The sequence below is a fragment of the Vulpes lagopus genome, chromosome 7 (assembly GCF_018345385.1).
Source record: "Vulpes lagopus strain Blue_001 chromosome 7, ASM1834538v1, whole genome shotgun sequence".
Lineage (NCBI taxonomy): Eukaryota > Metazoa > Chordata > Mammalia > Carnivora > Canidae > Vulpes > Vulpes lagopus.
This window is the reverse complement of record NC_054830.1, coordinates 2,018,196-2,126,056: the sequence shown is the minus strand read 5'-3', so window position 1 is coordinate 2,126,056 and position 107,861 is coordinate 2,018,196. Positions and strand designations below refer to the sequence as shown.

The 107,861-nt window shown below is 61.6% G+C and overlaps 4 protein-coding genes and 1 pseudogene across 5 annotated transcripts; 1 reads left to right on the top strand and 4 right to left on the bottom strand.

Annotated features, from left to right (window-relative positions):
* Nucleotides 1–5,887: 5,887 nt before the first annotated feature.
* Nucleotides 5,888–23,302, bottom strand: NCLN (nicalin). 2 transcript variants are annotated; one of them, XM_041763065.1, is made up of 15 exons: nt 22,895–23,302; nt 18,532–18,722; nt 17,602–17,746; nt 16,761–16,855; nt 14,212–14,292; nt 12,192–12,295; nt 11,718–11,806; nt 11,502–11,641; nt 11,153–11,331; nt 9,875–9,962; nt 9,753–9,791; nt 9,508–9,668; nt 8,008–8,061; nt 7,784–7,862; nt 5,888–7,603 (listed from the first exon to the last, which is right to left on the bottom strand). In XM_041763065.1, exons 1-15 carry the CDS (start codon nt 23,076–23,078, stop codon nt 7,544–7,546), a joined length of 1,689 nt encoding a protein of 562 aa, XP_041618999.1. In that variant the 5' UTR covers nt 23,079–23,302; the 3' UTR covers nt 5,888–7,543. The 2 variants fall into 2 exon arrangements, with proteins under 2 accessions (XP_041618999.1, XP_041618998.1); XM_041763064.1 differs by having other exon boundaries at nt 9,508–9,671; nt 22,895–23,298.
* Nucleotides 23,303–26,743: 3,441 nt separating this feature from the next.
* Nucleotides 26,744–29,900, bottom strand: S1PR4 (sphingosine-1-phosphate receptor 4). The gene has a single exon (XM_041762911.1). The coding sequence runs from the start codon at nt 28,648–28,650 to the stop codon at nt 27,502–27,504; it is 1,149 nt and encodes a 382-aa protein (XP_041618845.1). The 5' UTR covers nt 28,651–29,900; the 3' UTR covers nt 26,744–27,501.
* A 5,456-nt stretch (nt 29,901–35,356) lies between these two features.
* GNA15 (G protein subunit alpha 15) lies at nt 35,357–56,231 on the bottom strand. Its single transcript, XM_041760578.1, has 7 exons — nt 55,257–56,231; nt 48,452–48,636; nt 44,003–44,157; nt 43,273–43,401; nt 40,897–41,026; nt 39,456–39,609; nt 35,357–36,502 (listed from the first exon to the last, which is right to left on the bottom strand). Exons 1-7 carry the CDS (start codon nt 55,399–55,401, stop codon nt 36,276–36,278), a joined length of 1,125 nt encoding a protein of 374 aa, XP_041616512.1. The 5' UTR covers nt 55,402–56,231; the 3' UTR covers nt 35,357–36,275.
* Nucleotides 56,232–63,082: 6,851 nt separating this feature from the next.
* Nucleotides 63,083–84,947, bottom strand: GNA11 (G protein subunit alpha 11). The gene is made up of 7 exons (XM_041762622.1): nt 84,595–84,947; nt 73,902–74,086; nt 71,137–71,291; nt 70,475–70,603; nt 67,158–67,287; nt 66,866–67,019; nt 63,083–65,693 (listed from the first exon to the last, which is right to left on the bottom strand). Exons 1-7 carry the CDS (start codon nt 84,728–84,730, stop codon nt 65,503–65,505), a joined length of 1,080 nt encoding a protein of 359 aa, XP_041618556.1. The 5' UTR covers nt 84,731–84,947; the 3' UTR covers nt 63,083–65,502.
* Nucleotides 84,948–103,852: 18,905 nt separating this feature from the next.
* LOC121496340 lies at nt 103,853–103,969 on the top strand (annotated as a pseudogene).
* The last annotated feature ends 3,892 nt before the right edge of the window (nt 103,970–107,861 follow it).

Below are 107,861 nucleotides of genomic sequence, written 5' to 3'. Positions count from 1 at the left end.
CCGCAGCAAAAGGCTCTGATTTCACGGGACGTGGGCATGCAGGGGGCTGAGCCCCAGGAGGACGAGTCAGAAACGGCTCCTTGACCTTCCTGGGTCCCTGACCACCCCTGCTTCCCCGCTGCCAACTTGCTGCTGGTGGGGGGATGCGGGTGGTGGTCAGCCTCACCCTGCCCCTTGGGCCCTGACGCCCCCCGGCCTCTCGCGGCTCTTCTAGCACATTCCAGAGAGCTGAGGCCCACCCACCCCCCATGAGGGCCTAGTGGCTGGCGATGTGTCCCCAGCCACCCCAGACGCCTCCCGACGTACAGCTGACCCACCTCACCCGCCCTCCCTCTGCCAGGCAAAGAGCTGCACACTCGCCTTCCCGAGGGAACCTCGACCTTTCCTGGGATTGTCCCAGGTCCCCAATCCTGCCATTTGACCCCAGGAACGGAAAATGATTCCTCACGGGGCGAGCTCTCCACGCTCCCTCTCAAGAAACTCCCACGGCCCAAGCAAGCCTGGGAAGAGGGGCCTCCCCTCCCCTCCCCTCCCCTAGGGGGCCTCGGCCCCAGGGACCCCAGCGTGGACACCTGCCCTGTCGGGCCAGTGAACTCTCCCGCCACCATCCCCTGGGGGTATTTGAGGCTGAGAACAAGGGGAGTCCCCTACGGGGCCGAGTGCTCCGTGCTGGACCTGGGAGTCGCCAACGGGTTGTAGTTTTTTTTTTTTTTTTTTTTGTCTTTTCCCCAACTAAGAATGAAAGAGACGATAATTGTCTTTTCGGAATTCCTGCCACTCGCCATCAGAGCCACGTGGCTTACGTCCCGCAGGATCCTGTGTGCGTGAAGTGTCCGGGGCAGCAAATCCACAGAAAGTGGATCCCGGTGGCCGCCAGGGACCGGAGGAAGGTGTGGGGGGGATGGGTGGGGCGTGACAGCCTATGGGGACCGTCTGTCTCTTGGGGTGATGGAATATTCTGGAATGAGGGGTGATGGACGTACCACAAACCGCTGAAACGTGCACTTTAAAAGGGCGGATTTTATGGTAAGCGAAGATCTCAATGAAGCTGTTTCGTTTTAAATTAAAAAAAAACCCTAAATGCCAGCTCTGTCTCCTGTTTGCCGCTCGACCTCAAGGCAAGACAGTTGAATTTCCCTTCTGTCCTCTGAGAACTAGAACCACGCGTGGACGTACAATCCCAGCAGGTCCAGGAAGCAGGGAGGGGTGGGAAGTGCCCGATCCCAGGTGGGCAGACGGAGGGGCCCCTCCCACCACTGCCTAGTCTCGAGGGGGACACGGGGGGGGGGAACCCCAGATGCCATCTGGCCCATGTCACCGGGCTCCACGCCCTGGAAGGACACGGCATCCGGCATCCAGGCTTTCACTTGGTTCTGCGGTAGCCCTGCCCGCCCCCTCTGCGGACGCACCAGGCTGGGGCCACTCTACAGGAGCCTGCCCAGGACCCCGAAACGCATCCAGGTCCTAAGAGGCCAAGACGGGGGCCATTCCAGGGTCAAGGAGGCTCAAGAGACAGGATCCCGGGGGGCTGCAGGCGTGATCTGGAACATTCCTTCCTACGTCCAACTCTGGTCTGTAACTTGCCAAGAATCGGCGTCCGCTTCTGGAGCCGGGGGAGTGTTCTGTGAGGGGGGCCGGCGGCGCCACGCATTTTAGGAAACGCACTTGGACGGGTTTAGGGGTGAAGGGGGCAGGGACAGGCAGGGGGACGGAGAAGGGGATGAAGCAGGTGCGCAACGTGCGCGTTCCCAGAGCGCGCGGGTTTAGAGGGTGCTTGCTGTCCATATTCCCGAAATTATGTCCCAGTAAGAAGTTAGGACACAGAAAGCAAATGTTTGTTGAAGCGCCGGGCGGAGACCCCGTCCGTCCCTGGAGACCCGCCCGGGGCTGCCAGCCTCTCTCCCGGCCTCCCTGAGGACACTGGCCCTGGGCAGGCGCCCGGCGTGGACCGAGGGCCACCGGTGGACACATTTCTGCAGCCCCCTGGGGCCACGTGTCCTCTAGCGCCCCCACCACCCTCTTGGGGTGGCCAAACTCAAGAGCGTCTCTCAGAGGCCAGGGCTGTGCCTTCTTGCCCAAGGACCAGGGTCCACTCTGTCGCTGGCGGTGGCCAGTTCCTCCCCGGTGAGAGGAAAACCAGACGTCGGCGGGGGCTCGTGGGCTGTTCCTGGACGGAGCTGCGTGGGCTTGGGAGGGCACAGGGTCCCTACTGCTCTGTCCTGGCAGGTGATACATAACCAGGTGGGGGGGCTTGTGCCAATAAAACTTTATTTACAACCACAGGCAGCGGGCTGGGCCAGGCCGGGGGCCGCCTGCGTGCTGACCTCCGGGTAAACGCGCTCCCTCCTGGGGCCGGGGGTGTGCGATGCTGGAAGTTGGGCAGAGCCGTGTGCCGCCGGCAGAGCACCCTCCAGGACGGGGGCGCGGGAGGGCGCGTGCACGGGCAAGGACTGTGAAAGGAAGCTGACGCAGGACAAGGACAGCACGATGCTGTCTACGGAAGACGCTCACGCCAGACACAAAAGTCCTAACGCCGTCCGCATCTTCCTAGGGATGTGTGTAAAAATGCTTTTATTTTTTAAATGTATTTTAAGTCATCTCTACACCCGACATGGGACTCAAACCCACAACCCCGAGATTCAGAGCCTCATGCTCCTCCGACTGAGCCAGCCAGGCACCCCTTTTTTTCTTTTTTTAAGATTTTACTTATTTATTCATGAGAGACACACACAGAGAGAGAGACAGACAGACACAGGCAGAGGGAGAAGCAGGCTCCGCACGGGGAGCTTGAGGCAGGACTTGATCCCAGGACCCCGGGGTCACAGCCTGAACGGAAGGCAGATGCTCAGCCACTGAGTCAGGCGCCCCTAAAAATGTATTTTATTTTATTTTTTATTTTTTTTTATTTTTTTTAAAATTTATTTATGATAGTCACAGAGAGAGAGAGAGAGAGAGAGAGAGGCAGAGACATAGGCAGAGGGAGAAGCAGGCTCCATGCAGGGAGCCCGACGTGGGATTCGATCCCGGATCTCCAGGATCGTGCCCTGGGCCAAAGGCAGGCGCTAAACCGCTGCACCACCCAGGGATCCCTAAAAATGTATTTTAAAGAATAAAAAAAGGGGCGCTTGAGGAGCTCAGTTGGTTAGGCCTCTGAGTCTTGATCTCAGCTCAGGTCTTGATCTCAGGGTCATGGGTTCAAGCCCCATGTTGGAACCTACTTTAAAAAAAAAAAAAAAAAAAAAACAGAAAGGATAGAGACAGGGAACAAATGTCTCCGGGGAGAGGAGGAGGTGGATTGGAAGGAGACTCACTCGTGCTTTGTTGCCCGAAAGCACAGACCCCTGGGCGGAGGTCCAAGCACAACCTTGGGGGTCCAGGCTCCAGGGCCTCTGGCCTTCGCCCAGATGTCTGCTGCCGCTGCCCAAGGCTAATGAAGATGAAGCTCACCGGTGCCCGGGAAGCGCAGGAGCCAAACCATCTTCCTAACTGACCTCCAGGAGCTAGTGACCTTGCCAAATGCCACGTCAAGCCACACCCTGTCCTTGGTTCCCCATCACGTTGAGAGTCAGATGCAGACGTCCTGCCCATTCCCCAGGGGCCCCTTCTCCTGCTCCCCCCACGGCTTGCCCGCTCCTCACACTAGGCACAGTCCTGCCCCGGGGCCTTTGCACGCGCCGCCCAATGCCTGCACCACCATCCCTAACTTCCACACGGCTGAATCCTCATCCCGATTTCACTCAAAAGCCCCCTTTAGGGAGTCTCACGGTCCATTCTCCATCTGTTGTCATTCCCTATCTTCCCCTGCTGATAATGAGCCCCAGGACGGCTGGGACAGCAGACCCCCTACCATGTGTCCCCAGGCCCAGCCCACCCCCCCCCCGCCCCATTCCCCACCCTGGTGCAGGGTTGGCCTCACAGGTGTGCACAGGACGCTGCACACTTCGCACACCAGCCGCTCGCGGCTTGCCTGCCACACCAGCAAAGAGCTATTTGTTTTTTTTAACGTTTTATTTATTTATGCATGAGAGACACAGCGAGAGAGGCAGAGACACAGGCAGAGGGAGAAGCAGGCTCTCCACGGGGAGTGCGCTGTGGGACTCGATCCCGGGACTCCAGGATCATGCCCTGAGCCAAAGACAGACGCTCAACCACTGAGCCACCCGGGTGCCCCAAAGAGCTGTTTAGAGGGGATCCCCGGGCGGCTCAGCGGTCTAGTGCCTGCCTTCAGCTCAGGGCGCGATCCTGGGGACCTGGGATCGAGTCCCACAGCGCACTCCCCGTAGGGAGCCTGCTTCTCCCTCTGCCTGTGTCTCTGTCTCTCTCTCTGTGTCTCTCATGAATAAATAAAATCTTTAAAAAAAAAAAAAAGCCATTTAGAGAGAAAGGCAGCCGACCCTCGAACGCAGGTTTGAACCGCGGGGGCCCACTTGCACGCAGACCTTTTACAGGGCAGCCCTGTGATCTATTTTCTGTCTCCGACTGTAATTTTAGCAACTGGTTCTCTCGCTTTACTTCGGGAACACGGCGCGAAATACACGGAACATGGTAACACGGCCCGTCGACTCTCGTGTCACCGCCCCGGCTTCTGGGCAGCAGTGGGCTCTGGGAAGTCGAAAGATCCACGAGGGTTTTCCCCCGGGGGACAGGGGGACATGCACCTACATGCACCCGTACGGCAAGGCTCAACCGTACCAAGACTTACACCCAAACCCTATCCTCAAGACGAGCGGCCGCAAACGCCCACGGGCGCTGAGACACGGGATGGAAGACCCCGGCTGTGGCTCCTGGTGGCTCGTTTTCCTGGTTTCAGGCTACGGAACTTTCTGCGTAAAAAGGAAGCCTCTGCGTGTTAATCCGAGCTGCCAGGCTGGCGTTCCCCCCTGAAACGTGGGGAGTTCCCACCTGGTCGGGGCAGGGGCTGCCTTCTAGCCCTGGGGCTGGGAGGGCAGCACGGAAGGGGCCGGCCTGAGAAGGGGTGGCTGCGACCCTGGGGCACCCAGCTGTGCCTGCTGCAGGCCCAGCCCACGCACCTCGCTAGGCCCCGCGCTCTGGGTCCAGCCCATCCCTCCACCCGGACCCCTCCCACCCTCATTCCCCAGCAGCAGCCACTGGGGGCGCCTGTGAGCACCCCAGCAGGTGGAGGATCTTTCCAAACCGCAGGCACCCCAGACCACGTGCGGTCACCCCCCCCCCCTGCACCCAGAACACAAGCTCCTGAGGACAGACCTTCCCTTTGTTCTCGCTGAACGTCACAGAGCAGGGCACACGGCCACTGTTCGCAGACAGGCGGAGCTGGGTGGACCGAGGGCCACGCCCCAGACCGGGCTCCCCGGGGCCACCTGCTGCCCCCCCATCCTGGGTGGAATGTGCCCCCCCTCAAATCCACATCCCCCGGGACCTCAGCATGTGACCTGATCTGGATGGAGGGTCCGTGCAGATGTGATGGGTCCAGATGACACTGTAGGCCACACAGGGGAGCAGGGGGGCCCCCACCCCACATGGGGTCCTCAAACAGCAGGAGATGCAGAGAAAACCTGTCATGTCGTCATGTCGCGGGAACAGGGATGCAGAGGCTGGAGCCCGACGTCTATGAGCGCGAGAGCCCGGGGAGGAACCCCACGGCCACTGACCACCCGCGCCCTGACGCTCAGACTCCTGACCTCGGAGCCGCCTGAAGGCGCCCAGCGTGCGGCGCAGCTGCCCTGGGAAACGCACGCCCCACGGTCCCCCCTCCCCGATGAGGAGCTGGCTTGCACCCCACCTGGCAGCTGGGGAGCAGGAGGGCGAGACCACGGGGCATGGCGGGGGCACGAAGGCCAGCCCCCCGAGGAGTGGGTACGCTCAAATCCTGAGCCCCAGCGCCCCCCGACAGGACACGCGACGCTCATCATTCGATATGGCTTTATTTTCTGATCGTCCAAGTGCGTCCCACAACGAGCCTGAGCCCTGAACAGCCGGCAGTCCTGACATCCCGCCCCCGGGAGGAGGACACCCACTCGGCGCCTGAGCCAACGCCGGTGCCCACGTCCTGCCCCCCACAGGCGGCCGGCTGGGCTTCGGTAAACAGTCTCTGGGGGAAGACTGGCTGCGGGGGGGGGGGGGGGGGGGGGGGGGGGGGGGGTGGTGAGGGGGACAGGAGAGCCTGTGGCCCCCATGCCTGCCCCGCCCGGGGAGGCTGAGACCACAGCCCTGCTGGGGGGGTCGGCTCAGAAGGCAGGAGGCCCGAGGCGGAGTTAGAGACGCGGCCCCCAGGAGCCCATCCCCATCCCCGCAGCAAGTGGCGAGCTGGCTTCTGAGGGGGCTGGCTGGGGGCACACGGAGGGAGCTGGGGTCCCCCACACCTTATTAAGGCCTCCCTGGAAGCTGAGGCGGGCGCCCAGAGCCCTCTCCCTCATGACGACCCTGCCCTTAGCACAGAACACCTAATTGATTATATTGCTAATGAATCTGTACGCCTGGGTCTCCCTGAGATCAATCTCAGCAGCGCTAGACGCCTCCTCCGCACCCCCTCCCCTACAAGAGCCTCATCTGTGGGGTTCGGGCCTGGACCGTCCTCCCCACGTCCCAGGTCCTTGGGAGGGCAGCCCCGTGGGGGCCGCGGCCGCGTCCTCTCCAGCAAATGCTCTCCCTGGACCCCCAGCCTGGACGCCCTCCTAGGACACGGGGTCACCAGCTGCCCCAGCACACACCTCCTTTCTACAGATGAGGAAACCGAGGCCCAGAGAGCCTGAGGTCAGGGAAGGGGTGGGGGCGGGGTAGGGGCCTCCTCTCTCCTCCATGGCTGCCTCCTGCCCCTGGGGCTCCGAAGGCACCCAGGTTCCTGGGGGGCAGGCCCAAGCTCCCCGGGGCACGTGGGTGGGGGCAGACGGTAAGAAATACACGTGAAGGTCAATGGCACAGGGAGCCGGGCTGAGAGGCCACCGGGTCTTCAGGGCACCAGTGTCCATGGGGGCTCGAGGGAAACACATTCCAAGGCCGCACCCTGAGGCGGCTCCCTGCAGCCCAGGCCAGGGTGGGGGACACAGGGAGGGGTTGGGACCTGGGGACCTAGAGGCCAGTGCTGCCCTTCTTCAGACCAGAGGGGGAGCATCTCAGTCACCCGAGAGTGGTCTGGCCGGTGTGGTGGGCGGACCCAGGGCCGGCGAAGGAGGCCCCCTGCCCCTCGGGCTGCGGTCCATGGGTCCATCGGTCGGTCGGTCGTGGGCCAGAGGAGGGACGCTGAGGCGGTGCTGGGCACGTCTCCTCTGTCGTCCACAGTGGGCGAGCCCTGAGGGCTGCGGGGCCGCCTCTGGGGCTGGGGGCTCCTCTGCAGATGCGTCCCCAAGTCTGTGGCCTGGCCCCTGGGGACCTCCACCAAACGCTCCTCCGAGGGAGTTCAAAGGACAAAACAGAGAAAGAATCCCCCAAGTCCTCAAGAGCAACACAGAAAAGCTCTGTAATTCAGGGTTTCGGCCTCTGAGCCGGGGGCGGAGCCCTGCCCTCCTGCGTGGAGGAGTGGGGAGTGGCGGCAGGCAGGGGCTCGCGGCGCGGGCGAGGGGCCCCGTCACTGCGTCTTGGCCTTCACGAGCAGTCTCTGAACTGTTTTGTACAGGAGGTCGAAGTGCTGCAGGCAGCGGGAGGGCTCGAGTGAGGCCGGGGCAAATCCACCCCGAGGAAGGCCGGGCCCGCTGTGGGGCCACCGCTCCCAGGCAGCGAGCGTGGGGGCCGAGGGCTCACCTGGCCAGGTCGCCCCTCCCACGGGGGGGCCTGGCCTCCCACCCGTACCTCCCTCCCCCCTGCTCACCTGGACTGCCGTATAGGCCATCCCGAGGTAGGCGCCGATGCACACGGCCAGAAGCAGGTCGAAGATGGCGGGCTTGACCCTGAGGGTGGTAGGCAGGGTCAGGGCACGGCGTGGCCACCAGCCCGCCTCACCTCACCACCCCCAGATGTCCCCAGATGACACCTGACCACGCACCCCGGGCCGTGACCCAGGGGCACCACGGCTGCCGGTCCAGGGTGGCTCACCTGTAGGCGTTCATCACCTGCTTCAGCTGGTCATAGAAGACAAACTCGGGGTCCCTGGGGAGACAGCGCTTTCACCCACAGCCCGGCCGCCTCCCACAGCCCCCACACACCAGCCCACCCGGAGGCCCCGCCAGCCCAGGAGGGGGAGGGCGTGCGAGCACGAGGCTGCCAATGACCCTGCCAGGGAAGGACTAGCCTCTATTCTGGGGTCTCTGCTGCTTTTCTGGGTGTCAATCATACTCTTGAAAAACAAAGGGGGGGGGGCGCTCGGGTGGCTCAGTGGTTGAGTGTCTGTCTTCAGCTCAGGGCGTAATCCGAGTTCTGAGATCGAGTCCCACATCGGGCTCCCTGCATGGAGCCTGCTTCTCCTTCTGCCTGTGTCTCTACCTCTTTCTCTCTCATGAATAAGTAAATCAAATCTTAAAAATAAAAAAAAATGAGGGAGCAGCGCCTGAGTGGCTGTCGGTTGGGTGTCTGACTCTTGGTTTTGGCTCAGGTCATGATCTCGGTGGTGAGACCGCCCTGGGCTGAGCCCAGCTGGAGTTGGCCTGAGAGTCGCCCTCCCCTCCCCCACTGCACCGAGCTCTCTCTCACTCTCAAATAAGTAAGATTTTATGTACTTACTGAGAAAGCGAGACTGTGTGAGCACAAGGTCGGGGGAGGGGGGGCAGAGGGAGAAGCAGATTCCCCACTGAGCAGGGAGCCTGACATGGGACCATGACCTGAGCCGCAGACAGAGGCCTCACTGACGGAGCCCCCAGGGACCCCGATAAATACGATCTTTAAATAAAAACAAAGTAGGGTGACTCTGTGGAGAGTCTCCCGGTCTGGAGAGCACGGAGGGAAGGCGATCATGGTCTGGGAACCGGAGGCCCCGGCTCCACAGCCTTGGGTCCACTCTGGGCCTCAGTTTCCTCTTCTGTCCAAGAGCCCGGACTCTTGCACACACCGTGAGTGGGCAAAGGTCGAGAGCCAGCGAGGGGCACCATGCGGTGTGGGGGCATCTCCTACTGGGGGACAGCGGCAGGTGCCCTTCCTCGCAAGGCCAAGTAGGGAGCCCTGAAGCACGGAATGGAAAAAAGACAAAACCCAGGTGGCCCACGGTGGGGAGGAGCATCCTGAGGGCAGGTGGGGCCCCCGGGCACAAGCCGCCTGACACCCAGAGCACGAAAGAACCAGAGGGTGGGTGGGGGAATAGGGCTGCCCAATAAAACATAGGACGTCGGTTATGTGCGATTTTCAGACAAAAAAGAAATTGGCTTCTGGTATAAGTATGTCCCAAACATCCTGTGAGATATACTTACACCAAAAAAAAAAAAGAAAGAAAAGAAAAAACCATTTATGTGAAATTCACGTTTAACAGAATCCCTGTACTTCCTATCGATTGTTTTATTTCTGGTCCACTGCTTTACGTGCTCAGCCTCGCACCCAGGGTGGGAGGCTCCAGACGAGCCCGCTAGCGGCGAGCCACAGGCGACGGGTGCAGGCGAGGCGGCTCACCGTTTGTCGGCCTTGATGTGGTGCTGCTTCACCTCCTTCAGGTAGCGGCTCAGGTAGTGCTCCAGCGTGCTGAGCAGCGTGCCGTCCTTGTCCACCAGCTGGGCGGCCCGCGGCTGGTTGGTGAGCCAGTCCATCACCGAGTCCAGCTGCTCCTGCTGGATCTGCTGCGGGGGCGCGGCCGTGGTCAGGGGACACCCCCCCGCCAGTGCCCCCCCCCCACCCCGCCCCTCTGCCCCCGCCGTTACCATCTGCTCCGTGAAGACCGGCATGTCCGGGGGGGTTCCCTGCGGAGAGAGGAGGGACGCACCCTGAGTCTGACCCGCGGGCGGGGGGTGCCGGGGGCCAGCGGGCGTGGCGGGGGCCTCACCTTCTCGGTCAGGTTGTAGATGACCCGGGTCAGGGCCTCCGCGATGAGCCTGGTGTTGCGGGTCAGAGTTTTAGAGTCAACCCGGGACCTTAGGGCAGGAGTTGAAGAAAATACACAGGTGTCTGGAACGGGCGTCCGTTTAAATGACCCGAAAAAGCCCAAGCGTATTTCCCACAATAATGAAAACCAGCAAAGCCACAGCGGCCTCAGGGCCTCAGGGCGGGCGCCTGCCCAGCGTCTGCCGGAAGGGCTGCACAGCTCTGGGCCCGCTCATCGCCAGGGACGTGGGCGCGGCGGAGCCGAGGTGGTGCCCAGTGGGTGAACGGCGCTCCCCACGGTCGCTCCCGCCCAGAACCTGGGAACGGGCCTGGTTTGGAGGCAGGGCCTCCACGGAAGAGGCGGGTACAGGCGAGGTCGCGCTGGAGGAGCACAGCCCTTCGTCCGACGCCCCCACAGGAAGGGGAGATGCGCACACGCACAGGGGGACAATCCGGCCCCAGGGGCAAAGACCGGGGGGGGGACTGCAGGCCAAGGGACCCCAAGTACTGCCAGCAACACAGACCTGGTGTGGTGCCGGGCCTCCCGGGAGGGCGGAGGGAGTGCACTCCTTTGCTCCAGCTCCCTCGGCCCTGGAACACCCTTCTCCTAGCTCATACCCCTTGGCTCTGGCACCACCTCCTCCAGGAAGCTTCCCTGATGTCCCAGGAACAGTCAACACCTCTGCCCGCACCTGCTCATAAAACCCCGGCCCCATGCAGGGCCAACCCACCACTGGGAGACACAGACGGGAAGCAAAGTCCTATAGTGGCAGAAGCCAGAGGTGCCCAGGGTCTTGACGAGAGGTAATGTGAGGAAGGAAGGGGGGGAGGGCTCCCTGAGGAGGTACAAGACAGGACACCACTGTCCAGGCCTCCGCACAGCCGCGCAAAGGCCCCGGGGAAGGAGGGGCAGCATCTGAGCCACAGGGCAGACCGAGGTGCCCAGCATCTGGGGGGGTACATGTGGGGTCTGGACCTCACACCGGGGGGCCAAGGGCCCCCAAGCCACTCACTCAACCCCCACGTAGGGGGGTGTCTGTAATCCGACCCCAGCTCCCCCCTCACCAGGTTCAGGCTGGCCACCCTCCTCCGTCCCATTCCTCGAGTCCCATTCCTCGAGTCGCCACCACCCGCACCTGAGGTCCACTCCCTCCGGCGTCTGCGTCTACGCCCAGGCCCGAAGGCTCGCACAGGGCAGCTGTGGGTGGAGGGGAGGCCCCGGGGCCGTGGCTGCACCCACCTCACATCCATGATGCTGCTGCGCTGGCCGTCGCGATGGCTCTCCAGGTGGGACAGGGTGAAAGCAGGCAGCCGGCGGATGGCGAAGCGCTCATGCTCCCAGGCCAGGATGTCCTCCGCCAGGTTGATCTTCTTGTGCACCATGGAGAACCGCACCTCCGGGAACTGGTGGGCGGCCACCTGCGAGCAGTGGCGCTGTCAGGGTGGTGCTCTCGCCCTTGGTCCTGGCCGTTTCCGTCCACAGATGTCCACAGGGGATCTTGACAGCTGGGAGGGTCCCAGGTCCCTGCCCAAACCTCCCTTGCCCTGAGGGGCCCCACTCCCTGGCCCCAAGTCAGGAGGGCACCTACCGCCTCCAGCTCCCGCAGGAAGGCGTGCTGCAGTGTCCCCTCGCGGGGCGGCTTGGACACATGCAGGTGCAGGCTGTCCCCCCGGCCCACAGTGTCCAGGCACAGGACGAAGGCCACGTTGTCCTGGAGCAGGCTGGAATCTGTGGGGCGGCCAAGCTGGTTGGGAGGGGCAGGAAGGGCCACGGCCCCAGCCCCAGGCCACACAGGGCCACTCACCTGTGTGGTCCAAGTTGTCTTCCAGCCAGCGCTTGGTGCCCTGGTAGTTGAACTTGCCCCCTCCAGAGGCAAAGAAGAGAAGGTTGTACCTGGTGTGGGGGAAGTGGGGTATGAGCGCCGCAGGCGAGTGACCAAGACCCCGACAAGGAGGTGGTCTCCCCATAAGCACTGAACCCTGAGCAGCCTTCCGAGCAGGGTCTCCCTGTCCTGGCAAAGCAGACTCTCTGGGGGTGTCCAGGGCGCTATGGGGGGCTGAGCAGCATCCCTGGCTCCAGGACACCCCCAGCTGTGATGACAGCAGACATCCCCAGAAAGGACGCCGGGCCCTGGGGTGCAGGATCTGGGTGGGGCTCAGCTCCAGGCCTGGTACACAGGGGGCCCTTGATTCAGATGCGGTCATTCCTGGGGTGTGTGAGCCCCTGTACCCAGCGGCTCCACCCTCCCGGCAGCCCCTCCCGCCCGGCTGTCGCGTACGCAGCGTGGGTGCGCTTGTAGGTGTAGAGCCTGGAGAAGAGGCGGGCGAGCTCCAGCAGCACGGAGATGCCGCTCCCGTTCGAGTCTGCACCGTGCGACAACCACTGTGGGCAGGAGGGAGACAAGGCCAGCGGTCAGCCCCGGGTCCCGCGGTGGACCTCGCTGCCCCTACCGCGGTGCCTGCAGCTGCTAACAGCCCCCACCTGCCTGCGGACACCACTCTGCTCTAACCCCAGAATGACGGGGCTCCGGGTTTGCAGGGCCGAGCCCCCGGGACACGGAGCCCAGCGCGCTCTCCTTGCTCCCCAACACTCTGCCCCATGCCCGCGGGAACCTCCGTGCAGAATGCAGAGCCCAGAGCCCTGGGCGGCCGCCTCGGTATGGTCCCCAGGATCGCTGCCCGCCCATGCTGCTGGGAGTGGGGTCGGCACAGGTTCCCTGCAGCTGTGAAAGCCCCCAACTCCTGGATCCTATCATCTAAAGCGACACCCCCGACAGCATGATGGGATCTTAGGAAGTAAAAAAAGAAACTGGATTCTGTGATGGGGCTTGGGACCCTCCCAAGGTCACAATCCACACACTGACATGTCACGTATTGACACTATGAGAATTCAGGGAGAGGGCAGCCCAGGTGGCCCAACAGTTTAGTGCCACCTTCGGCCCAGGGTGTGATCCTGGAGACCTGGGATAGAGTCCCAGGTCAGGCTCCCTGCAGGGATCCTGCTTCTCCCTCTGCCTCTCTCTCTCTCTGTCTCTCATGTATAAATAAAATAAAATCTTTCAAAAAAAGTTTTTTAAAAATAAAAGAATTCAGAGAGAGATGGCCCCATGACGCTCAGGGAGGGAACTGGACACAGGAGGCCACGCAGTGAGTCCACATGTGTGACATGTCCAGGACAAGCTTGTCCACAGACGGGGAGGGGGCTCAAGGGGGTGGCTGCTGACAGGGACATGGCTTCTGAAATGGAATGTTCTGGAAGTAGATGACCACGGTGCCACAACTCTGTGGATGTCCTACAACACACTAAACTACACGCTCTAGGGAAACAACTCAAATGTTATGTCAATTCCATCTCAAAAATAAATAAAAATGGATAAAAGCTCCACAGCAGGGGTTGGAGGAGATTAGGAGGATCCCAAGAGGCTCCTGGTCAGCTGAGCGGGGAGACTGATGAGCAGTGTGGATCAGATGATGAGCAGGCCGGGCACTCCGAGGTGACCGCTGAGGCCCTGCCTGCTAGGCCGGGTGGGGCCTGGAACAGCTGCCCTCAATCGGTCGCACGGTCAGGACCTCCGACCAGGCTGCCACTGGCCACCTCTCTGGTTCAGCTGATTCGTCTTTCAAAGCAAAACATGCCTGATGAAGACACGGGCACTGTTCACGCGTTGGCGTGAGCCTTGGCCTCGCTGTGCCAGGGGCTCTGAGAGCACGGCCCCGGGGAGGTCTGGGGCCCAGCAAACACGCCTGGCCCTCCTCGGCGTCTGAACTGGACTCTGGGCTCCTGCCTCCCTCATGGGTGGAGGACTCGGGTGCCTGAACCATCTGTGCAGACACGGGGTTCGTGCTGAGCACCTGTTGCCCTCCTGAGCCTGGGGTCCCGGCCGAACCGGGCAGAGGGCCCCCACGAGACCGACCCCCGTGGAGAACCTGGGCGCCGGGTCTCTCCCAGGCCCCGAGACCACACCTTGTGTGCATACTCACGGCTCGTGCTGGGGGAACTGAGCGTGTCCTGTGGGTCACCCGGGAGAGGACCCTGGTGTCCCCGCCCTGCCCCTGCACCTGGGGACCCTGACACAGACCTAATCCTGATACCCGGCCCGGGCACCTGTCAGCCGTGGGGGCTGGGCCACAAGACCCGCCTCAGGTTAGCCCATTTCTGCTTCGTGACGACGCCCTGGGCCCCGAGAGGGTGGGTGCTGCTGCTCTGACCCCCACCCCGAGGTAGCCCGGAGCAGTGCCGGGAGCAGAGCAGGGGTGGGGGGTGCCCGTGCCCCTCCCCCAAAGAGCACGCATACATACGGGGGCTACTCCGAAGGCATCATAGTGGGCCACGATGACAATGGTCGGGAGGTCTTCTCCACCCAGCCCCGTCAGCCGCCCCTGCAGAGAGACGGTCTGTGAAGCGCACGCTGGCTGGACCCCAGCGGCCAGACACAGCCCCGGCCTCCCCCACGCGGCGGGGCAGCATTTCCGGCTTGGCCGCCTCGTCACAGACGACATGTGAATGAGAGCCTGTGGCCACGTGCCAATAAAACTTTATTTACAGAAGAAAGTCAAGGGGGCCGCAGCGCGCTGACCCCCCCACCCCGAGACCCAGCCCATCCTCGACGGCGGAGCCCCCAGCCCTGGCGGGCCGGCGGGAGAGCTCTGCTGACGAGGACGAGCAGCCGGTACGGACCGCGGCCACGGGCCAGGTCCCGGCGCCCACACCCGGGCTGCCACCTTGGCCACGTGAACTGGCCCTCGCTGAAGTCACATGGTGACAGACGAGAACGGCCTTCCGTCAGCAAATGCCTCAGCGTCCACTCCTGCCGTCCGAGTGCCAGTCCCGAGGTGCACCGGGGTCAGACGGCACAGCGTGGGGCCCCTGCCAGCACACGGCCGGGCCCGTCTTCCTGATGCTCCCGAGCAGAGGGCGAGCCCCGGGAAGGCCTCGGCCGTGTCGGAGTGAAGCTCTCCTGGCGGCCGCCCACAGCAAGCCACCCGAGACCCAGGGCCACAGCCCGGGTGGGACTCCTGGCCCGAGACCGTGGGCGTGCTGCTGACCCTAGAGGCCCGGGCCTCCTTCCCCGACCGACAGGCCAATGCTGGCACCACAGGGTCGGGAGAGCGGGGGGAGGGGGCACCCCATGTCCACACAGACAACGGGTGGCAGAGGGCTCGAGGCAGGGCGGAGGATTCTGGAAGCAAAGGCCAGGGCAGCCAGGCTGAGACAGACCTCCTGGTGCTGGGAGGGACCCCCCGACCCCAGCTGCTCCTCACCCACAGCAAACCCGGCCAGCAGCTGCTCAGCCCGACCTTCGGGAGCCTGACCACGAGGGCTCTGGCTCCTGGGAGCTTTCTCTGCCCAAACGGCCACGATCCTCCACAGTTTTAAGAAAACTCCTTGATCTGTAACCTCCCTGATCACTCAGACAAGGCAGGGGCCTCCCCACATCCTGAATCGGCCTGTCCAGCCCTGCTGACGTCACCGGCCCGCCCAGTCCCGCTGGCTACCCCGCCGGCCCATCCGGCCCCGCTGACCACGTCGCTGGCCCGTCCAGTCCCATTGGCCACCCTGCTGGGCCGCCCAGCACCCCCTGCCCCGCGTCCTCCACCCAGAGCCCCTCCCCGCTGTGTCCACCTGCCTGTTTGCTGCCCTCACACCTCCCCCAACCCTAAGTGAGTTCCTCAACGAAGGAAATGCATCTCGCTTGCTGCTCCCTAACAGCGGGGCTCCGGACGGGTGGACTCACTCAGTTCTGGAGCATCGCTCCACCCGAGTCCCACCCGTGCCCGAGCGCCGACACCACGGGCTGGCCAGTAGCCCTGCCCCGTCTGGTGGAAGCCATGGGGACCTGGGGGGACCAGCAGGCTCAGGGACGAGTGCTCGCTAGGTGCCCACTGGGCACTGGGCTCCTGCTTGGCTCTGGGGACCTCACAGGAGGCGCAACAAACACGGTCTCAGTGCCTCTGACACTCAGGCTGATGGGAAAGGACCCGAGGACACGCGGCTCCTAAATGAGTCAGGTGGGACGATTGCTCAAGAGAAAGTGCAGCCCGGACGGGTCTGGTGTGGCAGCGCGGGGCTGCAGCTCCTGGTAAAACCAATCTGTGGCTTTTCAGGCCCGAAACCAGATGCGTCCAAGGCCTTGCCTGGAGGGCACCCCCTGCACTAATTTGGGGCACACCGGGCGCTGCTGGCTGGCGGGCTGCCACCAAGCACTCAGCCCTGGGCCGGGGCCTCTGTGAGGGTCTCAAGGCGACCTCTTCACCGGGGCGGGGGACACGACACCAGAGAAGACACTCCCGGCCCCGCGTCCACACAAGTGCTGGGGCCTTTTGTCCAAGCCCCGCACATCTGCCGGGGGGGAGCTGACCCTCGACCATGGGGAGGAGGGCAGCAGAGCCGGGGTCTCCTCTGGCCCAGACCACTGCCTTCACCACCACCGTAGGTGATGACAGGCTGAACTCTCTCCCATTTGGCTTGTTGTCTTAATCGGCTACTTCCACGTCCAGAGTTTAACGCCCTCCCATTTCAACTAAGCTCTGAAAACAGGGGCTGTGTGGCCCCAAAAAGTTCTCAGGACTTCTAGGGATGCAGCACTAGAAGGACTATTATATGATGAAGAGGAGCACCCACTGTGGGAGAGAGAGCTCTCTGTGAGGCAAGGACAGCCAGTGCAAAGGCCCTGAGGCAGGATGAGGAGGCTCCATGTGCGGCCAGGGATGGTGACAGAAAGTGAGAGATCTGACTCGATTTCCCTATCAGAAGGTCCCTCCATGGGGGAGCGGGTGGGGGGGAGCTCAGGGAGCCCGAGTGCCCCCTGTGCCGGGTCTCAGTGTGGCACACAGGGCCGGGCACTCACCTCCACACTGGTGATGAGCCAGTCGCTCACGGCCTTGCTCTGGACCCCGCTGGTGACCATCTGGAAGCCGTTGGCAGTGGCGGTGTGGAGCAGCACTGAGGACGGGTAGGGCAGGGTCAGCCCAAGCCCTGGGGGCTCCCGGACCCAAGCCGGCATCCCCATGGCCCCAAGGCCCCAGAAGGCAGGGGTCTGGGCTAAGCCAAGCCGTATGCAGAAGCGCCCCGTGAGCTCCAGCATGACGTGGTGATGGTGCGAGAAAGAGCCTGGGTCCAGAGTGGGCTGCTGACCCCGCTGCCCGGCCCCAGCTGGCCGGCAGGGGAGACACGCGCCCCCGTGCCGGCTCCGAGCGCCGGCCTCCCGTTACACTCGCCACTTCCACGGGGGAGAACGGAAGGCCAGGCGGGTCCGTTCTGTGGCGTTCCTTCGACTACTTTAGCTAGCTCACTCTCCACAGCCCCCGGCCCTGCCCCAAGCTCATGGACGGGACGTCCCTGGCCCATCCCTGGCCCACGGTGCAGAAGAAACGTGTCCTCCTTCCCCAACGACGCCGCTGCCCCGCCCCGATGGGCCCAAGCACGATGCTGACACTGAGAGTGTCGTCAGCAGGTGAACAGACGCCCCTGTTTTCCTTAAACCATCCAGAGGCACCTGGGAAACCCCTCCCTCCAAATTAGCAGCTCTCGAGCTTCTGTTTTCACAGGAGTCAGCGGTGGGGTGGGGGCTGCAAAATGCAAAGTCCTGGCCTCCAGCCTCGAGGCTGCAGCATAGCAGGTGTGAGACAGGACCCTGGAAAGGGCTGGGTGAGGCCACAGCCTCAATGGGAAGGACCCCACGAGCCTACCTTCGGCGGCAGAGGCAGAGCCCTGGGCGGCGGACGCGGCCTGCGTCTGCTCATAGATGGAGAGCAGGGCCTCGTCCTCCACGGCGAAGTACACGGGGACGACGGTCTCCATGGCCAGCATCTCGGGCTCGGTCTCCATGAATTGCTGCAAAGAAACACACACTGAGAGGCCTTCCAGGGTGGGGTGGGGGCCCGGAGGCTGTCCCGGGAACGCAGGCACGCCAACTCTGGGGCTGGCTAACAAGGCTAGACTCACGCCAGAAAAAAGGGTGGGGCGGGGGCCAGGGTACAACAGGATGAGGACGGAGGAACAGGTGAGGGTGGCAATGCCCACGGGGCTCCCAGGGGTACCCTTTGGGGGGGAAGCAGGTTGGGAGAACGGGCGAGGGAGCCGGTCAGGTCTGGGGTCACCGGGGACTGGTCCCAGCCCCACTGGCCATCACGCCCTCAGCTGCGAGTGGGCAACAGATGCTGGCACCCTAGGCTGATGGCAGGCACCCACCTGTGGGTACCAGGTGCCCGGCACCGAGCACTCGCCTCCACCACCCCACACCTGCTCCCCATCTGCAGATGCATCTTCATCCGAGGGGTCTCACGGGATCCTACCAAGCCGGCTCATCCAAGCAGAGCCCCCTCTCCACACTGCGTACGTGGGGCGGGTCACTCTGAGCAGCATCCCCAGCCCCTCCCGCTGGCGGCCAGGAGCTCCCCAGTCGTCCTGAGCACAGCAGAGCCCAGACACGGCCCAGAGTCCCTCGGGGCGGGAGGAGGTGACGATGAAGCAAACATCCCGCCTTCTGAAGGGCAGAGGGCACACGGGCGTGAAGCAACGTGCCCCAGGTCACCTAGCTGACTCCAAACCCAGTGCTCTTTCTTCTGTGGAAGCTCCCGGGCCCGAGTCTGTGCAGAAGAAGGAAACTGGACACTCACCCGGATGACGTCCTGGGGCACAGCGGCCATGGCCCGCGGCAGGATGATGACCACGGCGCCGGCTGACTGCCGCAAGGCCTTCTGGTACTGCTCGTAGGAGAAGTCCAGTAGCCGCATGAGCACGCAGCGCCGGCTCAGCACGTCGGCGTCGATGGTGCGGGCCTCTGTGTTGAGCACTGCGTTCCGGGTGCCTGCAGGGGGCAGGGAGGGCCTCCCTCAGTGGGGTGCCGGGACCCCCACCTGGAGACCACTGACTCGGGAGCCCTCAGGGTCCTGTCACTGGGCCACGGGCATCACGGACGCAGTGCCCGCTCCAACCCACGGAGTCACGATCCCCACCCTGGGCGCTGTCGGGGGGACTGAGCCCCCACCCACTCCGTGCCGCCAGGAGCTGGACGGTCTCCCACCGTGACAACCACAGACGTCCCAGACGTGGCCCAGTGTCCCCTGGCACAGGATCGCATGGGGGGGGCGGGGGAGCCCCTGCTCTAAACCCAAGAGGTCAGGCCTGGCAGGTGCCACGAAGGTGGGCGCAGGACCCCTGGACAGCTGAGAGCTGAAGAAAGCTCCAGAAAATCAGGGAGAGCGCTAGAGCCGGAGTTTCCAGGAAACTGAACCTGCCCCCTCCCCAAGGAGAAGGAGTGGCTCAGAACCAGGGCGCGCACACAGTTTTTCTAAGGCCGGGGCGGGGCGGCGGGGGGTCTCCCCAGACAGAGCACCCATGCACTGCTGCCGGAGAGCACTGCTGCCGGAGGAAACCCGCCGCAAGAAGCCACGCGGACGTCAAACGCAGGAACGTGGAGGAGCGCTGACATCCCCGGGGCCTTCGCACAGGCCCTCAGCACATGCAGACCCCTGTCTGTGCCCCGTGCAGACCCCCGTCTGTGCCCCGTGCGCTGCAGGAACGGACTCAGGCAGCTCCCACGGTCGCGGCACTCGACGGGGATGCTGCCAGAAATCCCAACTTTTACACCAAATCACCCAAACGGCAAAGGTAAGCGACGATTCCAGAACCTTTCAAAAGCCGCAGGCCAACCCAGGATGCGCTAAACAAGCAAACCACGTTGTGTGGGGGGACTGGATGTGGCCCCCGGGGCTTCTGGTTTGTGACACAGTGAGCGTGACTCAGAAGAGGACGCACAGACGTGGGCCGGCTTCCCTCTGTCCTGGAGGTCAAGGTCGCAGGGGGACACAATGGCCGTCCAGGCACAGGGGGACCGCCACCAGGCCACGGGGCCAGCCCAGCCCCCAGGGACGTGGTCTGGGAAAGCAGACAGGCGGGAGAGGGCTTGCTTCCAGGGGAGCGCTCCGTGGGGCGGATCAGGGAGGTGGACGGCGTCCCAGCTGCGTCCCAGCTGCGACGGGGAAGGCCATCTCGGGAGCGGGGGCCTGTGACCACGGGGCAAGGGTGGGCCCATGTGCCCAGGCCTGGAGGGGGTGCCCCCCACCTCCACCCCAACCCTCCAGGGGCCTTTTCTCTGATTCAGGCCCCGCTGTGGGAGCCCCCGGACAGCTGAGCGGGGAGAGGGCAGCAGGACCTTCAGCGCGTCCTTGAAGCTCTCCAGGGCCGGGGAGGCCCCTCCCCCTGCCCCACCTGTCCTGTGCTCGGCCTCCCAGAGGCCCTAAGAATCAGCTGCGGGTGGAGACACAGGGTCACCCGTGGAACCTACTGTATGCATCTTCTGGCCTGGAGCCCCTGCAGGGCAGGACTCAGAGGGAGGAAGCCAGACAAACGGAGGCGGAGAGCAGAGCTGGGTAGACGCGGGTCCCCCACCAGCACCCCCAGGCCCTGAGAGTCCCAAGGGCAGAGGCCCCCTCTTTGCTGAGCTGGCGCGGCTGCCCTCACCCCTCAGTCTAGGCAGGAAGAGGTCAGGCCTGGCAGGTGCCACGAAGGTGGGCGCAGGACCCCTGGACAGAAGTCACGGCTTCTGGCAACAGACCCAGACCTGAGCGGGGCTTGCCAACGGCTCTGTCGGGGGCCAGAAGGTCACCCCTCTCGCCCTGCTGGCTGCACCAGCTCTGTCTCAACTGCTCAGCTCCGTCCCAGGCAGGCACGCCAACCAGAGGGAGCGGCTGTGCGCCAGTAAACTTTATCCACAACACCGGGTGGAGGGGGCTGGCACGGGCGCTGGGGTGCCGACGCCCCCACCTCCTAGGGGCTCGGGTCAGCCCAGGGCATGCGGGGAGCTGGACTCGAGCGGGGAGCTGGACTCGAGCGGGCCGCTCAACTTGAGCAGCACTGGCACACGGTGGCGAGCGCCGTGGAGGCCAGCCGTGCCCTCGGGAGGGCCAGAGTCTGCCTGGCAGGGGGTGAGGTCACACCCCGCGGCCTTGTACCTGGTGGATCACCCTGAGCAGAAACAGCACACGCCTTTCCTTCCCAGCAGCCAGCCCGGTTTCTCAAGAGGAGCGAACAGGAAGTTAGGAAAGAAGAGAAACCCAGAGCAAGGGTTGCCGCAGGAGGCGGGGAGCCTGCGGGCTCGGAGGGGGTGCTTGGGACACTGGGGAGGGCGGAGAACCATGGGCGGTGAGCCAGCAGGGCAGCTCTCAAGGACCTGGGGTCCCTCCAGGGTCCCTCTGCCAGGGGCCGCGCCTCCCAGCACCGCGCCGACGTCCCCCCACCAGCACGGGGTGGCTGAACGCGGCCTGCTGGGCCTGGCACGGGGGCCAGGAGGCGAGTGAGCCGCACACGGGGGCCTCACACGGGCACCTGGAGCCGGGCCTCCGCCTCCTCCTGCTGCATACAAGCAGCACTTGGCGGGGGCAGGCGGCGCCCCCAGGCCCCCGAGCTCACCCCCGGAGCCCAAGTCTTCCTGGACGCCTGGCGTGAGGCACAGAGCATCTGGGATTCTCGTTGGGAGCGGCAGAGACGGGGGGGCGTGGAGACCCAGACTGGAGGGAACCCAGGGCTTCGGGGCGATGCGCTCCAGGAAGGGAGGGGAGTGGAAAAGGCACCACAGAAACCCACTCGGATCTGGAGAAGCGACTTATCTCACATTCGGGGCCCCCGGCCTCCGGGAGTCAAATTCCTCCAGGAAACCAAGAGAAGCTCCGGGCTGCAGCTCAGTTCGGTACATGGACAAACCCTCGAAATTCCCCTCCTGCCTTGCCTGAGCCCCGTCTCGAGCCGTCTCGGGAGCGCAGGGGCCACCTGTGGCTGCGGCTCCCATCCTGGCACAGGGCACACACCCTCGTTCCAGAACGGCCCAGACCGTGTGGGTAAGGACCCCTCCCCAGCAGAGTGTGAAGCACGCCACAGAGAACGTGCCACGGCCCGGGGGCTCCCGGTCCTCCCTCCCTGCACCCCCCACCCAGAGCCTGGGGCCTCGGGTTGAAGAGCATCGCTCAGCCCGCCTGCCGGGGTCTGCCCCCTGGCACCGTGGACATGCAGGGCCAGTGCTTCTCTGTGCAGGGCTGCCTGGCACCCCCGCCCACCCCCCACTCGATGCCAGGACCTCTGTACCTGTGACAACCGTGAAGTCATCACCCAACGACCCCCGGGTTGACACCCACTAAACAGCAACGGCCTAACTCTGGGATGAGGAGGGATGCGAAGGGGAGTCTGGACAGGACTTCATGGGAGGCTGGGACCGCCCCCCCCCCCCCCAGGGCTGGGCTGGGGATCCACGGGGTCAGGCTGGGCCTGAGGTGTTCAGACAGGAGGGGCCAGTCCACGAGCAGGTGGGCTCAGGGCCGAGAAGAACCAGGACTGCGGAGGGAGCCCCGCTCTGGAGAGAGCAGACTTTGACCCGTAGGGACCCAAGGCAGCGAGCCGAGAAAAAAACCAGAGCCTGGAAGGTTCTGGAAGGCCAGAGACAGCTGTAATGAGGCAGAGATGAGGGAATCTAGGCTTGGTGCTGGGGTCAGGACCCCGAGAGGAGAAGGAGCAGGACGGGGGAGCGAGAGCCGAGCGGGTGCAGGCCCAGCAGGTCAGGGAGGGCATTGAGGGGGTCAGAGACATCCAGGACTCCTGGACGGAGGGCGCGAGTGGGGCGGGGAGGCCGAGCCCCGCGCAGGGGTGTGCACCAGAGGGAGGGACCACGCTCCCGGGGCGAGGGACCCCAGGAGCACCCTGGCGCCGGGACTGCAGCGGGGGGCTCAGGGGCCCAGCCGCGGGGCCTGTGATCAGAGCTCCTGAGCCCCGAGGGGAGCAGGACCCCGGCTCCGGGGCGCCCCCGAGGTCAGGACCGGCTGGAACTGCCCCTGGGGGGGGCGCAGGGGCTCGGGGCGCGGGGGCGCGGCCCGGGGAGGATGGGCACCGCGGGGGCGGCCGGGAAAGCGCCGGGAAGCGGGCAGAGGGGAGCAGGCGGCCGCGGGTTCCGGGCCCGGCCGGGGCTCGGGGGCCGGGGCCGGGCGCACGCACCGTAGGGCTGGCCCTGCAGGTCGTACTGCTGCATGCGGTACACGGTGAACTCGTGCGCCGCGTCGGCGGCGGGCAGCGGCGGCGCCACGAGCAGCAGCACGGCGGGCAGGAAGACGATGAAGCCGAGCGGCAGGCACGACGCCTTCAGCATGTTCTCCAGCACCTCGCCCGCTTCTTCCAGCATCCTGGCCGGCGGCGGGGCCGCGCGGGGCGGCGGCGGGGACGGGACGGCGGCGGCGGCGGCTCCCGCGGACTCACCTCGGCATGGGTAGCCGCCGGGGTCCTGCGGGCGCCGCGCCGGGCAGCCCGCGCCTGCTCCGGGGTCCTGCGGGCACCGCCGCGGGCCGCCCCGCCCGCCGCGCAGCCTCCGGGGAGTTGTAGTCCTCCTGGCGCGCGCGCGCAGCCTCCTGGGAGTGGTAGGCCGGCTCCGTTACATCGCAACACGGGACGCTGTGACGGACTGTTCGGCTAGGCCTGCTGATGAGGCGTCACCTGACACGCGAGTCAGAAAAATGCGGAGACTCGACAGCAATTATTGCAGCGGAACTTTCTCCAACGCCATCTGTGTGGCGGGAGGAGGCGGGGAGGCGAGAGGCGAGGGCAGGCCATGACCTTGCGACCCGGAAGGAAGTTGGGATGAGAGCCGAGAAGGCGGGGGAAGCGGGGGGGGCGGCCTTGTGCGCGCAATCTCCTGGGAATTGTAGTCCTCCTGCGCGGGCACAGGGTCTCATGGGAGTTGTAGTCTTCGTGGACGGAGTCTGAAAAAAATCACTTAACAGTGCCAAGGGTCGTAGATGTTAAACTCCGCGAGGGAAAAGACTTCTGCCTGCTTCGTGCGTTGATGTATCCCCAGAACCTAGTGCGAGGCTTGGCGCACGGTGGGTGGGTTATACCATTTTTGAATGAATGAAAGAGTAATAAAGAAATGATAGAAGTTTCTTAAAGGGATGGCGCAATGGGTTGTGGGACTTGTAGTCTGGAGCCTGGAGTTCGTGAAGGGGGTGGTGATGAGGAATATATATATACTTAAGGCTTATTCGTATTTGGGGCATACTCATAGCTTGAAGCAGTTTTTTATTTTTCGTTGTTCATCAAAAATGCAAATTTAACTGGGTGTCCCAAGGTTGTATTTTCGAATGTGGCGACCCTAAGAAGGCACTGTGTCCCAGCCAGGGGTCATACCCACTCCTACAGATGGGAAGGCTGAGGCCAGGGGTGCAGAGCAGGAAAGCCCCCCCCACACACAGCGAGCTGACTTCCAGGCTCCCATAGGGCCGCCTCCCTTCTGTCCCAGGTGCGAGGTGGCGCAGACTCACAGCACTTTGGATTCAAGTCCCAGCGCCTCCCCTTCCGGGCTGTGTGACCTTGGGCAGACTGCTTCACCTCTGGGAGCCTCAGTTTTCTCAGCTGCCCGATATGATGGTAATAATCCAACACCCTTTCCCCACCCCCCAGGGGTAATGATCCCCATGAACCGGCTCAGAAAGAGCCAGGCCCACATTCAGTGCTCAGGGCGTGTGGGTAGGGAGAGAACGCACCCAGGTCTGCTGTATCTGCTCCCCCCTCCAGGGGTAACATCGTCCTGAGGTGCCATGTGGGGGTCTGTCTCCCCCACCCAAAGTGGGACCTCTACGGGGGGCTGGCAGCGGGTTGCTTAGGGGTACAAGCCCTGTGCCCAGAAGTGAGCCCGACACTCGGTGGTTCAGTGAATGAATGAGTGAGATGCATGAGAAGGGAGCCCCCAGTGCCCCCACCCCCACTCTGCAGGTCCTGTCCGCCGCCGCTGCCAGGGAGCCGCCGGGCCTAAGGATCAGGGCTGGCCTGGCAGGGCAGGGGAGAGAACCAGAGCTCATCCTGGCCCTGGTGCTCTTCATCCCCAATTCCTCCGTCTGTCCCCGTTCCTCCGGGTCAGGCTGTGAACGCATGAGAGTCACACACGCTCACCCAGAGACAGCCCGAGAGCGCAGCCAGAACTTGGTTCAGGTAACAAGGTGAGGACCCCAGAGCTGCCCGAGCCGCCTCCTCCCCTGAGCCAGGGTTTCCGTCTGGAGAGCGGAGAGATTCAGCTGAGCCCCACCCGGCGGGGGCCAAGCAGCCACCTGCGCGCCCCTGAGCCCAGGAACCCCGGCTCTGCCCCTTCCCAGCTGCGGGACCTGACCTCTCTGGCCCTCAGTGTCCCGGTCTGTAAAATGGAGTTAACGGTGGGACCTTCCTCCCAGAGGATTTCTGAGGAATCTAAACGTTAATAGAAAGGCGGGGATAGCAGGGCCAGGCACCGAGGGCCATATAAGGCTTAGTTGCTGTTGTCATTCGCTTAAGAACGTATGCATGTGGTTCGGGAGGCTCTGGGGGCCTCCCCCTGTCCCCACGCGGGCCGGGCTGTCGATACCCTGCCTTTACAGACGAGGAAGCCGAGGCCGTGGTGTGCGGCACAGCTGGCAAGGGTGGCGGGTTCCAGACGCTCCCCCATCCAAGCGCCTAAGTCAGGGTTGCTGGGACAGCTGCGCTGCTGTCAGGGAGGAGGGCTGGCGGCGGGGTGGGGTGGGGGGGTGGTTAGAAGAAGGTTCTGGAGGCTCCAAGGAAGGCACGCTGTTGCGTCCAGTCCTCCCAGAGCTCTGGTCGCCGTAGTGACCCGGACACTGCCCCAGCCCCCACCCTCACGGAGCTCACGGCCCAGGCAAGAGACGCATGAGCGTCCAGAAGTGGTCACAGCTGCCATCCATGTGGGACACGCAGGCGGCAGGACACGAGGGGAAACCGAAGGGAGGAGAAGAAATCAGGGGAGACACCCTGGAGAAGATGGTACCAGAGCCGAGACCCGAAGGATGGGCAGAGAGAAGGCAGGTGAGGACTGGGCGTGGGCACGGGCCAGAGGCAGGGAAGAGGCCACTATGGTGCAAGCTCAATCGCGTCCCCCAAAGGTCACATGTCGAAGTCCCCAGATGGGACAAGATTTGGAGGCAGGGTCTTTACAGAGGCGATCGAGCTGAAAACGAGGTGTTTAGGGTGGGCCTGGCATCCTTCTAGAAAGGGGTGGCTTGGGCCCGGAGACCCCAGAGAGGGGGACGCTCGCACAGGCCGAGGGGCGCCCCTGCCGGAATCCAGGAGAGCGCGGGGTCAGGCTCTGCCCCTGTCGGCTCCGCGGATGTGCGGCTTCCAGAACCACCGGAGAGCACAGAGCGGACTCCTGCGAAGCTGCCCCCGCCGCGGCCCGGCAGCACACCAGGGCACCGGGAGGACGACTTTTAAGATTTCATTTCGTTTTCATTAATTGTAAGCAGCCGCGCGTGGCCAGCGGCCACCGGACCGGGCAGTGCAGCTTCCCGTCGCCGCGGCGCCCCTGGTCGTGCACACAGCTGTCCGGTGCCCAAGTGGCGGCCAGGGTGCTGCCCCCCCCCCACCCCGCAGCCCCAGAACTTGGCGAGACGGTGGCAGGAAGCTCGGCCGGCACTGTGATGCCTGGAAGGAGGGAGAGGACTTTCTCCCAGCTGGATGTGGGCGCACGTGGAGGGCGTGTCACCCCTGGGCCGTCCAGCACGGGTGCCACAAGGGCCATGGAGGACGGTTTCAATGCAAACCAACTCCAAGTTCACTTCTAGGATCTCACCGGCCACATGTCAAGTGCGCCACCGCCGCCGGGGCTCCCGAAACAGGTGACAGGTTCCCACGGTCGCCAGGAGTTTCGTCAGACGCGTTGGACACCACGTGCCGCGGCGAGCGCAGGGTGTGCACCCACGGCCCCGGGCTGCGGGGTCCGTCCCTCATCAGCCCGTTTTACAGGAGGTGAGGGCAAGGCACTTGGTGCTAGAGGGGCCGGGAGGGGAGCGGGCCGGATTCCCTGTGGCCGGGAGGCCGAGGTGGCTGCACCCCGCTGGCCCCCAGGCGGGACCCTGAGGGGCACAGAGGCCCGAGGCGGGGAAGAGGCCGCGAGGCGCCCAAGACGAGAGATGGGTAGGGAAAGGGGAAGTGAGCGAGGGGCGGGGGCCAGCCGGCAGCCCCTCCGGCCCTCACCCCCGTGTGCACACACGCGCACCCTCGCTGTGCCGCTGCCCCTCGCCCCGCGCCCCGGTCCGCACAGACCTGCCGCCCTCCCCGGCCAGGGGCGCACGTGCCCGCCGCCGCCAGCGACCCACAGCCCCGTCGCCCCGGTGCCCACAGGTGAATAAGAGCGACGCTGGGACAAACTGTCGTTAACTTCCGTGTTGCCAGGGTGTCAACCCCCACCACCGCCCGCCCCTCACAGCCTGGCGGCTCCCCCGCCGGAATTCAGGGAGGAGCTGGGGGTCCCCAGCGTCGTGCAGGAGCTGGGGGTCTACAGAGCAAGCCCGCTCACCCCCACTCCAGGCCCTTCCCCGTTCCAGTGAGCAATCGCCGCCTCCAGGGAGACCGCGGGACACCTGCTTGGCACCGGCGGGCCCAGGCGCTGTGAGGAGGACCCTGGCGCCTTGGGACACACGTCCAGCTCGCTGCCGTGTCCCTGCCTCTCCCTCAGGGCCCCCACGCTCCCCGCGCGCTCCCGACTCCCGCGGCCCGACGGGGCGCCCCGAGGCCTGCCCGGCGGGGGACGAGGGGGGATAGGACAGCCGGATCGGGGCCCCCACAGTGGCTCAGACGCTCCGCACGCTGGAGATGCTGGTCAGGGGCTCTCGCATCCGAAAGCTGAGCGACCGGGAGCCCCGAAAGCTGTCCCTCGGCCTCAGCGAGCTGTCCGTGGTGGAGGACTGGGCCTCGGTGACCTGGGCCAGGCAGTCCCCGGGGCCCCGCAGCCCCAGCCGGAGACACCCGCAGCAGAGGAAGCCCAGCACGGCCTGGCACACCTCGCGGCTGCGGAAGGAGTAGATGAGGGGGTTCACGGCCGAGTTGAGCACGGCCAGCGCCAGGATCCAGTCCATGCCGCGCAGGTACTCCTGCGCCCAGTCCGTGGAGCTGAAGACGTCGGCCAGCAGCAGGCCGAAGAGCGGGCCCCAGCACACGACGAAGGCCAGCAGGATCATGAGCACCGTCTTGAGCAGCCGGCGGGCCTTGCGGCGCGCGGGGGGCCGGGGGGCCTTCTGCCCGTTGGCGCGCACCACGCGGAAGATGGCCCCGTAGAGCGCCGTGATGGCAGCCAGGATGCAGGCGAAGACCCCCACGCAGAAGAGGATGTAGGCCTTGGAGTAGAGCGGCAGCAGGCTGGAGCAGCGCGGGAAGGCGCACACGCAGTTCCAGCCGAGCAGCGGCAGCAGGCCCAGCAGCGCCGCCAGCAGCCAGCACAGCCCGATGAGGCCGTACACGCGGCCGCGCTTGCTCGCCCCGCTCTCGGCCACCGGCCGCACCATGGTGGCGAAGCGCTCGGCGGCCGTGAAGAGCAGGCTGAAGGTGGAGGCGGCCAGCGCCGTGAAGAGCAGGCCCTCGCGCACGAACCACTGCGCCGGCGCCAGGCGGAAGGTGCGCGCGCCCGACAGCAGCACGTTGGCCAGGTAGGCCGCGCCGGTGAGCAGGTCGCTCAGCGTGATGTTGACCAGGCAGTAGTACACCCAGCGCCGCGAGCGCATGCGGGTCGCGATGGCCACCAGCACCAGCAGGTTCTCCAGCACCACCAGGCAGCTGGCGGCCACGAAGACGCCCCGCAGCACCCCCAGGCTCCCCTCGTCCGGCCCGCCGCGCCCCGCCAGCCGGCCCGAGTGGTTGTAGTGCAGCACGATGAGGCGGCTGTGCCCGCTGGCCGCCAGCTGCTGGCAGGACTCGGGGGCCGCGGGGGGCCCCGTGCCGTTCATGGCGGTCCCCTGGGGCAGACTGAGCCCGGGGTGGCTGGCCCGGGCAGGGTGGGGCCGCCCGCCGCCGGCCTCGGTTTCCTGTTGTTTCAAATTTCCTGTTATGTTCAAGGTACCCCCAAGCCGGGGGTGAGGCCGCGGACGGGGAGGGGCATCCCAACGGTCGGCCCCCACCCAGGCTCCCGGGGGCCCTGCGGTCGCCCCCTGCGGCCAGGCCCTGTCTCTGGCCCCTCGTGGTCCTCGAAAGCCCGGGAGGCGCGGGGCCCAGGGAGGGGGGGAACGGCCTCTCCGCGGCGCTCCCGTGCTCCCCGGGCCGGGCCACTCCCCGGCCCCCCACGGGCCACCTGCTCCGGACCGGGACCGGCGGTTCTCTCAGAGGCTCCGAGCCTGCCCAGCACACGGCAGGTGCTTAATAAGCGTGCCCAGTGACGGCACGCAGGTGAGCGCCCCCAGGTACCCCAGGGAAGGCGTAGATGCATCCCGTCTCATTCCCACGGCGCACCTGCGGCAGGCCCGTGCACAGAAGGGGAGGTGGAGGCCCGGAGACGGGTCCACATGCCTCCAGCCTCCAGCGGGAGGGCAACACCCACTCGCGGACCCATGCAGGTCCCCTTCCTGGGGTTGCCCAACCTGCCCCCGAGCTGGCCCTGCCAGGAGCCTCCCGGATGGCCCCCGAGGCAGCCTCTCACCCCTGGAGGGAGAGGGGCTCATGGGAAAAGTGGGAACTCACCCCCCCATGCCCATCCTGGCCCGCTCAGGCCTACACAGCCTGAGATGTCTGGGCCTGGGGTGCGGGTGGGGGAGGGGTGAGAGCAGAGCCCGTCCTGGGGAGTCTGGCTGCGGGAGGCACGGGTTCCCATGAGGGGCTCCAGCAGCCCCGTAAGGGCCGGGCCAGTCGGGAGACGGGGGCCACCGGGCAGCACCCCTCCCTTTGTTCACCGTCCAGCCCTGGGAGCCGCGTGGTCACAGGGAGCCACAGATAGAGGTGCTGCCGGGGGAGGCCGTAGCCTCCTGTCCCTGGAGGTGACCGAGCACAAGCAGCCCCAACAGCAAGTTCTGGGAACAAGTGCTGCCCAGGCAGTGGGGGTGTGACAGGCAGGGGCCGAGCAGCCCCGTCTTCCTCAGGGACCATCCTCCGTAGCTGAGAACTGAGCCTCGGTCAGCAACCATCCCACTTAGACACATTCACAGAGGACACACTGTGTGTCCTGAGGCTGAGCCTGGACCCTAAAATGGTACTTGAGTCCAGACTGAGCCCTGATCCCAAGCTGAGCTCTGATCTTGGCTCTGACCCCAGGCTGAGCCCTGATCCCGGACTGAGTTCTGATCCTAGAATGAGCCCTGCTCCTGGACTGAGCCTTGATCCCAGACTGAGCCCTGATCCTAGACTGAGCCCGGATCCCAGACTGAGCTCTGATCCTAGACTGAGCTCCAATCCTGGACTGAGCCCTGATCCCAGACTGAGTCCTGATCCCGGACTGAGCCCTAATCCCAGACTGAGCCCTGATCTCGGACTGAGCTCTGATCCCAGACTGAGCTCTGATCTTGGCTCTGATCCCAGGTTGAGCCCTGACCCTGGACTGAGCCCTGATCCCAAGCTAAATTCTGATCCCAGACTGAGCCCTAATCCTGGCCCTGATGCTAGACTGAGCCCTGATCCTTGCTGAACCTTGACCTCGGCTGAGTATGTGATTATAGGTTGGCCACAACCCTGACCTTGACCCTGGCTGAGACCTGGCCCTGGACTGGACCCTGACCCCAAGCTGAGCCCCAATTCTAGTTGAGCCCCAACCCCTGCCTAATCCACAGTCCAGCTGCATCCCTGACTCTAGGCTCAGAGAGCAAATTCAGGACTAAAGTAAATGTAATGAGAGCACAGGTTGGACTAGCAAGGCCCAGCCATCCAACAGTGACCTCCTGCCATGAATTACCTGCTGCCTGGTGGAAGGCCCTATGTTCATTATACTTCATTTAATCTCACGATTATCCCCATGCTACAAAAGAGCAATCTCCCTTCTGGAAACCTGCCCAAAGGCACAGCTCTGACCGTGTGCAAGTATGAATGCAAAAGGTTATTCATTGTTGTTTGTAAATGCAAAATATCAGAAGCAGCCCAAATGTCTGCACACAGGGGAGGAGCCACGCCACATTGTAGCATGGAGTGCCACATGGCCATGAGCAAGAGTGGACTGGAGCCACCTCCAGGTTGTATTGCTTAAGTGGGGAAAAAATACAAGAGTGTATAGAGAGTAGGCTACTTTCTGCAAAACAAGGAAGGAGGAATAAGACATACACATAGCTGCTTGTTTTTGCAAAATAAATAAGGCAAAGATAAACCAGGAACCAGTGAGATTGGTTCCCTCCGGGGGGTGGGTAGAGTTGGAATGGAAGGAGGCAGGAGGGGATGACAACCTCTGAACACTTCTGTTTGTGTAGTTTTCAAACTCCATGATTTCTCTTCTGCAATAAAATTAAATCAACAAGTGCGCGGAGCAGAAAGCTTGAGAATGGATCATGAACCGAACTGTATTTCAGATGGAAATCATAACCACCTGAGAAATAGAGGAAAACGAGCCCATGCAACTTTTGGACATGCACTTGTTCTAAAGACAAAAGGAACTACCAAAAGAAAAAAAAAAAGTGAACCTGTTTAGTAGATTTGTTTTCAGGAGTGGAGGAGGTGTAGTGATGCTGAAAGTCTCATGTGTGTATGGGACTGAGCAAAGTAGCAAGTGTACTGATGTTGCTAAGAGCCAGGTCTTCACCGGGGAGGAAATACGATGTAAATATGGAATGGGAGGACATACCCCTCGACCCCATGGGGATGGAATAGGATAGAAAGTGTCAGGGTGGACCCATGATTATTTATTTGTTTGTGTGTTTGTTTGTTTGTTTATTATTTATTTATTTATTTATTTATGAGAGATGCACAGAGAGGCAGAGACACAGGCAGAGGGAGAGGCAGGCTCCCCACAGGGAGCCTGGACTGGACTTGATCCCAGGACCCCCGGATCACGCCCTGAGCCGAAGGCAGAGCAACTGATGAGCAACCCAGGTGTCCTTGGCCCATGATTTAAACAAAAACCTGTTTGTAACTCCGTCTACTGAGACCAGCCAGGAGCCACAAGTGCATTTATCTAACACCCAGATCTCGGCTCCTAAATCCCACCTTCAGGGCTCCTGGGAGAAAGAGCTGATCCAGGAATGAGGCACGGAGAGTGTCTGACGGGCCGGGAACATGTGATGTGCCAGAAAGTAAGGAGGGGCCCCGAGAAGGACAGGGGCCAGCCTGACGGGGCAGCTGTTGGCCAAGCCTGGGGCAGGGTGAGCATCAATACTGAGTGACCTTAAAATTGGACAGACCGGGGGGCACCTGGGGGGCTCAGCAGTTGAGCGTCTGCCTTCAGCTCAGGGCGTGACCCCAGGGTCCTGGGATGGAGTTTCGCATCAGGCCCCCTGCAGAGAGCCTGCTTCACCCTCAGCCTGTGTCTCTGCTTCTCTCTCTGTGTCTCTCAAGAATAAATAAAATCTTTAAAATATGTTATTCTACCAATGTTAGCTTTCCTGAATTTGACCATCGTCTGTTGCTCATGTAGCTACCAGAAGGTGTTTATTTCTAGGAAACGCATGCTGTTTTAGAATAAAGGTTCACGATGTCTCCGAGTCACTCTCAAAATATTAAGAAAAATTAAGAAAAGGGGGAAGAATATTTTCTATGGTATATATTATATACTTCTAGATTGTGTTTATAGGCAGATACAAAGCAAGAGGCTAGCCGTGGGCAGATCCAGCTCTGGAATCTAGATCTTTTCTGCAAAGGGCCAAATGGTAAATATTTTCAGCTCTGCGGGCCAGTCTCTGTGACAATTACTCAACTCTGCTGCTTCAGCAGGAGCTGCCTGGGCCAATATGCACAGGATTGGTGGCGAGCCCGGAAAACTTCCTTTGCAAAACACGGGCTTAGCACAGGTAGTTTCTTGACCTCTGACCTAGATGAAGGTACATGGGAGTTCATTGTAGTCGTTTTGCAACTTCTTTCCTAACTCTGTGGTCGGACTGTGGTCCCTCAATGTCACAAAAGCAGCAGGGCTCCTGGGAGGAATGACGGCGTCGGGGTCCGGGGCTGGGAGTGGCCGGAGGAGCCCACAGCGTCCCTCTGTCCGTGCCAGGCCCTGAAGCCCTGAGGCCGGTGGGGCGTGTCAGGAGGCCTGAGGAGCCCACGGCCACGTGGGCACAGAGTAACGCCTGCCACAGAAACACGTCGACGAGTATTTCTTAACATCCACTAGTTCTCGGAGACACGAAAGTAATGAGTGTTTGGTTCTCTTTTGCGGATGATGGGGAACTGAGTCATTGTTCCGAAAACTGCGAAACCAGAGGCACGGAGCAGAGGAGCGGGCCTGTACCCTGTCTCTCTGCACGGCCTCTATGTCTAGGTAACCAATAATTGGAGGGGGAGAGGGTTTTTGTTTTTGTTTTTTTTATCATGCTAGGCTTTTAAAAATTATTTTTAATTGTGCTAAAATCATAGAGCATAATATTCACCATCTTAACCGTCTCTAAGTGCACAGCTCAGGGCATGGAGCATACTCACCCTGCCACACACAGCCCCCCCCACTGTCTCCAGAACCTTCCATCTCCCCACAGGGAGACCCCGTCCCCAGGAAGCACTGACCCCCCTCCCCCTGCCCCACCCCTGGCTCCCACCACCTCCTGTCTCTGTGGATGGGCCTCCTCTGGAGACCTCCTAGGAGTGGGGTCCTGCGGGAGGCGTCCTTCTGGGTTTGGGTCCCCTCCCTGAGCCTGGTGTCTCAGGGTCCACCCACACGGGGACAGGTGTTGGGGTTCCTTTCCAGAGGGGCTCTGGAGCAGAAAGAGGGCATTAAGGGGACACTGGCCAATGTGGAACAAAGTCTCCCAGCTGGTTCATACAGGCACAGCAGACACCCAACTCCTGGCTTCGCTAACCTGGCCTGTAGCACAGTCACCTGAGAAGTGACATCGGGCAAGCCGGCCAGCCGCTGTCTAGAAACTCTGCACTTACTTCCGCAGCTTTTCTGTAAATCTGAAATTACTATAAAATAAACAGTTTATAGGGGTGTCCGGGTGGCTCAGGTCATGATCCCTGGGTCCTGGGATCGAGTCCTGAATCGGGCTCCCTGCAGGGAGCCTGCTTCTCCCTCTGCCTGTGTCTCTGCTTCTCTCTCTTTATGTCTATCATTAAAAAATTAATTAATAAATAAATAAATAAATAAATCTTTAAAAAAATAGTTTTCAAAAGAGTTGGGTGACTCCTCAGCAGGTGACCGAGGCCCACAGTGGTGGCAGGTTGTGGTTGGCAGTGTGTGCTCTTGATATGATGAGGTAGAAATGGCCCTTTGCCTCTGTGGCCCTCTGCCCTAAAACCCGTAACTGGAGCCTAAGCATGAGGAACACCCTAGGCAAACCTCACCGAGGACTTTCCACAAAACACCTGTAAGGAGATATGGATGGGAAAGTCCTCACCCCTGGTCTGTGCGAATGTGATCTTCTTTGGAAACAGGGTGTTCGCAGATGTGATCAAGCAAAGACGAGGCCATTAGGGTGGGTCCCCATGCAGTATGACTGGTGGCCCCATAAGGGAGGGGAATGTGGACACAGACACAGACACACATAAGAAGGGGTCATGTGGAGACGGGGCCAAGGTGTACCTGGAGCCCCCAAAGCTCGAGAGGCAGGAAGGACCCTGCGCTGGAGCCTCCAGAGGGAGCGTGCCCTGCCACACCTTGACTCCCGCCCCCCAGGACTGAGACAGAGTCACCCGGTGTGTGGTACTTTGTTTTAGCAGCTGGGGGAAATGAATGCAATCCCTGCCCGACTGCTTCAAACTGCCGGGATCATCGGGGACACCTGGGGGGCTCAGCCGTTGAGCACCTGCCTTAGGCTCAGGTCATGTTCCCAGTCCTGGGATCGAGTCCTGCATCGGGTCCTTGCATGGAGCCTGCTTCTCCCTCTGCCTGTCTCTCTGCCTCTCTCTGTCTCTATGAATAAATAAATAAAATCTTTAAAATAAATAAATAAATACATAAAATCTTAAAAGAAAAACTGTCAGGATCATCAAAAAAACAAGGGAAGTCAGGAGCTTCTATCTATCCACTAGATTGGATGCTCCCCAATTCATGAATCGCTGGGGTGGGGGGACGCCAGTAAATTCTTTAAAATTCCAAATGTAAAAAAATAAAAATAAAAATAAAAAATAAAAGAATAATAAAATAAAATTCCAAATGTGAGGAAAGTCTGAGAAACTGCCACAGCCCAGCAGCACCTAAGGTGACATGACAGCCTAATGTCCTGTGGTGTCCTGACTGGTGTCCTGGACAGGAAAAGGCCACTAGGGAAAAATTGAGGAAATCCGGATAAAGAACAGACTTCCGTTCATCACGGAACAAGTCAGTCTTCGTCCATTAATTATCCACAAAAAAAGAAAAAAAGAAAAGGACCATCTTAACGGAAGATGTTAATAGTAGGGAAACTGGGTACGGTTTCATACGGCAACTCTGTACTAGCATCACAATTTTTCTGTAAATAGGACCGTTCTGGAAAATAAAGTGTATATTTTTAAAAGTAAAATAAAACAAAACAAAAAGTGTTGAAGGGATCAGTGCCTTGGCTCTGCCCTCCCGCAGGCGGGGGCCGCGGTCACACGCCTGCATTCCCCTGCACCTGTTCCCTCACCTGCAGACCGAGGCGGGCTGGCTTGAGGGCCCTGGAGCCATCGCCATCTGCAGCTCCACCTTCACCCCAGGTGAGGGGTGGCTCCTGGAATTTGGGGTGAATAGCATGGGCCTCACACGGCTCTGAGGACGCGCCCTGCACAGGTGAGTGGACAACACGAATGTCCCCCCTCCTTCTCTGTGCTGCTACGCGACCTGGGACAGGTGACCTGAGAAGGGGCTGCGCAGTGAGACACGGGACGCCCCTCAGATCACAGGGCTCCAGACCATCATGTTTTAATGTTCTGCAAGGGGCCCCACAGACGGGGAGGGAATAAATACAGAAGGTTGTAAGATGCAGTGCGCCCGGCCCCCAGCCTGGGAAGCGGGGGAAATGCCTGTGGGCCTCAGTTTCCCTCGTCTGTAAACAGGTGAGAACACGCAGGGTTTTGCAGGTCTCTTGCCTCCCGGGCTTCCCCGACCTCAGGCTGGCGGTGCCGCCTCAGGCCCGCTAGGGGGCGCCAGAGTCCGGTCCCTCGGGCTGCAGGACCACGCCCCCCGCCCCGGGGCGGCGCACCCCGACCGCGGGGTGGGGTGGGGGAGGTCGCGGCCTCTGCCCCGGAGAGCACCCAGCACTGCCCAGGGCGGGCCGAGTCCCCTCCCCTGCTCCTCACCCCTCCACCCCGCGTCCCCAGTGGCCCTGGTGCTCCCCTTCCGAGGAGGTCAACGGGGTCAAGGGAGGGCGAGCCCAGGGGCTGTCCCGGGGCGGCGGACCACGGAGGGGGGGCGTCCGGCCTCCAAGCCCCGACTCACTCGGCCCTTCCGCCGCCTGGACGTGGGGCTGAGCGCAAGGGGCGGCGGGGCTACCGGGGCCCGTCCGCCCGCAGGTCCCGCTGCCACGCGCGGGTCTGAGCCCCGGGGGCAGCGCGGCCTGGGTCACAGCAGGTTGATCTCGTCCAGGTAGCGGGCCAGGACCGAGTCCCGCACGTCCTTGAAGACCTTGCGGATGTTCTGCGTGTCCGTGGCGCACGTGTAGTGGCTGAAGAGGCGCCGGGAGCGCGGGCCCTTCCTGCCCCCGTCAGCGCCGTCCACGCAGCTGGCGTACATGCCCGTGTACATGTCCAGGATGAACCTCTTGGCTGCCTCCGCGTCCTGCCTCGGGCCTGGGGGGCAGGGGGGGGCGGTCAGGGCACGCGGCCCGTGGGGCAGGCGGAGACTGTCCCTCCTGGGCCAGGAGGGGCCTTGGAGCCCCTGCTCCAGACGTGGCCGCCCCCGGGGCTGCAGCGGCCGCAGGTACCACGCACCGCGGTGCCGGCGGCGCCATCTTGGGCCCCCCTAGAGGGTCACGTGACCGCCAGGTCCAGCCAGTGGGAGCCTCAAGAAAGAGCTCCGCTGGTCACGTGACCTGGAATGGACCAATAAGACTTGGCTCCGAGACTTTGGGCAGAACTACGTCAAAGAAAGAAACCCTCTTGGCTGGGCTTCCAGCTGACGGGATGGGAACTTGGAGCTGCGGAGAAAGATCTCGCTGAGAGGTGCAGATGGGTAAACTGAGGCCAAGGGAAGGGGAGGGATGGCCACCCTGGTGAGGCAGTGGACACGCTCAGTCTCTATTTCTGTGTCAGTATCTCCGTCCCTCTCTCTGTCTCTGGAGCCCAAGACCCGACTCTGCTGCTACTCGCCGGGTTGCCTTATGACGTCCATGTAACTGCCGTGAGCCTCAGTTTGCTCATTTGCAAAAAGGGGATCCTGACACCCCCAAGCCTCCCAGAGTTGTGAGGACTCGGTGCAATCATGTAGAGGGCTCTGGGCTCAATAATCAGAATGTTATTATCATTCTTCCAGAAAGGCAGGGTACTCAGTGGGGAAGGCTGGTGGTGGCTCCTGATCCAGGCAGCCTGGGTTCGAAACCTGCCTCTGCCACTCACTGGCAGTGTGGCCTTTGGCAAGTGATTGCACTTCCCCGTGCCTCGATTTCCCCATCTATAGTGGTGAGAAGAAAGAACTCTACTCCACAGGACTTTTTAGTGAGGATTAGACTAGTCCATACACTAGGGTGCCTCCATCGGTGTTAGATGCGTGAGCTGTCGTTATAACCACAGATATTATTTACTATAGAAGAGGAAAGGACCAAGAGCCGGAAGTTGGCAGAGTACTCCAGCCTGTGGCTGGGAGAAAAAGATGAGTCACGAAGGTTCCCTTTGATGTGAAGGAAAACAGTCCCTCAAAACTGCCCACTTTATCCCCATCCCCAAATCTCCAGGCCATGCCCCCATTCCCAAGGCTGCTCAGCTGGGGAGGGAGTCAGGGCTGTCCCCCATGATGGAACAAGTTCACATCTGTCTCCCAGGCCCCCAAGTCTTCTGGATCTGATTGACTGGGATGGGTTCACATGGGCTCTGAGACCTGACAGGGCCAAGGGTCACACTCATGGTGATGTCACCAAGCTACCGTGGTTGTTGTGTATGGAAGTGAATAGCTCCCCCCAAATTTATGTCCACCCAGAACCTCAGAGTATGACCTTATTTGGAAATAGGGTCTTTGCAGATGTAATTAGTTGGCTTGAATTGGGGTCATACTGGATTCGGGTGGGCCCAGTAGCCAACGACTGGAGTCCTTATAAGAGGAAAGACACAAACACACACACAGAAGGCCATGTGACAACTGAGGCAGGTCGGAGAGATGTATCTGTAAGCCAAGGGACCCCAACCAGAGGCTAGGGGAGATGCTAGGAGTCAGAGCCTCCGGAAGACCAATCCTGTCGACATCTTGATTTCGGATTTCTGGCCTCCTTAATTGAGGGGACACCCTTTGCTTGTTTTCTGCCCCCTTGTTTATGGCCCCAGGAAATAAAGCCAGCTGTCTCCGGGACGGCTGCCATCACCCCCTCGCTGTAGGTGGGGGGCATTTGGCCATGAAGAGGGGAGTCTGCTTGCCTCCTCCTGACTGAGCTGCCCTGAGCAACCTGCCTGACCAGTAGAGTGAGGCGTCTGTAACCACCCGCGACTTCTGAGGCTCCCCCCACCCCAGGGGTGAAGTCTGGCTACCCCAAAACAGCCATGAGGTGAGGAAGCCCAAGCCTCGTGAAGGGGCCGTGGCTTAGGAGACACCAGATGGGGCCAGGGAGGGGTGCAGGGGGAGAGTAGGAGGGAGTGAGGAGCAGGAGAGAGGGAGGAGGGGGAGGCGGGAGGGAGAGGGAGAGAGGTGCAGAGGGATCAGACCCACAGTGGAAGAAGCCACCTTGGAGGTGCATCTCCATCCGGCCACCTCAGCTGATGCCACACGCATGGAACATGAACTTCCCCGCCTCCACCCTTCCCAAGTTCCTGCCCCACAAAAACGTGAGCAAAGTCGAATGGAGGCCTCAAGCCCCAAGCTCAGGGGCAGTGTGTCGCTCAGCTGGGATACGTCCACCAGCCCCTCCCAGTGGCCCCCCAGGGAAGTGTGAGCCAGTGCACCCCTTCCTGGGACCCACCAGACCCCCACGTCCCCTCTCCATCCTGACCCCGTGTCCTGCTGTCCAGATGGCCAGGCCCTGTGCCCCTCGGGCTGCCGGCGCTGAGGGCTCGCTCTCAAACCTGCTCCTGCCACAGGCACATGCCCAGACACGACGCAAACCTATTGCTACAACCCACTGCGTGAAAGGAGGTCACCGTGTCTAGGAAAACAGAGCTGCGTGCCTTGGAAGGACTTGTCCAAAGGTCAGGCACTGGTCTCCTTCCTAATCTGCTATCTGAGATATAGATAAGGTGACTGCGAAAGAGTCGAAAAAGAAGTCTCAAAAATCTAGGAAGATTCTGGAAATAGCTGTTGACACCTTCCAGGTGTGGCTGATGACAATGAACCCTACAGCGGACCCACACGCAACAGATCTACACCTGCCTCTCCAGGGCTCCCTGCTCGCAGCCACGGCATCGGGAATGATGGCGCCTGTCACCTTCCCCCCACGCTGCAGAGGGGGACACGGAGACTCGCGCAGCTTGGGTCTGGAACTGGGGCCTGTCCCATCCCATCTGAAACTCCACTGGCTCTGGCTGGGCTAGGGTCCAGGCCAGCATCTCTCTTGGGAGCTGCTTTTGGGAGGTGAAGGCTACAGAAAGTTCTAGAACCACTCACCCTGGAAACTGGGGAAGTAGGTAGCCAGGTGGGAAGTGGGGATCTTCTCCTCCAGGATGTCAGTTTTGTTGAGGAAGAGGATGACAGACGTGCTTTTGAACCAGGGCAGCTCCAGGATGGTGCCAAATAGGGCCAGGCTCTCCTTCATTCGGTTCTGGGTCGAGGGGAACGGGCAGGTCATTGATCTAACAGCCAGCTTGGCCCAGACAGGAGCCCTCCCCCACGTCTCCACAGTGGGCTGTCAGCCTAACGTCCAGGGGCTTGGGGTCCCCGATTCCCGCCCAGGTCAGAGGGGGTGCGCCTGTGCTTTGGCGCAGCCTGTACTGGTTTGACTAGTGTCCCCCACAAATTCATGTCCCTCTGGAACTTCAGAATGGGACCTTATCTGGAGATAGGGTCTTTGAAGATGTAAAGAGGTAAGAAGAGGTCATGCTAGATAGATTGCCACCTCCACTGCCAGGGGTCCCTTCTAAAGAGGAGACATTTGGTGGGAATCTCTGGGTGGCCCAGCGGTGTAGCGCCGCCTTCGGCCCAGGGCGTGATCCTGGAGACCTGGGATCGAGTCCCACATCGGGCTCCCTGCATGGAGCCTGCTTCTCCCTCTGCCTGTGTCTCTGCCTCTGTGTGTGTGTGTCTCTCATGAATAAATAAAATCTTAAAAAAAAAAAAAAGAGGGGACATTTGGACACAGATACACGGGGGTAAGGCCAGGTGACCACAGAGGCAGAGATGGAGAGACGAGTGTACAGGCCAAGGGACCCCGAAGCAAGGGGAGCTGGGGACAGAGTCTCCCTCACGACTCGGGAGGAAGGAGCCTGGCTGATCCAGGGCGGGGCGTGCGGCCTCCAGCGCTGGGAGAGGGGGCGTCTCTGTGGCTCCTGCCCCCAGGCTGTCGTCCTTTATCACGACAGCCCCCAGCAAACTAGGACATCGCATGCGGCTGCATTCGAGCAACATCTGTGGCGGCATGACCTCAAACTCATTGTTTCATTTGGTCTGAAAGTAAAAATTATAGCATCTGACCCCTGGACCCTCAGACTGTGCGTGTAAAGCTTCACACCCTAAAAGCGCAAAGGTCTGAAGTGATCCGGGTCTTAATCGGGAGAAGAGTTCACAAAAGAGCGAAGCGCGGCCTTTCCGGATGAAAGCAGGCCGCTATCCCCGGGGCGGGACCCATTTTCCCGGGCCAGCTGCAGTGCTTCCTGGGGGCCCTGTCTCGGGGGCTTGAGTGTCCCTTAGAGAGAGAGTCCAGGGTCCTGGCCACACACTGCTCGTGGATCTGGGTCTGGGCACTCAGTGCTCTGGCCACGGAAGGGTGCAGAGCGGAGCTGAAAGCCACGCCGGACACGCACGCGCCCGCTCAACAGTGGCAGTGGGTTCCCTGCTCAGCCGCGGCCCGGGCCAGGAGGAGGCGGCGCCCTGTCCCCGCGGTGGCCCTCACCTCCTGGTTATTCTCCTCCAGACACTGGTCGTATTCGCTCAGCGAGGCCAGGTAGATGAGGGCAATCACGTTCTCGAAGCAGTGGATCCACTTCTTGCGTTCTGACTTCTGGCCCCCGACGTCCACGATCCTGCCGATTCGGGAATCACCCCGTCAGACCTAGCCCCCCCTGCCGTGGCACCCCAGACCCCGGGCACCCTGGGGCATGTCGAGATCAATATATAATCAATGCCAGCCTCGGGGCCAATGCCTCTGCTGTGTTACCGCATTTCACCCCATGAGGCAGGTGTTACTGTTCGGCCCATGAAGAAACTGAGGCACGGGAGGGGAGACCTTGGCGAGCCTCTGGACTGGGCTGCCTGATTTGCACCCCGCGGAGGACAGCAGGTCAGACACACCCGGGGTCTGCCCCGGTTCTGGCCCGGTGACCTGGGGCAAACTGCAGAACTTGTCCAGAACTCAGTTTCCCCACCCGTGACATGCGCATTGTTCTGACCAGCGGACACCATCCCTCTGTGTGTGGCCCAGGGCGAGGGCCCAGCCTCCACCTCCACACACCGCAACAAAAGCCCGAGCCCTCCCGTCTTCCTGTTCTCTCTAAGAAATGTGGGTCACTGATAACAAGCCTTGCATCATCTCCCCGGGGATGGGACTGTTACCCAGGCAGCCGACAGGAAATGCCAGGAGCCCCAGAGCAAGAAGAGACTTGCCCCTTTGTACGGATGGGAAACCAAGGCTGGTGCCCTGTGGCTCCCGATCCCTGAGCCCCACCCCGCTGGTGCAGACTCCCTGAAACCCCAGAGCAGAATGGGGCGGGCAGTAGCGGACAGTGGGGCTCTGGAGACTGAGACAGATGTGGGGAGGCTCCTTGCCAGCCTCCATGCTCCTGGTCCCAGCTTCCTCTGAGCCCTCGCTCCCTGGATTAGGCCTAAGAACACACTCAAGGCTCCCACCTTTGAAAATTGGTGCCTTAGCCCAGCCTTTCCTGTGAGCTTCTCCAACCTCTACCTTCATTCCTAAACTTTGATCAATTCATCCATCTATCTGCACATCCACCCTTCCATCCACCCACCCACCCACCCACCTATCCATTCATCACACATGTATCCATCCGTCCACCCATCCATCCATCCATCCACCTGCCCACCTACTCACCCACCCACCCATCTATCTGTCCATCCATCTACCCACCCACCTACCCCCCATGCATCCATCCATTCACCCGCCCGTCCACACACCTTCCACATACACCCATCCCTCCATCCATTTGTTCATCCTTCTGTCTTCCCAGTCATCCTCTCACATTCACCAACTTCCCCTCTGATCTTGAGCTGATCATCACTAGGAAAGCAGGAGAATCAAACTCATCCCCTAGCCTTGGGGGGCTCTCCATCAGGGGAGACTGATGGCAAACAGAAAATTATGAACCATCTTCATCAGGAAAAGGCCAGAGGAGCATGTTTGGGGGGTCAATCCAGCGAAGCATGGGACACAGTGGGGTGAAGTGAACACACCCGTGTTGCACCCTGCACCTTCCACAGCTCCCTGCCATCAGCTCACAGACACAGAGCTCGTTGAGGTCACCGATGACCCTCTCATCACCAACCCCAGAAGTCACTGCTCTCAGTGAACTCTCCCTGACCTCGCCTTAGCCTTTGACACTGGCCCGCATTCTGCCTGGACGACCCCTCACTGCGCTGGCCACTCACACCTCTGCCTTCCAGCTCAGGCCTCTGTGTGTCCAGCTACCTCTGAGATGCCCCGGACCCCAAAGACTGCAGTGCCCAAATGACTTCATTGTCTAATCAAATACCTCCATGCTGCCGCCACCACTGTGGCCCAACATGTACCCCGTCCCCTTGATTCTCAGATCCTTACACGCATCTAGTCTTGCCCATTCTACACCAAAACGATTTTTGCACAATCCCCATGACCACTGCCATGGCCCCTACCAACCCTTCCTGCCTGGATCGTGGCTCCTGCCTCCTCCTGAGTCTCCTGACCCCCAGCCTCATGCCCTCAAGGAGGTCACCCTCTGAGCTTCCCCAGCCCTGAGCCCATCCTTCTGGACTATCACTGACCACACAGTCTCTGTCTCCTCCTGCCCAGCAGCCCTTCGAGAGTCCTCCTAGTGAACGCCTACTCATCCTTCAATGCCCTAATATCAATGTCCTCTCCATAGACCTGCACCCCTGGAGCTCTGGTTGCCCCCCTTCGAGGGGGCTGAAGGTGCCTAGATCCAGCTCTGCCCTCTGTGGCCTGGAAGCCCCTTGAGGACTGTGACTAGGGAACTCCTACTCACCCTTCAGGGCCTCAGGGCCTTTGCCCCTCCTATAGGAAGCTCCCCCCCCCCCACTCCCCAGGCTGTGAGCTCACCGCAGGTTGGTCTTCTGCACGGAGAAGCAGTACTCATTGATGCCAGTGGTAGGCATGCGGCTCCGGAGCACGTCCTGTGCTGTGGGCACGTAGCCCTCCTCGGTGATACGCTCCAGGTGGGACAGGTAGCTGTGGAGTGAGGAGCCCTGAGGCCCGGTCTTGCAGCCTTAGTTTGTTTCTCAGACCCACCCCCCCAAAGCCCAATGAGGTGCCTGCTCGGGGAGGGGAGCTCCTGGGGGAGGGCCCAGGATCTGTGGGTCTGCAGGAAACATCACCCTGAGGCTGTGGGAGCATCGAGGAGAAGCGGTTTCACCCTCGGAGCAGTGTGACCTCAAGGACAGTGTCGCTGGGGAGGGGTGTCACCTTCAGGGAGCTGTCACCCCAGGGGTGGTGCTGTCCCAAGAAAAGTGATGGCCTGGGAGTAGGCTCCCAGCTGCCAAATCAGCCTAGATGCGCAGCATCGTACTCAGGACGGCGTTACTGTGTGATGACGACCAGCGTCACCCCCGGAATGATGTCACTGTTGGAACAGCGTCACCCCAAGAGCTGCATCCCCACAGGAATGACATTATCACCCTGGAGCAAGACCATCTACAGCCAGCCCACCCCACAGCGTGTCCCACCGTGGCAGCCAACCAGCCTGGGCACCATCCTCCTGGGAGTTCATCCCTGGGGGCGTCTCCGCTGTGCCCTGCACCCCGCACCCGCTGCCCGCAGACCCCAGACTCACTACACGGCTGAGTCAAGCAGGTGGAACTCCCGGCGGCGCTCGTAGCAGGCCCGGATGCCGGCGTCCCTCCACAGCCACTGCATGGCCACGGCGTAGCGCTTCTCGAAAGTGGTCACCTTGTAGGGGTCCTGGCTCATGACCAGACTGGCATGGTGCTGGGGAGGGACGGACGGGCGAGTCAGGGCAGCCTGTGGGGCGGGCACCCTGCGCACAGCCCTGCGAGCCACCGCCTGTCTCCGCGCCCGCCGCCCGCTGCCCTTCCTGCTCCTGCCCTCCGCTCCGCTCCTTCCTTCCCCGACGTGATTGTCCGCAGATGGAGGGCAGAAGGGCAGCAGAGGACACATGTGCAGGGATGTCAGTTCTGGTTCTTTGACGTGTACGGGGCAGGTCGCCGCAGGTGTCACCATTAGAGACTTAGTGCCATGACCCAGGTGGCCGGGTCTCTCGGGGAGGTAGAGGCATGTGCGGCCTCAGCCACCCGCCCAGTGGCCCCTCGTGTGTCCTCTTCCTCACAGCAACCTCTGTTCCTCTGTTCTCCTTTCTTTCCAGCAGGAACACCTCACTGCTGCTCAGACTCCTGGGTTGGCCTGTGCACAGGCACGTGTGTGCACCGCTGTGTGCATGCATGCGGGTATGTGTGCAGGTGGGCTTGCATACGCTGTGAATCTGTGCGTGTATGTGCGTGCACGCATCTGGGCACATGCATGTGTGCTTATGTGGACTTGTGTGTCCCTCCGAGGCTGGAAGTGTGACAAAGATGTCCCAGAGCTCTAATTCACACTGCATTGAGGTCCTCCCCGGTACCATACAACAGGGAGAGGGAACGAAAGGTGTCAGGTTTGGAAACGAATACGTTACACTGTTATTCACAGGTAACACGACTATGTGTAGAAGATCCAAAATCGTCTAGAGATGAGCTATCAGAGGAACATATAACTTAGCAAGGTCCCCGCATGCAAGATCCATAAACAAAAATCAAACGGGTGGCCATATAGTCACCACTGACCATGCAAATTTTTAAAAATGTAAATCCCATTTATGGTAGCACCAAAAGACATCAAATGCCTAGGGATAAATCCAGCAACAGACGTGAAAGCTCTCTACACTGAAATGTAGAAAACATCACTAAGGAAAGATTTTAAGGATCTAAATGATTGGAGGGCTATGCCATGTTCATGGATTGAAAGAGCATCTTTTTCCACTGCCCATTCTGCCCAAAGCAATCCACAGATGCCACGCAATTCTACCAAAACCCCAGAAAGGTGTGAAGGTGTGCGTGTGTGTAAACACTGACAAGATAATTCTAAACTATGTAGAAATGCACAAGGGCCCAGAGTAGCCAAGACAATTCTGGAGAAGAATAAAGTGGCAGGATTTCCACTGGCAGGCTCGAAGCCTAGATACCAGCTACACTCATCACCATGAAGCGATATTCACTCAGAGGCAGATAAATTGGTCAATGGAACAGAACAGGGAGGATTAGCGGATCCAGGCACATTTGAACACCCGATTTATCACCAAGACGAGACCTTGATACCGTGAGAAAAGTGTAAGTGGCGCTGGCACAACTGAATATCTGCCCGCAGGATGCGGGTGGGGAAGGAAAGAGAAACATAATCCCTGCCTCACACCGTACACAAAAATCAATTCCGGGTGGAATGTAAGTCTAAATACGAAACAATAAAAGACAGAGATGGGGGCACCTGGGGCTCAGTGGTTGAGCGTCTGCCTTCGGCTCAGTGTGTGACCCCGGGGTCCTGGGATCGAGTCCCACATCAGGCTCCCTGCGTGGGGCCTGCTTCTCCCTCTGCCTGTGTCTCTGCCTCTCTCTGTGTCTCTCAGGAATAGATAAATAAAATCTTAATAAATAAAAGATGGCAGCAGAGAGTTTCATCATGACTTTGGGGTGGAAAACCATCTCTTGGGCAGCCCTGGTGGCTCAGTGGTTTAGTGCTGCCTTCAGCCTAGGGTATGATCCTGGAGACCTGGGATCGAATCCCATGTCAGGCTCCTTGCATGGAGCCCGCTTCTCTCTCTGCCTGTGTCTCTGCCCCTCTCTCTCTGTGTCTCTCATGAATGAATAAATAAATAAAATTTATTATGCCACAGATCTGTAAGAAGAAGAAACAAAAAGGGAAGTACTTCTTTTTTGATGGGCAAAGGCCAAAAACAAAAACAAAAATGGGCAGAAGATGTGAACAGTCGCCTCGTCAAATGGAACATCCCAGTTCCCAACAAACATATGGAAAGGTGTGCAACCCCCCCTTAATCAGGGCGGTGCGAATCACAACCACAGTAAAAACACTACTAAGAACCCTCCAGAACGGCTACACCGAGGTGACGGCGCCACGTGCAGGTGAGGACGTGCGGCAGGTGGAAGTCTTCGAGCGTGCGTGTGCGCTGCAGGCGGGAGCGTGGACTGGTACAACTGCTCGGAGACAGTTCGGTGTCTCCCCCTAACCTAATCCACTTTATGATCCGCATCCACCTCTACGCGGACACCCAACGGAAATGCTAAGGCTTTCACAAACGGCTCATGGTGGAGACGAACCAACCGCCACTGCGCCTCCAAACACGGAAGGGCCACAGATGAACCATGCAGTGCCACAGGCCACACATGGCAGAAAATTCCGTGGCATTCCACGTAGGGGAAGTTCAAAAACTAGGCAACGTGCTGATGGGAGATGGGCTAGTGGTTAGGCCTGGGCCGGAGGGTGGTAGTGATTTCGGGAAGGGACCTCATGTTCTGCTTCTTGTCTCCAGGCAGTGGTTACCCACGTGTTTGCTCTGTGATGATTCACCGAGCCCGCCACCTGGCTTCTTTGGCTCGCGTGTTATGTCCCAATAAAAAAAAAACAAAAAAAAAAAAACAAAAAAAAATACGTTACTTTGTAAGGAAAGGCGGTGTAACGGAAGGTGGTGACAGGGCCAGCAGGTGCTTATCTTGAGTCTTCCACTTGGGGACTGTGAATATCAAGCTAAGTGTCCCCACTCCTCTTGCTTCTCGTCTGGGAGGTGGGGATGACGGTCCCCAGCGGGAGGGGTTTCCTGGGGGTTAAAGTCATCCCATCCACTGATGCTCACCGCCCCCTACCCCCTTCAGGCCCCCATGCCGAGAGCTTTTGGCTCCTTTAATTTATCGTGTTCTCACCACGAGCCCCGTGAGGATCTCCTGAAGCCCGGGACCGGCCCAGATTCAAACTCAGAAGCCTCCTGATCTGAGAAAGGTGATGTCAGCTGACACCTGTCACAACGGCTCTTATAAAACCCAAAGAAAAGGGGATCCCTGGGTGGTGCAGCGGTTTGGCGCCTGCCTTTGGCCCAGGGCGCGATCCTGGAGACCCGGGATCGAATCCCACGTCGGGCTCCTGGTGCATGGAGCCTGCTTCTCCCTCTGCCTATGTCTCTGCCTCTCTCTCTCTCTCTCTCTCTCTCTGTGTGTGTGACTATCACAAATAAATAAAAATTAAAAAAATAAAATATAATATAAAACCCAAAGAAAAGACGAGTGGTGTGGACAAACTGGAACGCTTGCGCCCCGGCGGCCGTGGGAAACAGCCCGGAGCTTCCTCGAAAACCCTGAAACCCGCCTGCCCTGGGGTCCAGCGAGTGCTTCTGGGGCTCTGACCCGCAGGCGGAGATGAGGATCTTGGAGAGGTCCTGGCGGCCCGCGGCCCTGCGTGTCGCCGGACGGATGGCGCGAGCACAAGCCGTGGGAGAGGACGGGATTCTGCTTGGTAACGGCGCGCGTGGCCCCGCGGACGTCGTGGTAACAGAAATAAGCGAGGCACGGACGGTCCCGCTCCCACGCGACATTGAGAAAAGGCAAACCCACGGACATGGAGAGCAGAGTAGGGCTGGCGGAGGGGACTCGGGGGCCACCAGCGGGGCACGACATCGTAGTTACGCAGGATGAGCACGTTGCACAGGCCACCGGACCGGCCACCGCGCACCGGCCACCGAGACGGTTACGGGGGCACATGGCACAGAGCGTTCCCGAGTCAACTTCCCTGGAAGGTGATGTGCCGGCCGCCGCATGGCTGCCCCCCCACCCCAGCCAAACGGGGTGGCTCAGGACTCCCCCCCGGGAGCTGGGGCCCAGGGAGAGGTGACGGAGCCCACAGATCCACGGGGACACATGGAGGGACACCAAGCTGCCTGGACACACAGAACACCCTCAGGAAACTCCTGGGCTGTACAAACAAGCCCTGGGGACCCCAAATACGGCCCGGCCCCAGGTGCTGTTTGCAGGGTCTGAGGGGACACAGTCCTGACCTGGGAGGATCTGAGGGGGCAAGTGCTGGACTTTGGGGTCTGAGGACACACATCCTGCCCTGGGGGCCCTAGTGGACACAGCCGGGGTTTGGGGTCCGAAGGGACATGTCCCACCCTGAAGCCCAAGGCCCCACCCAGCTTGGAGCCCAGGAGGGGAGGCCCCAGGATGCTCACGCTGCTCTCAGGCCTGCTGAAGGGGATCTGCAGCCGCTCCATGGCCTCGATCATGGCCCGCATGGAGACGAAGATGTTCTGGTAGACGAGGGGCCGGAAGCCCTTGCGGTCCTCCTCCGAGTAGCCCGCCCCGTGGATGATCCGCATCTGCTTGATGAACGTGCTCTTGCCGCTCTCGCCAGGCCCTGGGGAGGCACACCACCAGCTCAGCCCCGGGGTTCCCCCCCCCAACCCCCAGGGCTCAAACCCTGGCTCGGCCAGGGCCGCACTCTGCAACCCTGGGCGAGTGCCTTCACCTTCTGGGCCTCAGTTTCCCCAGCTGTAAGATGTGGTTCGCAACAGACCCTGCCCGCTGGCTCTACCTGATGGTAAAGGAGTTCACTGTCAGGTGCTCCCAGGAGGGGTCAGCAAACCATGGCCCGAGGGGCCATCCAGCTGGCCACCTGTTCCTGCACGGCCAGCAAGTTTACAGTTTGTAGGATGGCTTTTACGTCTCTAAGACTGGTGGGTTTTTACATTTTATTTATTCATGAGACACAGAGACACAGGCAGAGGGAGAAGCAGGCTCCCTGCGGGGAACCCGATGTGGGACTCGATCCCGGCACCCCGGAGTCACGCCCTGAGCCAAAGGCAGATGCTCAGCCACTGAGCCACCCAGTCGCCCTGCGTCTCTAACACTTTTTATGGTTGTGGTTTTCACATTTTTAAACGATTGAAAGGAATAAAAAAAAAAACTATTTTGTCACATGTTGAAATGATACAAAATTCATGTTTCGGTGTCTATAAATAAAGTTTTATTGGCACACAGTCACCTCCACATGTGTACGAATTGTCTACGGCTGTTTCCTCACCACAACAGCAGAGTCGAGCAGCCAGACAGAGACCATCTGGGCCCCAGGGCTGAAAATATTTACTATCTGCTTGTACAGGAAGAGTTACAGATGCCTGCAGCGCTCGCGCTATCGTCAGGAGTAGTAGCATTGACTGTAGTTAGAATTGCTGTTATTATTTGCTCTAATACTTTCAAGTAGACAAACTTTTACAAAGGAGAGACGATAGGATAAATAGTGTTTAGCTGAATGTCAGGGGTGGCTTCTCCGTGGAGGTGACTTGTGGAGTTGAGATCCAAAGGCTGGGAAGGTTGGAGGAAGGGCACATCATGCAGAGGGCACAGCCCGTGCAAGGGTCCTGGGGCAGAAGCAGGCCTGGCGTGTTGGAGGAGCAGCGAGGAGGCCTGTATGGCTGGAGCAGAGTGGGTGAGGGAGAGAGAGGGAGGACAGGGAGGACAGGGAGGGGACAGGGCAGGTGCGTAGGGCCTCAGGGAGCGCGGAGAGGACTTGGACTTTTACTCCCGAGAAGAGGGAGCCCTGGAGAGTGGGAGGGGGGAGTGGAACACCTGCCCCGCGTCCTCACAGGTGTCCTCGGGTGGCTGCTGTAGTGAAGACAAACTGTGGTGCGCGTGGGCCGGAGCACGGGGGCCGGGGTGGAGGTTAGCTCAGTGGGGGCTGGACCCAGGTGGAGAGAAGGGGCCATTCGAGAGAATCTGGGAGGCGACTCAACAAGTGGGGACCAGTGGACACGATTTACGGGGCCAAGTGCAAGACGAGGCCCTCCTGAGCTTGGGGCGCCGCGGGCCTGCCCAGGTCCTCCCTCCCTGCCCCGGAAGCCAGCCCTGGACTTGCCACAGTCACACCTGGATGTTCCACACTGGGTGTTGCGGCCTCGGGGCTGGAAGCCCAGAGCCGAGGCTGAGCCCCGCAGCCTCCCTCTCTGGTGTCTCTGTCTTCCCTCCTGGCTCCTCCAGCATCTCCCTGCCCCGCGCTGCCCGGCTCCTCCTGGGGGCCCTGGCATGGGGTCCTTCCAGGGACAGGCTGGCGGGCTGGGAGGGGGAACAGGGAAGCAGCAGCAAAGGAAGGGGTGGCCTGGCTGGAGCCCAGAAAGAGGAAACGGGGCAGAGGGGGCAGAGGGAGGTGGAGGGTGGGGAGCGGGGAGCGGGGCAGCGGGGAGACAAGCAGGTGCTGTCTTGCGTCACCCCCCACCCCGGGCTCCCTGTCCCTACACATCCGAGGGCAACAAGGGCAGGCCGGGGGGACACCGGGTCTTCGTTAGGTCCGCTAGACCCTGAGCTCTAGCCCCGAGGGACAATAGCGGGGAAACGGGGCGAGCGTTCGGGCTGCGGGTCAGGGGTGCAGGCCAGGAACTCCTCACCTGCTCTCAGCCCTGACCTGGGGCGCCCCGCTTCGTGGTGGGCTCAAACCCACCAAGTATTTAGGGGCAAAAGGTGTCAGGTCTGCAACGTACTTGCAAACCGTTCAGGGAAACGACGAGAATGTGTGTGTTAACTATAGGACTACAGAGCACGCAAGTTGTAGCTGTTACGCACCGTGTCACCGTGTCAATTGTGAATATAGACACCTGCTCGTCTGGCGGGGCGGGGGGCGGAGGAAGAGTGGAGAAGGGGGAGAAACCTCCCGGCGTCAGGTGCGCGTGAGACGCGGAGTGGGATCCGGAGCAGAAAAAGGGCCGCGGCGTAAACCAGCCCCACCCAGCCCGAGCGGCGTCCACGTGCATCTCTCAGCGATGACAAACGTGTGCGTTACCCGAGATGCGAACGCGAGGGGAGGCCGTTCAGGAGCAGCGGCTCCCTCTACCACCTTCGCCACTTTCCTGTCCTTCTAGAATCGTTCCAACATAAGAAGTTGCCCCCGGACGCCCCACGCCACGGGTCCACGGCCTGAAACTCCGCAACGTGAAGCCGCGTGTGCCCCACATTGCGGAATGTCTCGGGTTCCGGGACGGACGCCTCTGGCCCAGCGAATGTCCCCGCTGCGATCACGTGAACATCAGGTGTCGGGGCACAGCTCTCCGGCCCCCGGGGCTCCCCCGAGCCCAACACGCACCATCTTCCAGAGCCTCACCTGACGGACCGACGGCTCCTGGCTCACTCTTCATGTGGGGAAACTGAGTCCCAGACTGGCTGATGGGATCGCCGTGGGCCTCAGACCTCGTTCTGCCTGAGGCCAGAGCTCGTGGGTGTTAAGGACGACACCAGAAAGTTCCCCATAACAGTAATCCCAGGGAGCATGACTTAACTCTTGGCGTCCGCCGGGCCCGGGGCCACGATACTCCGTGCCTGTCCTCGGTCAGTCCACACAGACATGCCCTCTGGTTCACCAGGAGACCCCGAGGACCAGAGAGGTGAGGCGGTTTTCCCAGGGGCACACAGCTAGCGGGGAAGCAGGAGCCCCCCCCGCCGGTGGGGCGTCACCAGGGCATCAGACAACGTCCGTCTGTGGACACTCGGAAGCCGGGCAGCTGCCGGGGTTCCGCCGGGGGTGGGGGTGCACTCAGGCCAGCCCTGGGGACCGCGCCCTCTGACCTCCGGGCCTCGGGGCTCCCCCGGGAGTGAGGAGGGCAGTCAGAGGCCTCACAGGGCAACAGTTCCCTCGATTTTCTTCTCTTCTGTTTCGAGAAAGGGAAAAAAAAATCCTGGTCCCGGGGCGCCTGGGTCACTCAGTGGGTTGAGCATCAAGTCATGATCCCGGGGTCCTGGGATCGAGCCCCGCGTCAGGCACCCTGCTCAGGGGGGAGTCTGCTTCTCCCTCTTCCCCCCAACTTGTGTTCTCTCTCTCTCTCTCAAATAAATAAAATAAAAATAAGTCTGGGTCACCCCCACAATATGGATTGTGTGCCTCACACATGGGTCACAACCTGATGTCTGAGGGTGGACCCCCCCCCCCGCCTGCAGCCCGTGACTGTCCTGAGGCCACCAAGGGCTGTGGACCGTCTCCAGCCCCAGGCTCCAGGTCCCCTGCGGGAACGTGACCCCCTCCCCCCGGGGCTGGGGGCTGCGGGGAGAGCTCTTCCCACCGGCCGGGGCCAGAAGGGAAGTGACTGCTTCCTTCTGGGGATGGATGAGGAACTGGAACCTCACAGATGCCAGGAGGGGCCGTGCCAACCCCGAGCATCACGAGACACCCATGCGGCTCCTTCCCTGGAGGATGCAGCCCAGGCACCTCGGACGCTCCAAGAACTCAGCCTCGGGGGGCACAGGGAGCTGGCCCGGGGGGTTGGGGGGGCAGGCGGCTCAGGCTGGAGACCCCAGACCAATCCCATGGTCCATCCCCTCCCTGGATCTCAGTTTCCCCATCTGTCCTTGGGGAGCAGGGGCTTTCCTCTCCGGGGGGCACACACACATGGAGGTCAAATACACGGACTCTTGAGCCAGAATCCCGGGTTCTGATCCTGACCGTGCGACCCTGGGCCGATGGCCTCGCCTCACTGGGCCGCGGTGTCCCCATCCAGGGACGGGCGCTGGTGGACAGAGCTGGCTCCTTTAACGGCTTCCCTCAGATGCTCCTCACTCCCCAACACACCAAGGGCTTCCTGTTGGGGACAGATGCCGGCCCGACCCTGCTTCCTCAAAAAGATCAGCCACCTCCAGGAAAAAATAACTTTTGGATTCAATTCCTGTTTTTGAGAGGGGAGAGTGGTGTGGAGGCCGCCTCAGGGCTGGGGGCTGGGGGAGGCGGTCAAGACCACAGTCCACGGCGCCGTCCATGGGGCCGGTCAGTGCTTGGGGCCGTGGACAACCAACCCCACCACGGCAGGAGAAGGGGGCTCCCGATGGGGGCCTGGCCGGGGTGCAGGGGACCGAGTGGGTGGGCCAGGGGACGCGGCGCGGCTCCAGGGGAGGGCACCCCCAAAACAGGATGCTCATCCATTGCCTTGTTGGTGTACAAAGTTCGCTCTGGGCCTCTGCTCTGTGTCACGCCCCCGCACTCCAGGGCCGATGCCCCGGACCCAGCAACTGGGGAGAGAGACACGGTCCCCACCTTTGTGCTGTTTGCTGTGCAGCCGGAGACACAGAAAATGAAGAACAAATAAACAAATCTGAGAGCGTGTCGGTGAGTGAGTGCGCTGAAGAAAGATCAAGGGCATCACGTGGAGGAACGGGAAGGACGGGCTGCCCTCGTAGCCAGCGAGGCCGGGAAGACTCCTCCGAGGGGGCGACACATGAGCCTATGCTGTCTTGAGGGACGCTGACAGCTCCCGGCAGGAGAACAGCAAGTGCAAAGGCCCTGCGGTTTGCACATATGAACTTGAGGTGTGCAAGGGAAGGTCACCAACATTGATAACCCCTGAGCCTGATGGATGGGGAAAAAGCTAGCAGACGGAATGGAATGAGGGGTGCGGGGGGGGACACCACTCCAAATGCTCCAGGCCTGAAAAAGATGACGGCACGGGGGCTGTGGTATACAACTGCATGCCCAGACCTCTGACAGCTTCGAAAAATGGGCGCATTCTTTGAAAGGCACCAACAGCCAAAACTCATTCAAGAAGAAATAACCCGGGACGCCCGGGTGGCTCAGCGGTGACCATCTGCCTCTGGCTCAGGGCGTGACCCCGGGGCCCGGGATCCCCGCAAGGAGCCTGCTTCTCCCTCTGCCTGTGTCTCTGCCTCTTTCTGTGTGTCTCTCATGAATAAATAAATAGAAATCTTAAAAAAAAAAAAAAAGCACAACTAGCCCTCATTAACAGTATTATTAAAAAGCAGCCAATAAAACATCGTATATCATACGTATTATTAACCTAATAGCCTAACGAGTCTGAAGAAATCAGACACACCTATTAAAGTCATTAAATTCTTAATTAAAACCTTCCCGGCTCTGACAGCCTTCATTGATGACTTCACCACCGTCTAAGGAAAACAAAATATTCCCCGAAAAGCAGAGAAGCCAGGTGGCCCCTGAAGGACTGTGGGGAAGCAGCAGGAGCCGGGGTGTGAGAGGCCGCGTGCCAGGGTCTGGGCCCCCCGGGGCCCCCCGGGCCGGCTTCCTTGGAAAAGTAAATCACAGAAACCTGAATTACATAAAAGGCTCGAGTCAGAAGGGCTCAGACGCGACCCTGGGGTTCCGGGCTCCCCCCACCTCCCGCTCCCCTCCAAACCAGGAAAAACGAGGCCACCGCACAGACGGCCGGCCTCCTGGCCCGGGGCCCGCAGACGCGCCTCGGGGACACCCGACCGCTTCCCCAGTGACCCCCGCCCGGGGTTCAGGACATCCCACGTCCCACGCAGAGCGAGGCGGCGGCGGATGGGGGGGGCGGGGGGGTGTCACACGTGCGGGACGCGGCCTGCAGCTTCCGAGGCCACGGCCTCGAGCCCCACAGCCTGCCGGCCCCGCCGCTCCTCCCTCCCGCCCTGTTTTCTTCTCTTGCTTGCTTTTCTTGCTGCAGGAAATTATTTTATCTGCTCTTTGGTTTATGGGCTAACGTCTGAGCATCGCGGCACGACGTGGTCCTCGGGGGCCCGGACGCTGCCCGTGTCCTTGGCCGCTGGACCCCAGGAGTTACCCAATACATCGTGGGTATGAATGGATGAGTGGATCCGTCAGTCAATCAACTGGCCGGTCGCCCGAGCCCACTGGCAACGTCCCGCCCCGGGACGAACGGGGTCGAGCCCTCCCCGCGGCGGGGCCCTTGCGGCGGGCAGGGGAGAGGGCGGGAGGGCACCCCGCACCCGCAGTCCCAGCGAGGCCCGGGAGCCGCAGCCCGGAGCCGGAGCCGGTAGGGCGGGCTGGGCTTGCCGCCCCCGGGGCCACCTCCGCTGGCACATGCCCCACGAGGCGGCTGGCCGGCCCGGGCCGCGGGCCACCCCTTGGGACCAGACCTGGGGCTCTCTGCGCCTTAGTCTTCTCACCCAGAAGCGGGTCTCCAGCTCTCCCGGCCCTGCCAGGGGTGAGCCCCCCCACCCCCCGTCCTGGCCTGGGACCCGGTGCCCCGCCGCCCTGCCGGCCCCACTCACCCAGCAGCAACAGCTTCAGCTCCCCGCGATCCCGCTTCTTCTGCTCCAGGAGGATCCTGTTGATCTCCTGGTCGATCCGGGCCGCCGCCTTCTCATCGTCCGTCAGGCAGCAGGGGCAGCAGCGCCGGGTCAGCGAGCGGGCCATGGTGGGGGCCTCAGCGGGCACGAGGCGGCATGGCCCCGGCCCCGGGAGGGCACCCCGGCCGGCCCCGGGGAGGGCTCCTGGCGCCGGCGCGTGGGGGCTGGCCGGGGGGGGGCTTTCCTTGGGGGGTCACCCCAGGGACCCCTGATGTCCCGGCCTCGGGCACCGGGGGCCCAGCTCTACGAGGCCTGAGTGCCCGGCTCAGGCGGGTGGGGGGCAGAGGAGGAGCCCGAGAAGGTGTGGAGGCTCAGGGCTCCCCGCCCATCTGCAGACCTGCCCGGCCCTGCCAAACTGGTTGAGGGTGGGTGCCCCCGGGGAGGGCGGGCTGCCGGCGAGGAAAGGCCCCGACCACAGTCAGCGTCCGTCCCCGTCCCCACAGCGCCCGCTGGGCCCTCCTTCCTCATTCTGGAGAAGGGGTGGACTCCATCGTCCCGGCCTCTGACGCCGCCTCCAGGGTGGCCCCAGGCCCACCCCTTCTTCCCCTCCGGGGAACCAGTTAGGAGAGGTGATCAGAATGCCAATCTTTGATCTTTCTCAAAAAAACCCTGAAGGCTGGGGGGCGGGGCGTGGGGATGGGGGGGCTCCCGTGTATGGGAGTTCTTCTCACCCCCCAACTGCAGATGAGCAAACTGAGGCCGAGAGCCAGGAAATGACGTGCCCGGGCGGCCCCAGATGAGTGTTTGGCGGAAGGACAGGATGGGCTGGGGAGCCCGCAGGCCCGGGCGCTAGGCGCTGACCGGGCCGCCTGGGAGCGGCCGTCCTTCCCGGGCAGACGTTTACCGGGGGCCTACTGTGTGCCAGACCCGGTTCTAGCACGAGAGGGAGCAAAACGACAAAATCCCTGGCCTCCCCGCCCAACACTCTAGATAGAGGGACAGATAAATACGTTTTTAAAAAACAGTGAAGCCAAAAAAAAAAAAATAGTGAAGCCTGTGGGATGATGATACAGTCTGAGTCCAATAATAATAATAATAATAATAATAATAAAGCAGAGCAGGAGGTAGGAGGTGCTGGGGTGCTCGAGTTGGGGGCATTACATAGGGGGTCAAGAAGGTCACGCTGACCAGATGACGTGAGGCACCAGAAGGAGGAGGAGGGGGGCAGGCAGCCTGGGCACAGGGGTCCCGGGGAGAGCTCAGGGTCTCTCCCGACAGCCTGCGGGGCCACCTGAGCCTGTGCCCTGTACCCCCAAGCTCTAGAAGTAGGACGGTGACACGGGAGGTGAGTACATGGCCGCTTCCTGGATGGACACTCACAGCAAAAGGGGAGGTCTTGGGTGGCCTCCAGTCCTGCAGATCTTTGCCCTTTGAGAGGTTCTAGAAAGCTCTGGAAAGTTCTAGAAGCCCTACCCCCACGCCCACCCAGCCCCAGAACTACACATAACTCGGGAGGTCTGGATACCTCTCAGATGGCGGCGGGGCGAGGCTCAGGGAGGGTGAGCAGGAGCCCGGGATCGCACAGCAGCGCGGGCAGCCCTCCCCGCCCACCCCCTGCGCGGCCAGAGGTTGCGCGGTTGTCTTGGCCGTTGATTCATAACGCTCGGCAGATGGGAAGTTCCAGAGAGGCCCCTGCTGGGTCCCCGGGGCCTGGTAGGGGCGGCCCCGCTCTCCCGACCCCCGGGCCCCCGCCCCCCTGGCCTCTCGCCCCCCCATGGCCATGGCCCAGAGGAGAGGTGCTCCCCGAGGCCGCGGCCTGGCCACTTCCCAGTCTTGGGGCAAAGGACCAAAGGCAGAAATAGGTCTGAGGTGGGGCGGGCAGGGGGGCGGGCAGGGGGGCGGCGAGGGGGGGCGGGCGGCAGAACAGAAACAACCAGCTTGGCAAAACCGGGAGGCCCAGCTGAGTCACAGACGCCGATGCCAGTGCCGAGCGCAGGACACGGAGGAGGGGACGCCGCAGCGGGACCGGGTGGGGGCCGCGGCCTAACGTCCTCCGTGGCTCCCACTGGCCTCAGAGCAAAGCCCCGGCTGCTCCCTCGGCCCCCCCGGCAGCGGCCCCGGGCGCCCTGAGCGTCCCCAGCTTCAAAATAAATCTTCTTTCCGGTCCCTTAACCGGCGAGCTGCTTCCTTCCCCGTGCCAGGCGCCGTTCGGGACATCTGTCACGTTTTAGTGCACGGGGAATACCAGGGCGAGCTTGTGCGTGTGTTTTTAAGACACGCGCACACACACAACACATAAAACATGAATATATAACCTAATAAATTCTTGTGAAACCCACGGCCACGTGATCCGCATCCAGGAGAAGCCGAAGCACGTCGTCAGCCCCGGGAGGGGACCCAGATGCGCCTCGCTTCTGCCCCACGGTCCCCGCTGCTGCGACCCCGCCGTCTTCCTGTGCCCGCGGGTAGTTTTCGGTCGGAAGATTGATCTCATCCTTCATTTCTCAGGTTTACGCGGTGCTGAATTCATCATCGGGGCCCTAGGAGCTGGGGCTTTTTAAAGATTTTATTTATTTATTCATGAGAGACCCAGAGAGAGGCAGAGACACAGGCAGAGGGAGCAGCAGGCTCCCCGCGGGGAGCCCGATGCGGGACTCGATCCCGGGACCCCGGGGTCATGCTCTGAGCCCAAGGCAGACGCTCAACCGCGGAGCCACCCGAGCGCCCCAGTTCTACGAGTTTGGACAAAAGTGCAGAGTCATGGAAATTACCCCCGTGCAGTTGCCAGAAAAACTCCCGCCAGGTACTCCTGGGTCGTCAGGTCCTCGTCCCGTCCCCAGTCCCCGGAAACCGCCGATCTTCGTCGCGATGATTTTTCCCACATTTCTCAGGACGTCATGTCAACGGCATCCTACCATTACGTAGCTTCCCGGGTGGGCCTCCTCGCCCAGCGGGGTTCACGATCACCCACAGACATCCGCGGCTGTTCCCCGCGCGGGGTGCTCGAGAAGAGGGCTGCTGCGAACGCGCGTGGGCATCTTTCTGGGACAAATCCCTAAGCGCTGGGGTTGCAGGGCCAGGGTCTGTAGGACACCGCTAACCGGGTCGCCAAGCAGCCGCGTGGGCATCTCTCTGGGACAAAACCCTGCTGGGGTTGCAGGGCCAGGGTCTGTAGGACACGGCTAACCGGGTCGCCAAGCAGCCGCGCCGTTTCGCAGCCCCAGCGGCGACGGATGAGACACCCAGGTGCGCGGCGTCCCCTTGGACGCTTGCCGTTGCCCGTGTTTTTCGTTTCAGCCGATCTAAGCTCGTGCGTGGTGGCGTCCCATCATGGACCTAATGTGCTTCCCCTGGGAAGGAGCTGGTCACCGAATCTGCCATCGCGCTTAGTGCCTTGTGTCCTGTGTTCTCCTTCCTACATTTGGAAAATCCTCGGACAGTCGGGATACAAGTCCTTTATGGGGTGCGGGGTTCCCGGATAGTCCCTCCCAGGCCAGATGGTGGCTTTTCATCCCTTCACCGGGCCTCTTGAGGAGCACACGTTTTAAATTTCGATGATGTTCCAGGCGCCTGGGTGGCTCAGCGGTGGAGCGTCTGCCTTGGGCTCAGGGCGTGACCCCGGGGTCCTGGGATCGAGTCCTGCTCCCTGCATCCCCGCAGGGAGCCTGCTTCTCCCTCTGCCCTTGTCTCTGCCTCTCTCTGTGTCTCTCAGGAATTCATAAATAAAATCTTTTTTAAAAAATTTCAAAGACGTTCAATGTACCCATGTTGTTTTTTTTTTAATTTTTTTTTTTTTAATTTTTTAAATTTATTTATGATAGTCACAGAGAGAGAGAGAGAGGCAGAGACAAAGGCAGAGGGAGAAGCAGGCTCCATGCACCGGGAGCCCGATATGGGATTCGATCCCGGGTCTCCAGGATCGCGCCCTGGGCCAAAGGCAGGCGCCAAACCGCTGCGCCACCCAGGGATCCCCCCATGTTGTTTTTTAACTCCGAGGACCGCGCCTTCCGCGTCCTATCACAGCTCTTCGCCCAACCCGAGGCCGTCAGGATGCTCCCTGGGCTTTTCTTCTGGGACTTTTACCACTTTGCACGTCACGCTTAGATCTGTGGTCCACGTACTCGCTTTGTGTGGAGCAAGGAGCTCTTCCTCTTCTCCTCCCTCCCCGTCCTCCCGTCCTCCCCTTCCCCTTCGTCTCCTCCTCCCTCTTCTGCACACCGATGCCCACTTGTTCTGGCACCAAAGCTCCCATCCCCGGATTTCTGCGAGTCTGGGATCGATGGTCCCGTTCAGATGTGTCCCCGCGGCTACTCCACTTGCTCACCGGGAGGATCACTGAGTGGGGCGGGCTGACGGCCGCGGCGGTGCGTGGACGCACCCACTCCTCCCCACACCCCGGGCCCTTGGCTCCGTGCATCTCCTGCTTGCATGCGAGAACCATCAATCACGGCCTCGGCTGAGTCGACGACGCCCTCCCGGAAAGTCGCCCCTTGCAGCAACTTGCTGCTCAGAATAGGGCGAACCTCCACGTCGCGGTTCATTTTAGCAGCTTCTGAACCTCACATAGAATTGCTCAAGGTGACCTCTGGTGGCGAGTCTGGTTTCCACCTATCGCGCTGCATTGGTTTGGGACACACGTGGTGCTGCTGCCCGCGGCGGGAGGTCGTTAGTCCTCGCTGCTGCTTCGGCCGAATATCCCACCGTCTGTTCGTCCATTCTTTGGTTTTTCTGATCAGTATTTCATATTTATTATTATTATTTTTAAAGATTTTACTTATTTATTCATGAGAGACACACAGAGAGAGAGAGAGAGGCGGAGACACAGGCAGAGGGCGACGCAGGCTCCATGCAGGGAGCCTGACGCGGGATTCGATCCCGGGACTCCAAGATTATGCTCTGGGCCGAAGGCGGGCGCTAAACCGCTGAGCCACCCAGGGATCCCCAACTTATTATTTTTAATTGGCATATAATTTTGCATTCATTTCAGGTGTCCGACATAAGGCCCCGATATTTGGGTATCTTGTGAAATGATCCCCGCAGCGGGTCCACTTACCATCCGCAGCCACACGTAGTCACGCTGCGTCTTCCTGCGATGAAAACTACGATCTGCGCTCAGCAGCTTGCAGGTGGGCTGACTGCCCCGTTGCATGGGCATCTGGTTAAATTGCATCTCGGGGCTGCCCGACACCCGGCACACGCCACCCGGCGACCCCCTGGACCACTGTCCGTGGACAAATGCCTGAGTGTGGAAGTGCTAGGGAGACGGTGTTTCCCAGACACGACCTTCTGCCCAAGCGCAAGCGCCGGTTTACGCTCCGTCGAGCTCCGGCGAGTTTTCAGGGGCACTACTCCCTCCCGGTCGCCTTTATTCCTAAACAACCTCGTGCTCCTTGCTGCTCCTCTGGTATTAAAAACGCCCTTTCTGGGCAGCCCGGGTTTAGCGTCTGCCTTCAGCCCAGGGCATGACCCCGGGGTCCCGGGATCGAGTCCCATGTCGGGCTCCCTGCATGGAGCCTGCTTCTCCCTCTGCCTGTGTCTCTGCCTCTCTCTGTGTGTGACTATCATAAATAAATAAAAATTTTAAAAAGTCTAAAAAAATTAAACAAAATCTTTTTAAAAATAAAAACGCCCTTTCTTCTCGGGGAGCCTGGGTGGCTCAGTTGGTTGGGCGTCCGACTGTTGGTTTCGGCTCAGGTCGTGACCTCGGGGTCCTAGGGTCGAGCCCCACGTCAGACTCTGCACTCGGAGGGGAGTCTGCTTGGGTTTCTCTCTCTCTCCCTTGGACCCGCCCTCCACTCAAGCTCTCTCTCTGTCTCTCAAATACATCTTTTTCTTTTTTTTTTAATAAATACATCTTTTTAAACATGTGCTCTGCGGCTCAGCGCACTGCGCTCAGCAGCCAAGGGCTGTCCGTGCACAGGTCAGCAGGGCGGGCTGCGGGGCTCGGACCCCGCTCTGCGCTGTTCCGCCCTGAAATCCTCCTGCTGTTAACAAAGGCCCTGTGTTCCCCTCCGCCCCCGCCTGCGTCTAGCTGGGCAGCTCGCAGCTGGAGGCCAAGCCCGGCGACCGCTGCGCTGCGGTCGGGGCGGGGGACTGGCCACTCCGTGCCTTGGTTTCCCTATTAGAGTGAGATGAGGGGCCCTCCCCCCCGCAAGAGGCAGGTTAGAGCTGCGGGGGAGGGGCGGGGGGCAGGCTGAGGGCGTGGGAGCAGCACCTGCCCACCGGCTGGACAGACGGACAATGGGCCAGGACGTCCAGGGTGCGGGCAGCCTGGCCGGGCCTCCTGCCCCCTTCCGTCCTCCCTGTGGCGGCCCCCAGAGGGCGCCCATGAGCACCCGAGCCGGGTGGGCCACCTGTGCCGGCCGCCCTCAGGGCCTCCCGCGTCCCCGCAGTCCCCTGGGCCCTGTCCCCTCCCGCGGTCCCCCCCTTCCCGCTCCACCCATCGCTCACTTGGCTCCAGCCACACCAGCCCCCTTGGCTGTTCCGCCGCAGGACCTTTGCACAGGCGGTGACCTCTGCCTGGAATGCCCTCCCCTCGCGTCCCTCTCATGACCCATCCTGCCTTCCTGCTCTACTTTTCTTCAGAGATTAAGTCCTGGTGGTAACCGGCCGCCTCCGCTGCCACGTCCACAGCGCCTGGCACCAGGGGCCTTCGGGGAATATCCTGCTGATGAGTGAATAGAACCACAGGAGGATGTGCACACGGAAACCCTGCGCACAGCTGGTGGGGTGTGAAATGTGGACGTCGTGGTTCTTCATGAAGTTAAGTACAGGGCCACCTGGGGGCTCAGGGGTTGAGCGTCTGCCTTTGGCTCGGGTCGTGACCCCGGGGTCCAGGGATCCAGTCCCAGATCGGGCTCCCCCCGGGGGCCTGCTTCCCCCTCTGCCTTTTGTCTGCCTCTCTCTATTTCTCATGAATAAATAATAAAACAAAATCTTAAAAAGTCAAATACAGAACTGCCCCGTGATCCAGGAAGGCAGGGCCTCAGATATTTGCACACCCATGCTCCCTTCAGCATGACTCGCGCTAGTGAAGAGGTAGCAACCACGCCAGTGCCCACTGAGGCATGAACAATACAGCAAAAAGTGGTTCATCCGTAAACTCATTATTCGGCCCTAGGAAGGGGCCTGACACCTGCCCCCCGCAGACGGACCCTGAGGACACCGTGCTGGGAGGGGACCCAGACCCAGAAGGTCACCACCCGCAGGACCCCACTCCCAGGAGGTCCCCAGAGGAGGCCTGTCCAGAGACAGAGGAGGTGGTGGGAGCCGGGGGGGGTGGTGGTGGTCAGTGCTTCCTGGGGACGGGATCTCCCTGTGGGGAGATGGAAGGTTCTGGAGACGGTGGGGGGGGTCCAGGGTGGGGTGAGCATGCTCCACACCCTGAGCTGTGCGCCTGCAGGGGGTTATGAGGGCGAATTCTGTTATGTGTGCTTACCATTTTTTAAAACGGAAAAAAAAAAAGCCGAAGACTGCAGCGACAGCCAACCTCCCCAGTTTACAGAAATAAATACAGAAAGGTCCAGAAGCTGGGCTCCTCCATCCCCGCCCCCACGTGGGAGGCTCTGCTCGCCGCTCCAGCCCCGCGGTGCAGACTCCGGGACGGGACCTGAGGTCGGGGCGGGGAAGAGCCCAGCGCAGGGCAGGGGCCCGGGTCGGAGCCGGGCAGGGGGACAGGGGGCCCCCCCGGGGCAACTCAGACCCCAGGGCGGCCCCGGGCAAGCCCTGCGGGTGGTGGGCGCCCCCGCACCGCCCACCCCCACCCACCGCGCCCACCAGGAGGAAATAAGCCAGAGGGGGCCACAGCGTTTAGGAACAAAATTTATTCCAATTTAAAACAGAATTCATTTCAGGAGAAAGATATGAAAAGTCCGCTTCCGTCAGCTACCTCTGGATTAAGGGGTCAGGGCCCCGACACGCTGAGCGAAGCTGCCGCCCGCCCGCCGAACCGCAGCCTCGGCCCGGGAGCTGGGCGCCGAGCTAGCGCCTGTCCCCCGGCGCGCACGACAATACATGCATCTCAAATGACAAAAGGTTTAAAAACAGTATTTTTATATAATATTCTTCTTTAAAATAGGTTAAGGTTTCAACCGTCTGAAATCAGGACTGTGTAATGTACAAGTGTCACCAGAGGCCGAGGCCGGCGCCCCCCGCACCGCCGCTCGGGCGCTGGTTCGGGACCTCTGGGGGGCCGGGGGCCCCGGCGGCGGCCCTGCCTCTGCTGGGGGCCTGACACAGTGGGAGGGGGACAGAGATCCCCAGGGAGGACGCGAGAAACCAACCTCACACAACGGGCGAGGGGCCCCGGCCCCCCAGGCTCCCGGCACTGGCACAGGACGGGCCTCGGGCCCCCTGGGGCGCACACCACCGTCCCCGCCATAGGTCCGGGGCCCTTGGGGTCCCAGATGCGGGGGGGGGGGGGGCGGTGGCGCTCCAGCCAGGCTTTGGCTGTGAGGTGCTTGGCACACTTCTCCCTCCGGAAAGAATACTTCGGGCGCCCAGGCCCGCATGCTCCTGTCACCGCCCCCCAGGGCCAAAGACATGGAGATGCCCACCTGCGAGGACCCCAAGTTCCCCTGGCAGGCCCACCGCCAGCAGCACCATCTGCTCTGGCACGGAGGGTGTGCCCAGAGGCTGTGGCACACGCCCTCTCGTGTAGACACTTGGCACAAGGGCCCTTTGGGTAGAGACCCCAAGGGGAAACTGGCACAGAAAGCTGCCCCCCCCACCATTCTGCCCCCACAGAGGGCTGATGGCCAGGAATGTAGCCGCCCCACCCCAGAGAGGCTCCCTGTGGTGGCCACAGAACCCCTCCCGGCTCGGGCCCCCCTCAGCAGCAGGGCCTGTGCGTCAGGAGAGCGGAGGGAGGCGGCCGGACACACGGGACTGGCATCCGGGTGGATCCCGACTAGTTTCCACTGTGTTGCCGGCCCAAACACGCAGCGGCCGACGGCGACCATGCAGCGTCCAGATGTGGTGGGCGGGTCCAAGGCATCACTGGCAGTTCATTCCCGCTACGTTGTGCAAATCAAAACAAAACAAAACAAACCCACAGAAAAACACTGTAGTGCTCAGTCCACATTGGATGAAAACGCCACTGCCCCCAATAAGCAGCCCCCGCTTGTTCCCACCCCCACAGCCCCTCGGAAGGAGGGGGCCCAGGCAAGGCCCGTGGCTCTGGCTCAGTGCGCGGCCGTGGCCGTGGCCAGGCCTGGAAGCCACCCGGGGCCGCGGTGCCCGCTCCCGCCGGCCCTCCGTGGCTCTGGGCAAAGTGCGCTTCGTGCTGCGTGCTCACCTCCCGGGGGGGGGGGGGGACGACAGGGGGTTTGGGGGCAGAAGGGATAGGAGTGGGAGTGAGGCCTTGCGCCTGGGGCCATGCCTGGTACCACCACAGCGGGCGACTCCCCTCTCTGCCTCTCGGGGACACACCTGAGAATATTCTGAAAACGTCCCCACCCCACCCCCACGATTTTCAAATTGGTTTCCAAACAGAACAAATCAAAAGCGACTCCCAATCCCAGAGGCCCTGCTCCTGGCTCCCCGGGTGTAGCAGGCACCCTCGGCCCCTCGGGGGTGTCTGGGCAGCAGCCTGTGGGCAGGAGCCCCCAGGCCCAGGGAGCCCACACACTGCGTTTTGTTTCCTCACCAAAAAAAAAAAAGAAAAAAAAAAGGTTAGGCACTTCCCAGGGCGGGCAGCGGGGGGCGCCACCCACCCCCACTTCTTGGAGTCCGGGATGTCAATAACTTAGGGAGCGAGAGGAGAGGTCACAGTCCCCAGCCTTGGCCAGGAGCGCAGGAGGGGGCCGGCGGGTGGCTCTGTCCCCGCTGAGCGCCGGGGGGCCGCCGGCCCGGGCGCGGGGCCTGCAGTGGGGGCGCGGTGCGCTCATGTGTCTCGTCTCTGCTGCTCTTGTCTCCTTCTTTTCCTTCTTTTTCTTTTTTTCCTTTTTTTTTTTTAATAGAAAAAAGCGAGCCACAAGTCAAGGCCAGGAAAAGGCGGCCTCGCCGCTGACACAGGTGAGAAGGTGCACGAGGTGTATAGAAAGAAAGACGTACGTCCCCTGATAACTGTGAAATAAAAACCATTTGTTAAAAATATGAAAACAAAATCAACTCGTCTGCGGGCAGAGCCGGGCGGGCGGGGCGGGCAGAGCCGCGGCGGGCTCGGCACCGGAGGCAGGCCCCCGCCCGGCGGCGGTCCCTGTTCCTGGGCGCGGCGGCGGCGGCCGGGTCAGACCAGGTTGTACTCCTTCAGGTTGAGCTGCAGGATGGTGTCCTTGACGGCCGCGAACACGAAGCGGATGTTCTCCGTGTCGGTGGCGCACGTGAAGTGGGAGTAGATGATCTTGTCGCTGTCGGGGTTCAGGTCCACAAACATCTTCAGGATGAACTCCCGGGCGGCCTGGGCGTCCCGCTGCGGCCCTGGGGAGGTGGAGGCAGCGGCGGGTGAGCAAGGCCGGCCTGCACCTGCCGAGCGAGCGCACCCCCAAGCATGGACACACGACCCCCCCACAGTGTGCACAGACACCTGCCATGCACACACTGACAGTTGCCAGGTGCAGACGACGTCCACTGAGGGTGGGCCCGGTGCCGGCCGAGCAAAGGCAGCTCCTCCTGCCGCCCCTGAGCAACCGGCCCCCCGAGCAACACCACCGGCCTGGAGGCGAGCTGGGGGTCTCCCGAGGTGGCAGCTCGGCCGGCATCAGGCAGCCTCCACTCTGGGCCCTGTTCCCCTTGTGGCCCCTCTGCCTCTCCGCCAGTTGCAGCCCACATCAGACACCCCCACCACCTCCAAACTGCGCCGACCTTCCTGCCCGGCCCCATCTCATCCCATTGTGTTACCACATCCCCCCAAACACCACCACTGAATGTACACAGGTGCCCACACGCACGCGCACACGGCCCTACGCTCCCCTGTGCACACCACACATGGGCACAGCTGCTGTCTCCCGGGGCCACAGCCAGGTCCCCGATGCTCCTCTACCAGCTGGGACCGAGCTGCCAGGGAGGCAGTGGCCAGGCCCAGACTGCCCCAGGGTCCTGTGTCCCGAGAGACAGCAGCTGCAGCTGGTGCTCACATGGGAGGGGGGCCAGAAAGGAGGTGAGGATGGTCAGCGCTCAGCCTTCTGTAGAGCTCAAGCTAAGTGGGGAGCAGAAGAGGGTCCCGGCTCACCCACTCATTCCCAGGGCCTCGCTCCTCCCCACTCAGGCTGTAGGCAAACAGGGGGCCAGGTCTGGGGGGCAGTGTCTCCGTGCATCCCCCCTGGGGCTGTGCACACACCACCAGGCATCCCCTCCCTGAGAGGACACTCTCCCTTGGGACACAAGGGCCCCTCCATTGGTCAAAGGCTGGGGGACCGTGAAGCCATCAGCGCTCCAGGAAGCTCCCCGGCCTACACTAAGTGTGCCTCCATCAGGGCGTGCGTGAAACGCCCTCCTCACCCCAGCCGCCAAATCACAAAGACATGGAGGCCCAGGAAGCATGAGGGATGTGCTGGAGGCGCCTGGCCCTCCCCACCAGGACACGGGTGCAGAGGGGCAGGGACCCCACTCTCTGCTCTAGCCTCCCCACCCATCCCTCCATCCTGGCTTACCATCGAACTCGGGGAAGTAGTCCACCAGGTGGGAGTGCAGAATTTTATCCTCCAGCAGGTCCTTCTTGTTGAGGAAGAGGATGACCGAGGAGTTCTGGAACCAGGGGTAGGTGATGATGGTCCGGAAGAGGGCTTTGCTCTCCTCCATGCGGTTCTGTGGGAAGAAGGAGGTGGGAGGATGGAGGATGGAGGATGGAAGATGGAAGGGGGGTCCCCCCAGGGCCCCAACCCACACAGCATCAGGAGGACCCAGAGGTGCAGGGTGGGAAGAACACAGAGAAAGGTGCCTCACCTCGTTGTCCGACTCCACCAGCACTTGGTCATATTCACTTAGGGCTACAAGGAACATGATGGACGTCACATTCTCAAAGCAGTGGATCCACTTCCTCCGTTCTGACCTCTGTCCTCCCACATCCACCATCCTACAGGAAACAGGAACCCCATAGGGCTCAGCACCAGGGTCCCTCTGACAAAACCCTTCCACCAGCATGGCCCAGAGACCTGCCAGGGCCCCCAACACTCGTTGGAGCCAGGGGAGCCCCTGTCTCTCACATCGGTCAGAGCCAGGAGAACACGATACACACACTGGTGGTGCTGCATCTGCACCTGCCCCTGAAGGAGACATCACGACTATGGGGGTCCCAGAACCCAAGCACTTGTAGGGAGCATGGGACCTAAGACCAATCCTTGGACCTCCTGTCTCACATCTGGAGACCCACCCTCTCATTTGGGCGACGTGCACAAATGCCCACCAGAGTGCTGTCTGGAACACAGGAAACTGCCTCGGTATCTGCCACAGGGAGACCAAGATATATTGAGGACATCCACGCAGTGGACACGCCTCGGCATTGCAAGGGGGCGGCTCGGAGAGTGACACGCTTCCCCTGTTGCCAGGAGCAACAGCAAGTGGCACAGTTTCCTGTCCTACACAAGAAGCACGTGCAACATAACAGAACTAACAAGAGGCTCCCAGGCACAAGAAAGTAGCTGGTGTAAGGGAGCAGCAGGGTGGAAGGGAGCAGAGGGGTGGAAGGGAGCAATAGGGTAGAAGGGAGCAGCCAGTAGAAGGGAGCAGCTGGTGGAAGGAGAGAAGGAGAGCAGCTGGTAGAAGGAAACAGCCGGTGGAAGGGGAGCAGCAGTGTGGAAGGGAGCAGCCAGTGGAAGGAAGCAGCTGGTAGAAGGGGAACAGCCAGTGGAAGGGAGCAGAAGGGTGGAAGGGAGCTGGTGGAAGGGAGCAGCTGGTGGAAAGGGAGCAGCTGGTGGAGGGGAGCAGCAGTGTGGAAGGGAGCAGCTGGTAGAAGGGAGCAGCTTGTGCAAGGGGAGCAGCCAGCAGAAAGGAGCAGCCGGTGGAAGGGAGCAGCTGGTAGACTCAGCACAGGGGTTTGCCACTGGCTACCTGTGAATTCCCTCAGTTTTCTATGATGAACAAAGATGTCATCATTTAAAAGGACGACGAGCAGGCAAGGACAGTGGCCCTTAGGCCCCGAGAGGGCAGGGGTCCCGCAACTGGGCCCCTCGGGGGCTGCAGGGTCGGGGGGCTAACACTCAGGGTATTCCTAGGCACCGCCAACAGAAATGGGGCCGCCTGGCAGAGCTTTCAGAGACTCCAGGAAGCACAGGTGGGTGGGAGACGTGCCAGGATGACACTGAAGGGACCGGAGGGTGGTGACAGCAGGGTGGTGGCTGGCCAAGGGCCCCGTGCGAGGCTGCTAGGCCCAGAGCGACAGCTGTGGCCTGTCTGGGGAATGCCATCGGGGCCAACGGGACCTGGGGCCACTGCCCTTCCGGAGCATGAGGCCTCCCCGGTATGGAGTGGGTCTCCACATAAGGCTCCCCGGAACCGGGACCGTCTCGTCACACACTGGGACAGTCAGGGGCCAGGCCACAAGCTCAGTGCCAGCGTCCCAGGCTGCCCCCATGGGTGCACAGCCGCCCCGGAGGGGCACTGCTAAGGAAAGGGTGGGTTGACAGAGAAACGGCAGTGGCAGGCGGGGGCCCGCGACAGAGCAGAGCGCAGACCGGGGAGGAGGCACCGGGGAGGTGGGGACAGGTTTCCAGGCAGAGGACACGGCAGAGAGAGGTTGTGGCGTGGTCAGGCTGAGGTCACGAGACGCCCTGCAGAGGGGGCTGGGGGGCACTGGAATCCAGAGGCTACAGCCCCATCAGGGGTCCCATTAAAAAAGAAAGAAAACTAACACCTTGAACCCTCACCCGGAAAATGTGCCATCAGACCGTGCAGGGTGGAGGCCGCCAGCCGCCGAGGGCTCCCGACAGAGCCCGGGGGGCGAGAGAGAGCGCGCAGAGGGCAGGGAGGGGTGAGGGCTGGCGGCGCCCCCACTCTCTCCTCGGAGGGGTCCCTTGCCCAGGTGGGTCTCGGGCCAAAGAGCACCCCAAAGCACACCTAGTGGTCCCCTCAGGTGCTCCTCAGAGCTAGCGCTCTGAGGCCAAGGAGCAGAAGGCCACAGCCAGTGACAACTGCCACAGCTGACTAGCTCTTTAGGACGCCCGCCCTGGGCGGCATCACCTCCTTCCCCAGCGTGAGCCTACGCAAGAGGAGCAGAGGGCATCACCACAGGGTGGGGGCGGAGCGGGGGGGGCTCCCAGCGGCAGACAGCCCCCCCGCCCCCCGGCCCCCCGGCCCTCGGAGCACTGGGTTGAGCGGTGTCTTCCAAGTTCAGTGCATCCAGAACCTGCAGACGTGACCTGCCTCGGGAGCAGAGTCACTGTAGATGTCATCAGTTAGGATGAGGTCACGTCAGAATGGAGTGACCCTATCCCGTCACCAGTGTCCTTACAAAGAGAGGACGTCTGGACATGGACACAAGGGGGACAGGCCACGTGACCACGGAGGCAGAGATGGGGCGACGCGTCTACAAGCCGAGGGACGCCCAGGATGGCCGAGGACCCCCGGGAGCCCGGAGGCACAGGGGACAGACGCCTCCTCCCAGCCCTGCCCACAGCGATCCTCGGCCGCCCGCCTCCGGAGCCGGGAGAGAAGTCAGACCTGTGGCTTGAAAGCGCCCACGAGCGGTCCTCTGTTGCGGCAGCCCCAGGAGACACACGCTCGCCCTTGCCGCTTGGCAGCTCTAGGTACACCGTGACCTCGCGGAGTGACGGGCCGTTCCTCAAGGATGGCACCACATCTACTCCGGCCGCACAACTGGGAGGACTGGGCCCCCAGGGAGAACCCCCCCATTCTGCCAATGTGCCACCAGCCACCGTGGGCCCCAGCACCGGAGCCCAGGAACCATCTGTCACCCGGCTCTCGGCACAGGCCCCCAGGGCCGTCAGGACCTCTCCACCGCCCCACAGCCCACCCAGCTCTGGCCGCACCTCCAGACCACCTACCCCATCTACACGGGCACCCTCCCTCCTCCACGGCCCCGTCACAGAGGCCCCCCGCGTACCACTACTGGGACGTGGCTCACCCCGAAACTCGGTGGCAGTTATTTATAAGCCTTCTCCCATCCTGGGTTGAAAGCTTCCCAAGAGCAAAGACTGGGACTGGGTGAACCACTGCTGTCCTCACAGCAGGCGCAAAGGTGCTGGGGTGTGAGCGGCCCCCACTACAGCGCATGGAGCCGCCCTGGGGCACCAGGGCACAGGTACCTGAAGATGATGTTCTCCAGGTCGAAAGGGTACTCGATGATGCCAGTGGTGGGCACTCGGACCCGCAGCACGTCCTGCTGGGTGGGCAGGTAGCCCGAGGTGGCGATGCGGTCCACGTCGGCCAGGTAGCTGCAATACAGCAGGAACAGGGCTGCTCAGGTCAGCATGCAAGGCAGGGAGGGGACAGCCCGGCCACCACGGTCCCCCTATGCAGCCGGAACAGGCCTGGCACCGTGCGTCAGCAACAGGGGCACAGCGGCTCCAAAGACTCGGGACGAGGCGGACCTGAGATGGGACAGAGGCCTCCTCGCCCCTGACCGGGCTCTCAGGGCACAGGGAGCCACAGGACAGATGTTAGGTCGGCGCTGGGGTCCTCGCTCCTAGAGCTGCCCCAGAACGCCTGCTGCGGCAGGAGGAAGGGGACTGGCCAGGCCCCAAACGAACTGTCTCATTTTAGCGCAGGGGCAGAGTCCACGGCAGGTGCTCCACGGCCCTCCGGCCCGGCCAGGCGCCTGCCGTGAGCATCTCCCTGCCACTCCGGCCATCTGTCCCGAGCAGCAAGCCAGCATCGGCCTGTGCGCCCGAGAGCCCCCGCGCCACAGCCCCCGTGCGACAGCCCCACGCGGCCTGGCTGGGGCCCGAGGGGCGGGCGCCCTACTCACTACTTAGCGGAGTCCGAGAGCTGATATTCCCGCCTCCGGTCGTAGCACTCCTGAATGCCAGGGTCGTCCCACAGGGTCTTGATGGCATGGACATACCGGTGCTCGAAGGTCGTCACCTTCTCCACATCTACCTCGCGGATGAGGAGCGCGTTGGCCTGGAGCCGGGCAGGGAGAACATGGGCTCGTCAGGGGCTGGGCCCCGGGGCTGCCTGACGGGGTGGGGACCACTGACCCCGTCAGGCACGAGCTCAAGTCAAGAAGGAGCCCAGTGAGCAACAGTGGCCGTCCCTCGGGGCGGGGTCCCCCGAGCAAAGCCCGAGAACCGGGCAGCTCCGGGGCTAGGCCCTGCCCGGTGCAATGGACCCCAGTGTTGGGGTGCTGCTCTGGGGGGGCAGGAGGTGGGACCGGAAGCAAAATCGAGCAGCAGGCTCTTTAAAAAGTGGCCCAGGGGGCAGCCCCGGGGGCTCAGCGTTTAGCGGTGCCTTCAGCCCAGGGCGCGATCCTGGAGACCCGGATGGAGTCCCGCATCGGGCTCCCTGCATGGAGCCGGCTTCTCCCTCTGCCTGTGTCTCTGCCCCTCTTTCTGTGGCTCTCATGAATAAATTTTTTTAAAAAAATTTAAAAAGGGGCCCAGGGCTGGACCCAGAAGAGAACACACAGAGCAATGGAACACACACCCCGGCCAGCTGCTCCCCGTCCCCATCTCACCGACGAGGCGAGGGCGTCACCTCAGAAGTCTGTGTGCTCTGCACCCCCTTCCCGGCACAGGGCTCCCAAAACCCCAGTGATCTCTGAGGGAGAGTGGGTGGGGGGGCGGGACACCAGCCAGAGGCAGCCCCCAGGGGAGGGGGCGGGAGGGGCTGCAGGTGAACTGTCACCAGCAGCGTGATGGAGCCCCCGAGACCCTGTGACCCGCGTGGCCTGGAGACCCGCTGGCTCCTCAGGAACCAGGCCTGGGCGATGCTCCAGACACACACACACACACACACACACACACCCCGGGCACACGACTCTGGAGCCTCTGCATTTCTCCTCCAGCCACTCCGTGTGCCCGCACCAGCCACCAGCTGAGGGACTGGGGAGGACACACCCGGGCAGAAGCCTAAATGGGGACCAAGGGAGCCCTACTCTGGGCTCTGAAAGCCAGCAGGCTCCTCCTGGGCTGGGGAGCCGCCTCCGAGTGGTGCTCTCCTCCCCCCACAGCCGTGGCCTGCAGCCCTCGGCGGCCCCTCCGTCTGCCCTAGAGAAGCAGACAGCAGCCCCGGAAAACCCCACTGCCGATGCGTGAGGATCACGGATCCGTGAGCTGCTTCTACAAAAGCCCAGACTGTAGTATTTCCAGGGTTGCGGCCCATCCCTGCCGCTGTAGCAAGGATGATACGTGAGTAGGCGCAACCCGTACCAATAAAACTCTATTTACAAAAGCGGGCACAGTTGGCGACCGTTGTTCTAGGTGCTGACGGACATCGATGGTCCAAACGCCGGCCCAGCTAGACCACGTGGGCTGGATGCTGGGGAGGGCCTCAGTGGAGCAGACCATACAAACCCAGACTCAGAGCACAAGGGGCTCCAGCAGGCCCCCCGACCCAAGGCCAGGCCATGCGGGGTCCCTGATCATCTGAGAACTGGGGTAAAGGGGGGCAGGTGCCAATCGGAGACGCAGCAGCATCTGGCCGACTGACCTTGTTAAGCCTCAGAGCAACCGGATGCACTTAAACCACACTGCATAAACATGGACTCCGGTGCCTTGTGCTAGCCCAGGGCAAACTTCCGGGGTCCAATAAGAACCCCCAATACTTCTACAAAAGGAAAGCCAAGGGAGGCCACCATTGAGAGCCCACTGGTGCACGGGTGGGGGCTGCTGCAGCAAGGGTGAGCCAGCAGCTCCTCCCAAGGGCAGACCTCAAGCCGCCCTGTGACCCCCTCCACCCCCCGGTCACCTGGGAACACAGCCTGGAGAGTGACAACAGGTGCACACAGAACCTGCTCATGACTGTTACAGCAGCATGACTCACATGCCCCAAACACTGGAAACACCCCAGGTGGCCATCAGTAGATGAGTGGACACACACACTGTGTCCCTCAACCACGGGCACATCCCCCAGCTGCAAACAAGGGCGAGGCGCCCACTCGCCACCCCAGGGATGGACCCTGAGCCCATGACGCTCAGGGAGGGAACCAGACACAAGAGGCCCCACGGGGTGTGAGTCCACGTGTGTGACACGTCCAGGACGGGCTGCTGCATGGATGGGGAGGGAGCTTGGGGGGGCCGGGATGGAGGGGGGGGCGACGGCTGATGGGGACGGGGTTGCCTTTTAGGTGATGAGAATGTCCCCAGACTAGACACTGGTGGTGGCTGCACAGCTGCGTGTGTCAGAAAGCACTGAACTGCACGCTTTAAGGGGACACCTGCCCGGCGAGTGAATTTGGTCTCAATAAGCCATCACTAAAGAAAAAGGAAAGGAAGCGCCCCACCCCCGGGCTCCCCCAGAGCATCGGATGCGGTGTGTGCAGGGCCTGCGGGACGCTGGGCCGACCGAGGGCCGGGAGCTTGTACTGCGCACCCTGGGCCAGCTTCCGCCATAGGACGGGGTGCTGGGGGTGCTGGGGGCCACCCCGCGGGAGGGCTGAGGCATGGCAGGACACACCAGGCGCAGGGGCTGGAGGCGGCAGGTCCTGACCTGACGGGGAGGGGAGCCAGGCCATGCTGCATCCCCTGCACCTGCTGCCACGGCAGCGACCCCCCGACGGCACCCAGGCCTCACCTTGTTCTGCTCGTACTTGTACAGGATCTTTAGCGTCTCCATGGCGCGGATCATGGCCTGCATGGCGGTGAAGATGTTCTGGTACACGAGCTTGGTGAAGCCCCGCTTGTCCTCTTCCGAGTAGCCTGCGCCATGGATGATCCGCATCTGCTTGATGAACGTGCTCTTGCCGCTCTCGCCCGTACCTGCAGAGCAGGGCGCGTGAGCACAAGGCGGGGCCCAGGCCTGTGGCCCCAACGCCGAGGGTCGTGGGGGGGTGGGAGGGGTCAGAGCTCAAGAACTCAGCCGTCAGACGGGGTGTGGGACACAGCTGGCCAGCGGGCGGCCACTCTGCGAGGGGAGTCCCCTGTGTTACCTGGGTCATGCACCCAGGCATACGACCCTCTACAGGATGGGAAACTGAGGCTCAGCGTGGGGAGCTGTGGTGTCTGCAGGGCACCTGGCACCAAGCCCAACGCAGGCGGGAACTCCAAGCGTCCTGTCTAGCCACACTGCAGGTGAGCGGCCCCTACGCGCACCAAGTAGCCCCGAGGCTGCCAAGAGGCCCAGACCGTGAGCCTCCGCTGGGTGCCACTGCCTCCGTGACCACTCAGGCGGACCACCTACAGCTCCTCTAGGCCCCACACGGTGCACCCCACACGCGGCACCAGCCCCGTAGGAGGCTGGTGGGAAGCCACCTTCCCACGCCCACTGGGGACACCAAGCTTAACTTGACATCTCTGTGAACCCCCAAACCACACTCCTCTCCTGGGGGACCCCCCAGGCCCAATCTTCCTCTGGGGCAAGGGTTTGGTATCTGTATGGCGGCCAGAGTGGTCTGAGGACGGAATCTGTCCCCACAATGATCCCCAAAAGCTCCTTCCCCAGTAGCAGTGAACTCGTAAACCCCCACTCAGCATCACGCCACCTGCTGAGCACTCCACACTCAGCCAAAGTGACCGCAGCACCTGGACCAGTCCAAGCCCCATGGCCCACGCCCACGCAGATGGCCCCCAGGTCCCCCTCAGCCCGGGCGTCCACTGCTGTCACCCCGGCCCACTGCCCTGGCACACATGACATGACACCTACGCGTCTCCCTTCCCCTCCGCAAGCGCTGAGGGGATGCGGGGCTCAGCGCGCTCTCCCAGGGCAGCATGCTGACCCCCACCTCAGCCTCGAGGGATCCAAAGGATCAGAGAGTCACCTGGAAGGCCATCCAGACAGGGGCACGGGGCCGCGGCGCCCTCATCCCCGCTCCACCTGAGCCGCGAGCAGCACGTTCTGCTCGCGCTCCAGCCCGCTCGGCCCAGCGCGGCCGGGTCCCCTCGGGCGACAGCCTCTCCCGCCAAGCAGCGGGCCTGCCTCCTCCGCTGGCTCAGCCCCCACACACGGCCAGCAGCTGGGGAGGGGATGCCCGCAAACCTCGCCTCACCCCCGCAAAGGCTGGAGACCATCCCCTCCCAGGAGCACAAGCTGGACTCGGCCACTCGCTTCCAGCCAAGAGTAGGGCAGAAGATGGGGTGTCACCTCCGAGACCAGGTCATGAGGGGCACAGCGGGTTGCTCCACACTGGCGGAGGGGGACAGCAGCGGACACCGCCACGCCGGGAGGACACTCACGAGTGCCGGGGAGAGGCCGAGGCAGGAACGGGCTCCTCCAGCCTCGGCTGACATGTGCTCCGCAGCCTCGCGAGGACCCCCAGCTGCACGGCCAGACTCCTGACCCCGCGGGGTGATAGCCTGTCGCATGAGGCCACGTCGTGGGGTGACGTCACTACACGGCGAGAGAGCCTCCGAGTGTAAGAGCGCACTGCCCCCAGCGGCCGCCTGGTGCCCCCACAGACTGAAGCCCCGGAGCCTCCTCCCAGGGCCCAGAACCCCCAGCCCTGCCCCTGCGGCTCCACCACCGGGTCCCCCCACGTCCATACACTGGCTGAGCGGCGTCCCCAGGCAGATACCACCCACTCACACCCGCGACGTGGCCTGTGCTCCAGAAAGCTCCAGCGCCCCACAGGCGGGCACCCTTCCCACGCTCGGACCCACGACTGCAGCCCGAGTGGGGAGCCTCCCTGCCGGGGTTTACGGCTGGCCTCCTCGATGGACCGGGGCCTCGAGACGTGTCCACGCTGTCCCGCAGTCCGGAGGCCCTCGGCCGCATCCGAGGGGCTGACCACACTCGAGGAGACCCGAGCCACAACCCCACGTCACGAAGCAGGGGCCTTGGCTGCAGCACCTTTCTGGTACTTTTGCCAACTGCCGCGGATCCTTCCAGATGAATAAAACGACAGTGGGTCCATCTTCAAGGAAGGCGGTTACCTTCACGCCGTCCCCCATCCTTCCAATTTCAAACAACTCCCCTCTGCCACAAACGTGACAAGAGGCCACCTGCTCCCTGCGACCGACACCCGGGGAGCTCCGGGGCCAGGAGAGTGCGAGGCCGTGCGCACGCTGCGGGCGGGGCATGCGCACTCGCAGCGCAATTTCTGATGTGGTTCCCCTGACCAGGGTCTGCCCCTCGGTGCTGCTGACACCAGGCGGAGGCACTCTCTGGGGGTGGACCCAGTGAAAATCATGCCAGGGCAGAAAGGGACCCGCCCCATGCCGGCTTTTTAAAAACGAACTCGAGGCAGCTGGGTAGCGCGGCAGGTCACTGTTGGCTTCAGCTGGAGGGATCCAGCCCCACGCTGGGCTCTGAGCTCTGAGCTCAACGTGCCATCAGCTTGAGATTCTCTCTCCGTCTCCCCTTGCCCCTCCCTATCCCCATCATGTGTGCACATTCTCCCCCTAAGATAAATAAATCTTTAAAAAAAATAATGAAGGCAAAAGAGACCCGGCCCCCCAACCCTGGCCCCCCGGAGCACTCCAGAGGCCGTGCAGACATGCTGAGGGGGGCACCACACACACGGCATCAATCAGCACGACGCACGGCCGCGAGCCCCAGGAGGGGATGGGGGGCATGTCTGTGAGGGGACCCCTCGAGGCTGGGCCAGGGAGCAGCCTCACGTTTGGCTAGACGCCGGGCCACGGCTCAGGGTGTTCCCCTAAAACCAAAGCCTAAAATGTGGGTTCAGCCCCTGGAGATGTCAGGAAGTCCTGAACCCAGGGCATGGCCGAGGTCCCTTGGGTCCCTACCAAACCCCACTAATGCCCCCTCGCAGCCGAGGAGCCACAGCCAAGACCGCAGCCCGGGCTGAGCTCCAGAAGCAGCAAAACCCGCACAAAGAGGCACCGTAATGTGGTGATGGACGTGCTAACTAACCTAAGTGCGCCCATCGCTTCATGCACATCCGTGATCAGATCATCATCAGGCCGGACCCCCTTGACCTTACACACGGTCGGGCAGCCCTGGTGACTCAGCGGTTTGGCGCCGCCTTCAGCCCAGGCCGTGACCTCGGGGTCCTGGGATCGAGTCCCACATCGGGCTCCCTGCGTGGAGCCTGCTTCTCCCTCTGCCTGTGTCTCTGCCTCTCTCTGTGTCTCTCATAAGTAAATAAATAAAATCTTAAAAAAAAAAAAAAAAAAACTTACACACTATTAACATCAATCATGTGTTAACAAGGGCCCCCGGGGGGCTCAGTCAGTGAAGTGTCTGCCTTCAGCTCAGGTTGCGACCCCGGGGTCCTGGGATCGAGTCCTGCATGGGGCTCCCTGTTCTGCAAGGGGTCTGCATCCCCCGCCCCCTGCCTCTGCCGCTTCCCCTGCTTGTAGTCTCTGTCTCTCTCTCTCTCTCAAATGATTAAAAAAAAAAAAATCAATAAAGCCAAGGAGGAGTAGCAAAAAGGAACCACATGGCCCACTGTCTGGTGTGCCTGGGAAATGGGGTGATCAGTGGCCTCCCCTCCCAGGGCCACCAGCACTTTGCCAGGAAGGACAGAGAAAGGCAGGTGTGGAGGCGGTGGGTGCAGGGAGGTGAGGCTGTCGGAGGAAAGTACGCGTGTCTCCCGTGGCGTCTGCACTGGGCCAACGTCGAGAGCAGGAAGCCCGGGGGCCAGGTGCAGAGCCGTCGCGGGCCCTCTGCCCTGGCACACGCCAGGCCCACTGCCCAGGAGGCGCCGGGCCACCACAGCGCCCAGGGGGGAGGCAGGCAAGGGGACCAGGCTCGGGGCAAGGCCGAGCTGGCCAGAGCAACCCAGGTTAGTTTTCCAGATGCCCTTCCTGGGCCAGCTGAGCCGCTGCCATGTCTGTCGCCCGGGAGCTGGGACTCGGGCCCGTGACACAATCCCTGGCCCCGGGAAGCGCTACACACTTGACCCGATGTGCACCTGCCCAGAAGTGCCTCGGGGGCAAGGCCCGCCTGGACCTGTTGGCTGGTCCTCAGCCTCCCACAGGCCCTCTCCTGCCGACCCGCTCAGGCCCTGGGCCCGGTCTCCAGTCTCCAGCGCGGCCTCAACCCTCAGCCACGCTCCCCCTAAAGGGGGCTGGTCTCACAGGCCCTGGCTGCAAAGCCTTTGACGGCTGCCACCGGGAGAGCAGGAGGCCTGCCTCGCTGCACCCACAGAGCCGCCCCAGCACCCCCTCCCGCCCGCCACGCAGGTGCAGCTGCCCTGGCCCCAGGAGCTCAGTTGCCTGCCGGAGCGAAGACCAACATCCCTCCAACGCCCACAGGTGACTTCCAGGGCAGCTTCCCCCAGATGTCCCTCGGGCGCAGGCAGATGCTGACAGCAGTGGCCGGGCCACGATGCGGAGTGCTCCTCAGCACTGCGAAGAACCCCCGGCAGACACGCAGCAGCCCGACAGGGCCCAGGGGACCATGCCCAGCGGGAAAACCCAGTGCATGGCACGCAGAGGCCTGGGGGACACGGAGTCGGGGCCAGGGCCGGGGGGCGTGGAGAGAAGGCTGGCAGGAGGGTCCCTGCGGTGAGTAATGAAATCACAGCACCTCCCCAGCGGGAAGCGAGCGGCTCCAGGTCCCGGCCGTGGGAGGCCTCAGGTCCACGTCCGGGGGTCCCCTGGCCGGCCCACTGCTCGTCCTCTAGAGGAGCCACCCCAGCACAACTGGAGCTTCCTTCAGAGAGACTCAATTTCCTGGCTTCCAGGCAGTGCCCTACTCGTTCCTCCCCTGTTCCGTGGGGTCTGCTCTTCCCCGTGCGTGCACGCTGCGCGGGGCACAGCCCCCAGGCCCCGCCCCCGACAGGCCGCTCACAGAAGGCACCACACAAGGCTTTTATGAATGAACAGGATGAACTGGGCTCCGACCCAACATGCTGGCCCCGTCAAGCAGCCCCCGTGGTCCTCCCATCCCCGGGCTGGGCAGGGGGCTCTACTGCTTGTTACTCCAAGAGCGGGGAGCCCCTGGGGAGCGGCCCCACGGGGTCAGATGAGGCAGGCTCCCTCTGGGCGTGTTCTCTCACGTCACCAGCAGGAGGGCCGAGTCCACCCTATGTCCAGCTGAGCCTCGGAAGAGGGGGAAAGCAGAAGCCCGAGTGGGAGGACAACCCGCTGTTCCGCCCTCCCTGGAGGCTGAGATCCAGGAGGGGTGCCGGGGGCAAGGGGCTCCAGGGCAGGAAGGATGGGGCTTGTCTCATGGCCCCAGGACTCCAGGTCAGCCACTGAGTCCTGGGCGCCAGGAGCAGGCAGGCAGGCTGCCCATGATCGGGGGTGACGGCAGTGAAGCCAGGAACCCCCAGCACCCCCCGGGCCCGGGACTCCTGGAAACCCAACAGGGACCTCGCGTGTGTGGACACGTCTGAGATCGAAGATGGACAACGACCTCGCCCCCAGGATGGAGAAAATGTAAAATGGCACCACACACCCCTACTCACTCATTCATTCAGTGACAACTATCACCACGGCCTCTGGGGAGGTGTCAGAGAGCACAGAGGGTCGGGGGCTCCACGGCTTCGGCGGGCGCTCCCACGCTGCCAAGGGAGACAAGCCCGATGCCCGGGCGGTCAGCGGGCCCCCGAGGGGCAGGCACGCACCACCCGCCACTGCGCCACGACGCCCTGAGGCCCAAAGGCGGGACTGGCTGTCCCTGGGGACTAAGGGAGTGTCCTTCAGTCACACTGCTGTCCCCAGCATGCTGAGTCTCACCGTAGGCCCTCCCAGGGCACCCTGATAGTCAGGACGCCGTGAGCCCGGTCCCGCCCGCGCAGCTCACTGACCCGTCCTCCACGGAGGCGCGGATGAGTGGACAGAGGCCGCCAGGGCCTCAGGGGCCCCAGGTGCCTCCGCGGACACTCCTGCCCCAAGGGCCTCGGGAGTGGCCCAAGCCCCCCCCACGGAGCCCCGGCCCCGGGCCAGCCGGCACGAGGGCAGTTCCCGCCAGGCCCCGCCGGAGCACCGGTGTTTACGCTGCGCCCCGTGCACCCAGCACCACCAGCTGCTGGCAGGGAAGGTGACGGGGCGCGAGCGAGGCTCCCCCACCTCTGAGGTCCAAGCTCCGGAGAACCGCACCTGTGAGCCAGGGGCACGGGGACCCGCCGATGGGACGGGGCGGCCGGTGTGGTCGGATACAGACAATGCTGGTGGCGCCCCCCCACCCCCGCTTCACATCCCCCCCCACACTTGACCCTCACGATCATCCTAGGAGACCTCCGTGATTATTTCCACTTCACAGAAGAGAAAACCATGACTTGGGGAGGTCAGACAGGGACAGAAACCCTGCTCTAGCACTTTCCAGCTCGGTCCTGGTGGGGACGTGCACCCCCCAGGGCTGTCGCAGCTGCGTTCACACCCGACTTTGTGCAAAGCATCCAGGAGGGAGAGTAGTGACGAGACAAAACAGCTCCTCTGCCCGCTGAGTGCCCGCCGTGTGCCGAGGGCCTTCATGGCATCCTCACGCTTAATCCTACAAAGTGCTTCAAGCCCCAGGACCCCATCCCACGGGTGGGACAAGGATGTGAGGATGGGAGACACGGCCTCACCCCAAAATGAGCATCGGCTCCACGGGGAGCCCTCAGAACAAGGTCCCCACGCCCACTGGCAGGAGGGCCTCACGAGAAAGGCAACCGTGAGCTGTCCCCTGGAGTCCCCGTCCACTCACAGAGCAGAGGGCAACATGCGTGGTGGCGACAACTTACTCCCATCCTCATTTCTGAGGTTGGCAGCTCTGCCTCATGGGCCAGGGTGGCGGGGACCCAAACGTGGGGAACAAGGAGACCGCAGGGCGGGTGAGCGGCCACACGCGGGACCAGGATGACTGCCCTGATGGCGGACAGAGGACAGATACAGTGGGCACCCAGGAAGACAGAGAGGCTCGGGGCCCCGGGAACTGGGGACACCTGTGAGTGGTGGCACACACTCCCCAAACCGGCACGCCTGAGGCCTGGGATCCCGGTTCCGTGGGCCCTCAGGTGAGCCCGGGTAGCACCCCTCATCTCCCCCCGCTGTCAGGGGGCCTGGGGGACCCCAGGCGAGCCAGCCACTGAGGGCGGCTGTCCCCAGGTAACAGGCCCGCACTGCCGGCCGGGACAGCAGCACCCAGCAGGGCACCAGAGATGGGACCGCTCCTCCCGACTGCGTCCAGCTCCGTCCACCCCGCCCACCGGGGCTGAACTTTGCACCCAGCGCCATCTGGGACACAGAGGGACAAACACCCCCTCCCCCGCCCCGAGTTCTCGTTTGAGCTCCGTCTGGCTTCGCTGCACGCCACTCCACACCCGGTGCCACAGGCACCGATGCCTGTGGCCGTGCTCCCGGGGCTGCACGGAGCAGGGCTCCACCACAAAAATATGAAAGTGAAACCTTTTGTGGTTGAATATCTAAGGCAGAACACTTCCTCACGTCCCACCGCAGCGACCAGCCGACCAGCAGGGAGGGAGCAGAGCCTGGACGCTCTGCCATCATCTGTGCGGATGGGAGTTCAGAGGCGGGCCCAGCCGCAGGCCCAGCCCCAGCCACGGGGACACCTGGCGGCCACGCTCCAGGGCCCCACGGTTAGGGGGAGACAGAGCCTCGTCCAGGCACTGGGTCCTCCCGCTACGCGCAGGGAAACAGGGAGAGGGAGGGCTCAGAGCAGTTCTGGGCTCCCGCAGCTTGCCCAGGGGCCGCGCCCAGAGAAAGCAGACTCTTTCGGCAAAAGGAAATTTAAGGGGCATAAGGCACCTCCCGGGGTGGGTCAGGGGTAATCCAGGGGCGCACGAGAGCCCACCCACGGGTGCTCCCGCTGTCCCGGGCTGCAGGGGACGCAGCGTGAGGACTCCGCCAGGAGCCAGTGGCCACGCTCCACTCTTCACCTCAAAGCACTGGGAGGCGCGCCCTTCCCACCAGGGCCACCACACCCCAGGCCAGATTCCGGGCCTTTTCACTGCCCTTTGGGGGCCGGCACAGCCGACAGGAAGCCTGTGGAACTGACCGCCCTGCTTTATTTAGAAATCCCAGAGCCGCGCGGGCCGGGCCAGGCCAGCACGCTGCACCTCCAGCAAGCAGGGTTCCCAGGAAAGACCTGGACTTTCAAACAGGAAACCTGCCCTGAGGAACAGACGAGGGGCCTCCTCTGTGGTTTTCTACCAAGTGACAGGCACACGACAGCAAAGGACTTGCCCAGAAGGTCACGGGAGGCAGAGGCCAGCGGGGCCCGCCTGGGACCCCCGCCCCAAGAGCTCCGAACTGGGTCTGCAGCCCCCTGACCTCGGGGTTCTGTTCTAGCAAACGGGAGAACCATAGCGCGTCCTCGGGACGGCGGAGCCCGGGACTGGCAGGGAGCGTGGGCCGCACAGCCGTGCCCTCTACCCCGTGCCCCGGCAGACAAGACGTTAACGAGAACACGGCCTGGAGCAACAGTGCCCACGGAGCCAGAGGCCGGCGCTCCCCACGTCCACGCGCACGTCGGGTACCGGGTGCACACACAGGGCTCTCCGCCGCACGCACGAGAACACCCGCTTCGTAGGCAGTCGTGGAACAGCGGACAAGGCCACTCATGCTGACTACACCCCAGCTCTACCCGTGCACCCGCCGCGCCTGTGTACTGCCCGGGGCACTGGGCGGGGGCAGGTCCCACGGCCCATAACGGGCGATTCTGCCTCCAGGGCACACCAGGCGGTATCTGCGGCCGTCCGTGGCGGTCATGACGGGCGATGCTCCTGGCATCGAGTGGGTTGGGCCAGGGATGCTCCTCAGCCTAACCCAGCATGTGCCCTGCACCCCCACCGAGCAGGGACAGCTCCTCCCACCAGACCTTCATTTTGGACCTGCGAGCTCTCTCCTTTCTTGTTTTCCCATCTGCCCCCCCATACTGAGAACTTAACGACCCCCTGAAACAGGTGCATGATGCCCCGTGGGGCAGGCGGGGGGCCGGGTGCCTCTCTAGGGTCACACAGGGCGGTGGCGGTGTGGGACTGCAGACAGGTACTCCTGCTGCCGACACCCTCGCCCACAGGCAGGCACCAGACACATTCAGCAGGTGGCCCTGCTGGGTCCCCCAACCCAGGGAGACTGCAGACGCACACCAAGGCTGCAGAACCTCAGCTGCTGCCCTGCCTCCTTGAACCCCATCGTCAATCCAAACCTTGGGTGTTCAGGCCGGGTGGCGGGCGCCCCTGAGGGGTCACGCAGCCCCCAGGCAAAGGCCGGCCGGCAACATCGTCAATGTGACAAGAACTTCTAAAGTCCCCCTCCCGTTATGAAGTCTGCGGCACGCTGCAAAACCAGCCCGTGCCGCGCCGCCCCCCCAGACGCCCCTCAGAACCCACTGCACGTCTCCCCCAAGCGCAAAGGCCGCTCCCTGCCTGTCTTTTCTGCAAAGTTGGCCTATTTTGTACCCTCTTCAACAAACCAAAACGTGTCAGTAAAACCAACAAACAGGGAAGGCATTTCAACAAACAGAGGGCCCCGGAGGGCCACTGCAGGCAGGAGGAGCGATGCATGCCCACCAAGACCTGGGGCCTCCCGCGGGGCCACCGCCGGGGCTCCTGCACCCGCAGACCCGGCTCCTCTAAACCGCCCGCCGCCCTTGGAGCGCGCCCCTCGGTGACAGCGCCTCCGCCCGCCCTGGGCCCATCCAAGCTGCCTCGGCCGAAGGCCTTCCAGCGTTCCCTGCAGTGCGGGAATGAAGCGGAGCCCAGGGGCCGGGCAGGGCAAGGGTTTCTGTTTTGTAAACGCCCTGACCTTCCTGCCTCGGGCGGCGGAGTCCTTCCACAGGCCTCCCCTGGGTGACAGCACTTTGCCAACAGCTGGGCAGCCTGGCTCCTTACAACAGGTGTGCCCTGGGGGAGATGGAGACCCGGGCGGACGGGGAGGACCTGGGAGAGCGGCTCCCCCGCGGAGGCAAGAGGAGAGAATCGGCGGAGGGGGGTGAGCGGAGCTGAGCGGAGCTGAGCTGCGCTGGGAGGACCTGCGACCGCTCCTGCGGGGCCTCCACCCTGGCCTGCGCCTGAAACAGAAGCCCCGAGGGCAGGACAAGGCTGTCTCCGCCCGCGGGCGTGCACCCCACCCCGGAGGGAGCGGGTGGCCGAGGGGGCACAGACCCTGCACGTAGGAGGGCCGGGCCTCGACAGGGGGGGAGCGGGCGGCCAGGGGCGTCCAGGCGGCAGCGCAGGGCCAGGGGCGGCGGCGGCGTGGGGCTGCGGGGCAGGGGCTCCCGGGCCGAGGAGGGTGCAGGGGCGCCCCCCGCCAGGCCCGAGCACCCGCAGGGGCGGCCGCAGAGACCCCGGAAGCCGCGCGCGGGCAGCGCCCACCTGGACGGCACCGCGGGGCGGACCCCCAGCCGGCGGGGGCGGGGGCGGGGGCGGGCGCGGGCGCGGGCGCGGAGGCCCGGCGGGCCCGGCCGCACTCACCGAGCAGCAGCAGCTTGAGCTCGCGCCGGGCGTCGCGCTTGTCCCGCCGCAGCTGCTTCTCGATCTCGGCGTTGATCCGCTTGGACTCCTTCACCTCATCGCTGAGGCAGCACGCCATCATGGACTCCAGAGTCATCGTCCCGGCCCCGGCCGCCCGCCGGCCGCCCCCGCCGCCGCCGCCGCCGCCCCCCTGCCCGGCCCTGGCCCCGGAGCCGCCCCGGCCGCGCCCGCCTGGCCCTCGGCGTTCGGCCCCCCGGGGCCGGCCGGTGCGCCTCGGCCGCCTGCGAGCGCCGGTCCCCGCTCGGCCGCGCACTCCCGCCCAGCCGCCCTGCGCCCGCGCCGCCGCCGCCGCCGCCAACCGCAGCCGCCGCGACCAAGCGACAGCGGTGCGCAACCTAACCCGCGCCGGGACCGCGCCGACGGGCGGGCGGCGCGGCCAATGGGAGGAGGCGGCGGCCCGCGCGCTCGCTGAGGGGGCGGGACTAGCGGCGGCGCTGGGCGGGGCGACGCGCGGGCGGGGCGGGGCCTGTGGCGGCGGGCGCGCCCGCGGGTTAGGTTGCGCCGACGTGGGAAGGGGGACGCGCAGCCGGGAGCCGGGCGGGGCCGCCCGGGATTGTGGGAATGTGGCGGACTCGGCCTGCAGGCTCGGCCCCGCTCGGCCCCGCTCGGTCCCGCTCGGCCCCGCTCGGCTCCGCTCGGCTCCGCTCGGCCCCGCTCGGCCCGGCTCGGCCCGGCTCGGCCCCCCGCGAGAGGTGCGGACCCCGCCCCTGCAGCCGCGGGGCTGGCGAGGCTGGGGGAGCTCGGCGCCCCGCCACACAGTGGGGCATCGGCCCTCGCGGTCTCCCGGGAGGCAATGCCAGGCCGGAAACGAATCTTCCTGTCATCCGTTAAGCATTAAGGGAACGCCTCCTGTATACCGGGCCGGAGTCCAGCGCTGATGCAGCGCCTGCTCTGGGCCAAGCAGGAAACAAGCATTAAGGGAATGCCCGCTATAAACCAGGCGGGAGCCGGGCACCGGTGCAGCGCCTGCTGTATGCCGGCCACGTACAGAGCGTTCGTGCAGGGCCTGCTCTCTGCCAGGATACGTGCTCCATCTGCGTCCGAGCAGCATTCATGGAGAGCCTACTGTAAGCCAGGCATTAATGCAGCACCTGCGGGACACCAGATGCGGCCCAGGCACCAGAGCAGCACCTACCTGCCCCCGAGGCACGGACCAAGCATTAAGGCCATACCTGCTGCATACCAGACAGGGCAAAAGCATTATGGAGTGCCTACTGTAAACCATGCATGGGCCAAGCATTAGTGCAGTGCCTGCTGTAGTCCAGGCAGGCAACAAGCATTCATGAGGCACCACACTTTATTTTTTCTTTTTTTTAAATTATATTTATTTATTCATGAGAGACACAGAGAGAGAGAGAGACAGGCAGAGGGAGAAGCAGGCTCCACGCAGGGAGCCGGATGTGGGACTCGTTCCTGGGTCTCCAGGGTCACACCCTGGGCCAAAGGTGGCGCTAACCCGCAGAGCCACCCGGGCTGCCCGAGGCACCTTACTTTATACCAAGGACTGCTTTAAGCCCTTGAAAACAACCCTACTACCCGGTTCATTTTATTGGGACGCAGCCAAGCCCTTCCACTTGCACGTGGAGCTGGGCTGTTTTACCCCGCACCCGCCCAGCTGTGCCGTTCCGACAACCCTAAGATAGTGACCATCCGGCCTCTTACAGAAAGAGACCCAGAACAAGGTTCGAGCGCAGAGAGGGTGCTCAGTGTGTTCTGAATGATGGAAAAAGAATGAAAGAGCCCGAAGTGTTCCTAAAGCAGGAAACCCATTTTACAGACAAGGAAACTGAGGCTCGGTGAGGCACGGTTCCCCGCTATGGCACGTCTCCCAGCCCTGACCCGGTGGGACCCCTGCACCTCCTCGCCCCATCCGGCCGTGCCCAGATCCCATCACACACCTTCCGAGCTGAACCTTGACATGCTGTTCTTACCTATCTTGAGATATGAGGTGAGGGGAAGGTCAAAGTCTCTTTTTATTAGTTGATTGGGTGTGTGGGAAGATTTGCTCCTCAGAGCTCTCATCTCTGGGGCTTCCATCCGCCCCTCAGCGGGACACACAGCCCAGGGGTCTCCCCCCGGACCCCCCGCCCCAAACAGACAGAAGCTCCAGGTATCCTTTGCCTTCCATAGTGACCACCAGACCTGAGAGCTCCAGGAGGGCAGCGACTGAACGCGGTTCGGTCCCGGGGGCTCTCCTCTTCCCCTCTCCAGCGACACTCCCGCGTGCCAGGTGCTAGATGGATGGTGACACGGAATCACTCACCCAGTGTGCAAGTTCCACGTGTGCAGGGAACTTTGTCCACCCCGCTCTCTGTGATATCCCCAGCTCTAAAACGGCACCTGGCAAACAGTGGGTGCTCCTCCGTGTTTACGAAACCCACGAAACCAGCTGTTTTGCACGCTGTCTTGCACGCTGCTTCCCTTTCTCTGGACGAGAAGAAATCACTGTACTGTCTTCCGTCCGTTCTGTGCTCCTGCCCCTTGGTCCTGCGGCCTGCTCCTCATGCACGGCTCAAGCCTGAGCAAGGGAGCTCCCTTTTGCTGCTCACTCTGGTGCAGCCTGTAAGCGGGCGACTTACCTCCTCTGGGCCTGTTTCCCCATCTGCAAGGCGGACATAAGATCAGTTCTTCTTCAGAGAGCTGTCGTAATAGCCAGGGAGGACATTGCTCGTGAAGTACATAGTAGAGGGGCGCCTGGGGGGCTCGTTGGGGTCATGATCTCAGGGTCCTGGGATGGATCCCTGAGTCGGGCTCCCTGCTCCTCGGGGAGTCCGCTTCTCCCTCTCCCTCTGCTGCTCCCTGCCCCTCGCCTCCCCCACCCGCTCATGCTCCCTGTGTTTCTCAAATAAGTAAAAATTTTTTTTAAAAAAATTACATAGTAGAAGCTTCATATTTGCGTCGATACAGAAATACTAAGGGGTGGTGGCAGATGACCTCCAGAATGACCCCCAGAGAGACCTGCCTCCTGGTGTCCAGCCAGGATGTGAGTTGAATTTAGGGACTTACTTCTGATGCATAGACTATGGGAGATGTGACTTCAAAGATGCGGCGATAGAATAGTTCTGGATTCCTGAAGGAGCAGGAGCAGCCACGCAGGGTAGGGTAGAGGCTCCCGCCGGCCCCAAGAAAGGAGCCACAGTGGAAGCGCTCCTCCGGCCCCGGGGGGTGGGGGGCACCTGCAGATGAAGCCATGCTGACAATGCGACCCTGATGTCATGAGCCAGAACCAGCCAGCTCAAAGTTCTGAGCCTCAGACACCGGGTGGGGGGATGACTGTTCCTTGTCCTCAAGCATCGGGTGCGGGGGTGACTTGCTGTGGAGACATTGGTGATTAGTGCACGCAGCCAAGAGAAACGAAGACCCTCGGCCGCAGAACACAGAACACCTGTCTGCAAAACCTCGCAGCTACTTCGCTCACAATATCCCCAAAGTGGGGATCCCTGGGTGGCTCAGCAGTTGAGCGTCTGCCTTCGGCTCAAGGCATGACCCTGGGGTCCCGGGATCGAGTGCTGCATGGGGCTCCCTGCAGGGAGCCTGCTTCTCCCCTCCGCCCCCACCCCGTGTCTCTGCCGCTCTCTGTGTCTCTCGTGAATAAATAAATCAAATCTTACAAAAAAAAAAAAATCCCCAAAGTGGAAGTGACCCGAAGGTCCACAGACAGGTGAGTGGATAAACAGACCGTGGCTCACATCCGCTGAAACATTCTTCAGCCATAAACAGGGGGAAAACACACACACCAGCGTGAGTGAATCTCAGGTGCCCTCTGCTGAGGGTAAAGTCAAAGAAGCCAGACATGAAAGAGGATGTCCTGTGTGATTCCATTTATATAAAATTAGGTAAAATTCTGGGAAATGCCAACTACGGAAACCCACAGTAGCTAAAAACAGGCCTCTGGTTGCCCAGGGATGGGGGTGGGGACAGGCCGGGGCACGAGGGAACTTACTGGGTGATGCACGTGTTTTTCACCATTTTGATCGTGCCCATGGTGCCACGAGGGCAGGGGGAGGGAGGACCTATGACAAAACTTCACTAATTGGGTATTTTACACACGGGCGTTTTGTCGCATGTCAGTCAAACTTTCATAAAGCTGCAAAACCAAGAAACATTTGAAGCGGTGGTGCTTGTAAAGGATACAGTGGGTGCTTAATAGATGCTTACATGTTTCAAAGGACCCCGAGGCAGGAGCAGCCAGGGTTGGGACTGCAGTCGCGGGCAGGGAGGGTCCCTGTGCACCCCGCCCTGCCCCACCGCAGCTCTGCCCTGGACTCCAGGGGCGAGGGAGCGAGTGGAGCTGCAGGGAGCGGGTCCACGGGGTGTCGCCTCCTTCTCATTCATGTGTCACGTGCCTCCCACGGGCCAGGAGCCCCGCGAGGACCCGGAAGGCCCGAATGGGTAAGATAGGGAAACTGAGGTTCATGAGAGATGGCGGGTGAACGGGCCCCGGGGGGCCCAGGCAGGTGCCAAACCCTGACTTTGGCTTCCGCACCGAGACGCCCCGGAGGCCTGGAGAGACAAAGTCCGCGGGCGGCCACACCTCGAGGCTGGGAGCCCTGCCTTCCTGGCTCCCTGCAGCCTCCCGGCCTCCTCTGTCCTTGGGAGTTGGCCTCCCCTGCCTTGAGGAGTTCGATTTTATGAGGGGTCCAGAGGCTGGGGAGCAGGACAAAGGTGAGGGGGCCCAGGCTGGGGCAGACAGATTGGAGGGGCCCCCCGGGGTCAGGGTGCCAGCCCGGGGATTGGACGGCAGGTATCACAGCACCCAAGGACCCGACCTTCTCTGGGGCTCGGTGCTGACTTTCCATTAAAGAAATCACTGGTATCACGTGGACACCTGGCGTCGGAGGAACCAGAGGGAGGCCTGCACCCTCGTCCTGCCCTGTGTCCCCCGGCACTGTCCCCAACCTGCGATCACGGACACCGTTGGCTTTTTCCTCTTTTTTTCTTTCTTTCCAAAGACGGTGCAATCCAAGAGGATGAGGGGCCCTGGGTCTGGATTTTGTTCCCAGCACCCACCCCTGGGGCTGGTCGATAGTAGGCACCCAGCTCCACAAATACGGGTTTGCACTCTTTAACAAAGAAAGACATACAGAGGGGCCATGAGCACTCGGGGACCATGAGATGCCACCTGCCAGCGTGGCTAAGGTGAAAAAGTCTGTACCAAGTGCTGACAGGAATAGGGGACAACTGGACCTCTCGGCTGTGGGTGGCTGGTGGGGCTGGAAAGGTTAAACACTTACCTACCCAGGGATCTAACCACTTTGTACCTAGGTCTCTCTACCCAACAGAAACAAAAACATTTGTCCATACGAAGATTTGCACGAGGACCGTCAGGGCTCCCCCCACTTTAGGGGCCTTTTTTTTTTTTAAGATTTTATTTATTTATTCATGAGAGACACAGAGAGCGCGGCAGAGACCCAGGCAGAGGGAGAAGCAGGCTTCCTGCGGGGAGCCTCATGTGGGACTGGATCCTGGAACCCGGGATCATGCCCTGAGCTGAAGGCAGATGCCAGACCGCTGAGCCCCCCAGGCGCCCCATGAAGTGGCCTTCTCATCCCGCACACTCCCCGCAGGCTGTGGGACTGTCAAGGAGTAGCTGTCCCTCTCTGAGCCTCCGCTGCTGCTTCTTCCTTTAACACGGGGGGTGGGGGGTGATGATAAGAATTGCCACGTACCGACAAACACACGTGAAAAGATGCCCTGCCCGCCGTAGATGCTCAATAAATGCTGGTTGTGTGATTCCAAAAAAAAAAAAAGATGCCCAACATCATGAGTTATCAGGGAAAGGCAAATCAAAATGCAGTGAGATGCCATCCACACCCACGGGAGAGCTAGCACACGAAAGGCAGAGATGGTAGCGAGTGCTGACGAGGATGTGGAGAAACTGAGTCCTTGTGCGGCTGCTGGTGGGAATGGGAAACGGCGAAGCCACTGGGGGCAACCATGGGGTCGTGGTGCAGAAAGGTCAAGGTACAGGTTCCCCCCGCCGGCCACTCCAGTCCTAGGCATCCACGCAAAAGAATCCAAAACAGTTGTACAAACAGAATCGTGTTCACACGTGCTCCCTGTAACGTTACTCACAACAGCCAAGAGATAGGGACACCCCGAGGGGCCATCGGAGGATGAGCGTATAAATACTACGGGTCCCCCACGCGCGGACACGGCCCTCGGCCAACAGCCCCGAGGCGCCCACACAGGCTGCCCTGGGACTGGTAGGCCGCTCGTGGGGGCCGGGGAACGGGGGCGTGACGGTTGATAGGGATGGGTTTCTTTTTCAGATAGAATATTCTAGAATCAGTGGCCATGGCAGCACAACATAGTAAATATACTAAAAGCCACTGAGTCGTACATTTAAAATGGTGAATTTGGGATCCCTGGGTGGCGCAGCGGTTTAGCGCCTGCCTTTGGCCCAGGGCGTGATCCTGGAAACCCGGGATCGAATCCCACGTCGGGCTCCCGGTGCATGGAGCCTGCTTCTCCCTCTGCCTATGTCTCTGCCTCTCTATCTCTCTCTGTGACTATCATAAATAAAAAAATAAAAATAAAAAAAAAGATTTAAAATGGTGAATTTTAGGGGCACCTGAGTGGCTCAGTGGTTGAGCATCTGCCTTCAGCTCAGGGCATGACCCCGGGGTCCTGAGTCCCGCATCAGCTCCCCGCAGGGAGCCTACTTCTCCCTCTGCCTGTGTCCCTGCCACTCTCTCTGCATCTCTCATGAATAAATAAATCAATAATCTTAAAAATAAAATAAAATAAAAAGTTATGTGTAGATTTTTCACTGCCTCTCTAACCCCCTCATTGTTCAAGACTCAACTGCATATTGATGTCAGGAGTACCTGCTAAAGAAAAAAAATAAGCACAGTAGGGGACTTCCGGAGGGAGTGGGACTTGAGATACAGGGATTAGGGAAGGATTCTCTGAGGAAGCGAGCAAGGCACAGCGTGTCTCTGAGAAGAGCATTCCAGCTAGCAGAGAGAGCCAGAGCAAAGGCCCTGGGGCAGGACGGGACCTGGCGTGCTTGGAGGAACAGTGAGGGGGCCCTTGTGGCTGGAGCAGACTGCAAGGAGGGGAGCGAAGAGAGGGGAAGGGGCAGGTCCTGCAGGGTCTTGGGGGGCCTCCAGGAGGACTTGGCTTTTACCCGAGGGAGGTGGGAGCCCTGGAGGGCTGTGGGCAGAGGAGGGCGGGACCTGACTCGGGTGATCATGGGCGCCCTCTGGTGGCCGCTGCTCTGGGGAGGCCAGGGGGGCGGAGCTGGGACAGGACAGTGGCCACCGCGTGGCAGGGGCGGGTGAAGATGAGGCCGGACCAGGTGGAGCCTGGGGACTGGCAGGAAGCGGACTCCTCAGGAATGGCCCCCGGGCCACACCCCAGCTCCGTGACCTCGAGCCATCACCCTGAGACAGGGACTCAATCTTTCCCCATTTCCTTTTTTTCTAAGACAGATCTAACCCGTACCTACCTCGGGAGGTCTAATTCACGCAAAGGACTTAAAGCGAGGCCTGGCCCACAGTGCACAGGCTACGAGGGTTGGTTTCTGTTACAACAATCATAATAATAGCGATTGTCCCCACTCATTACGCCAGGTACAGCCGTCCACTCAGGACCTGCTTCCGCTGACCCCTCCTCCCTCAGTCCGCCTCCTGGGGAACCTTCCGGGCCGCTCCCCGGTGGATTCCCCGAGGACAGAAACCGGAGCTTTGTCATCTTCGGGTCCCCAGCTCTCAGCTCAGGGCCAGGTCTCAGGAAGGAGGCCCTGAAGGAAGGATTGAGGCTCCTGACTCTTCCAAGCTCAGCCCTGCCCCCCCACGCCCCCACCTGCGTCCCTTCTCAGTCCCCGGATCCCTCCATGCAAACTTCCTCCCTAGTTCAGAGGTTGCACAAGGACCCGGCCTAGCAAACTCCTACTCATCCTTCAAAACCTCAGCTCCAAGGCGTGGCAGGAACCTCATCCCCTCCCCACGGGCTCCCCAAGCCTCGGCCCCTCCGTCCACCTCAGCCCTGCGCGACCGGCCGGGCTCCCGAGCGTGTTACCACCCCAGGGTCCCCAGAAGCTCCCCTCCTAGCCCCGTTCCTCTCAGCGAGACTGAGCTTGCTGCAGTCCCTGCGAACCCCCGGCGCAGCCTCAGACGCCATGCCACCTGCCGGGAACATCCTCCTCACCCTCTCTGCTTTGCAGTTTCCCATACCTCCTTTCCGACACCTTCTCCAGGAAGCCTTCCCTGTCTACCCCCTACACACAGAACCCACCTCCCACTCCTGAGGATCCCAGCCCCAAGTCCCGCCCTCTGCTCCGGCCCCTACCCTGCAGGTTCGCAGCACCTGTGACTGGCCCGCCTCCCTCAGACGACGGGTTTCTCAACAGCTGGAAGTGGTGAACTTCTAGTTAACCTTCAAAACCCCAGCTTAAATGTGCCCACCTCTGCATAATCGCTGCCAGTCTCCTTCTGACAGCTGCCTCACTCCTTCCCTGGGGTTTCTCCAGCCTCGGGTCCCCTCTTCTACCTCTTCGAGCTGCAAGCACCCATGCCTAGTTCTGTCTTCACCAAATGGCCAGGTCTCAGGATGTGCCCACCATGTGGCTGCTCACAGAAAGGGGCATCTAAATGGGAAGGGAATGAGGAAGGGGGGAAGGAAGGAAAGAAGGGGGGAGGGAGGAAGGGAGGAAGGAAAGGGGGGAGGAAGGGGGAAAGGAGGGAGAGAGGAAGGGAGGGAGGGGGAGGGAGGGGGAGAGGGGAGGGAGGAAAGAGGGAAGGAAGAAGGGAAGAAGGAAAGGGCGGAGGAAGGGGGAAAGGAGGGAGAGAGGAAGGGAGCGGGGAGAGAGGAAGGGAGGGGGGAGGGGGGAGGAAGGGAGGGAGGAAGGGAGGAGTGCCTGATTGAGGTCTTGCATTTTATAAATTCCAGCTGTACTGAGACCTCAAACAAGTAACTGAGCCAAGACTTTGTCTTAAAAAAGGGGAGGGGGGACCTGGGTGGCTCAGCGGTTGAACGCCTCCCTTCAGCTCAGGTTGCGACCCCGGGGTGCCAGGATCCAGTCCCGCCTCGGGCTCTTCGCAGGGAGCCTGCTTCTCCCTCTGCCTGTGTGTGTCTCTCTCCGTGTCTCTCATGAATAAATAAATAAAATTTAAAAAGAGAGAGAGAGAGGATGAATCCAGGCTCCTTCTGTAGGAGGGTGGGACGTAGAGCCCAACATCCGGGGCTGAGTGTGCTCAGGGCACACTCTCTCCCGAGGCCCTGATGCCGAGCCGCCCGGAGGTGAACCGTCTTACCCCATATCCCGAACTCGCGAACTCACGGCTCATGCACCCTGGGCCCCGGCCCTAAAATCACTATGCGGGGGCTTTTTCAGTCACTAGCGGACACGCGCAGGGGGTGGAAGCGTGAGCCCCGGGTGCACGTGCCCAGCCGAGGTGGAGAAAGGCGACGCTCCCACCTTGTGCTTTCCAGCGTCCCCTCCGAGCTGTCTCAAGTGCCACAAGGTTTGCACGTTTGCGCTTTTTGTGGGGTTGCTTTGCTGGGTGCAACGGACCCCAAGCGCCCAGTGCCGGCTGGTGTTCCTAAGCTCCAGGAGCCGGGGACCTGTCTGAGCGGGAAAGGGCTGCGCTGTGACAAGCTTCATTGGTGGCGGGTGCCTGCGCTGGGGGCCGCGGGTTCGAGACCTACAACCTACATTACAAGCGGGAGCTTTGAGGATTTTATGTATTTATTCCTGAGAGACCCAGAGAGAGGCGGAGACTCAGGCAGAGGGAGAAGCAGGTCCCTGCGGGGAGCCCGGTGCAGGACTCGATCCCAGGACCCCAGGGTCACACCCTGAGCAGAAGGCAGGGAGGGAAACTGAGGCAGAGTTGGGCGCGGCCCAGCATCCTTCCCAGCCAGCTGGCCTGCACGGAAGCTCTGCAGGGCGTGCCTGCAAAGGCTCTCGGTCCCGAGCTTTCTTTGAAACTCTTCCCTTAGGACTCCCTTATCTGTGTCCAGCCATAAAGTCACCAAGGTCTGCGGGGCAGGCGGGGGCGCGCACAGATAAGGAGCCACGTGGGAGGGGAGACCCCGGAGCCTCCCAGGAGCACCCCCCCCTGCAGCCCAGCCGCATGGACCCCTGCTGACACCCCCACCCCCACCCCCACCTGAAGGGGCCCCGGCAGAGTGCGCACAGGCGGCCTGGGGCGCCCCTGGATTTAGCAAATAAAATCACTCGGTGCCCCGTCGAACGGCAACTTCAGATAAATGTTGTGTCGTATCAGGACATCCTTGCTCATTTACCTGGGCGTCCCCTAGTCCATCTGGCAGCCAGAAGCCCAGGCAAAGTCCTTGCCCAGCCTGCGCCCCACCCGGGCCCCTCCCTCCAGCCCAGCCCTGGGTCCTAGCAGCTGTGTGCCCCACCCCAGCAGGTTTGGGCTTTCTCTTTGTTATATTTTTTTTTTCTTAACACTTTTAAGTTGTAGGAAAGTGGACATGACCTAAAACTTACCACTTTAACTGTCTCTGAGCACATAGGTCAGGGCACGGAGCACCCTCACCCCGCCACGCACCCACCTCCACCACCGTCTCCAGAACCTTCCACCTCACCACACTGAGACCCTGTCCCCAGGAAGCACTTACCCCCCGCCCCCCACCCCACCCCTGGCTCCCACCACCTCCTCTGTCTCTGTGCACGGGCCTCCTCTGGGGACCTCGTGGGAGTGGGGTCCTGCGGGAGGTGTCCTTCTGGGTCTGGGTCACCTTCCTGAGCCCGGTGTCCTTGGGTCCGTCCACGTGGGGGCAGGTGTCGGGTCCCTTCCTTTCCAAGGCTGGCTCGGATTCCAGGTGTGCACAGGCCGTGCTGTGCGTGTCCTTCATCCACAGGATGGACACTTGGGTGTCTCCACCTCCTGGCTGCTGTGACTCAGGCTGCTGTGAACACAGGTGTGCAAATAGGCCTCAAGTCCCTGTTCTCAGTTCTCGTGGGTAGATAGATACGTGGAGTGGAGCTGCTGGGTCAGATGGTCACTCCGTGTTTAATCTTTCGAGGAACCAGCAGACTGTCTTCCTCAGCGCGTGGTTTTCCATTCCCACCACCCACCAACACTTGTTCCTTTCTAAGTATGACGATGATGATGATGATGATGATTTTTATTATTATTATTATTATTATCATCATCCCTCTAGCGTCCTAGGGGTTATGAGGGGGAATCTCACTGCGGTTTTGGTTTGCCTTTCCCTTGCGGTGAGCATCCTTCCCGTGCTTCTTGGACATGAGGAGATCTCTGTGGAGAAGAGCTCCTCGTCCCGCGGTTAGCTGGGTCAGTCTGGCTTTTGCTCTTGAACCTCACGTATGTGCCGTGGGGCTGCCACGCGCCTTCGCATCTGGCTTCCTCTGCTCCGCGTCATGCGTGCAGCAGCCGCCGAGCATCCTCCACACGGTGACCCACCGCCGTGGCCTCTCCTGTCACCGGAGGGCTTCAGGGGCTGGGCTCCGGGTTCGGGTCCCCCCCCCCCCCCCCCCCGCACACACCGTACGCTGAACCATCGTTTTGGTCAATCTGTCGGTCACGGAATCGGGGTAGTAAGCCAGGACCCACATATTTCTTTGAAATGACATAAATAAATAAATAAATAAATAAATAAATAAATAAATAAATAAATAAAGGGATCCCTGGGTGGCGCAGCAGTTTGGCGCCTGCCTTTAGCCCAGGGCGCGATCCTGGAGACCCGGGATCGAATCCCACGTCGGGCTCCCGGTGCATGGAGCCTGCTTCTCCCTCTGCCTATGTCTCTGCCTCTCTCTCTCTCTCTGTAACTATCATAAACAAATTTAAAAAAAAAGAAAGAAATGACATAGAATAGAGATTCCTGGGTAGCTCAGCGGTTGAGCGTCTGCCTTCGGCCCAGGGTGTGACCCCGGGGTCCTGGGATCGAGTCCCATGTCGGGCTCCCGGCATGGAGCCTGCTTCTCCCTCCTCCTGTCTCTGCCTCTCTGTCTCTCTCTCTATCTCTCATAAATAAATAAATCTAAAAAGAAAAAAAAAAAGAAATGACATAGAATAGAAGCCAGCACCGCGCCTCGTGCTTTGCCAGGCCGAGAGACCCCTTGTGCAAGTTTACCGGGGTCACGGGTGCCGCAAACGTGCACCCCGAGCCAGTGCACGTAGGTAAAGGGACACACGTTTTTCACTGGGTGGACATGTCTGTGGCCCCGGGAAAAGGCTTGAAGGCTCCCCGCTGCTTCTTTCTTCATAACTTAACCCTGGTGCGTGTGAGGAGTTGATTCACGAGGATGGTGGTTCTCAGCTGAGGGTGTCCGCCAAGTGACAGTCAGCGAGGCTGGTGCCTCCCCACGACTCTGATTCTGCCCCCAGGGGACGCTGGGCCACGTCTGGGAACATCGGGGGTCGTCAGGCCTGGGTGCTCCTGGTATGGGAGGTTGGGGGATGCTGCTCAGCCCCCCCCCACACAGCGCCCACCCAGAGAACGTCCAAGGGCACAGGGAAGGACCCTGGGCCAGGCCGCACGGTGGCTGCGCCGAGTCCCGCCCAGAGCCCGGACCTGGGTGTGCAAGCCCGGGAGGCTGGCCTCGCTCTGCGGCGGCCTGGGGCTCCCGTCCCTGTGACACGCCGCCCCCGTGTGGACGGTCATGGAACGGGCTCTGACTGCCTGACCTCCGGCGGGTCCCCACCTCTTTCATCCGAGATTGGAATATTCTAGCCCCGGGCTGTGGGGCGAGCCCTTGAGATATGACCAGGGCAATTGAGGCACTGACTTTTTAATTTCTTGTCATTGCCATTCATTTATACCAAAGCTCTAAGAGCCACGAGTGCCCTGCAGTGACCCAAGTGGACAGCCCAGTGTGCACGGCATGCTCACGCGTGGGCAGGGGGGGCCTGAGACAGAGTGTGTGATGGAGGCCGTTGTGTCCCCAGGTTGGCAGACACGTGTGTATTTAGGACGGTGTTTTTGGTTTTTTGGGTTTTTTTTTTTCATTCATGAGAGACACACAGAAAGAGGCAGAGGGAGAGGCAGAGGGAGAAGCAGGCTCCATGCAGGGAGCCGATCCCGGGACCCTGGGGTCATGCCCTGAGCTCAAGGCAGACGCTCAACCACTGAGCCACCCAGGCGTCCCAATCAGGCCTTAATTGCCTTCCATCCCACAACTTTCTGGAACTTGTACAGCTCCCGTTCCACAGAGAAGAAGACTGAGGCCCATCACTCGGCAAGTAGAACCCCCTGGGGCTGGGTCAGAAGAGCGAGCAGCTTTTGATCTCGAGGTTGTGCATTCCAGCTCCACGTTAGGTGCAGAGATGACTTAAAAATAAAATCTTTTAAAAGAAAAGGAAGAGGGCAGCCCGGGTGGCCCAGCGGTTTAGCGCCGCCTGCAGCCCAGGGTGTGATCCTGGGGTCCCGGGTTCAAGTCCCGCATCGGGCTCCCTGCGTGGAGCCTGCTTCTCTCTCTGCCTGTGTCTCTGCCTCTGTCTCTCTCTCTCTCTCTCTCTCTCTCTCTCATAAATAAATAAATAAAATATTAAAAAAAAAAAAGAAAAGGAAGAAAAAACAATGCCAGAGTGAGGATTTCAACCCACATCAGTCTATTAACCGTGATGCCAAGCTGCCTCGCTAGAGCGGTCTGCTGGGTCCTGGGGAAGGTCAGGGCGGGCTGGGGCGAGGTGGGGGGCGATGGGGCTGAGAAGGGCACGGGGCAGACTGGAGTGGGAACCTCCCCTCCGTCGGTTCCTTGCTGTGTGACCTCACAGAGGCGTCCTGCCCTCTCTGAGCCTCTGGGTCTCCTCTACTGCAACCGCATCTTCCTGGGGCTATTCTGGGGAGGACATTCGATGACCTGCCGTCTGACTTTGCTTGGGCACCTGGTGTGGGCTCTCCGTCTGGGTGACACCAGTCACCTTCTCGCTGGGGGCTCACATGCAGGGGTCCCTCATCCCCTTCCCGGGGCACTAATCCCCCCTCTGGGGACGGGGGCCCAGTCTCATGCCCTCACCTAACCCGCAGCACCTAAGGTCCAACCTCCAAATACGGGCCCCGCTGGGGGTCAGGGCTTCCACGAAAGCCGACGGCGGGGGACACGATTCTCCACGCAGCCACTCGTGCAAATGGTGGTGCGGGCGGGGTGGCTGGGGCCCAAATCCTGGCTCTTCTCTGCACCCGCTGTGTGCTCCTGGGCCCGGGGCTCAAATTCTCTGTGCTTCTGGGTCTCGGTTTCCTCAGCTGTAAAGCGGGAGAGGACATTGTGCCCACCCCAAGCGCTGGGAACAGCAGTGGGGACGTGTGGGAGCTTGGTGGGCCTCGGCCACTCCTGACGCAGGGGGGTTTGTGTTGTTTGGGGGGCCTCCGGGCCGCGGGTCCTGCACCACGGGAGATGCACCGTCGTCTCCTCCACCAGAGGGATGAGAAAGACGCCCAGAGAGGGACAGACCCTCACCCAGAGCCGCACAGCCCGCCAGTCACCGAGGTGCAGCTGGCACGTGGCCCTTGGGTGTCTTAGGGCCTCTGGAGGGCGCGGCAGGTGGGCGGCCACACCTCCTGCTCCCCGCTCCCCAGAGACAAGCTCCTACCCCGCAGCAGCCTGCTAATCGTGGTGCCTAATTACCCCACAGCCCCAGGGAAATGCCCAGACACCTTTCTAAGGCCCTGAAGCACCCCAACAGCAGCTCGCGGCCCTGCCAACGCCTGGCTCCCCAGGGTGCGGCCACAAGCTCCCGGGGAAGAGCAAGCGCACGAAAACACAGCCCGGCATGGTCACGCGCAGCCTGGCTGGTGGCAGCAGGTGTTGAGGCTTTGGGGGGGCCCCTCCCGTCCCCCCAGGCTGGGAGGCCGCCGGCCGGGCCACACTCTCCCCGAGCCTCTACCACGTGCATGTGCAAAGTGGGTTAGCAGGCAGTGAAGGAGCACGCGCAGAAGACGAGGGCGGCTCCCCGCGGGTGGGGCGCCCCACGCCACCCTGTCCCACTCCATCGTCATGACTGTCACCTGCTGCCCCCCCATCTGTTGCCAGGCCGGGAAGCAGGAGCTGCTCTGCTGCAGGTTCCACCACGGCACGGCCGAAGCGGAGGGGCCCACAGAGCCCAGTGAGGCCGGGAGAAGTCGGGACACCCACGGGGCTGGGGGAACAGAGGGGGCAGCCGCGGTGGAAGGCGGCGTGGTGGTTCCTCAAACGCTGGCCCATGGAGCGGCCCTGTGACCCAGCAAGTCCTCTCCTGGTGTCGGAGAAGGGGAATGTGTGTCCCACGACGCGTGTTCACAGCAGAGGATTCACAGCAGCCTCCACGTGTCCATCCACGGATGGATGGATGTGCACGAGGCATCCGCCACGCACGGGAAGGTCTCTGGGCCGCGAGCCGGAGCGAGGAGCCCACACGCTGCCCCAGGGTCAGACCCCGAGTCCCCGACGCTCAGGGAGGGAGCCAGACACAGGAGGCCCCATGAGGTGTGAGTCCACGTGGGTGACACGTCCAGGATGGGCTCCTCCATGGATGGGGAGGGGGCTCGGAGGGGCCGGGGGCTGGGGAGGGGAAGAGGGGGTGACTTCTCTGGGAGAAAGAGATTCTTTGAAGGTGATGGAATGTTCTGGAATTAGTGGTGATGGTTGCACAACTCAGTGAATGTACTGACAACCAGAAGGAAGGGACCCCGAGGACACTGGGCTCAGGGAGGGGACCCAGACCCAGGACACCTCCTGCAGGACCCCACTCCCAGGAGGTCCCCAGAGGAGGCCCCTGCACAGAGACAGAGAGGAGGTGGTGGGAGCCAGGGGTGGGGCAGGGGGCGGGGGTGTCAGTGCTTCCTGGGACCGGGTCTCCGTGTGGGGAGATGGAAGGTTCTGGAGACGGTGGTGGGGGTGGGGGTGCTTCGTGCCCTGAGCTGTGCGCCTAGAGACCGTCGGGGGGCGCCTAGCCAGCTCAGTTGGTAAAACACGTGACTCTTGATCTCAGGGTTGGGAGTTTGAACCCCATCTGAGCGTAGAATAAAGATTACTTTAAAAAAATAGTTGAAAAAAAATTAAAAAAATAAAAAAATAGTTGAGGGACCGCTGGGTGGTTCAGTGGTTGAGCATCTGCCTTGGGCTCAGGTCATGATCCTGGGATCCTGGGATCGAGTCCTGCATTGGGCTCCCCGCAGGGAGCCTGCTTCTCCCTCTGCGTGTGTCTCTGCCTCTCTCTGTGTCTCTCAGGAATAAATAAATACGATCTTTAAATTAATTAATGAATTAAAATCTTTCAAAAAAATTTTTAATGGTTGAAACGGTAAATTTCTGCTCATCCAGTCATCTGTTCGTGGATATTTGTTTCTACTTTGGGCCTCTGTAAATAATTCTGCTATCAACACGGGTATATGAGGGTCTGCTGAGTCCCCACTTTCAAATCCCTGGGGGCCACACCCAGGAGTGGACTCGCCGGGTCAGACGGTGACTCCGTGTTTAAGTTTGTAAAGAACCGCAGGACCGTCTCCCCCAAGGCCGCCCCCCCCCCCCCCCCCGTCACCTCCCCCCCACATCCTGGGCCGCGCACCAGGGCTCCAAGGTCTCCATGTCCTCAGCAACACTGGGTGTTTTCCTTTTTTTTTTTTTTTTTTTAAACCACAACCACCCTGCTGGGCGTGGAGTGGCGTCTCACGGAGGTTTGACACCTGCCCCGACGGCCAGGAGGTGCGTCCTCTCGGCCATCTGTGTGTCGTCTTCGCGGGAGCGTCTGTCCAGGTCCTCTGCCCATTCTTGCCTTGGCTGGTTTGTTCGCTGTTGCTGTTTCTATATTCGGGACAATGGAGTCTTGTCGGGATTTGCAACGATTGTCTCCCATCCTGGGAGCTGTCTTTTCATTCTCTTGCTGGCGTCCTCTGATTGATGCACAAAACTTTTTAATTCTCATGAAGTCCTGTGTATCTGATTTTCCCCTCCTTGACTCTTTCTTTTTTTTTGTTTTTTTGAAGTAGGCCCCAGGCCCAGCACGGAGCCCAACGCGGGGGCCTGAACCCACAACCCTGAGATGGAGACCCTGAGATCGGCAGTCGGACGTCTAAACGACTGAGCCACCCAGGCGCCCCTCCTCCTGGACGTTTCTGAGGACAGTGCACAGAGTTCTCAAGGGGCTTGCAAGTGTCCCCAGCCCCATCTCCCAGGCTGGCGGCCCTGCCACCCCATCCGCACCCACTGCTGCCCACACGAAATCTCCATCAACCGCGGCCCTTCCCGTCCACGCCAGGCCTTCGCCGGGCCCAGCTCCTCTCTGCTCTCCGGGCACTGTTCCTGCCCAACCCGCACGTCCGCCAGGCAGCGCCCAGGGCTCATGAGAGTGGAGGGGCCCGGGAAAGTGTCTCCATATCCTCGAGCATCAGAGGCAAACAGTGAGTACAACGATCATGAATATAATCTCACGCACCCCCCGATTACACCTGCGTGTACACACCAATCCATCAGGAAGCGGCATCTTCGGGGCGCCTGGGGGACTCAGCGGTTGAGCATCTGCCTTCAGCTCAGGGCGTGATCCCAGGGTCCTGGGATCGAGTCCCACATTGGGTTCCTTGTAGGGCCTGCCTATGTCTCTGCCTCTTCTGTGTCTCTCAGGAATAAATAAATAAAATATTCAAAAAAAAAAAAAAAAAAAAGGAAACAGCATCTTCAGTGGTTTTTGTGGAAGCCCGGACCCACAGAAGTCATGGTGCCACCCTGCGTCCTACTCTCCTGGAAGCAGCCCGACCGAGGTTTGGAAGTGAAGTGAGACCGTGCTGCCCTCTTGTGATGCCCAAAAACCTTCCATGGCTCCCCAGTGGTGTCCAAATGAAGGCTGAGCCCCTGGGTGGCCCGTTTCCTCCCCGCCTTACCCCTCCCAGCCCCACCCTCTGCCTCCAGGCCTTGGCACGGACCACTGGTCACCTAGGTAACCCCCCACATCCTTCACTGGGGGAAGCCCTCCCCACCAGCCTCCGGCCCTCAGCCAAGGTCAGTTCCATTGTTATAAACCTGCCTGGAAAGAAGCTCCCCTCCCTCCTCTCAATTTGCCATTTGGCTCTCGTTAGAGCAGCCAGGAGCCCCCAGGCCACGCAGCTGACACGGGGCTGGGGCGCTCTGGGGGGCGCCGGGGCTGAGCGGCCTCTCTGGCCCCGCCCACGCCCACGCTGGAGCTCCGTCCTCCTGTGACAGCCACAGATGTCCCCACACGTTGCCCAACGTCCCCTGGAGGCAGAATTGCCTTGGTAGGGAATGATCGGATAAGTGCCCGCCTCCACCTCCGGCGCCCAGCTGGGTGCCAGGCCCTAGTCCGCCCCTTGCGGGCTCCGGCGGGCACACACGACGGGCACCACGCATGGCACCGGCTGGTCCTTCTCCAGGACGAGCCCTGTAGAACTATACCGGGGGTGCGTTGTGCCCCCCAGATTCCGACGGAGAGGTCCTGCCCCCCAGAGGATTGCATCTGGAGATGGGGCTTGTAGGGGGTAGTGAAGGTCACCGGGTGGGGCCCCGATCCTGTGACCCGATAGCACTGGTGGCAGCGGCGGCCTGGCCCCTGAAGGAGAGGCCGCGAGCACGCGGCCCCAGGCGGCGGAGTCCGGGCCCAGCCAGGGACAGACTGCAGCAGACCTCATCCGCCGCCACCACCGCCGGCATCTGGATCTCGGACCTTCCGGCCTGGGAACTGTGAGAAGTGAGTGCTTATTGTTTATTAGGGCCCCGCTGGGGTGCTTCGCTTTGGGAGGCCCTGGGCCTGCTTTGCTGGGTGGCCTCGTCCTGAGAAAGGTGATCTTCACAGCGAGCCAGGTCGACTGAGCACCTACTGTGTGTGACAAGCTCCGTGCAGGGAATAAAAAAGCCGGAATCCCTGCCTCGTGCAGCTGACGTGCAGCTGACGTTATTCTAGTGGAGACAATAAACACACACAGGAAAATATAAAGACAGAGATGTTCCTTTAAAGTAGAGAAAGGGAACAAATGGATATCGGGCTAGTTTAGGGAGGCCCAAGGTAGCCTATGGGAGGAAGTGATGTCACCTGAGCCGAGACCTGCAGGAAGTGAGGGATGGGCCAGGTGATTTCCACAGGAAGCGCCTCCCAGGCTGCAGGCACAGCCCATGCAAAGGCCCTGGGGCAGGACTGGGCCTGGTGTGTTGGAGGAACAGCGAGGGGGCCCCTTGTGGCTGGAGCAGGGTGAGCAAGGGGGACAGATAGAGGAGGGGGTACAGAGAGGGGACTGGGTGGTCGTGTGGGGCCTTGGGGTCCGCGAGGAGGACTTTGTGTCTCACTGAAAGAACATCAACAGCACATATGCTGAAATTGGAACGATACAGAAGAGATTCACATGGTCTCTGCACAAGGAAGTCACAGAAATTCATGAAATGTTCCATGTTTTTAAAAATGTAAGCCAAAAATTACAGATTTCTTCATTTTTCACTAAACAGGCAATTGAAACGCATGGTATAATGAAATGGACAGAACAACTATTCTATTTATTTAGTTTCCCATCTATGAGAATCTCATGATAAAGTCATAGCTATTGAGGCGCCCGGGTGGCTCAGCAGTTGAGCGCCTGCCTTCGGCCCAGGGTGTGACCCCGGGGTCCTGGGATCAAGTCCCGCATCGGGCTCCCCATAGGGAGCCTGCTTCTCCCTCCGCCTGTGGCTCTGCCTCTCTCTGTGTCTCTCATGAATAAATAAAATCTTAAAAAAAAAAAAAAAAAAAAAAACTTGATGTCTGAAGAAAGTGCCTCACTCAAAAGTGCACTTACCCTAGTCCCAGCCCTGCCAGAATTAAATAGAGAAGTCACAATGAGGCCTCGTTGAGAAGGTGACCTTTAAGCCAAGCCTGGAAAGAAAGGAAAGAATTAGTCAAAATGGCATTCGCGGATGCCTATTGGAGCAGAAGAAGTAGCCCATGCAAAGGCCCTGGGGCGTGGACCGGGGCCTGGTGTGGGAGGAACAGTAAGGAGGCCCCACTGGCTGTAGCAGAGGGAGCAAGGGTGCCGTCAGCGCCATAAACCTCCTCCTAGAATCCCACCTGACACACAGTAGGTGCGGCAGGTATTCCCCGCGGGAGGGCACGAGCCTTGGCTCCCTTCTGGGGGCGGGCCGGGGGTGTGAGGGGCAGGGTAGGACTCTCGCACCGCCCCAGAGGCTCAGACCCGGAGCCGGACCGCTGTGCCCCGACCCGCCGCTCGGCTGGGTGGTCACCTGTCTCCTCCCCAACCTGTGATTAAGGCCGGCAGCCCATGCATCACGCCCAGGCCGTGCCGGGCTCTGCCCACGGGGCCCCCGCGCATCCGTAAGCAGCAGCCTGCCAGGTGCTCTGGTCTCAGAGGCCACGTCCACGAGCCAGGTCCCTGCCCCCGCCGCTGCTCCCGTGTGCGGCCCTGAGATCCCCGGGCAAGTGGGCAGCGGAGACCCCAGGATGTGGCCTAGAGTCGGGGACGGTGGGAGCCGAGGGGTGCGCAGTGGCACCTCCCCACTGCGAGATCCTCGAAAGCCCCACCACCCACCCCAATTAATTACAGAGTCGGGACTGTTGGTCTGGGACTGCGGCCTGCTCCCCGCCTGGCCCCCACCCTCCGCTCCTGCCGGGGGCCCAGCCCAGGCCGACCCTGTCCACCCCACCTCCCGGCCTCCCACCTGGCCTTCCTCCATTCCGACAACCAGGCTTCTACCTGGCCGACTCTCTGTGCTTAGAGCTTCTCAGCTGGGGACGATTTGCGCCCCCCACCCCCACCCCGGGGACACTTGGCGGAGCCTGCACAAGCTGCTGCTTGTCAAGCCTGGGCAGGGAGGCGCTCCTGGCACCGAGCAGGCGGGGGGCTGGAGAGGCTGCTCGAGCTCCCCACGGTGCCCGGGGCGGGCCCTCGCAGGGCATGAGCCAGGCCAGAACGGTCAAGAGCGCAGAGGCTGACGGAGAAACGCTGCTCTGAAACCTCCCAAGGCTCCCCGGTGCCCTCTGCGTAAAATGCCAACCTCTCCGTCTGGAACTCCGGGGCCTGCTTCCTCAGGCCTCCCGGCCACCTCCGGTCTATCCCACCGTGCCTGCCTTCATGCCCCACCTGGAGGGGCAGTGTCACATCGTGGGGCACGGCCCAACTACCTGACTTGGCACCCGGGCCCTGCCACCTTCAAGCTGTGTGATTTTGGCCAGGTCACTTCGCCTCATGGTGCCTTGATGTCCTCATCTTCAAATGTCTCTATTACCTAAGGCTAAAATCCTTAAAGCAGAGCCTGGCATGTGGTAAAAACACACACAGCTCGATTGCTTGATTTTACTCACGGTCTGGGACACAATGCTGGGCCTCTGTGCCTGCTGAAGGGCCCGACCCTGACCCCACTGGACGGCGGGGGCTCCTGAGTCCAGCTGCCCGCCAAGCCTGGGGTCTGCTAAAAATGAGAGTGCGTGGCCCCAAATGCCTGAATACTGGGAACTGCCTACCTAGCTCAGGCTCAGACGCGGGTGGCTTCCCAGGAGAAAGAGGGTCTGGCGTGTGGCTCCTGCTGTCCCAAAGGACCAGGCACTAGAAGGACGGGCCCTGCTCTCGGTCTAATGCTCTGTTGTCAACATCTTGAAATTCCTAAATTCCTACCAATTTTCTTTTTTTTTTTTTTTTTTTAATTTTTATTTATTTATGAAAGTCACACACAGAAAGAGAGAGAGAGAGAGAGGCAGAGACACAGGCAGAGGGAGAAGCAGGCCCCATGCACCGGGAGCCCGACATGGGATTCGATCCCGGGTCTCCAGGATCGCGCCCTGGGCCAAAGGCAGGCGCCAAACCGCTGCGCCACCCAGGGATCCCTCCTACCAATTTTCAACAAGAGATCCTGCGTTTTCATTTTTCCTTGCCCCAAAATTCTATAGCCCATCTACATCGGGGACTCTGATATGATTTGTGGGGTCTGTGTGTTCCGGAACCAGATAGGAACATTGAAGAACCTTCCAAAAATGGGTTCCTTTTCTCTTATAGCACGGGGACAAGGGGGACCCACATTATCCTTACTCATCTCTGGCCCCATCAGATAGTGTCTTTATGTAACACACTAATATTCTGCTCATCACGAATTCTTTTGGGATGGATTTTTATTTTTTTTTATTTTTTATTTTTTTAAATTTATTTATGATAGTCACAGAGAGAGAGAGAGGCAGAGACATAGGCAGAGGGAGAAGCAGGCTCCATGCACCGGGAGCCCGACGTGGGATTCGATCCCGGGTCTCCAGGATCACGCCCTGGGCCAAAGGCAGGTGCTAAACTGCTGCGCCACCCAGGGATCCCTGGATTTTTATTTTTAAAGAACATTAAAGTAGTATTTATCTTGAAGGAATTTTTTTTTGGGGGGGAAGGAGGGGAGGGCAGAGGACGCCTTAAATTTTGCTTATTTATCTCATATTCGTCTGGCCTTCCATCTGCCCAGGAAAGGTGTCTGGGGTCCTAAGTCTCCGTTTTGCAGATGGGGAAAACCCAAGGCCCAGAGAAGTCACAGATATCCGGGGAGGCAAGCGGCCTAGTCGATAATGACAGCGATGGCGGTGGTAATTAAGAGACTGTATTTAGCACTTGCCGGGCTAACCGGGCATTAGTTCACCAACTTCTTTGGGGCCTGTTCTCCACATGGCAGCAAGAGTGATCCTAACAGAATCCCAGTCGGCCGGGCCTTCGGGGGGTCGCAGCCTCCTGCCTCCGCGAGCCTCCCTTCGAGTAAAACCTCCCACCGCCCCCAAGGCCCTGCACCATCTGTCATGCCGCTGGCCCGGTTACAGAATTCACATGGCCCAGTGCAGGACAAAATTGTGGGACCCCGGGGCAGCCCCTGTGGCGCAGCAGTTTAGCGCGGCCTGCAGCCCCGGGTGTGATCTTAGAGTCCCGGGATGGAGTCCAACGACGTTGGGCTCCCTGCATGGAGCCTGCTTCTCCCTCTGCCTGTGACTCTGCCTCTCTCTCTCTCTCTCTGAATAAATAAAAAATAAAATCGTTTTTTTTTTTAACAGAATCAGACTTTTTTTTTTTTAACTTTTATTTATTTATGATAGTCACAGAGAGAGAGAGAGGCAGAGACACAGGCAGAGGGAGAAGCAGGCTCCATGCACCGGGAGCCCGACGTGGGATTCGATCCCGGGTCTCCAGGATCGCGCCCTGGGCCAAAGGCAGGTGCTAAACCGCTGCGCCACCCAGGGATCCCCTAAAAAATAAAATCTTAAAAAAAAAATTGTGGGACCCCTTGTTGGAAAACTATTAGGAATTTGCAGAGCAGCGCAGCAGGCCGTGAAGCCGGCACAGGC

Coding starts and splice junctions, on each gene's coding strand:
- GNA15 (XM_041760578.1), bottom strand. CDS start 55,401: ATGGCCCGCTCGCTGACCCGGCGCTGCTGCCCCTGCTGCCTGACGGAC. Junction 48,637..55,256: donor GCTGAAGCTGTTGCTGCTGG/GTGAGTGGGGCC, acceptor GTGCCTCCCCAG/GGCCTGGCGAGAGCGGCAAG. Junction 44,158..48,451: donor TCAGCAGGCCTGAGAGCAGC/GTGAGCATCCTG, acceptor GTCCCTCCCCAG/CACCATGCCAGTCTGGTCAT.
- S1PR4 (XM_041762911.1), bottom strand. CDS start 28,650: ATGAACGGCACGGGGCCCCCCGCGGCCCCCGAGTCCTGCCAGCAGCTG.
- NCLN (XM_041763064.1), bottom strand. CDS start 23,078: ATGCTGGAAGAAGCGGGCGAGGTGCTGGAGAACATGCTGAAGGCGTCG. Junction 18,723..22,894: donor CCTGCAGGGCCAGCCCTACG/GTGCGTGCGCCC, acceptor TGCCCCCTGCAG/GCACCCGGAACGCAGTGCTC. Junction 9,672..9,752: donor CGGTCTTCACGGAGCAGATG/GTAACGGCGGGG, acceptor GCGCCCCCGCAG/CAGATCCAGCAGGAGCAGCT.
- GNA11 (XM_041762622.1), bottom strand. CDS start 84,730: ATGACTCTGGAGTCCATGATGGCGTGCTGCCTCAGCGATGAGGTGAAG. Junction 70,604..71,136: donor CTCTCGGACTCCGCTAAGTA/GTGAGTAGGGCG, acceptor GCTGTATTGCAG/CTACCTGGCCGACGTGGACC. Junction 67,288..70,474: donor CTGGAGAACATCATCTTCAG/GTACCTGTGCCC, acceptor TGTTTCCTGTAG/GATGGTGGATGTGGGAGGAC.